Source organism: Rhinoderma darwinii, chromosome 8 (assembly GCF_050947455.1).
Source record: "Rhinoderma darwinii isolate aRhiDar2 chromosome 8, aRhiDar2.hap1, whole genome shotgun sequence".
NCBI classification, from domain to species: Eukaryota; Metazoa; Chordata; class Amphibia; order Anura; family Rhinodermatidae; genus Rhinoderma; species Rhinoderma darwinii.
This window is the reverse complement of record NC_134694.1, coordinates 94,695,328-94,839,506: the sequence shown is the minus strand read 5'-3', so window position 1 is coordinate 94,839,506 and position 144,179 is coordinate 94,695,328. Positions and strand designations below refer to the sequence as shown.

The window sequence follows — 144,179 nt, the reverse complement described above, 5'->3', positions numbered from 1 at the left end:
TAGAACCAAAAATGCATTGAATTATGGGCAATTTACTAGTAGCAAAGCATTTCTGAGCCTCCTGTTATGGATATAGGTTTTCCCTGTATATATAAATTTTGAGCCAAACTTTGATGTTTATTGTTTTTCTTTTTAATAACAGCAAATGCAACAGTTACACTAACACCTACAGCAAGTACAACAACTCCGACCACAACTCTTGGTATGTACCATCTGCACATTACTCATTTCTCAAAAACATGAAATCTGCCATAGACCCTTCCTCATTGTAGGTCTATGATGGTGGCTAGCCGTAGCTTGAAGCTTATGGGCCCCTGATTGAAAATCTATAACAGCCCCCACCCTAATTATCACATCTCATTTATAGCACTGCTATTCTCTTATATGGCTGAAGGGTCAGTGGACAACACAGATTCAAGGGCCAGGGTTTGATAAAATAATGATAACCACCCATGGTGTAGATATAGGGGGTTCCCGTAATGTATGGGTGACATTGAGCAGGGGGGGGGGGGGAAACAAATGACACTGCTAGAATATTGCTGGTGAGAAAGCATAATATGTGCAAAAATATATTTTTTGCCGGAGTGCTTCTTTAAAGATCAGAAGCCAGTGAATATGATACATATACAATAAAAGTGGCAAATACTTTTTCCTAGCACTGTAGACTATAGAACCAAAAATGCATTGAATTATGGGCAAGTTACTAGTAGCAAAGCATTTCTGAGCCTCCTGTTATGGACATAGGTTTTTCATGTATATATAATTTTTTCCCAAAAATGTTTATCTATTCTTTTGTTTCTTAACTCAGCAAATGCAGCAATTACAACAAAACCATCAGCAAGTATAACCACTCCGACCACAACTCTTGGTATGTACCATCTGCACATTGCTCAAAAACATAAAAGCTGCCATAGACCCTTCCTCATTTTAGGTCTATGTTGGTGGCTAGCTGTAGCTTGAAACTTATGAACCTCAATGCAAAATTTATAACAGGGCCCCCTAAATATCACATGTCATATATAGCACTGCTGTTCTGTTATATGGCTGAGGGGTTACTGGACAACTCAGGTTCAAGGGCCCGGGTGCGATAAAAAAATGATGAACCACCCAGGATGTAGCGACAGGCGGTGAAATATAAATATTTTTATTTCCCATTCTCTTAGTCAATACAATATTTTATTACAATATTATTATAGTTGAAGAGCTATAGTTGGTCACCCAGCCACCCAGCTGCATACCAGTTTACCAGACACTTCATATTCCCCTCTCCATGTCTGCCAATTTTGAGTACACTCATAGTCACGTACCTTTGCCTTCTATATCCACTTAGATTAAAATACAAAGGGAAGGTGCTCCTACATTGCAGGATGATCGCCCATATGACTTTGCTTATGCACTGAGCTAGTATTGACAACTCCTTGTTAAGGTTTCCCTTCAATAATTTCATTTTCAACCATATTTTGATCCACTGAAGGGAATCCAGAGCTGTCAGAGCCTACAGAATTAGTTATAGTGTGAATGCAGTAAGATATTAATTGCAAAAATGTGTCTTTGTGTCCAGGCACAACAACCTCTACCAGCACACGAACACCAGCGCCAGAAAATTCAGCGCCCACTGAGATCCTCCCTGTGGCCACTGGAAGTCTTACTTCTATAACAACCACTTCTGAAATTGTTACCACATCTGTAGATCAGAAGGAGACGGCTAGCAGCAATTCAAATAACCATTCAACATCTTCTCAGCTGCAAGATACTTTGTCAACAAGACCCCCAATGGAATCCCACCTCTCTACTAAAGCGTCTACAGAGACATTGCCTGGAAATGAAATACAAACTAATTCTAGTGTCAAATTACCAACTGGCAATACTGAATCTACAACTGATAAAATGTCTTCAACGTATGGTAGGACACCAGGACAGAGTACAACGTCTGATGTGCCAATTTCATCTTGGAAAGACAACACAACCATACAGCAACAGTCAACTAATACCAACCGTACACTAGGTAAAAAAAATCATTATGGCTTATTTCATACACACTTTTTTTTAAAAATTCTACATGCACTTTTTAAGGGCCTTTTTTGTGGCTTTTTATCCAAATAGTATATTTTACTAGCTCTATTTATTTTTGTAAGTTGCGTTTTTCATGTTGCAAATCATGTGATTCAAAGATTCCTATTTACAACACATGATATATTCTGAAAAAACACCACAAAAAAGCCTTAAAAAAATACTACACAAATTGACACATGAAGAGGAACAAAAAAAAAACTATGGAGGTCTATGAGTAAAAACGCCACTAACTGCATAAAAAAATGCCAAACTAACCCCTTGCTACCATTGGCAAAAATATCCACTGAGTAAATAAAACTCGAAACAAATCCACTTAATATTGATCACATCTAAGATGCGATCGATGTTAGGTGGATCCTGTATGTCAGAGACATGCAAGACTTCTCTCAGCCGAACCGTTAATTTAGCTGAACTGACGGAATCGGCTGAGAGAGAGCGATACAGCTTCTATTTATACAGGATACATAGAGGCTGTATCATAAGAACTAAAAACATTTTTGAATAGAAGTCAATTAGAAAATTGCTTAAAAACACAAAACACATTGATTTAATAAAAAAACATAATAATAATACATTCAAAGGTGTACATAGCCTTTAAGTAATTATCTGTCCAGATATTTTTACAGCATATTGCACAATCATTTGGATAGGCTTTTAGATATCATTATTATTCATGCTAGTCAAATCTTCGAATCTCAAGAATTTATTTACTACTTAAGATACTGATAATGATAGTGTTTTTTTGTTGTTTTTTTTTTACAGATCCTCAGGTTGTAAGTACAGGAACTCTTACTAGCTCCACACAACCTGATATAACATCGGAGCCTATGAAGGAAACAACACCTCAGGTTGTGATTACACCTCCAACAACCAAGTCCATCACACCATCAACTGTTACTAATGGATCTGATGCTTTCCAAAGCTCTTCATCATCCACTTATAAGTCTTCTATTGAAACCTATTCCTTACCCTCAACTGTGGTCACTACTGCTCCACATACTACTCTTCACGGGTTGACAGAATCACCAGCTTCACATTCAGGAACCACGTACATCGCTTTTACTTCCACCGAGAAAACGTTGTCACCAAACACAGGTAAGTGCTAGAGAAATACTGTTGTAGCTCGTAATTGTTTAACATTACAGGACATAAAACTAAGACGTTAGTAACCAGATCATGTATAGCGTGTCTACAGGGTCTGTTCACCTTTGAAAATAGTCACAGTTTACATATAGAATCAATGCATATAGAAAGATGAATAACTTTGTAAATACATTGCATTACTAATCTTGTACTTGATTTACAGCCATTATTACAGTACTGTACTACAGCACAATACTGCAATCTTCATAGCTGAAATTTCCCAGCAGCCCTTCCAGTCTGCATAGGGCCTCCTCCGATGATTTACATTGTAGGTAGTAGAAGTCTTTATATGAGGCAACGTACAGTAAATTATGCAAAGAATAACTCATCCACTGCAATAAAGATGATCTCAATTTAGGTGTTAGGGATGTCTGACAAAAAGCTTGTCGACTGTTTCCAAAGGCAACCGACAGAACTGTGAATGCAGCTCTGGACTATATTACAGGTTAAATGATGTCATGAAGTTGGTGATGGTATAGACTTTTGTTCTAGAGTCGTGGCTCTGGAATATGGTGCTATGTGGATCTTTTCTGTGTAGTTCAATATACCAGAAGGCACTCCTGAGCAAACTATAGTTTGGTGATAAAAGGCCCATTGCCTCCTGGACATTTCTTGAAATATATCTTATAATTATGTATACCTAATATACCTGTGACTAATAACTATAACTAATCTAGTGGTCTGTTTAGCTATTTTTATCAGACTAATGTTGGGATGATTTGGTTGAATAAAATGACAAAATTACTTAATCTGAATACTCCATATGGGAAAAACATTTTAATAAATTGTATATGTTAGAGCCAGAACACTCTCCTTAGTCATTGCTACGGTCACAACGGAAGGTCTACAACTACTTAATGCAGAGGCGTAGCTAGGTTCTTCAGCACCCTGGCCAAAAATTTGGCGCCCCCCCCAAACCTCTTTCCCGACATCTCCTTCCACCGCGCCATGTTTGTTTTCTCTACCAATCAGTTAGGTGTCATTTTTTTAATGTAACTCGAATAAAACCATTTGTACATTTTACAAGCAATATAGTTCTATATACAACACCAGAACCAAGCTCGTTACATATATACAGCACCAGAACAAAGCTCATTACATATTTACTGCACCATAACAAAGATCAGTACATAAATACAGCACCAGAACAAAGCTCAGTACATAAATACAGCACCAGAACAAAGCTCAGTACATATATACAGCACTAGAACCAAGCTCATTACATATATACATATATACAGCACCAGAACAAAGCTCATTACATATTTACTGCACCATAACAAAGATCAGTACATAAATACAGCACCAGAACAAAGCTAAGTACATATATACAGCGCCAGAACAAAGCTCATTACATATATACGGCACCAGAACAAAGCTTATTACATAAATACAGCACCAGAACAAGGCTAAGTACATGACTACAGCACCAGAACAAAGCTCAGTACATATATAGAACACCAGAACAAACCTCATTACATATATACAGCACCAGAACAAAGCTCAGTACATAAATACAGCACCAGAACAAAGCTCAGTACGTATATATATAAAACACCAGAACAAACCTCATTACATATATACAACACCAGAACCAAGCTCATTACATATGTATAGTACCAGAACAAAGCTCAGTACATAAATACAGCACAATAACAAAGGTATATATATATATATATATATATATATATATATATATATACAGTACCAGAACCAAGCTCAGTACGTAAATACAATACCAGCACAAATACAGCTCAATTTAGTGCAACCCCTATATATATATATATATATATATATATATATATATATACATATAGTATATAGGTTCGCACTAAATTGTATACAGCTCCCAGCATTGCCCAAGCAATGGTAAGGATATGCTGGGTGATGCTGTTTCACAAAAAAAATAATACCACCCATAATCTCGCTGCAGATCATATAGTGACTCCAGTACTGATTAGAGGCAGAATAAACATTTACATTAAGTGACTCACCGGTGACGTCTCCGATTCTAGTTGTTCTTTTTCTCTTTTCTTCTCCATCCAGTCCAGACCTCTATGATGACTTCTCCCGGCCACAGCCCATTTCTGCAGTTTGCCACTCAGATGTCTTCAGCTTCTCACTTTTCAAACATTTCTGCACCTATAAACAAAGATAAAGTTCTCATGATGCCAGACAGTGTGCCCCTAAATATAACAGCACCATACACTGCATCTCTAATTACAAAAGCACCATACACACTCCGTGCCCCCTGTAGATAGTGCCACCCATAGAGCCCCCTGTGGATAGTGCCCTACATAGATCCCCCTGTAGATAGTGACCCCCCCATAGAACTCCTGTAGATAGTGCCCCACATACAGCCCCCTGTAGATAGTGCCCCACATATAGCCACTCCTGTAGATAGTGCCCACATATAGCTCCCCTGTAGATAGTGCCCCACATATAGCCCCCTGTATATAGTGCCCCATATAGCCCCCTCTGAAAATAGTGACCATATATAGCCCCCTATAAATAGTGTCCCACATATAGCCCACCCCCGTAGATAGTGCCCCACATATAGCTCCCCCTGCATATAGTGCCCACATATAGCTCCTCCTGTAGATAGTGCTTCACATATAGCCCACTGCTGTAGATAGTGATCCACATATAGCCCACCCCTGTATATTGTCCAACATACAGCCCACCCCTGCAGATAGTGCCTCACTAGCTCCCCCTATAGATAGTGCTCTACATATAGCCCACCCCTGTATATAGTGTCCAACATATAGCCCACCCCTGTATATAGTGCCCTACATATATCTCCCCCTATAAATAGTGCCCTACATATAGCCCACCACTGTATATAGTGCATCACATATAGCTCCCCTATAGTACTCCACATATAGCCCACCCCTGTATATAGCCCGCCCTGTAGATAGAGCCCCTCCTGGAGAAAATGGCACTCCGATTTTTAATTAGGATAAAAAAAATAAAAACTTTACAAACTCACCTTAATCCCATCCGGTGGCAATGCAGACCTGCTCTCTTCTGAGCAGGTCTGGTGGGTTTGAACGACACACGCGGCGCGACTAAGTTATCGTTGAAAGGCGCTGATTGACAGGGAAAGTCATTCTGCCCTGCCAATCAGTGCCCTTCATAGATGCAAGCAGATGTCATCACGCCGCTAGCGTCTATGAAAGGCGCAGATTGGCAGGGCAGAATGATTTGCCCTGTCAATAAGCGCCTTTCAACGATGCAAGCGGCGCGATGACGTCATCGCGCAACTTGCGTCATTCAACCCCAACAGACAGTCTCAGAAGAGAGCAGGTCTGCATTGCCAGTGGACGGCATGGGAACGGGATTAAGGTGAGCATGTAAAGTTGTTTTTTTCATCCTAATAAAAATGTGAGTGGAATTATCTACAGAGGGGCTCTATGTACAGGGTGGGGTTATTTACAGGGGTGGGCTATATGTGGAGCACTATAGGGGAAGCTATATGTGGGGGACTATACACAGGGGTGGGCTATATGTGGAGCACTATTTATAGGGGAGATATATGTAGGGCACTATCTACAGGGGCTTGCGTCATTGAAAGGCGCTGAATGGCTGGGCAAGGAACGTACCCGGCCATTCATCGCAGGTACAATTATAGTGCAGGAGGCCCTGGCGCCCCCCACCACCTTCTCTCTTAGTTGTACTCGGGGCACATGCCCCGCCTGCCCCCCTAGCTACGCCCCTGCCTAATGTTCCTACTAAACATTAACATGTAGTAACATATTATACAGTACAATCATCAGTACACAACATATTTAATGATATATGTACCCATATATCTCTTTTTTTTAGTTACTTTCTACATTCTTCAAATAACGTTCACAATTCCAAGCACAGATGTGATTGATGAAGATATGGTCACTTCCCTTCTACAAAGTATGGTAAGCATACCTCCCAACTTTCAAGTATCGCAAAGAGGGACAACCGATGCAACGCCTGTAGCACGGTGTGGCAATTTTTTTCCTTTTACGCCCCACCTCTAATCCCACCCAATTTCTGCCCATACACACCCGGTTCAGCCCGCACAGTATCATCCTCCCATAGTGCCTCCCACACAGTATAATGCCCACTAGCTGCCCCCCACACAGTATAATGTCCTCTAGCTGCCACCATACAGTATAATGCCCCCATAGCTGCCACCATACACTATAATGCCCCCATAGATGCACCCATACAGTACAAAACCAACACAGATGCCCCAATACAGTATAATGCCCACACAGATGCCCCCATGCAGTATAATGCCCACACAGATGCCCCATACAGTATAATGCCCACACAGATGCCCCATACAGTATAATGCCCACACTGATGCCCCATACAGTATAATGCCCACACAGATGCCCCATACAGTATAATGCCCACACAGATGCCCCATACAGTATAATGCCCACACAGATGCCCCATACAGTATAATGCATACACAGATGCCCCCCTACAGTACAATGCCCAAACAAATTTCCACATACAGCATAGTGCCCCATGCAGCATAATGCCCCCATAGCTGCTCCCACAGTATAATGCTCCCCATAGCTGCCCCACACAGTATAATGCCCCCCATAGCTTCCCCCACACAATATAATGCTCTCCATAGCTGCCCCACACAGTATAATGCCTCACATAGCAGCCCCCACAGTATAATGTCCCACGCAGTATAATCCCCCCATAGCTGCTCCACACAGTATAATGCCCCCCATAGCTGTCCTCACAGTATAATGCACTCCATAGCTGCCCCCACAGAATAATGCCACCCATAGCTGTCTCCACAGTATAATGCCCCATAGTATAATGCCCCCCATAGCTGCCCCACATAGTATAATCCTCCCATAGCTGCGCCGAGAGGCTCACGGCAGAGTCAATGCTGGAGTAAGGAGCTGTCAGCTTCTTGCTCCAGCATTCAGGAAGCGGGACAAGAGCGGTCAGCACTGTGTGGATATGGGGGCCCTATGGGCCCCCTGGGCTTGGGGGCCCGGTCACAATTGCACCAGTTGTGACCCCTAGAGCTACACCACTGCCCTCCACCTTTACTAAAACCCCAGTTCCAGCTGCAGAAAAACAGCCCCAAAGTATAATGCTGCCTCCACCATGCTTGACTGTGGGTATGGTGTTCTTTTGGTGATGTGCAGTGTTGGCTTTGTGCCAAACATACCTTTTGGAATTATGGCCAAAAAGTTCAACCTTGGTCTCATCAGACCATAACACATTTTCCCACATGCTTTTGGCAGACCTGATGGAGGTCTTTGCAAAACATAGCCGGGCTTGGATGTTTTTCTTTGTTAGAAAAGGCTTCCATCTTGCCACCCTACCACACAGCCCAGACATATGAAGAATATGGGAGATTGTTGTCACATGCACTACACAACCGGTACCTGGCAGAAAGTCCTGCAGCTCCTTTAATGTTGCTGTAGGCCTCCTGGTAGCCTCCCGGACCAATTTTAGTCTTTTCTTTTCATCAAGTTTTGAGGGAGGTCCAGTTCTTGGTAATGTCACTGTTGTGCCAAATGTAACCCACTTCTTGATGACCGTCTTGACTATGCTCCATGGTATATCTAATGCCTTGGAAATTCTTTGGTACCGTTCTCCTGACTGATGCCTTTCAACAATCAGATCCCTTTGATGTTTTGTAAGCTCTTTACGGACCATGGCTTTTGCTGTCACGTGTACCAAAGGAAATGTCAGGAAAATCCTAATAGAACAGCTGAACTTTATATTGGGATACTCAGAATCACTTTAAATAATCGCAGCTGTGTACTGACTACTATTTAACATGAGTTTAAATGTGATTGGCTAATTCTGAACACAACCACATCCCCAATTATAAGAGGGTGTTCACACTTATGCAACCACATTATTGTAGTTTTTTTTTTTTTATTCTCCCCCTCTAAATGATTTTAGTTTGTTTTTCAATGGAATTGTACACATTATGAGTCACATTAAACATGGAAAAAGTTCTGAAATGATTCATCTTCTACTGATTTTATGACAAAAACCTGGGGTCTGTAGACTTTTTATATCCACTCTAGATAGTGGCACACCCACTTTAAAGATAGTGCCAGCCTCTCCTGTAGATAGTGCTGCACACCCCTGTAGATAGCGTCATTGGGACTCCCTCTAGGAGCGCAATCCCAAGCCAGCGTATTGGCCAAGCTGTTGCCGGGTATTCCGCTCCTGGAGGAGCGTCGGTAACGCTCAGGTCGGGGATTCTGCTCCAGGAGGAGCCACTGACGTCACTGTCCATATATGGACAGTGAGGTCAGGGGTTCCCCCTAGGAGCGGAATCCCCACCAGAGCGCTGGCATTGCTCTGGCCAGGGATTCCGCTCCAGGAGTAACCCCTGACGTCACTGTCCAGATATAGACAGTGATGTCAGGGGTTCACTTTATGAGTGGAATCCCCAGCCAGAGCATCAACACCGCTCTGGCAGGGGGTTCCACTCCACTAGTAGCCCCTGCTGTCACTATCCATATATGGACAGTAACTTCAGGGGTTCCCTCTAGGAGCAGAATTCCCGGCCAGATCGTCGGCAACGCTGTGGCAGGGTATTCCACTCCTTGAGGAGCCACTGGCATCACCGTCCATATATAGACAGTGACGTCAAGGGCTTCCCCAAGCTCAGCGCTTAAAGTAGAGCGCTGTGCCCGGGGAGTCCTCCGTACTAATGCTGAAGTAGGGAGCTGACGGTTCCCTGCTTCAGCATCGGGTTCAACTGTATCTGCATCCTAAGGATCTATGCCAGGAGCAAAGCTCAGAAGTCCTAGCATCACAATTTTTTTTTAAATAAAATAAACCATCCACTGTAATAGGATTGTAAACATTGACTCTATCATCTATGTGTGTGTGTTTTTTTTTATCAGCTGAACGAACATCTTAACAACACAGAATTTGCTGCAGTCCAGATGATTGTATTTGATACAGTGAAGTATGTATTGTCATTAGTGTTACATGAGCAAGGGAACCTCTCCACATCTCTCAGCTTAGAGGGGTATTCTCTATTTTCTAAAATATGCCATCACTGATCGGAGGGGATCTGACTGCTGTGAATTTTATTACACTTACAGTCTCTTAAAAAAAGACTTTCGACCCTTACTAAACTATTGATAGACATTTACTTATGCATACACCTAGGGGTCTGATTCCAAATTAACAACAAGTTCCCTACTTGGAATACAAAGGTATGCGTGGGGGATTCCTGTGGTTTAGCATGTTGCGAACAATTATTCCTACTTCTATAACTAAATAAAGTATTTACAATATTCCATATACAATATATATTATTGTGGAATGTAAAAAAAATTGAATGCATGTTTGCAATAAACTAAAGAATAATATATAAATATTGTGGCAGGGGACCTTATCTACTAACTGAGTGCTTGGCCTTCTGGGACATTGAAGCTGAGGGACAGTTTAAAAATATGATTGGGAAAATAGGGAGGGTGGGGTAATTCCAGGTGGTTACAAGCAGAAAGAGTGGAATAAACTATAGGAAATATAAACCCCAGGACTCTTCCACAATTACAAGCATCATCTATTGGTTTTTTGATTGTGGAAGGGGCAATAATGTGCTTAGTATCTAGCCTTCTGGGATATTATAGAGGACCTGTCACTAGGTCACATAAGTTGAACTGGTTATCTTACCTGAATAGCACTGTTTTCCTGATTCCAGCGCTGGTTTTTTTTTTTATCCTGGAACCCCTCTCCCCCCCGCCCAGAGATTTGGCCCACATCTCTGAAACAAGGTGGTCCAGGAAAAAAAAACCACAAAAAAAACAGCGCTGAAATCAGGGAGACAGTGGTATTCAAGTCAGTTAACCAGTTCAACTTATATAACCTCCTGACAGGTCCTATTTAAGTCCAACCTAAGGAGGACACAAATAAGGATGTAGTATAACAGAGCTAATGTGGTGTGTACAAGAAACCGAATTTCAGCTACCAAAAATTGTAATGGGAGGCAAAAAAATAAATGCATGAATATAAAAGGTATAGCTGCAAAACTGGATGGTTTAGACCTAGGCAGATTATAAGGGTCCTGATCTATTGAGCAATGGTTGAGATTTTAAGATTCAAGGAGTGATGTATGGTTAGAAGGATTTAGGTGTATATATGACATGAGGTTCTCAAGAAATTTTTACTTAGACAGCCAAAAGTCCCAATGTTTCAACGTGAAATGTGATCCTACTCTTCACAGGTTCTGCAAACAAAAGGGGCTACACTGTGCATATTAGGAAGTGTGAGCTTTACAGGTGCTCTGTTATTTAAGCTTTAATTTGATCAAATTATAGAACGCCTTTAAATATTTGCAGTGGAATTTTCGCACAAACTCCTGGATATCATCAATATACCTTGGACATTATAAACACTATCACCTTTCTAATATCAATCTTTATATGATATGAGAATTAATATTGTGAAGCTGAAAACCCGATTATCATTGTGCATTTATTCTAATAATTTCTGCACATATAACATTTCATTGTTCTACATTGTTCCTAAATGAAACTTTCTTTCCATATCTTATAATGAATCATTATAATCAAAATTTTAACTTCTGATCTAATCTTATTATCTCAATGTTTGCTGCAGTAATGAACCTGGGAATGTCCCTACACAATTAAGCAATAAAAAGGTAAAATGCTCTAAATGCCATCCCTTTTACATTGCTCCCCCCAGGATGAATGGAAATTGGCATCTTATAGTATGGTTGTGGCAATTAAACAAACATAAAAACCAAAGAGCCAGAATAAAACACTGTTGTCATAGTCTCCTAAAATGTTCAAAGTCATGAAAGCAGTATACTTTAAAGCCATATTAAAATGTTGCCTTGGATTTAGGGCTTCGTCTAATGCAAGGATATTTAAAGGGATACGTTAGAGTTTTTAGATATAATTATTCATTAGGGAGTCCTGTGGACATGAACATGAATGTGTTTAGTGACAGAATGATTGCATGGAGGTGGGCTGGTGGTGCTAAGGGAAAGATGGTCAACAGTCCCTAGTTTCTTAAGGCATTGTACACCTTTGAACTGAATTTTTTTTATTGTTCAATTGCTTCCTAAATGCAAAATTGGGCAACTTTCTAAATAGTCTTCACTTAAAATTTCCTACAATTTGGCTGCTGTAGAGTCTGTGTAAGTATTGTAGATAGCTGGTCTCCTGCAAATGTTAACTCAAATCCGTCAGTCCACTGCTTCTGACAGCTGACTAAATTGTTCCCCCCTCCCTTCACTGAGAGAATGGGGGAAGCAGTTGACTCAGCCATCAGGTGAAGTGGACTGACGGATTTGAGTTAAAATTTGCAGGAGACCAGCTTTCTACAATAATTGCAGGAGACAAGCTATCTACAGGAGTTACACAGACTCTACAGCAGCCAAATGGTAGAACATTTTATATTAAGACTATTTAGAGAGTTGCTTAACTTTGCATTTAGGAAAGCAAATGAACAATAAAAAAAAAAAATTCTGTTAAAAAGTGTACATAGCCTTTAAGCATTAGTTTCTTGTAGTATTATTATTATTATTATTATTATTATTATTATTAATAATAATAATAAAAATAATTATGGTTGTTTTGAAGGAGACTTGTTTAGAGAGGGGGAGCAGCAGTAGACTTCTTGTCTCCCTACTGGAGTCAAGACTTGGATTCATTTATTTCATTTAGTTTGTGGGATGAAATGGAAGAGCTCCAAAGTTTCCTGTCTCTTTATTACAAGCTAGTCTAAAGAGTCATGTACATAGCCGTATCATGGTTTGCACAATCTCCAAGTTGTATGGAACTGTAATATGGCACCTGAAAGCTTCTATGGGGCTCTACTGTACCTCCGAATGCCTCTGATTTCATGCGGAGGCATACAGAAGCATGTACCATTGAATGCCACTTAGTATTACATAGGTATTCATCCCTAAATGCATTGCTTCTAGGGGAGAATAGCCCCATAATAAAGCGCCTTACAAAACACCATGGCTCTGTAGCATGGGGTCTCAGGGATTCCATGCGCCCCTGTAACTTTTTGCTTATGTATCTGTCATGTGCATGAAGCCTTTGAGTGAACCTCCAGTCCTTGTGGGTGCCAGTGATCTCTCTGTCCCCTTCGCAAGAATGCCCGTAGTGTCAGTTCATGACTTGTGTTGTCTTATCTTGTATTCCTAGTATTTTTCAAAACATTTATTTTCTATTTTCTGTCATAACCTTTCTTTTTAAAGAGATTTCTCTAAAAAATTATTTTCTTTTTCAATGATTTTCTTTTTTGATTGTGCTGCCAGAAAAGGAAGAACAATGAGAACTCTGGTGAATCCAAGTTAGTAAAATCATCCTATGTGACCCTTGTATTTGTCATGTATTGTTTGAGATATATTTTTGGTACATATGCAGTATCTATTTCAGTCCCACAGAGTACATAGCCAAATCCATTGTCCGTGCAAATTCTTCAGGAAACCCAGAATTACTAGCTGATCAACTACAAAATCTTCTGATGAAGAATTTTACGGATCCACAACTGAATCTAAGCCTTATTGCACAGAATGTGGCCACAAAACCATTAGGTAACGGCCTTTATGTCATACAATTATTTTATTAGGTAATTAAATAATTTTCTAAGTGTTTATGGTTCTTCTCTTTTTATAGCAAGTACAACTTTTATGTCAGTAAGCAGCTGTGTATGGATTTTATACATATAACTCTTTATAAGTTTATGAACATGAAGTCAGATATAACACTTTCTAAGGATTCATTTAACAACACTGTAAATTGAGTTACATGTGATTTTTATGTGTTGTACATCTGAGGATTGAGAAATGTTAAGAAGTTAATTAAGCCTAGAAAATTAATAGGACCATAGGACAAAAGACTAGCGCTTACACATATTTGTCACTTGACTTCCATTGACTTCAATGTAAAAAAAAGACATAAAGAAAAACATAAATTTTTTAGCACTGAAGTGAATAGGATGACGACAGTTTTATTCTTGGTTTCTAACAATAAAATGAGTGGGATGACATCCATTGTATTATCATCTGCTCTATTAACTACAATGTAAAAAAAAAAAGGTATAACCAATGGAACAAGATTGCACTATGGACAATGTTGGATAGATTTGGAGATATTTTGGAACATTTGGACACAGTACTTACATCTCAGGAGTCTGTAGGGACACATTGTCTGGAGCCTTAGACTCCGTCCATCAAGTAGGCCACACCTTAATTCATCTATACCTTTCAAATATTTGTCTGCACTTACAAAATAAACCAGAACAGTGCGGATCGCTTCTCCCATAATTGAGCACCCTCTGCCGTCTACTCCTTGTCCCTCCCTGGGTATCTTTCCCTCACTCCCACAGTATTGTGATAATCTAATTAACATTATTAAGACACTACTGCAGCTCTGCTCCTATTCAAGTTGCACAGGGGCTAATAAAAAGGCAATTTTTTTCACTGTGATTTGGAGTGCTGCCTATTCTTAGACGACTAGATAGATAGATAGATAGATAGATAGAGTTAAAGCAAACTTGCCAACTTTTTCAAATCGACTTCAGGGAGATGGAAAGAGCATTGTGCATAGTATGCTGAGCCAAAATTTGGGTCATAAGCCACACCACTTCTTACAAGCCATACACATTTATAGGACCCCTCCTCACCCTTATGTTCTTGAATAATAATCAGCACACATGACACATGAACTGCACTTAAAGGGGTTGTCCGAGATTTATTTTTTCAGTAAATGTAAACACACATTGCACATATTTACAGTTGAATAATATACTTACCCGTGCAATCTTGCTTCTGTTCTCCGCTCTGGCTGTTCTTTTCTTCGGATCACATGACTTCTGACGTCACTTTTTCAGGCTCCTCCACTGTTGTGTCGTATGCCGATCACATAGTCTCGCCCCAGAGAGACCTCGGATGGGATACGACACGTCACTGGTGACGTGTCGTTTCGGCGTGTGCTGGTTGATTACTGCCCGCCCCAGCCTATGTAGCTTTTCACTGTGAGCGCGCCTATGCGTGTTAGGTAGGGAAGGGGGGGGGGGGGGCGCTACTGACAGGCGCCCCGTATGTCGGACACCTGCAGCAGCTTTAGGAAGAGCCAGGAAATTACGGCGTTCTGACTGGGGTCTGTGACGGCCATGGAGTGGACTAGTCCAGTCACCTTACCTGTCACCTGACCTCACGTCAGTGACATGAGGTCAGATGGCTCAGGTCAGGGGACAGGTCCACTCCCGTGCTGCAGCCTTACAGCTCTGCCTCTACTCTGTGCTCTGCTGTTACACACGCGGGGAAGCAGAGAGGAAGCTCCGCCCACAGCCCGTCCTGACCTGTGATGCTGTCAGCAAGGAGACATGGTGAGTGTCTGTGTGTTTATGTGTGTGTAGTGTGTATACAGTGTGTGTCTCTGTCTTTGTATGTGTATATGTTACAGTGTGTGTGTGTGTGTGTGTGTGTGTGTGTGTGTCTGTCTGTCTGTCTGTCTGTCTGTGTCTCTGCATGTTTTTGTCTCTTACATCTACTACATTATCTGTTCTCAGAGAGTTATCACTGTGTTATCTGTGGTGTTACATAGGACTGCAGGTAACACTACTATCTGTACTCAGAGAGTTATCACTGTGTTATCTGTGGTGTTACATAGGACTGCAGGTAACACAACTACATTATCTGTACTCAGAGAGTTATCAGTGTGTTATCTGTGGTGTTACATAGGACTGCAGGTAACATCTACATTACCGGGGATCATGGGTATGGTGGGTTACAAGACAGGATACAGACAGTAAGGGATGTAAACAAACAGCAAGGGATGTAAACAAACAGAAAGAGCAGCAGTGACGATGGAAATCAAACAGAAACTGGTTAGAAGTTTAAAAGGGGGTATTAGGGAAGGCAAACCAAGGCTGGGGGACACTTTTTAGATTTATTTTTTTCCTGGACAACCCCTTTAAAGATCTGGCAAGTTAAGTTTTCATGCATATAATAAAAGTAATCGTAGCCAAGATTAAAGTCACATTACCCGTTCTGCAAATAAAACGTATTGTGTATCAGCTGTAAAGATTACTTTTCTAGAGCCGTGAAATGGAATTATTGCTATGGGCAACTACTGCACTTTTTCCCTAACTTGTGGTTTTTATATATAACATCCAGTATGAGTATAGTAACTATGAGCCTAACGAGAAATAGACGACTGCTGAAGTACATTTGGCGTTATATAAGTAGGAGGGGTACCTGTGCCTGACACAGCTGCTGGCAGAAAGACTGTTCTCGCTGCCATTGATAGACTTTATAGTCTAGCACAGCATGGATCTCTGAACCTGCAACCGGATGCCGGGGCTGAGTCTGAAGATGCAGCATCCTGTCACCTGGGCAGAGGAATATTTGCGGAGCGCTCCCTTGCTAAAGTTTTCTGCAGCGCCTGGAAGACTTGGCAACTCTTCTGGGATCCCAGGAGGTCTCCTCTTTTTCTGGGAGCCTCCCGTACATTTTGGGAGGGTTGGTAAGTGTAAGCTAAAGTAACCTGTATATCTTACATAAAGAGGGAATTGCAAGCTGGTTGTTTATCTGTAGAGAAAGCTTGCTAGCTATTTAGAACTGAGTCAAGCAAGCAGCCTCTACAGTTTGATAGGGGAAGAATGTCAAGTCTAATTTAAGCTAGAAATAGTAATGTGAGCTAGCAGGCCTATAGAAACAGTGACTGTGACCGGATTGCAGCTCCAATGTATCTGCAACATGGCAGACATTTATAACTACTACTTGTTAGTGAATAAGGAAGAAAGAGAGGTCTGAATGGCCTGAAAGGCTCTGTTTTGAAGGCAAGAGGTATACAAATGTACTGCACATGAAGATTTAAGAGCACTGTGAACTTTAAAATTTTCACTAGAGGTAAATTTTAATGAATTCCTAAATACTGTACCTTAAATTTTAATGTTCTGTATATACAGTATGTTTAATAATGTTATCATGTTCATATTAGTACTACAGCTTTTTATTACTCTTAGTCGCAGAACCTTGTAGGAATGACTCAACAAGCTATGATGACTTTTCATATAAATGGCCAGAAACAAACCCAACAGAAAAAGCCACTCTACAATGCCATTTAAACTCGAATGAGTTGGCCACACGAGACTGGTACGATCGTTAGTATTATTCAAGATTTGTGGAAACGTGTGTATCAGTAAGGATCAACACGAAGTAGAATGAATGATTGTAGGAATCATGATAAGTAACCTGTGGTTTTACAAAGGACAGCAGGTAAAACTACGCTATTATTATAAAAAGATGAGGTGTTACAAAAAGTATACGCTCACATGTTGTGGATGTGCAGAAAGATATCTGTATTTTAAATCTGTATGTGTTTTTTAATTCTTATTTAGATGCAGATTTCTTTATTCAATTAAAATGAGTGAAATCTCCCAAAAATACATAGAATATCATACTACGGATTTAAAGGTCTGCAGCATGTACTTAAGTTCTATGCAGATTATTTCCACAAAAAGATTTTAAAAAAAATCCCATTCACTTGCTCTGAAGGTATTTTACTGCAGATATAGGAATAATAGTAATAACATTGTATATAAGTTATAATAGGAATATAATCAATTTGCCTTCTCATTAATCTATTGATGTGGTGTTTATATGTTTTAGCTATATCAATGTAACTACTTTAAAAACAGAATGGGGAGATCCGAACTATAGCAAATGCCCTCCTAGTTCTTTTGAGGATCTTGAAAATATCATTGTAACACCAGGTAAGTGTGTATATTACTAAGTATCATATGAAGCCTATGAAGGATTTAGATACAGGTCATAAGGGTATGTGCACACACACTAATTACGTCCGTAATTGACGGACGTATTTCGGCCGCAAGTCCCGGACCGAACACAGTGCAGGGAGCCGGGCTCCTAGCATCATACTTATGTACGATGCTAGGAGTCCCTGCCTCGCTGCAGGACAACTGTCCCGTACTGTAATCATGTTTACAGTACGGGACAGTAGTTCCACGGAGAGGCAGGGACTCCTAGCATCGTACATAAGTATGATGCTAGGAGCCCGGCTCCCTGCACTGTGTTCGGTCCGGGACTTACGGCCGAAATACGTCCTTCAAATACGGACGTAATTAGTGTGTGTGCACATACCCTAAAGGTGATTTACAACTTTTGTAATCAAAGTCTCAACTGATTATAAATTCACTGTATAAATTGATATAAATATAATTGTGCTCCCACAATATGAAAAAATTAAAGGGTTCACTGAAGTGACAACTGAGTAAAATATACCTTTTAATAGTAACTCGTTTTAAAAACAGGGGTAACACACCACTGTGAAATGAGCCCCACCGTGAAAATTAAAAAATGTATTAAACAGAAAACACTGAGTCATTATGATAAATATATCTCAGTGTTTGTAACAATATTTTTCTGGAACCAGCATATATCCTGGGCACAACAATAGTACAATCCCCAAAAGAAGCACCAGTGTCCGAAATAAATCACCGGATCCACTAGCGCTGGGTGTAACACAATGTTCCTGTCCCCTATGCAGACATTCCATATACAATAAACGACCTCTCAACTGATTATACAGTTAGGTCCAGAATTATTTGGACAGTGACACAATCTTCATGATTTGGGCTCTGCTGCTACCACATTGGATTTGAAATGAAACAACTGAGATGTAATTGAAGTTTAGACTTTCAGGTTTAATTGAAGGTGTTGAACAAAAATATCCTGCGAAACGTTTAGGAATTGCAACCATTTTTCTACACAGCCTCCTCATTTCAGGGGCTCAAAAGTAATTGGACAAATTAACATTACCATAAATAAAATATATTTTTTAATACTTTGTAGAGAATCCTTTGCAGGCAATGACTACCTGAAGTCACAACTATTTTCAAAAAAATAATATACTTTGGGTATTTATACTGCAAGATTTATTCCTTTAGGTAATAAGTATAAAACACTAACATTAAACCCCCCATCTCTTACATCTAAAGTTAAAAAGGCAATAAACGCCACAAAAAGGGCATTTAAAAATGTGAATCAGTTTTAGCCCATTTGAAACTGTCCCTCATAGACGTCTAATCAGAGAGTGGTGTTATATGATTTTTACTCTGAATGTTCACCATTATAAGTGGTGTATCCCAAGGTTCAGTGCTGGTACCGCTACTATTTTACTTGTTTATACCAAGATGATACCCAGCTATTTAATGTAATACAGTCTATAGAAGATGCATACCTCCCAACCGTCCCGGATTCAGTGGGACAGTCTCGGATTCCGGGCAGTGTCCCACTGTCCCGGGCGGCCAGTGGTATGTCCCAGTGTCAACTGTATCTGTATCCTCAGGTCGCAGATACAGTTGAACCCAATGCTGAAGCGGGGAACCATCTGCTCCCTGCTTCAGCATTAGTACAGAGTGGAGGAGCAGAATGAGCTCCTCGGCTCGTCGAGGACTCCCCGGGCACTGCGCTTCTATAAGCGCTGAGCCCTGGGAAACCCTGTTGTGGGGAAACCCTGACGTCTTTGTCAATATATTTCCAGACCAGTAGTAGAAAAGAGAGAGGCAGTACTACTGGTCTGGACAATGTGGGATCTACAAGTCGGCACCCATTTGGCCCTGGAGGCTTGACTTGTTCTGCTTTGCTGCCCATATCTTCTACTTACTGTCCATATATGGACGGTGACATCATGATTTGGGCTCTGCTGCTACCACATTGGATTTGAAATGAAACAACTGAGATGTAATTGAAGTTTAGACTTTCAGGTTTAATTGAAGGTGTTGAACAAAAATATCCTGTGAAACGTTTAGGAATTGCAACCATTTTTCTACACAGCCTCCTCATTTCAGGGGCTCAAAAGTAATTGGACAAATTAACATTACCATAAATAAAATATATTTTTTAATACTTTGTAGAGAATCCTTTGCAGGCAATGACTACCTGAAGTCACAACTATTTTCAAAAAAATAATATACTTTGGGTATTTATACTGCAAGATTTATTCCTTTAGGTAATAAGTATAAAACACTAACATTAAACCCCCCATCTCTTACATCTAAAGTTAAAAAGGCAATAAATGCCACAAAAAGGGCATTTAAAAATGTGAATCAGTTTTAGCCCATTTGAAACTGTCCCTCATAGACGCTTAATCAGAGAGTGGTGTTATATGATTTTTACTCTGAATGTTCACCATTATAAGTGGTGTATCCCAAGGTTCAGTGCTGGTACCGCTACTATTTTACTTGTTTATACCAAGATGATACCCAGCTATTTAATGTAATACAGTCTATAGAAGATGCATACCTCCCAACCGTCCCGGATTCAGTGGGACAGTCTCGGATTCCGGGCAGTGTCCCACTGTCCCTGGCGGCCAGTGGTATGTCCCAGTGTCAACTGTATCTGTATCCTCAGGTCGCAGATACAGTTGAACCCAATGCTGAAGCGGGGAACCATCTGCTCCCTGCTTCAGCATTAGTACAGAGTGGAGGAGCAGAATGAGCTCCTCGGCTCGTCGAGGACTCCCCGGGCACTGCTCTTCTATAAGCGCTGAGCCCGGGGAAACCCTGACGTGGGGAAACCCTGACGTCACTGTCAATATATTTCCAGACCAGTAGTAGAAAAGAGAGAGGCAGTACTACTGGTCTGGACAATGTGGGATCTACAAGTCGGCACCCATTTGGCCCTGGAGGCTTGACTTGTTCTGCTTTGCTGCCCATATCTTCTACTTACTGTCCATATATGGACGGTGACATCAGTGGCTCCTCCAGGAGCCAAATCCCCTGCCAGAGCATTGCTGACCATGGCTGCCCCCATACAGCATAATACCCCCCATAGCTTCCCTCATACAATATAATGCCACCATAGCTGCCCCATACAGTATAAATCCCACACAGATGCCCCCATACAGCATAATGCCCCCAGAGCTGCCTCCATGGAGAGTCCCTTGTTTAGAAGGATCTTGGTGTACTTATATATCATAGACTAAATAACAGCATGCAATGTCGATCAGCTCCTTCTAAAACCAGTAACATATTGTCGTATATTAATAGAAACATGGACTCGTGGGACAGCAACATAATTTTACCCTTTTACATAGCATTAGTGCGGCCTCATCTGGAATATACAGTTTGGTTCTGGGCTCTGGTTCATGGAAGGGATGCTCTGGAAATAAAAAAAAAATACAAAGAAGAGCAATTAAACTGATAAAGGCATCGAACGTCTTAGTTATCAGCAAAGATGAAAAGAATGACATTTTTTTAGTTTTGAGAAGAGACGTCTAAGTGGAGAAATAATTAACTTGTATAAGTATATTAAGAGCCTATATATAAAATTTGGTGAAAAGCCGTTCCATGTAAAATCCTCTAAAAAGACAAGTTAGAACTCCCACCCTCTAGAGAAGAAAAGGTTCAATCTCCAGAGATGACAAGCCGTCTTTACTGTAAGAACTGTCAATCTGTGAAATAGTCACCTCGGAAACTTTTGATAAAGTTGATGGGTTCAAGAAAGACTTAGAAAAAAATAAGATAAAATGTTTATATAAATATATAGAATTTAGGATCAGGAACTTAGGATCAGGAATGCCATTTTTCTCTTTTAGGGCAGATTGACCCATGCCTTATGTTTTTTTGTTTTTCTCTGGATAAATAGGGGTAAACATAGTTTTTTCAACCATACGAACTTTGTAGCTATTGTATGATGACATCACTAGTGTGGCTGGCTATGATACACTAGGGGTGCCAGCCCTATAAATTGAGAGCCAGACTTTGCAGCTCCAATACCACAACTGCCCCCTGGAGTTGAGGTGGCACATGTTAGGCTATGTTCACACGGAGTATTTTGCAGGAGGAATATCTGCCTCAAAATTCCGTTTGGAAGTTTGAGGCAGATTTTCCTCTCCCTGCACGCCGATTTTCGCTGCGTTTTTCGCTGCGTTTTTCGCCCACGGCCATTGAGAGCCGCGGGCATAAAACACTGCAAAATACGCTTTCTCTGCCTCCCATTGCAGTCAATGGGAGGTCAGAGGCGGAAGCGCCCGAAGATAGGGCATGTCGCTTCTTTTTCCCGCGAGGCAGTTTTACTGCTCGCGGGAAAAAGACGCCGACGCCTCCCATTGAAATCAATGGGAGGCATTTTCGGGCCGTTTTTGCAGAGTTTTGCGACGCGGTTTCCGCGTAAAAAAACTCGGCAAAATACTCTGTGTGAACATAGCCTTACAGACCACAAAAAACCTGAACAATAGTTTGTCTTAATTGATGACATTGTAGTGGGGTCACTGGCATTATTATGATATTTTTTGGACACATGGCATTAGGCATTAGTGAACAATATAACAAGGAGTGGTTTGGAAAGAGTGACTTACATATAGGACTTACATATGAAAACTTTTGTCACAACAGCTGTGCTGACCGCATGCACCCATAGCTCTTATCCATTTTCAATTTGGAGGGGGCGGGGGGGGGGGGGGGGCGACGACGACACCATTTCACTTTCTGTCTCCGGCAGCAGAAAGATTAGAGTAATCCCTTATGAAGATGTAATCTGTGACTGCCTGGATCCCACAGTTGTATTGAGTGATGTAATAGTCATGTATCTCACACCTATAGAAGCAATTTACAGACGACAGGTCTCAGTGCCACTGTCACTGCTGCCACTGGTATTTAGCAAGCAAGACGTACAGTAACTGATCATGCTAAGTGATTTATTTTTCCTTTTTTTTTTTTAGAAAATGCAAACTCTTTGGCAATGCAAATGTTAAATATGACAAAGAAAGCGACCTCCTTACCAGAAAATGATATAAGAATTATTCTCAACAAAGTTTCAGAAATAATTTCATTGGGGGAAATCGATCTTCAAAATGCAAAGGTTCATGTGGATGTGATAAACTTCATTTTAATTAAAGCTGATACTTCACTGCGCCTATTTACTAACAAGTGAGTATGTAACACCTGTGACTTTCCCAATCATCTTATGACTAAGGCTATGTTCAAACGTGCAGGTTTTGATCAGGTTTTTTTATGCCGTTTTTGAAGCCAGCAGAGGGGCTGCAATGATGCCTATTGACAAATTACTATTCACCCATAACATAAAACCATACAGGCAACTAGGAAACTGAAAAACACATAGGGAGAAATTTAACAACTTTTCTTAAAAAAGTTTTAAAAAAAGTGGGCAGATCTTAGCGGAAGAGGCAGGCTCACCTGTGCTCTGTGCATTTACTATAATTTATGCCGGAGGCTGGCGTAAATTATAGCAAAAATGGACGTTAGCTTCGGGCTGGCATGGACTTCCTTCAGTGGCACACGGACAGCCGAAGAGGAAAATAAAATTTTAGAAGGCGTGCGCCTCTCAACAAATTTGGTGCATCTCACTCCAGTTTGTTCTCTATTAAGACTGGCCTATGAAACGCCAGTCTTAATAAACTCCCCCATAGACTATTATACTTTATATTTGTGGTCCAGTTTGCAACAAAGTACAAATGTTTATCTACTAACAAAAGAAAATGTGATCATGCTGAACTAGAGAACTTGTGATGAGCAGCAATTGACTCATTTATCTGTTTGATCCTGCACTTGGACCTAATGCACTTGGCCCAATGCCCTCGGGCACTGTACTAATGCCTAGTCACAGTAACCTCCGCTGTTTCATCAGCTCATCACTGGGCATGAGCATGGTAATAGTGATGAGGCGTTACTTCTTGACAAAAAACACCTGAATCTACAAAGACCCAGAGATCTCCCTATAGGTAGTGTTTGTGTTTCAATGAAATGTTATTTCATTTGGGTCCGGAAGTGTAAAGCTTATAGTTAATTAAATAGGCGTATTTCACGGTTAATTATTATTTATACAATATATACATTCCATATTTTGTGGGAAAATTGTGGTTTTATTTAAAATGTATGGTATGCTGATATTGACTAGACGTTAATATTGAGTAGAAATAAATTATCCAGCATATATTACTATCTGCCTAAACGTATATCAAGAATTTACTAAGAATTTGTAATTGTTTGTAATTTTTAAGGATACTTAACCTCATGAATGAAGTTGGATTCAAAATGAATTTTCTTAGTGATGTGGCAAATGTGACGGCTGATTTTATGGCTTTATTAGTATCAAAGAAATTTGAAGAAATGTCCTTCTCTGTTACGACATATTTGGAAGGGAAGTTGGAGGTACGATTGTCGCTTACTTGACTTAAAAAAACTAGAGAGCTAGTTTATTTGTTTTTATGCTACGGTAGATACAACTCTTATGAGAGTTTCTCCATTTCCCACAAAGAATTGAATAGGTGAATAGGAGCAGAGCTGCAGCTCTGTAGAATGGCCGCTATGCAGTGGTCGGAGTCATCTGCTTCTGGCGCCAACTACTGCATACCGTTCAGAACATCCGGTGGCCGGAGCAGCTGATCGGTGCGGGTGTCGGACCCCCACGATCATATGCTGATGACTCATCCTGTGGATAGGTCATCAGTTGTCCGGTCGTGGAAAACCCCTTTAAACAGAACAAATAACCAACTAAAAATAATAAAAATGCTTGTTCTGTAGAGGCCACTGCAGATAAAGATTACAATGTAAGCTATGGACTGCAGTCTGATAGTCTTACAACTATGCTCTCCAGACTTGTTATGCCATGGTCCTGTGTTGAGAGATTACTGCACACAACCTGTGACGTGTCAGGCCTAGTTTACATGACATTTTGGCCCTATGTTTAGCGTGTACATTGGGAAAGCTCCTGGCACGCTAAATGTGTCCATAGGGCTCCATAATTTATTTATTTATTATTTATTTATTTCTGTTACTTAGATAGCGCCAACATATTGCACAGCGCTGTACAAAGGTCCACACTTACTGACCCCATCGGGGCTCACAATCTAAGTTCCCTATCAGTATGTTTTTGGGGTCTGGGAGGAAACCGGAGTACCCGGAGGAAACCCACACAAATACAGGGAGAGCATACAAACTCCATGCAGATGTTGTCCTTGGTTGGATTTGAACCCAGGACCCCAGCGCTGCACGGCAACAGTGCTAACCATAAGCCTAACAGAGACCAATGGAGTGTCCATTTGGCCTCTGTCGGGCTGATATACGTCGGTATACCTTTTATTTTAGGTTTGGAATACGTAGTGGACTACCCTATTCCATCCCATAGAATTCCGCACAGTATAGTTATTTTTAACATAGGAGCCTATGAGTGACGAATGCCACTATTTGGCATATGCCGTATGCATATGTTTAACGTATACGTCATGGGCTTTTCCATAATTTTTTATGATGTATACATTAAATTAATACCCTATTAGTTTATGGGTGACAGATGCCTGTGGCAGAGGCCTAATAGTGGCATCTGTCACCCATAGACTATAATAATATACTTTAAATGGATACATCATGAACTGGGCACATGAGAGTTCATGATGTATCCATTAAACGTATGCCATTATCGTCTGTGTTCACGAATGCCACTGGTGGGGCATCCATCAGAGCCTACGTTTAATGTATATGTTAGGATTTTTTTTCGGCGTATACGTCAAACATAGGCCATTTAACGTGATGTGAACTGGACCCTATTGTACATTTTAGTTATTAAAGTCTAAGGTTGTCATAAATGCCTTAAAAATGTGATACATTAAAAGATGGTAACATCACACAACGATTCTATTTCAGGTTATGAGGTTTTTAGATTTGGATTATTATAATGATTCATACAAAGAAATGCACTTAAAGCAGTAGCGTAGCTAGCGGAGGGGGGAGGTACGGGGGAGGGGGGCGGGGCCCACTGAGATGGTGGGGCCCAGGGCGGTACCCCTTCAGTGGTCTGTCCCGGTTCCAACTGTATCTGCGTCCTGAGGATGCAGATACAGTTGAATTCAATGCTGGAGCACGAAGCCGGCGGCTCCTTGCTCCAGCATTCACTGTGTAATGTTAGCTCCAGCTGTGAGTGGCTTGAGGCAGACAGGTGTGATGTAGAGACGTCATCGCGCCAGTCTGCGCAGAGCCACACGCTGCAGAGAGCGGAGGAGCAGAGGGATCTCCTCCACTCGTCGTGGGAACGGGGATAGGTAAATATTCATTTTATTATTTTTTATTCTGAACTATACTCTGTGGTGGCAGCTAAGGGGGCATTATACTGGGTATGGGGGGAAGCAATAGGGAATTTTACTGTATTTGGGCAGCTTTGGAGGCATTATACTGTATGGGGCAGTTATGGGGGCATTATACTGTATGAGGGCAGTTATGGGGGCATTATGCTATATGAGGGCAGCTATGGGGCATTATACTATGTGGCAGAAGCTATGGGGGCATTATACAGCATGGGGCAGCTATAGGGGCATTATACTGTATGGGGCAGCTATGGGGGCATTATAATATGTGGGGGCAGCTATGGGGGCATTATACTATGTGGGGGCAGCTATGGGGGCATTATACTATGTGGGGGCAGCTATGGAGGCATTATACTATAATGCCCCCATATGGTATGGGGCAGCTATGGGGGCATTATACTATATGTGGGCAGTTATGGGGTGTTACACCGTATGTGAGCAGCTATGGGGAATTATACTGTGTGGAGACAGTTAAGTGGGGCATTATTCTGTGTGGGGAGGCACTATAGGACATTATACTGTGTGGGGCAGCTATAAGGGGTCATTATACTATGTGGGGGGCACTGAAGGTTCATTATACGTACTATGTGGTGGCAGCTATGGGAGCATTATTCTGTGTGGAGGAAACCATAGAGGCATTATCCTGTGTGGGGGCAGCTATAGTGGCAATACACTATGTGAAGGCTACTAATGGGTCATTATACTGTGTGGGGGCCACTAAGGGGTTATTATACTATGTGGGAGTCACTTAGGGGTCATTATACTATGTGGGGGCAGCTATGGGAACATTATTTTGTATGGGGGCAAAAATAGGGGCATTATCTTGTGTGGGGGCAGCTATAGGGGCATTATACTATGTGGAGCAAACTAAGGGGTCATTACACTGTGTGGGGGGACCACCCAGATGTGTTTCACCCCCCCCTGTGCTAAACCCCTAGCTACGCCTCTGACTATATATATATATATATATATATATATATATATATTTACATGATAACTTTATCATGTTCTGAGCTAAATATATATTTCTTTGAAACTTTGTTTTTGTTAACAGATAACATTAGAACAGTTTCCTACTGAGAAGGCTGTAGCCTTTATACATTTACCCAAATCAATACAAGAAAAAGTAGAAATATCATCATCAAAGATCCAATTTAACTTTATTGGGAGTACATCACCATTCAAGGTAAAAATAAATATGCAAGTTCTTATCTGCCAGTATTTTTATTTAATGTAAGGGCACCAGACACCCAAATGGGTGTTAACGCTTGTTTCAGTGATTATGGGCCCAAAATAAGAAATTCATCATCAATTGGTTTCGCAAACACAATAGAATTCCGACCATTCAACATCTGATTATCCAGAAAGTCTTCCGATCCAGCACTTATTTCCAGTACAAAATTGCAATACCATGTGGAATTCCGCAAAACCAGAAACAAAACACAGAGCAGTAAGAACGAATAAGGAACTTCCTAAGTTATAGCAGCATATTTTGGATATTTTTTGGGGGGACTTTTATCCTTAAAGGGGTTTCAACCCTTACACTTGAGTTGTATATACTTCTCTATGGCTGTTTAAACAGCCAGAATATCTGATAATCTTGCACCTATTAGATCCCACTGACACTAGATTAAAGAAATTTTACTATACAATTGAAACAAGACACATCACAGCTGTAGTTTACATATTTGTAATGTCATCTGGCGGCCGTATTTAGGCTGAATATCACTTTTTGTTTGAGTAAACGTTTTAGCAATTCACTATAGACCACTTTATATATACATGTATATGTATTGTATATATATATATATATATATATATATATATTGTGGACTTGAGACCACATAGGTACACTGTTCGCTGTTGTACAATTCTCACAGAATTGTGTACTTGAAAATTTAGCATAATGTTTTATGAACATTTTTGCATTTCATTACTTGACATATACAGCATTGAGTATCTGCATATTGTATCATAGTCTTTGGTTATAGCTACTTAGATGTATTTATTCCACCAAATGTTTGAGCGTGTGTTATAATAATAATATGGATGGACCATTACCAGTACAATAATTGAAATCATATCTTTTGGTAGGACTATGAGTCCAGTGATTATGTATTAAACACATATGTCATAAGTGCCAGTTTTGAGGGCACTAATATTGAGAATCTGATGGAGCCAATAGACATAACTTTACAGCACTTAAAAGAAAATGTGGTAAGTTACACTCCTTGCCTTCTTTTTCTTTAGAAAGTTTGATCATACAGTCATAAAAAGGGGAAGAAAAAGGAAACAAACACAGGCCCTTCTGATCGTAAAAAATGGGCACCTCAATGGGGGTGGGCCAGTATGATCTTTGCTATGGGGCCCCCACTCTCCTATGTACTGTACACCACTGCTCCTGAGTTTTGTTTTTTTGGGCATCTCTACCCCTTGATGCAATTCTGTTATTGGCTACTATGCCCATTTTAAGGAACGCCGGATAAAGATGGTATATCACTAGATTATCTTGTTTATTGTTTCCAACAGCAATTCTACACTATACAATAGGTTGCACTTAAGTATAAAGCCTTTTCTACCTATAGATAGACAGACAATACAAATGTACACGTAGAGTATAAATAAGGATAGAGGTCGCTCCCTCTCTCTCTCTCTCTCTCTCTCTCTCTCTCTCTATATATATATATATATATATATATATATATATATATATATATATATACACAAAAAAACAAAATGAAAAAAAAAAAAAAAGATAGAAACCCATTTTTGCATGACATTTTGTTCTGTCTTCCTGAAGGTTTCTAACCTGAAAAGTAAAAGTGACAGGGCTCCAGCACCTGTCATATCCTTATAACCTGACACCTGTTCGGTCCCATTTAAACACCCTTTCTCAATATAATAAATTGTATCTTCTTTTAGGAGGATTATCCAGTGAAGTGTGTATTTTGGGACTTTAATATAAATGGTAAGTTATATTGTTTTACAATTTTTTCTTAAAAACCTTCCTCTCAATGTTCTGCAGTGGTGGGACATTCACAATGAATTTATATATGGTGTGTACATTTTTCATATGCCACTCTTTGAGTACCCCCTTATTTCCAATACACAGTCAAAACAGCCAATCACAGAAGCCCCCATGACAATGTGGCAGCCACAGATGCCCCGGTGCCAGCTACCCATAACAATGCAGGCCAGAGAGGCCCCCCATTTATCATCAAAGGTTTCCATGACTGTGCCAATCACACATGCCCCAATGATATTGATAGACACAGATACCGCTATTATACTACCAGTTACAGTTCTCCCTTTAGGAACCACAGTAGTTATGGGCACCAGAGCAATTTTTAAGACGAGAAGGTATATAATGCCCTGTAGACTTTAGTAAAGGTCATTTTCTTGATTTGCTGCTGTTTCCAAAGGTTCTAAATCTTATCTTCTATTTTCTCGCTCAGATAACATGGGTGGTTGGAACACATCTGGTTGTGAAGTGACATTTACAAATGGGGAATACACATCGTGTTCTTGCAGTCATCTTACTCACTTTGGCGTTCTTCTTGTAAGTACTGTATTGTAGTGGCTTCTATATGGTTTGTTACAATAATATTCAAATTTTGTTTATAACTGTTTACCAGGGAACCCTTTAATAGCTTTAAAGCTTACTATTAATTGCAATTTTTTTGTTGCCGTTAAATTAAAATGGATCGACATTTCTTTGAGAACACACTAGCCTATTATAGCTGGTATAAATAAAACCGATGACTGGGGAAGAAAAAAAGAGAGAAGCACGGCGCCACATAGTGCAAGGTAAATGCTGGTAGAGAGTGTAGTTTGGAAACCACTCGAAAACTGACTGGAATATCCGATTGCAGGGGGACATAATCTTCACTTGATCCATATCTGTTTTCTGAAAGCTGAGTCACCAACAATATGATCTCCTTGTCCTTAACCCCTTACAGTCCAAGACAGTTTTTTTAATAATTTCCGTTTTACACTCCCTGCCCTCTATGAGCCATAACTTTTTAATTTTTCTGTCAATGGAGTGGTGTGAAGGCTTGTTTTTTTGCGGGAGGAATTGTAGTTTATATTGGCACCATTTAAAGTACCATATAATGTACTGGCAAGCTGAAAAAAAAATTCTATGTGGGGTGGGGATGGAAAAAACTCTGATTCCTACATTTTCTTTTGGGTTTCGTTTTTATGTCTCTCATTGTGCAGTAAAAACATCAAATTTACTTTATTCTGCTGGTCAATATGATTACGGCAATACCAGATTTATATAGGTTTTTTAATGTTTTACTCCTTTTAGAAAGAAAAAAATGCTTGTTAGAAAAAAAAAAGTTTTTTTTCCATGATCTGAAAGCCATAACTTTTTATTTCTTCGTCAATTGAGCGTTATGAGGGCTAATTTTTTGCGTCACAAGCGGTGGTTTCTATTGGTACTATTTTTTAGTACATACTACTTTTTGATCACTTTTTAATACATATTTTTTCACCACTAAGTTGACCAAAAACAGCGATTCTGGCGTTTTATATATTTATTTTTTTACGGCATTCACAGTGCGCATTAAATAATGTTATATTGTAATAATTCAGACATTTACAGACGCAACGATACTAATTTTGTTTATTTTTTACATTACTTTAGAGGAAAAGTGGGAAAAGGTTTTTTTTAACTTTACATTTTATTTTCACTACTAAAAACTTTATTTAACTTTTTTTTTACACAATCTGTTAGACCCCCTAGGGGACTTGAACCAGCGATCGTTGGAATGCTGGTACAATACACTACAATACTAATGTAATGCAGTGTATAGTCATTTTTACTGGCTTAACAGAGGCAGAGTGAAGGCAGTCCAGGGGGCCTTCATTAGGCCCTTGGGCTGCCATGACAACCATCGGCACCCCAAGATGGCATTTTGGGGGCACCGATGAGCTGTCAGAGGGGGCCGCCCCTCTCAATAACGCCTCTGATGCTGCGGTCGCGATTGACCAAAGCATTTGAGGGGTTAAACGGCCAGGAACAGCGCAATCGCTGTTCCTGGCCGTTAGTGTTGGGTGTCAGCTGTAATACACAGCTGACACTCGCAGTGTATGGAGTGCGCTCAGCGCGTGAGCGCACTCTATACTTCTCCCCCTGCACCTTGACATGCACTTACGTCATGGTGCATTAAGGGGTTAAAGAAGCACCTCAGGTTTCTTTTTTTTCTATCATTAGATACCTATCCCCCAATATCTATAATTAACGAGTATTACCTTATTTAGTTATTCATTTCTATCTGAATTCTTCTTTTCAGTTGGGTCATGTGATCTCACTCTGACCTGATAAAATCTACAGCCGTCTAAGGGGTTGTCCAGGCAACTGATGACCTATCCACCGGCTAGGTCATCAGTATATGATCGTGGGGGTCCGACACCCAGATCCCCTCACTAATCAGCTGTTCTGGCTGCCTCAGGGCACCGGATATCCATGCCGGAAGCAGATGTCTCCGGTCACAGATTAGCAGCCGTGCTGCAGTACTGCAGCTCTCCTTCTATTCAAGTGAATAGGAGCATAGTTGCAGTACAGCAGCACGGTCGCTATACAGTGTTCGGAGCCATTTACTTCCGTCACCGACCACTGCATAACTTCGGGTGTAAATTATAGTAAATTTGTCGACCTGAACAGGACATGTCCCTTTTGCTAAGACCCGCCCACTTTTCAGAAAAGTACTGTGAGTGTCATAAGTGCATCAAAAGGCCCAATTTTTTTGCAATGTGCAACTTTTTATGCATTTGTGACTTAAATAAGAAATTAAACAACCTTGAAAATAGTCTTTATTAAAAATATCCTACTATTTTGGCCTACATTTATTAATGTTGTCTAATAGACAGCATAAACTAAGGCAAGTTAATCACAAAATGCGCCAAATTTATTATTGATTATTGATAATTTCGGCGCATCTTGCATGACCTATTCTCTACCTTATACCACTTTTGATTTGACTTATTTTGTGCCAGTTTTTTTGGCGCATTTTTGGTGCATATTAGTGCATTTAAGCCACACACCCTTTCTGCGAAATCACACCCCTATTCTGCTAAGCCACACTCCGTTCTGCAGCACGGCCGCTATGCAGTGGTTGAGCCCATCTGCTACCGGCTCCGAATACTGCATACCCTGCATAACATCTGGCGTTCATATACGTGCATTACGGTCCACATACTATGCTCAATTGCAAATAGTATAGGACACATTCTATCCTATGGGCCAATACACAAAACCGTTTCCACGGTCCATGCATTGTCCAGCTTCTTAAAGTCAATACACATCTTGTGTGTGCATGGTCCATGATTGCAGACAGCCCACGGCCATCTGTGCCGTAATAACGCACCGTGCACACAGTTACGGTCGTGTGCATGAGGCATTACTGCTGTAGATTTTATCAGGTAACAGTGAGGTCACATGACCCAACTAAAGAGAGGAATTCAGATAGAAAGGAATAACTAAATAAGGTAATACTCGCTGTGTATACAGTATATATATTGGGGGGATAGGTACATAATGATAGAGAGAAAAAAACCTGCAGTGCTTCTTCAATGACTAGTGCTATCAGTGTTTAATATAGTTCAAGAGTCTGGGAAAGCCATTATAATGACCGCTGCAGGAAAATCACTACAAATTCTATTCCATTCAACCTTATTACATTCAATCCATTATTTACTATACAATCTAAGCTGTAATGGTAAATCTTTTTCACTTATTGCAGATAATACAACATAATGATTGATACAGAACAGGGGAAATGTGAATAAAAAAATACAACAATGTAGAGAAAAAATACACAGTGACATAACATCCTAATGACTGCAAGTGCAGGGTGATGCATATTATAAATGAATGATGGGTAGAAAACAATACAGAACAAGACTTCTAGTTGATCAAACTCAATTATATGGACTCAGAATAAGAAACACACAATAACGTAATAGACATATCACACAAAGATATCCAATAAATGTTGTGAATGGAATAGATTAATATGTAAATTAATTGGCTGGTAACGAAACAATATATTTAATCTATTCATCATTTATTTTTGTCATAATGACTTTCTATTCTTTGGAATATTAGTATCAGATTTTGTGCCTGCGTCTTGTAGCTACGTCCTGTACACAATAGTGCTGTTTCCCATGTTCTCACCTATTGTTCTCTACTTATCAAGCATGCATAATTCCTATTGTATCCATCCATAATATGCTAGATTTTCCTATTGTGTATGAAAATCGTGAAGGAGTACAACATATTCATGCATGAGAGATGTGATTGGTACAATGGAGTGGTTCACGACCTTTAGTATTTATGTACACAGCAAGGTCTTGTGCATGGACCCTGCAAAGGGTAATATAGTAATGAAGTGTTGATGCAATCCTGACCAAAATATATTAGACTGAAGGTTTGATGGGTGTGCCAACGGACACCTGCCAGTGCACTTATCCAGATCCAAATCCATATGTTATGTCGATATATCGGAGAGAAGTAAGATACAAAGAGACGCTTTGTATACCCAAATATCCTTCTCTGGTTTATTGATAGAAATGCAATTACAATAGTATCAAAGAGGAGTAGGCTTGAGCTCAGCCAATCACGTACAAGAAAGGCATCTTATGGAAATTTACTGTAAGGCGGGAACTTCTCACGAGGAATGATGAGCAAGAGTAGAATCATAACAACCTTGCAAATAATGATTTAGTCAAGAATCATAACGACCTTGCAAATAATGAGTGGGACAAGAGTCATAATGACCTTGCTCCAAGGCCAACACGTACATTCTCCTAGCAGACCCAGATAAAGAATGATAAACATAGCTAAGAATGTTTAACCTTATGAATGTTCAGACAATCCCAGCATAAATGTAATTTTACAGAGAAACAGATGATTCTTCAAAACACAAAATGGATTCTTCATACAAGATAGAGTCACATAAACATATTTTGAATACTTTCGCAGAAAGTAATTTAAGAGATGAATGATTTTAAGAATGCAATGATATATGAGACGAATGATCGGACGTGAAGAGTATAGTGACATACATACAGTAATTGATATCAACATTGCAATTAGGTACGGGTTTACTTTGTCCATGTGGAAACTGATGGAACCAACCTGATGGGCTTCCATTCATTACCGGTCCAATGGGCTATACCTCTATTGTAAATACGTCTTTCACTTGAGGTTAAACTTGTCGAATCAAGTAATTCTCATAAATATTGATTTCATGTTATATATGAATATATATTAAACTAGTATTTTTCTCTTTATCAGGACATATCTAGAAGGCCAATAAACCCCCAAGATGATTATATATTAAGCCTCTTCACCTATGTGGGATGCGGCATTGCCTCTCTGTTTCTTGGGTTAGCCCTTGTTACATATGGAATATTCAAGTAAGTTTTCTGCTTTCCTAAACCATATTCTGTGAGACATAGAATTATCTGATACTATTAGAACAATTTATTACACTGACGGTTTTACTAGTATTGAGCCTCTTCACGCATTCAGATCAACATTGTTTGTTTGATGTCTTTTTACTGTAAATAAGGTTTAATTCGGTTAGGGCTAGTTCACATCTGCGTTCTGTGTTTCTGTAGTACTAGTCCGTCACAGAAGCACCACAATCAATATACCTGATGGACACCAATGGTGCCCGATGGAACTCATTGACTTAAATGGGATGCGTCGGGTCTCTTTTATGGTGTCCGTTTTGCTGGACAATTTATCGCTGCATGCTGTGCTATTTGGTTCCGGCAAAAGTATTGAATCTGCGACTGAGGCTCCGTCTCAGATATGAACACATAACTGTCATTGCCTTCTGTTGTCCTTGTGGTCAGATTTCCTTTCCAAAACTTTTATCATTCATGGTTATTGTTTTGTATCGTTTTCTGCCCTTCAACGCTTGACAATTGCCATTTTGCTATGATACTTTGCAAGTAAGAAAAAATCCTAAAAGACAAAACCAGAATGAGAAAAAAAGAAACATCAAAGAGATTGTGTGTTATCTGTCAACTCGTTTTAACATGCTCTGTTAATGTAGCCCTTAGATGCTTGGAGTCACCCACCATTAGCTTCAATTAGGCCATATGGGCATCATAAAGGGAGGCACCCTGTTTAAGACCTCTAGATGTGCCAGAGTAGAGAGGCACTAACAAACAGTGGCTCCAACTCTGGTGGTCTTGAGCTGAATGGCAGCCATCTAAGACATTTCCCCTTTAGCTGAAGTGAGCAGCCGGCCACATCATCTCCAGACACAATTAGCTTTGTGCCAGGGGTCTCCGGGGCTCTCAGATTAAAAGGGTTTTTTGTGACAAACAACTCCTTTGAATAATGGTCTTTCTCAAGTTCAGCTCTAGGCATTAGAGTTGATTGGAATAAGTCATGCTTTATTTTTTCCCTGATTTAGACTTATCCATAAAACCAACAATTATGGGGAGGACTCACAATCTGAAACTGGATCATTCATAATGAATATCATAATAAGTTTTTCTAAATGAGTAGAGTTGGGTCCCTCCTTGAGAACCTCCATCAATTAGCTGTAGCAGAGAGTGGCTACAAAGATCTATCTCTAGAAGACCTAGCACATCTATGCATTACATGGTTAGTCCATTGTTGTCAATGGAAACTTTGTATTGCTTTATTTCCCCTGTGGTGGCGCTGCAGGGAAACTGAAACACCTGTGGCAGGGTTCCCCCAAAGATTGCTGCTTATCTCTAGGGGTCACAGCAGCGGGATAACCTTAGATAAAATTATTTTTGGGGGACACTTGTAACAAAAATGTATTGTAAAAAAAAGCAGATATCCCCTATTTGTCTATCACATCTCTCTTCTAATGAGCAAGAGAGCATCTGACCTTTTTGCTATAAGAGGTAAAAATGTGAAATGTGCCCTACCTTTCCTAAATTGCAGATGGGAAAGTGTATTATTAGACTTTATTCATGCTCAAATGCTGCCTGGGACTAAATTCTCACCTTGTCTTATGTATGATGCAGTGGTGTAGCTATCAGGGGGGGCGGCAGGGGGGACAACCCATCATCCCTGCATATAACCCCCATCATCCCCGTATATAACCACCATCATCCCTGTATATACCGGCCATCATTCCTGTATATAAACACCATCATCACTGTATATACCAGCCAGGCTGGTATTTACAGGGATGATGGGGGTTATAAACAAGGATGATGGCTGGTACATAGAGGGATGATGGGTGTTATATACGGGCATAATGGCTGGTATAAACAGGGATGATGGGGGCTATATACAGGGATAATGGGGGTTATACACAGGGATGATGGGGGCTATATACAGGGATAATGGGGGTTATACACAGGGATGATGGCTGGTATATAATTAGAATGCGCCTCTTCAGTGGTAAACAAGCATTGGGGGGGGGGGGGCTCACAGGGTTGGGCCCACTCAGATATGTTTTGCCCCCCCCTGTGCTAAACCCCTAGCTACGCCTCTTACTATGATGCTAATGAGATGTGCACATGTGTCCATTGGACGTAATCATATAAAACTCCTTTACTGGGTAATATATCAGAACCATTGTTAATATTATATGATATAGTAAAATTAATTTACATCACGCCAACCGTAGGGAGCTTATACACTCACACTAGGGCCAGTTCCCAGAAGCCTATCAACAACATTTTGGATTGTGGAATTATATACAGTAGCTCATGAGCATACGTACAGGTCACTGGTGGCCAACCATCCCTTTAATCCATTTCATGTGTTCAAGTCAATATTTTATGTATTATTCTCAATGTATTACAATGTTTAACATTGTCTGTTGCTTTTTGCTTTCTTTCAGACAACTGAGAAGAGATTACCCTTCAAAAATATTAATAAATCTCTCATTTTCATTGTTGATGCTTAATTTGCTGTTCTTAGTTAACAACTGGCTGTCATCATTCAGAAGTCAAGGCTTGTGCATCTCAACTGCAGCTCTCCTCCATTACTTCTTGTTGACAACCTTCACGTGGATGGGTCTGGAAGCTGTACACATGTATTTTGCTTTTGTTAAAGTTTTTAACTCGTACGTCCATAAATACATATTGAAATTATGTATCGCTGGCTGGGGTGAGTACTGATTGCGGCCATTTGTTTTACTGTGTAATATTAAAATATTTACACTTACCATTGTGCAAATGATTGGGTTAGTTTAAGATCCAGACATGTTCTGATGGGTTACTGCCCCGATATAGTTGAGTAAATACAATGAAATCAGCATTGTAAAAATAATCTCAGTAGTAGAATACAGCTACAGTCATAATTTCTCCATGACACCAATGACACCTCTGACATGTCTGTTTTTCCCAAAAAATTTATTTAAATGTAACAGGAAATGTTTTAAATGGTGTGTCATGCGCCATACCTGCCCATGGACTGTGTCCGGTATTGCAGCTTTGTCCCATCCACTTCAATGGGACTGAAATCCAAAACCAAGAACAGCCAACAAACAAGAGTGGTGCAGTTTTTGAAAGAAAACAGCTATGTTTTTTTTAATATCACACAACCACTTTAAAAAATGTCAGAATTGACATAAATTTAGTGGATATCATATCCATGCTGTAAAAAAAACATTTGTTTCTTCTCTGGTTCCTATTGATCTGATCAAAATAAAAATGGCATATTGGTACTACATGCCATTTGGGTGTTTCATAGAGAGAAATTGACAGCAAATTTAGCAATTTTCCTAAAGTTGACACTAACATGAAACTGCAAGCAAAAACTGAAAATCCAGCAAAGTTTCTTTTACCTAGTCGCTGCTCAACATTTCATGTAGATTTAAACTATGAAATATTGTGGAGGGGTTGCACTTTAAGTGGACCTACTGTATATATTTTACATCTATAATTACAGGTCTATACATAAAAGATATAGGTTGTTTTGTATTTTATGTTTCATGAGATCACTGCCACCTGGTGTCATTATCAAGAGAAAAATAGGAAGATATAGATCAGGCCTATCATCCACTCCTTGTGAAGTAAAAATGTAATCCCTGTTTAGATGATTTAAGGATTTACTTTTATTGTGTTTGTTACAGGAATCCCTATAATTGTAGTTGTCACAGTTCTCTCTGTTAATGTTAATTTTTATGGAGACCTATCTGATAACAAGCAGTACGATGTCCCTGGAGACAGCAATTCTTTTTTGTGAGTCATGAACCATTTTACTCTAAACTTAGATTTGAGAATTAGAGTTCTTAATGTATTTTGTTCACTGAACTGCAAGGTAAAATGTATTGTCAGTAAGATTGAAACATTTGATATTTTCATCCTGCATTGTAATGTTGTCTTTACGGTGCAGGTGTTCAATACTTGGGTTATGGCATAGCTACACTCCTCAACATTGAAACTGCAACACCAAGAAGAACAAGCCGTAAGGTTATGCAAATCGAGGAAGTAGCACGTGTCGTTAAAATCTGCAAATTATCTAATTTTCAAGCCCCTAGCTCCAATCTGTGGCATGTGGGAGGCATAAAAACCAGATTGAAAGCAACGTTTTTTAGCCACATGAAACCTCAAAAATTGGATGAAGTGGTGTGGGATGATTGTGCTAGATCTATTTCTGACAGGAGAAGTTCCCAGAAGTATTATCACATGCGGTTTGTATTGAAAACCCATTTCTGGTAATTCAATACTACATGCAACAAGCTCCCATCCCAAGCATGTAATTAAAAATCTCCCTATAGGGGAATATATTAGAGCGAAACGAACATATGCTAGCCACGATAACTATTTACAGGAGTGAGACATTATAGACACGAGACTACGTGCGAGGGGGTATTCCAACACTAATCTAACCAGAGGCAAAAGTATCACGGACTCAAAATGTAGAAAACAATATTTGTACCCTTCCAAAAAACGAAATAAATTGGAATCCAATAAAATAGTGTTTTCCACAGATTTCAGTGCTGGCTTTAACCAAGTAGCCGGCATTATTAGAAAATACTTACCGGTCCTATATAGGGATGATAAATAAATTAGAAAAGAGACACGGCGCCACAAATGAGGGTCTGATAAGCTATCAGAAAAGTGGTGGATGCGATGATTACGCTCACCTCGGGTGGTGGACACCTTAAGGTGTCAATATGGCTTGAAAAGCTGCAGCCAGGTCCACATCACAGTCAAAACAGGTTTGCTGTCAAATTATAGTGCGATTGGAGTTTGAAGAAAAACGGGACCAACGGCGCTGCTTAGATAAAGATAATCCACGAACATTCCAGTGGGTGAAGTAAAATAAAGGATTTATTGTCAACAGGCTACGCGTTTCGACGCCGTACAGGCGTCTTCCTCAGGCCAATCCCTGAGGGTACGGCGTCGAAACGCGTAGCCTGTTGACAATAAATCCTTTTTTTTACTTCACCCACTGGAATGTTCGTGGATTATCTTTATCTAAGCAGCGCCGTTGGTCCCGTTTTTCTTCAAACTCCAATCGGACTATATAGGGATGAATCCTTATGGAAAATTCTTGACATGGGATGTGGTTTTGTGTCCAGCAACTCCATGTCTATTGGGAAACTGATTTCCCCAAGTAATTTTAATAGACAGAGTGCTAAAAAGGACTCAAGCTGGCTTACAATACATGGGTCACACAAATGTGCAGGACTGTGCTGTGGACTTTGTCCTTTTATTTGTAACACTAATTTTTCCAGTCTTATGCCAATAATCAACAATATACCATAAAAACGTTTATTAATTGTAACACAACATACGTTGTCTATGTTATCCAATGTGATACATGTAGACTACAATACATAGGTTGTACAAAGAGACTTTTAAAAAAAACGCGTCAGCGAACATTTGACAGACATTTATCACCCAAAGAAGTGCAATGTTTCTAGAGCTTCAAAACACTTTCTAGAAGGACACCATGGGAATGTAACATCTATGAAAATGTTCCCCATAGAGAAGGTATTTAAAGAGGCTCTGTCACCACATTATAAGTGGCCTATCTTCTACATAATGTGATCGGCGCTATAATGTAGATTACAGCAGTGTTTTTTATTTAGAAAAACTATCATTTTTGACGGAGTTATAACCTATTTTAGCTTTATGCTAATAACTTTCTTAATAGACAACTGGGCGTATTTAACTTTTTTACCAAGTGGGCGTTGTGGAGAGAAGTGTATGAGGCTGACCAATCAGTGACCAATCAGCGTCATACACTTCTCTCCATTCATTTACTCTGCACATAGTGATCTTACTAGATCACTATGTGCAGCCACATACACACACACTAACGTTACTGAAGTGTCTTGAGAGTTCATAGACATCACCTCCAGCCAGGATGGGATGTCTATTCACAATCCCGACACTTCGGTAACGTTTGTATGTGATTTACAGCACAGCAAGTATAAACTCGCTGTAAACGGTAATTTACAGCGTAATCTCACGAGATTACTCTTGCTGTGCTGTAAATCCCACACAAACGTTACCGAAGTGTCGGGATTGTGAATAGACATCCCGTCCTGGTTGGACACGATGTCTATTAACTCTCAAGACGCTTCAGTAACGTTAGTGTGGGATTTACAGCACAGCAAGCGTAATCTCGCTGTAAACTGTCATTTACAGAGTAATCTTGCGAGATTACGCTTGCTGTGCTGAAAATCCCACACAAACGTTACCAAAGTGTCGGGATTGTGAATAGACAATGGACGCGATGTTTATTAACTCTCAATACTCTTTAGTAACATTAGTGTGTGTGTATGTGGCTGCACATAGTGATCTAGTAAGATCACTATGTGCAGAGTAAATGAATGGAGAGAAGTGTATGACGCTGATTGGTCACTGATTGGTCAGCGTCATACACTTCTCTCCACAACGCCCACTTGGTCAAAAAGTAAAACACGCCCAGTTGTCTATTAAGAAAGTCATTGGCATAAAGCTAAAATTGTTCATAACTCCGTCAAAAATGATCGTTTTTCTAAATAAAAAACACTGCTGTAATCTACATTACAGCGCCGATCACATTATGTAGAAGAGAGGGCATTTATAATGTGGTGACAGAGCCTCTTTAAACCTAAAAGAGAGGGGGCTTGGAGGAAAATCCTATTTAACAGGGAAGCTATGTGGATTCTTAAAATGGATACAAGATTCGCTAGGGGCTTAAATTACATAATGGATTTGATTTATATTTACTAACCGGTCATCCCAGTATCTCAATTACATATGGTATGATCGTCAGGGTTTTCTCACAGTAAATGTCTTTTGGTACATATGTAGTTCCACATACCCTTGCCTCATCTGGTGATGTCACAATTACATAATTTTTTGTCTGTTTACCATGATCTGTGTGTGATCGATTATGTATATTTTGAAAAATATAGAATAATCTATTACAAAATTAAAAATATGGAGTAATCTATCCTAGAGCTAAATGAAATCTCCCTCGTTCTACGCCTGACCGTCCTTACAAACTGAAAAGTATGGAACAATCTCGTACTAAATTAAAACTACAGAATAATTTATCTTGAAATCCAATTGTAAAAACCATCATATTGCGGATAAACTATATTAACTATTTTTAAAAGTTTTTTCTTATTTCTTGCAAACTATTATTATTGCACAAGCATAAATGTAGGTTGCAAATAACTAATGAAACGACTTAAGCATTACCTGCTTAATGACCACGAAGAGGTTAATTTTTTTCTCCATGGCCACACATCTTTCCAACACCTGATCTATAAATCAGACCTATACTGGGAGAGTAGCGATGACTAAGAACTAAGAAGTTCGAAACGTGTAAGTGTTCTCTGCCCGGGATTTTAATTATTTGTTTTATCATTATTTGATACCAATAAAGAAGCATTGTACTTTTAAACTTCAGTGTGTGCCGGACCCATCTCTTTATTTCTATGATTGTGCGGTGCCTCCTGTTTGTCGACGTGGCAGTTATTGCCACTTGTCGCAAATTGAGAGGGACACAATCCTTGAACTGAAAGACCTTGGTTTATCACTCCGGCAGATCGCTATGCGTCTAGGCCGAGATGTCAGCACTGTTCAATATTGTGTATCCCCGAGGTTGGGAGAACAACAACGAACGGGAATGACAGCAAGAGGTGCGTGGAGGGGAACCTCTGCATGGACGGATCGTCTGATTGGAAGAATGGAACATAGTGATCCATTCTGTACTGCAAGTGAAATTGGATGTCACATCCCAAGCCTATGGCAGCAACCAGTGTTGACACAAACCATCTGAGGGTGTTTGCACGACATTGGGCTGCAAGCCAGACGTCTAGCTATAGGTGTTTCATTGACCACACGCCACCGCTCTCAAAGGCTATCATGGTGTAAAGAAAGACAGCAAAGGAGGCTGGAATGGAGGTCTATTCTCTTCAGCGATGAGTCACGCTTTTGTCTCGGATGCAATGATAGCCGGAGATTGGTCTGGAGACCATGTGGGCAATGCCATGTAAAGGCCTTCACAAGGGAACGTCACACCGGTCCTACTCCCGAAATTATAGTGTGGGGTGGCATAATGTACAGTAGACGGACCCCTCTAGTCTTCATTTCAGGAACACTAACAGCTCGGCGTTACATTGATTTGGTCGGGGAACCAGTGGTACGGCCATTTCTCCAAAATGTCACAGAAGCTGTTTTTCAAGAGAACAACGCCAGGCCCCATGTTGCTCATGCTACTGTGAGCAGCCTATGTTTTTGTCCCTTATCGAGCACATCTGGGACGTCATTGGTCAGCAATTGCAAAGGGAGCTGCCAGCAGCCTATATTGATGATTTGCATGCCCAAGTGCATTCAGTGTGGCATAACATTCCTCAGACAACCATTAATAACCTCATTGATATCATGCCAAGTGCACGTAAGTGCGTGTATTTCTGCGTGTGGCGCTCATACTCAATGCTGAATAAATTAAGATGTTTGGAATATTTTTTTTCCATTATGTTATCATTTGCATATCATTAACATTTCTATCGATCCTGTGATTTCCACAATTCCAAAACTTTTCCTTTTCGGTGTTGCAATTTCAATGTTGAGGAGTGTATAACTTACTATTGTCAAAAGGGGTGTCCCCACACAATCTAATAGGACAGTGTCAGACTATGTAGGGACAAGCCCCATTGACAAGGGGACTGGTAATACCCAGTTGTCAATTTATTCATACATTTGTAAGAGGAATAACAGAGGGATTTTTTTTATGTGGAATTCAAGTACATATCAGGCATATCAAGAGAGCTGACTGGTCCTCTAAGAGAGTGGAAAGGCCCTTTTATACAGGCTAATGATCGAGCAAACGATCGTTCATACGAACACTTGTTCCCAATCATTGCCCTGTGTAAAAAGGGGGCCGATCAGCCGATGAACGAGCAAACGCTCGTTCATCGACTGATCGGATCTTTTATTGGCTCTCATTTTTCCGGCCAGTATAGGATTGTGTAAAAGCACCTTAAGGCTATGGACCCCTTTGCAGTATTTTTTTTTTTTATGAAATGCGTTTTTTTTTGTGATAAAAATAACTTTTGTAATTTACTTTTATTAAATCGAATAAAGTAAAACAGTGCTTTTTTTAAATAAAAATAAATTACAAAACTTATTTTTATCACTAAAAAAATGCATTTAAAAGAAAAAAAAGAGATCCAAAGGTGTTCATAGCATTTAAAGGGGTTGCCTGGATTAGAAAATCTATTTTCAATTTCCCTATTAGGAAATTCTAAATTAATATAGGGGGTCCCCCTTCAGAGCCCCCATCTATTAGCCTGTGTAGTGAGTGGCTAGACGTGTCTCTTGCGCGTAAGATCCATAATTTCTGTGCATTACAAAGGCAACCCATTGATTTAAATGTGAACTGTGTAATGCTTAAATTGCCCTGTGGTGGTGCTACAGGAAAATTACTTACTTGCTGCAGGATTTTCCTACAGATTACTGATGGTCACTGGCCGGTTTATTATTGCAAGACCCTTAGTTTATGTTAGAGTTACCCTAAGTCTTCCATACAAAATTTTATATTAAAGAGGCTCTGTCACCAGATTTTGCAACCCCTATCTGCTATTGCAGCAGATCGGCGCTGCAATGTAGATTACAGTAACGTTTTTATTTTTAAAAAACGAGCATTTTTGGCCAAGTTCTGACCATTTTTGTAGTTATGCAAATGAGGCTTGCAAAAGTCCAAGTGGGTGTGTTTAAAAGTAAAATTCCAAGTGGGCGTGTATTATGTGCGTACATCGGGGCGTTTTTAATACTTTTACTAGCTGGGCGCTCTGACGAGAAGTATCATCCACTTCTCTTCAGAACGCCCAGCTTCTGCCAGATCACGCTGTGACGTCACTCACAGGTCCTGCATCGTGTCAGACGAGCGAGGACACATCGGCACCAGAGGCTACAGTTGATTCTGCAGCAGCATCAGCGTTTGCAGGTAAGTAGCTACATCGACTTACCTGCTAACGCCGATGCTGCTGCAGAATCAACTGTAGCCTCTGGTGCCGATGTGTCCTCGCTCGTCTGACACGATGCAGGACCTGTGAGTGACGTCACAGCTTGATCTGGCAGAAGCTGGGCGTTCTGAAGAGAAGTGGATGATACTTCTCGTCAGAGCGCCCAGCTAGTAAAAGTATTAAAAACGCCCCGATGTACGCACATAATACACGCCCACTTGGACTTTTACTTTTAAACACGCCCACTTGGACATTTGCAAGCCTCATTTGCATAAATACAAAAATGGTCATAACTTGGCCAAAAATGCTCGTTTTTTAAAAATAAAAACGTTACTGTAATCTACATTGCAGCGCCTATCTGCTGCAATAGCAGATAGGGGTTGCAAAATCTGGTGACAGAGCCTCTTTAAGGAAAATGTGTGTGTAAATACTAGAAATGGGAAGCTTTTTTTTAATGACGTAATTTTATTTTTTTCTGGTTGACTTATATTATTTTTTGCAGCTGTTGGATCCAGAATGATATCGTTTTCTATGTGGCAGTTGTTTCCTACTTCTGTGTGATCTTCCTTAGCAACATATCCATTTTTATTGTTGTACTTCTTCAAATCAAGTCATTGAAGTCTACAAGGAAAAAGGACTGGAAGGCAATCTTCATGCATGACATAAAAAGCACTCTCAGTCTCGCCTTCTTACTTGGATTAACCTGGGGTTTTGTCTTCTTTGCCTGGGGTCCTGTACGAATTGCCTTTTTATACCTATTTACTATTTTTAATACATTACACGGTAAGTACTGTACTATAAATATTTCTGATCTAAAAATATAAAGGCCTCATATTTAGTGTGACTTTAACTATCTAGTACAATATCATTGTAAATTGACTAAACTATGGAACATTTTCTTTTACATTATAGCCACAATAACATGTCTTAAAGTTGCATATTCCATATTGCCCAACCATATTTAGGGTTAATTTATGTACTGTTTATCTCTTCCGGATTTTTTTTTATATAACTAATAGAAATTGATACAGAAAAACAAAGAAAAGGAATGGGTATGAGATTAGAAGGAATGTGAGGAATCTGATCCTGTCTTTGGTGCACTTTCAATAGGGACAAAAGTGTTAAATTAGTCATAGGCCTGTATTCGACTGTCCTATTTGTGGTGCTGAATACCATGAGGAGAGGTCTGCCTATCAGCAACTCTACTTTAATAAACATCCTTGAAAACTTGCTCTGTGATGCTGCTTGCAGCAGAGCCACGGACAGACAGGTTTCTCGTCACGCTGTAGCCCCCGTCATCCAGTTTAGCTAGAAAGCCCCAATCAACACGCTCAGGCTGGGTTCATACCGTGCGTTTTTGTTGCATTTTTAGCATGCAACTTGTAGATAAACTCCCATGTTTCCCAATGGGAGTTTATAAAAAATGAAACATTTAAAAAAAAAAAACGCATGTTAAAAACTCAACAAAAATGAACAGTGTGAACCCAGCCTCATACTCCAGGTGAGGAGCTGTAGAGCAGGTGTTCTTAAAGCATTCTAGATTAACACTTTAGGGTCATCATGTAGATGCTTCTGTATAAAGTACACTTCAGTAATGACAGGTGCACTTTACAGATGAAAACAATGATGAAATAAATATTCATTTTTATCTGCATTCTTCTCCCATATTAGGATTTTTTATTTTTGTGTTCCACTGTTTAATAAAGGAGAATGTAAGAAGACATTGGAGGATGTATTTATGCTGTGGAAGATGTCGACTTGACAATTATTCAGGTGAGATTACATTTTGCTGTAATAACTTGAACTATTTGAGGTGTCATTTATTTTGCCTTCCTGTGGAGTAAAACAGTAAAACAATATTAAAATATCTCCTAATGGACTTAGGCCACTTTCACGCGGCTATTTTGCTTCAGTATTGGTTAGCCAAACCAAGGAGGGGGTGAAAAACACAGAGAAAGTACAAATCATTTTATTATATTCTTTTCTAGTGTAGATTCCACTGCTGGCTTCCAAATACCGAAGTAAAATAGTGACCAAAATACGGAAGTGTGAAAGTGGACACAAGGTGTTTTTTATACTTTACTAAATTGGTTCTTAAAGAGGCTCTGTCACCAGATTATAATTGCCCTATCTCCTACATAATGTGATCGGCGCTGTAATGTAGAGAACAAGTGTTTTTTTTTTCTTTTAAAAAGGATAATTTTTTAGCAAGTTATGAGCAATTTTAGATTTATGCTAATTCGTTTCTGGGCATTTTTTAACATTTGACCAAGTGGGCGTTGTGAAGAGAAGTGTATGACGCTGACGAATAAGTGTCATACACTTCTCCCCATTCATGTCCATTTGTACTCAGCACAGCATGTTCTCGCGAGATCACCACATACACCCACATTAACTTTACTGAAGTGTCTTGAGAGTGAATAGACATCACCTCCAGCCAGGATGCGATGTCTATTCACACTCCCGACACTTCGGTAAAGTTTGCTGTCAGCATGCTGTCATTCACAGCGTGATCTCGTGAGATCAGACTGTGCAGCGATTAAGTCCCACACAAACTTTACCAAAGTGTCGGGAGTGTGAATAGACATCGCGTCATCGCGAGATCACGCTGTGCTCAGTACAAATGGACATGAATGGAGAGAAGTGTATGACGCTGATTGGTCACTGATTGGTCAGCGTCATACACTTCTCTTTACAACGCTCACTCGGTCAAAAGTTAAAAAACGCCCAGTTGGGCATTAAGAAAGTAATTAGCATAAATCTAAAATTGTTCATAACTTGCTCAAAAATGATCGTTTTTCAAAATAAAAACCACATTACAGCACTGATCAGATTATGTAGGAGATAGGGCACTTATAATGTGGTGACAGAGCCTCTAAGGATGCAGCAATTTTTGTTTTTTTCAGCTCCTCATTCCGAAAAGCCATAACATTTTTATATTTCTGTCGACGTAGCCGTATGAGGGTTTGTTTTCTCTTTTTTTTACCATTTTTATTTCAAAATACCGCAATTTTGAGGCATATATAATGTATTGAATAACTTTTATAACAAAAAATTTGGAGGGGATGGAAAAAAAAAGCAATTTTGCCATAGATTTTTGGTATTTATTTTTACAGCTTCCACTGTGTATAAATTACATGTTAACCTCGTTCTGTGGGTCATTACGATTACTGCGATACCAAATTTATATAGTTTTGTTTATGTTTGATTTGTTTTTGTGTCGCTGAATTCTTAGAGCCATAACTTTTTTATTTTTCCGTCGACAAAGCTTTTTAGGGACTTGTTTTTTACTTGACGACATTTCGTTTTTCATTAGCACCATTTTAGGGTACATTCACCCATTTATTAACTTTTATTTCCTTTTCTGGGAGGGATGAGAAACCAAAAAAAAAATCAATTCTGGCATTGCTTTTTACAGCCTGTGGGATAAATGTATACATTTTATATTATGCGTCATTTTGGTTGCAGCAATGCCAATTATGTCTATTTTTTCCCAGATTTTTTTTTTCTAGGTACATTTTTTTATTTTTTTGTTCTGTAAACTGTACAGTACTGTTTATTTTATTTTAGTTTTTTTACTCCTACTATGGTACTTAAACATACAATCCATTGGTCACTTCTATATTGCACTGCAATACTTTTATATTGCAGTGTATTTTGAAGGGACTAATGGGCCCACGTACATTGCAGACTCTCAGGCCTTAGTTAGGCCCCCGTCTGTCATGGCAACCCATCGCGTCGCCAGCCGATGGTGGGCTAAAAGAGGGAGCCCCTCCCTTATTGCTGCTAGGAGAAAGAGGAGACACTGCGCCACATAGTGCAATGATCCCGATGGTTAGATCACTGAAAAGACATACAGGTAATATGCTCACCTGAACAAGTTATTCTACGGCAGGCACAACTCTGGAAAAGGCATGTAAGGATCGTCAGTGTAAGGGTGTGTTTTCAGGAGAAAACAGCTCCTGCATTTCAGACGTAATTGCTCGTACTCGCGTTTTGCGAGGTGTCAATTACGGACGTAATTTGGAGCTGTTCTTCATTGAAGTCAATGAAAAACGGCTCCAATTACGTCCCAAGAAGTGTCCTGCACTTCTTTGACGAGGCTGTTATTTTACGCGCCGTCTTTTGACAGCGACGCGTAAAATTACAGGTCGTCGGCACAGTACATCGGCATACCCATTGAAATGAATGGGCAGATGTTTGCCGATGTATTGGAGCCGTGTTGTGTTTTCAGGCGTAATTCGAGGCGTAAAACTCCTCGTTTACGCCTGAAAATAGGTCGTGTGAACCCAGCCTTGAGCTTCTCCCAAACCTGACAGTGCTCCAAAGATATTACCTCTAAAGAAATATTCTTAATGGTGCAAAAACGGAAAGATTTTTCAGCCAGGAGTCAAGTTCGGATATATTCAATGATACAGATGGGAAATAATAGGACAAAATGCCGGAATGAACAAAGAAATTATTTTGATGGCTATTTAGGGCATCAAATGGAAGAAAGGAGAAGCAACAGGTGAGTAAATCAGGGGTGAAACCTCATAAAAGTGCAGTTGTATTATCACAGAGGATATCTTATATTGGAGATATGTTTGCAACAGTGATAGTACTTTGAATAGAGGTCCATGGTAATAATGATATTATTAAAGTGAAAAGAGCCGTACATAATAGAAAACTGTAACATTTGTTTATACGAAGAATGATAATATCATAATATTATGATCGTATTTTTAAAATGATACAACTGATAAAACTTTTACATTACTGTACCATTTGTTTATAAGGAACATGATATAGATAAAAGACATGGTCATATTACATTATATTATAAGATACCATTATAACAAAGATGTGGGGAGGGGACAAACATTACTGACACACTTATATGGCAATAATCTTATATAAATCTCTGGGGCCAATGGACAAGTGGCCCTGGATCGGGTAAGTGTTGAATTAAAACTATGAATTTATCTGGGTTATACAGTGAAATATGTCACAATGGTAATAGCATATGTTCTACTGTAATGATATCACAATATTGCTGGTCTAGGTTCTACTTTGATGATGTTACAATGTTGCTTGCCTGGATTCTACAGTGATGATGTTACAATGGTGCTTGTTTGGGTCTTTCTGTGATGATGTCTGGGTTCTACTGTGTTGATGACACAATGGTGATTCTCCAGGTTATACAGTGATGATTTCACAATGGCGATTCGCTGGGTTCTACAGTAATGATTTTACAATGGTGCTTGTCTGGGTTCTACTATGATGATGTCACAATCGTGCTTGTCTGGCTTCTACTGTGATGATGAAGACACAATGGTGTTTGTCTGGGCTCTACTGTGATGATGTCACAATGGAACTACTTTAGGTTATACTGAGATTATGTCACTATGGCGCTGTGCCACGTTCTACTTTAATGATGTCACAATGGTATTGGCCTGGGTTCTAATGTGACGATGACAAAATAGTGCTAGCCTGGGTTCTACTGTTATAATGGTGCTATCTTAGAATCTGTGATGATGTTACAATGGTGCTGGCCTGCGTTTTTACAGTGATGACGTCACAATAGTGCTTGTCTAGGTTCTACTGTGATGATTTTACAATAGTGATTGTCTGGCTTCAACTGTGATGTCACAATAAAGTGGGTTATACTCTGATTATGTCAAAATAGTGTTGACCTTGGTTCTACTGTGGTGATGTCACAATAATTCTTGTCTGGATTCTACTGTAATGATGTCACAATGAAGTTGTTCTGGGTTCTACTGTGATGATGTCACAGTGGTGATAACTTGAGTTCTACTGTGATGATGTTAAAATAATACTTGTCTGGATTCTACTGTGATGATGTCACAATGAAGCTGTTCTGGCTTCTACTGTAATTATGTCACAATGGTGCTAGCTTGGATTCTACTCTGATAATATCACAATGGTATTGCCAATGGTTCTAATGTGATATCACAATGTCATTTTCCATGGTTCACAATGGTGCTGGCCTTGATTCTACTGTGATAATGTTACATTGGTATTTGTCTGCATTCTACTGTGATGATATCACAATTGCGCAAGGTCTGGATTTTACTGTGATAGTTTCACACTGGTGCTTTACTGGATTCTACCATGATGATGTCACAATGGTGCTTGGCTGGGTTTTACTGTGGTGATCTAACAATGGTCCCTGTGATCTCTGAATTTGCTGTGTTATCAGTGAAACATGTTGGGGGTCTGCTATTTGTTGTTTTAACTGCAAAATCAAGTGTCAGGAAAAGCGAAAGAGGGAACAAGATGTATGATATTTTGTCTAGTTCTAATTATTTAAATAAAAATTAACATTTATTATAAGCAATTAAAATTAAAACAAATAATATTAAAAATCTCCTGCAATCATGTAGGTCTCAAAGTACGGTGTGAATGACCCCCAATTTCACACCATTTAGCTTAAATGAACGCTAATCGGCAATAACAATGCCGTTCAATGGGGCTATTGTATAAAGTGGACGTATTTGTATTATCTGTACTGTCCACTAAACCTGTTATGCCTAAGAAATTGCGGCAGAGTATGTGTAATTCATTTACACTGTGGTGGTGGTGATGAGCACATATCAGTGTAAACTGGTAGAGTAATATGTAATTCACTTCCAGGTTGATATATTATATTTATTTGCATTTCATCCTATTTCCAACGTCTCTAATAATTGAAAGCAATATAATGTGCATTACTGTAGCTGCTAGGATATTCCCTGAATCTTTAGGGGCAATTTGAAGTTTTGCCAGTGGTGCTGTAATTTATAATGCCCACAATACAGACCTCTAGACAACCATGTTTGTAGAGGCAAGGCACTGAACTAAAGTGCCCAATATCTTTAAGTTAAACTTGAATACACTCAGCCTGCACTTGGGATATAATTCGTCTTGTGATGCCAAGCTTGGAGATCAGTGACGAATTAAGTAGACTCTAGGCCCTGGGCGGTTACCCAAACTTGGGCCCCCCTTCTGCACCGCCGCCCCGTAACTATTGTTAACACTACCTTTTTGGGCAAGCATTAACAAATGGGTGTTACGATTCCCCTTGTCACAGGGCTGTGTCCCTACATACTGACAGGATCACACTGTGCAGGGACACATCCTCCTGACAAGGGGAATTGTCTATCAGTCTTGGACTGCAGAAAGACTTTTTGTGAAATACAAGGATTTCCTATAATAAACATGTCAAGAGAGGGGACATATTCTCTATAAATCTAGTGGCTCACAGGTGACGACGTCTCAGATTCTAGTATTTTTTTCCCTCTTTTCTTCTCCATCCGGTCCAGAGCTCATGACGACTTCTCCCGGCCATGACCTATTTCTGCAGAATTTGCAGAATGTCAGATGTCTTCGGCTCCTCACTTTTCCAACATTTCCACACCTATAAACGAAAATAAAATTATCATGGTGCCACATACTATGCCCCTAAATATAATAGCACCAAACACTGCGCGCCTGAATATAATAATACCATACACTGTAAAACACCACATACACACAGCCCTCTGTACATATCACACATCCCCCTATAGCTAGCATGACACACTTCCCCCCGTAGAGAGCGTTACACACAGCCCCCTATAGATAGCGCCATACAGCCCTCCCCCTCTTGTAAATAGCACCACAGAGCCCCCGTGTAAAGAGCGCAACACATACCGCTGTGTATAGCACAACACAGCCCCCCTTGTATATAGTGCTACACAGCCCTCCCCTTTGTACATAGTGTCACACAGCCCTCCCCCTTTGTACATAGTGTCACACAGCACTCCCCCTTTGTACATAGTGTCACACAGTGCTCCCCCTTTGTATATAGGGTCCCACAGCGCCCCCCCTTGCATATAGGGCCAGTTAGCGCTCCCCCCTTGTATATAGGGCCACATAGCGCTCCCCCTTGTATATGGTGCACACAGCACTCACCCTTTGTATATAGTGCCACACAGCGCTGCCCTCCCCCTTGTATATAGGGTCACACAGCACTACCCCCCTTGTATATAGGGCTACACAGCGCTCCCCCTTGTATATAGGGCCACATAGCGCTCCCCCTTGTATATAGTGCACACAGCGCTCCCACTTTGTATATAGTGCACACAGCGCTCCCCCTTGTATATAGTGTCACAAAGCACTCCCCCCCCTTTGTATATAGTGTCACACAGCGCTCCCCTCCCCCTTGTATATAAGCCCAAACAGCGCTACCCTCCCCCTTGTATATAGGGCCACCCAGCACTCCCCCTTGTATATAGTGTCACAGAGCACTCCCACCCTCCTTGAATATATACACAGCACTACCCCCACCTAAAAAAAATATATATATTACTTACCTTGCCCCGTGGCTGCCGCTCCAGCTGGACGCATGTGAATCCTCCGGACTAGACGCATGCGCAGACCGGCTTGATGCAGTGACCTCATCGCGCCAGCCTGAGCAGGGAGGCTTCCCAGCGCTTTATAGTCTGCAGGCCAAATGTGGCCTGCAGCCTATAATATTCATTTGTATCGGAGTCCTGAGGTCTCAGATATAAATGAATGTGGCTGCCGCTAGTACCGGGGCCCCTTCCGGTGCTAGCGACGCCACCGGGCATGAGGGGGTCCGTGCGGTCATGTGCGGTTCGGGCGGCCGCCCGAACCGCCCCAATGAAGATCCGCCACTGATGGAGATACTGCTACAGCGGTGTGGTTTTGGTTCATCTATCATGAAACTTGATCCGTGCATGTATTTCACAAGGAGAAACCTATCCTTGCCTACATATACTGATCCTAATCCAGGAGATAGAGGTGAACTCCCGATGGTTCGGTGGTATTCCCAGTTGCTTTTTGGGGGCGGAGACCGCCATTCAAACGGCCATTCAATAAGGCATCACATGATTGACATGTATGTGAGCCAATAGGAGATTAATATAGTCCTAACATTGTGTTCTCCAGTGTGAGAACTAACAAAATTTACATTTAATGTTGCAGATTACAATTGCCACAGCATTAACTCTGCAACATAATGTCACCTGTCAGCACATAGTTAAGTAATAGTGTATGCAATTTCTTTCATTTCTGGTCAACAGTAGAATTTTTATTATTTATATAAAGTGACCTTGTTCTTAGGTATAAAATTAGTAGTCACGGGCAATGGTTATCATTATGTTTAGCCCATGTGGTATTGTAAATATTTTCAATATACATGGGCTGAGCAAGAAGAGATGAAATTATGACAAAAAGGGGATGAAATTACAAAAGTTGAGTCAAAGGCAAAGAGATAAAAAAAGGGGACGAAATTATTTTAACTGGCAGCGAGACTACTCTGCTAGCTACTGTTAAATAAAGTGTGCACTGCAGCCACACTATTAATCATACTATTACAAGAATGGCTTAGATTTAACACGATCTTACACATTAACATACTTAGATAGACCAGCTGATTTGGTCATAAGATTAAGCAGGAAGTCTATGGGCCCTTTTACACCGGCCAATTATTGGGCAAACGAGCTTTGAGAAAACGCTCAATCCCGATAATTGCCCTGTGTAAACAGGGCAACGATCAGCCAAAGAATGAGCAAACGCTCGTTCATCGGCTGATTGTATAGTTTACGCAGCCTAAAATATTATCTTTGTCGGTAGCACATTTGCCTGGGAGATGCGCTGCCGACATGATAGAAATGTATGGGGACGAGCGATCGGAGTAACGAGCGCTTGTCCCAATACACTGCTGATAATAGCTCCTTGTGACAGGAGCAAACGAGCGCCGATCAACGACCTGTCTTGTTGATCGGCGCTCATTTACACAGCAGGACTGGGCTTTACCTAAGCCATGTCTACAGTAGGAACGAATTGTGAACCAACCGGACAGTCGAAGGGAAGGGAATTATGTAGGACATATGAAAATACTGACAGGAAACAGGAATACAAGAAGCAGGGACTCACCGATGAAGACAGGGATGGAAAGAGATGATGATGTCAAACAGATGATGGAAACAAACCGATGATGGGTGATGATAACAGTCAGATGCTGGAAGCCAAACCGAAGATGGTAGATGATATCAAGCTAACTCTAACTAACTCGCCCTATAACTATCCCTGGCTCATTCCCTAATTTCTAACCCTAACACCAGATGCCACTAAACCTCACTTGTCCTTACCACAGCCCTAGGAAAACACTAGGAACCAGAGGCAATAAAAACAGCACAAACAAATCGCAACACAAGTAATCCAGACAAACAGGAAAGAACAGAAGGAAACAGAATTAAACGAACCAACCAATAGGACTAAACACAGAAGCAAACACGGACTGAGGAAAACTCACAGCTAGAAAAACACAGTACTAGATTGAAACACACAATCTAATTAGCACATGGCAAACACACATAGCAAGTACTTTACCTGACGCCCTTACGCTGAGGCCAGGGGTTCTTAATTAGAGGCAGACCAATCAGGTCGCTCTCTCTAAACGAGCCATAGTAACTCACCTCAGTGTGGTCTTCTGACCTACACTCGTGAATCAGCCGTGCAGCAATTGTTCAATAGCTGGGACACGAAGACAGAGATGACGTAGGTAAAGCATTAGACCTGCTGCTCGTAACAGTCTAGCCGTGTTTGGTGTATTGGTTGCTCATTAGGGCAAATTGTTTCTATAAGAATAGTTTTCAACCCTATAGCTCTTTTAGGCTGATTCTTTCAATAGTTTATTCCTGTACTGTGACGTCATTGCGTGCATTATTCCAGTGCTGTGACATAAGAAAGTACATTATCCCTGGACTGTTATAACAATATGTGGATTATCTTAAAACGGTGACATCACCGTACATAAAGCACACAGTGATGTTACAGTACAGGGATAATGCACTCAGCAGACGCACAGGTCAGGACAAATCAGGAACCATGCAAACAGTGATGTCACAGTAGTAGGATTATGCACATAGTTATATGCTGTGACATCATAGTTTGATGTGTGCATTATCCATAACTGTAACTATTTGCATTATGCCATTACTGTGATATCACCATGTGCATTATTCCTGGGCATTAGGAAAGACAAATGGTACAGTTTGGAGAGCAAACTAATCATAAACTTTTTATATTGAGAACAAACTTGCTGCTGCATGTGGTCAGAAGTGTCCGGTCTCATTCCAAATTTTTCTATGGGGACCCTTAATAACATATTACACTCCTGTTAGCTCCACTGCAGCCAGTAACTCAACCACACAGCAAAGAGTAGGTCAGCTTGAGCTGTACACATTGTCAGCACTGTAGTTCCGCGCAGGTGATGGGCACTACAGATTTCAGTATACTTTGTGCTGCTTAACATTAGTTACAGAAAATGTAAGTGGAGTAATGATCCCAACTTTCAGTCTCCTCCCAATGGGAACTCAACTATAGCTCCTGTTTGCATAAAAGTTTTTATAATTTCAAAAATAACATATAGCAAAATACTATCATTTCTTAAGCTCTTTATTATGGACACATTCTGACAATGTGGAGGTTTACTTTAAGGTGAGAAAATATTTTAAGCAAGGTAATATTTTTAGATAAAAACAAGCTTTTCTCACATCACGGTTACAGTGGATAACAAATGAAGAGGGAATATTTTATAAGGACTTCAGGGACTTGTGATATTACTGCCAGTGTGTTTGGCGTCCGTTAGGCAATGGCTTACCTACTGTAGAGACAGACCACGCGACTGCTATGGGGTGCGTGGCGAGAGGGACCCGGCTCTAAATATTTAAATATCTTCTCCTCCTTCCCGATATACAGCCATAGTGCTTTTCTGTAGCCACCACTAGGGGAGCCTCATTGCATAGATATTTGTATGGATCTCATGAGGTTTAATAGTAGCTGTGTTAATCCTGTGTGAAGTCCCCCTAGTGGTGGCTGCAGGCATCCAGTTTTATCATGCAGTGTTATGACTTTGTGAAAGGATGTATAAAAAAATGGAGCTCTAACCCCTGTAAAGATATGTAAAAAAAATTACGCCAAATATTATCTTTGAAAAGTAGTACATTTGTCAGAGCGCTCAGTGGGCCCATTCCCCGTTTTGCTATGGGGCCCTATGATTTAAAAAAATATATATATGCTAGCAACACTTACTATGATATCCTTATCTGCCTCTTCCTAATATATCTCCATCCCCAAAAATGGGAGCAGCCCCTCTGCTCTGGGCATCAGTGGGGACTCCAGTGGTCAGACCTGCAATAATGAGATAGTGATGGCATATCCCTTTAACACATTGGTTTATGGAGCAAGAAGAAAGAATTACAGTACTGACATTTTGCATTGGAGATATGCGAAAAGATGATTTAGCACGACAAGTTGTACACTAATTCCACAAATGCACCTAATTTTGTTTAATGACTCTAAACATATATTTTTTTTGGTTTTTTTTCAGACTGGAGCAGACTGAGCAATGTGGATACAAAATACAATGGGCGTATACACTTGTCACCTTCTGATTCATACCAGTCAACAAGGTCTAACAACACTGCTTCTACTTCTAATGCATCCAGTCTTTCAAGCTTCTCTACAGATCCATTTTGTGGGAGGAGCTATGTAAATGGTGAGTGGGTGGGGATATTAGAATCTGTTTTGGACCCACCCATGAGGAGCTCAATAGGTGATATGTCTAGGTGATATGCCCAGATGTGGTTGACTTAGAAATAATATGCATGTAGTATGTAGTCTTGAAATATTAGACTACAAATATTATTTTTTCAAATCAGACATTTTTAGATATTTATATAACTCTAACACTTTTCATGTTGTATCCATGACATACACTAACCCAGTATTTTTAAGAACATGAGTTTTTACACGTATATAGTCCCCCTGTAGATATAGTCCCCCTGTATATAGCCCAGCAGATATAGTCCCCCTGTATATAGCCCAGCAGATGTAGTCCCCCTGTATATAGCCCCCCTGTAGATATAGTCCCCCTGTATATAGCCCAGCAGATGTAGTCCCCCTGTATATAGCCACCCTGTAGATATAGTCCCCCTGTATATAGCCCAGCAGATATAGTCCCCCTGTATTTAGCCCAGCAGATGTAGTCCCCCTGTATATAGCCCCCCTGTAGATATAGTCCCCCTGTATATAGCCCAGCAGATATAGTCCCCCTGTATATAGCCCAGCTCTGTAGATATAGTCCCCCTGTATATAGCCCAGCTCTGTAGATATAGTCCCCCTGTAGATAGCCCAGCCCCGTAGATAGAGTCCCCCGTGTAGACAAAGTCCCCCCCCCCCCGCAGATACAGCCACACTTCTATTACAATTAAAAAAAAAAAACTCACCTTATTCCCGCTCCCACGCCATCCGGCAGCCATGGAGACCTGCTCTCTTCTGCGCAGGTCTCCAGGGGGTTGAACGCGGCGTCTATGAAAGGCGCTGATTGGCTGGGCAGGATAACTTCCCCTGCCAGTCAGTCAGCGCCTTTCATCGACGGAAGCATCACTGGTACAAAAGGTACCAGTCGCTTCATTCGTGGAACGTGCCCGGTCATTCATTGCTTCTAATTGTACCTGTGTCCTTGCGACACAGGTACAATTATAGTGCAGGAGGAGGGGGCGCTGGCGCCCCCTTCTGAACTGTGCCCGGGGCACATGCCCCACTTGCCCCCCCCCTAGCTACGCCCCTGCAGTAGCAACCAACCAATCGCTCAAACCTATCCTGCAACTGTAAAATAAAAGCAGCGACTATATAATTGCTTCGATGGGCAATACATCAATTCTTTATCTGTACTAGTTTTTTTTTATACATGATGTGTTTCTAGAGTTGGGCCCCATGCACACGACCATAAAATCGCCCATAATTACGGACTGTAATTACGAGTTCATTCATTTCTATGGCCGACGGATATCTTCCCGTATGTCTATGGAAGGGTATCCTTTCTGTAGAAACCTGCCGAAAAAAATAGGACACGTCGTATTTTTTTATTTTATGGACCGTGCTCCTATACTTTATAATGGGAGCACAGCCCGTAAAAATGTCTGGTTCTCCGCGGGCGTCCGTAATTACGTGCCAATAATTACCTGTCATAATAATGGGCACGGTCGTGTGCATGATGCCTTAGGCCTCATACATGCGTCAGTATTCTGCTTCAGTATTTGGAAACCAAAACCAGTAGTGGAACTTGAACAGAGAAAACCTATAATGAAAGATTTGCACCTGTATTTTGGACCCACTCCTGATTTTGGCTTCCAAATGATGAAGCAAAATACTGCCCAGAATACTGACATGTGCATGAGGCCTTACTTTCACATCAGAGACAGATAAGGCAGTGAATTTCACCAAAATTTAGACTAACTCTACAACATACATTATATTCAACAAATATTAAATATAGAAATATCATGGTCTGCAATGATCCATTTAAAGAAGAACTTTCTGCTTTTAAGGTTCCTGGTATTTTTGTCGGCAGAAATAACGCAGTCCGCAGCGCTATTCTTGCCATAAAAAAATACTGGAACTCAGACAGACACCAGTCAATGAAGCCTGTCAACATGTGTATGAATCTGTCAGAAAATGGATCTGTCCCAGAAGTCATGGCTCCATTATAGGATGAAAAGTGATGCAAAAACAGGGATTAAATTTAAAACTGCCAACACCCAAACGAGTCAGGTAGTTTATAAAGAAAGAGGGATTTATTATCATAGCACGAGGAGCTACGCGTTTCAACGCCAGTCCGGTGTCTTCCTCAGGCCAAATGGCTCCATTGTAAACAGAAGCCATGACGCTAGTGTGAACAGATCCTAACAAAAACATAGTGTTAGCTATTACAGTGCTCATAGACTGTTACACAGCTTGAATAGCGTGTAAATCTGAATTTCTATGAACTGTAACACTACATACTGTAGCAATACAGATTTATAGGCCATTTAGGACCTGGGAGAAGCTGGGAGCCTATGGTGACAGTAGTTGCCGCCATTAGCCATTTCCATCAGTATCTTTTACCCCTGTAGAAGATCAAGGTAACTCACAGACAACTAAATAGAGTATTAAAAGTGTGCACACAAAAGGACTACTCGGGGACTGAACTGAAAAATATGAAAAACCCCAGTGCTGGCTGGTGACATCTTTCAAAAATATCATTTAGTTTGGTGGTTCTGTCATAGTACTTCATAGAAATGTATTTTTCACTTCTTCTAATGCCATGAGTGAGATAAACATCCTGAATAATTGGATCTTGTGCTTGCTTTGTGTAGGAGGAGGAATATTCATCAGCTCAGCTCACACGGTACCTTCATATCACGCAACTGTCTACCCCGACAACAGGAGAATATTAACGTTCCTGGATTGAATTTTATAGAAAAAAATAAAATTTATAATCTGTGTATATCTGAAAACCAATGTATAATATTCTAAAATTCTCAATAACTTAAATAACTACCGGAGAAATAAATGTATATTATATATTGTATGAAGACAATTCTGGAAAGAAAGTTAAAGGGGTTGTCTCTGGACAGTCCCTTTCTGTTTAAAGGGGGTCCCCCTATGATAAGCTGATCTCATGGCAACCTGCTGCTGGGACCACCAGCAATCAGCCGTAATCTGTGGGTGAATCTTACAGTAAGTGGTCAATTTCCCTGCAGCACCACCACGGGGGAAATTAGGTATTACACGGTGCCCATTGAAAACAATGTAATGCATGGACATGCTGGGTCTTTCAGAGCGAGAGACACTCTTAGCAGCTCTGTGTTATGGCTTAAAGATGAGGTTCCTGAACGGGGAACTCCCCTTTATTAACTCCTTAATAGGATATTTGAAACTGTATGTTCTAAAACAGACAACCTCTTTACGTATTGAAAAAAGTAAGTAACATTGAACGTGGAAAAGTGCAATCTCAGTTCCTCTAAATCAGGGATGCACAACCCGATACCCGGGGGCCATGTGGCCCGCGGTGCTGTTTTGTGCACCCTCCAACCATTCAGATCAGGATATGCTTTGTGTCCCAATGGTTCAGAATGACAGGGATCTTAAAAGAGAGCCACATCCTTCTTATGCAAAGAATAGAGTGCCATCATTAGACAGCAGCCCTGTTCTCTCTTCCCAGCATTGATAATAGATATCAGTGCAGGTCTTGGAAGATATAAGTGAGCGCCCTCTGGTGGATGCTCATATGTATCTTCCATGTCAGAAAGAAGCCATAAAACGAGGAGCAGGAACAGGTAAGTACTAATAATGAATACCTATTCAAGTATAGACCATGGGCATACGCCAAAAAATTATGCGTCCACACAAATCACAAAACCAAAACTGAATACCTATGACGAAATGTGAGGACATATAATATAGCCACAACTAGATAAACGACACACAGCATAGAATTTGTACCATGAAAGTATAAAACAAACTTTATTGAAATACACATAACAGCATATTGGCCATCAAAAAAACAAACCAATGATACAAGCAATTAAAAGGATAGTGTGGAGATACAACGAGGACATATCCAAATAACATGCTAATACAATATAAACATCATGTGATGTGGTGAGGTACAGGTATCTACATCCAAAAAAAGATGTATCACAGGCAGTATTGTGAAGAGAAAGGTCATGAATGGACTATACACCTGACCAAAAGCACATAAGAACTAATAATGCCCTGTGTGGCTGCCACTGTTATAAGGGGACACCATCTGGCTGGCATGGTTATGGGAGGCACTGTGTGGCTGGCATAAGTATGGGGGCACTTTGTTGCAGACCATGATTGGTATTCTGTCGTTGAATCTATGTGTCAGGCACCGCCCCCTCAGGCCCTGAGCTTGGCATAACACAGTGCATCAGTTTTACCCAAAAGTGCTACTTTAAAGGAGTATTCCCATCTAATACATTTATGGCATATCCACGGGAGAGACCATAAAAGTCGAGATGTAGCTGCACATGCACATGGCATTCTCCATTGTAGTTTTTTATTTTTGTAAAATCTTTTTATTAATTCTCAACATAAACAAAACAGATATTACATACACATAGTATAAATATATTACTCAAATACAGCACGAACATCACAATGTGGTAGGTATTTACGACAACTCCATTGTAGTTTAAAGGAGTCGTAAGACATTCAGCAGTGAACTCCCATAAACTACAAGGGAGCAAGCCATATGCATGCATGGCAATTTTTTCCTCCTCCTTTCTAGTGTACCGAACGGGGGGAGCAGGAGATCCCCATTTACCTAATAGGTGAGAGTTTAAGAACTATTAGACGTTTATGGCATGTAGAGTTTATTTGCAGATAATCTCTCAGATGGGAATACCTCTTATAATTTTATTGCGGGCCCTTGGGATTGATACAATCCGACAATGTGGCTCTCGGACAAGGTTTTCTTTTACCCCTGATCTAAATAATAAGTGCCAGGCTAGGTTAGTTTCTTTTAAATAATAATTGTATATATCACATCCTGATTCCAGAACCTGACGATTAAGATAAGCAGTGCCGGTGCTATATAGGCGCTGCTCATCTCCACCTGCAGAATCAGACTGTCACAGATTATATTTGGAGTAACTTTTTTCTCCTGTACCAACCAGTGATTAACATAATTTTTTTAATAAATCATTAACACAGTCCCTTATACAGTAGAAGGAATTTCAATATTTATATGGTAGTGGCCCCCTTTCCTATAGGACCCCTGTGCAGCTGCACAGATACCGGCAATCCAGCAATATTGCAAGCCTCCTAAAGGGGGTTTTAGACTGGACGATTATCAGGCAGACGAGCGTTTACAGAACGCTCATTGCCGATAATTACCTTGTGCTCGCTGCACCAACCACTTATCAGCCGGTGTAAAAGGCCCTTTAGTCACAGGTGTGTTATATGGCCACAAGGACTCCATGGCCAAACTATACAATGAAATCCTGGCCTAAAGTGCAACAGTTTTATGAGATATATGAGAATTCGACTTCAATATTTCAGTACTGCTATCTATGTGTTCATGCTTTGAAAATCTTACTGTGTGCATACTATGACATCTTTTGCAGAATATGTATGGATGCAAATGTAAATCAAAGTAATATGTCCTGTGAAATTCTAAATTGGCTATATGTACTTTTACTTCAGACTTAGGTCATGTCACAGTATTAAATCAAATGATAATACATTGAGCTTCATCTCTAAAGCACTGATACAAAGTACTGAATAAAACTGATTCTACCGTTTCATCAACTCCTATCAACTGTATCTCCACCTACACAGCATCATCTGATGTATAAAGGTTTTGTGCATTCCATATTTGCCGTAACACAATGGTCTCTACATTATAGCAGCTAGTGGCTCCTTTAGACATACCCACCAAATATATGAAAGATCAGTCATTTCCCCTTGTCTACACAGCTGGCAGCAGTCTGTAAATTAGATGTGACATAACTAAAAAAAAATGGAACACAAGAAAATATAATTTATTCAGCAAATGTTAAGCTGTAATGCCACGTCTTTTGGATGCTGACAAGCTCTTAGTATTTACCCTTGAGTGCCTAACAGATTTAACTGGCAGCAAAATGTCTGGCACACATTACGGGTCTGTAAGGAGTCTGCCAAAAAAAAAGATATCTGGCAAAATGTATTAAAAACTACAAGTATTTCCATAATAGAATTTATGAAAGAAGCCTTCCCAAGTTCTGTTGCCATGGTAATAGATCCAATTACTGATCTTGCATCAGTAACATTTGCTTGTTACTATACCGAAGCTGCGCCATTTCTCCTGAGGACATCTGATCAAGGGGGATGCTGAAACTAAGATCAAAACATAACCAAATGTTCCAAATGTCATTATCAAACTAAAGTGTGGGCTTCTTCTAAGCAAATAAATGTATAATGTGTTCCTGTTCCAATGTTCTACATGAAGGGGGCTTTCTGCTCTAGGTTTTAGGAGATCTAATAATTTCTGGAGAAAGACTGGCTGGTGGCATGATAACACTATTCCTTGTTCCTTTATATTAGCCAATAGGGTTGTCAATCTTCTTGAGAAAAGCTTGACAGATTACTGGAAAACTTTAACAAGAACTGAATTTTAAATATTGAAGGCCCTTGTCCAGCTAATGCCGCCCATTGGTCTATGTCTAAATAAGGACTCATGATCACGGCCTGCGGCATCCGTATCCGTAGCGGTACAATAGAACCGGGTGGGTCCGTAATTGCGGATGGTTTACGGTTCGCAATTACGGAGATTTTTTACGGTCGTGTGCATGGGGCCTTAGTCCACATTTGTCTGTCCTGAATCCAGACTGTTGCAATGTATCACTATAGAAAAGAGCAAACTCTCACGACCTTCAGTATCTATATTAAAACATAGTAAAGCAGAAAGCAGCAGCACTCACAAAAATCTGTAGTACGGGTGCCCAGCAAGTCGTCCTGATCCTAGGACGGAATATCAAATATAGAAAGAGAAAACTTGCAGCACTCCAGTGTGAAAAAATGGTGGTTTATTCAGTCAAACATAAAGCGACGTTTCAATCCTACAATAGGATCTTTATCAAGCATGCCTGAGCTTTGTTGTTGTTACCCTAGTTTGTCTCTGCAAATGGTCTTCCAGTTCCCAGTATTTCCCGTTCCTGCTACCTGTATCCCGTGCTATCCTGGTCAAGTGACGTATTGAGTTGAGGTCGTGAGTTGGGGTCGTGCTGTGCTGTGTACCACGCCTGTCTTGTTACACCACACCTGGTGTCCGCCTGCTGCCAAAGTCCCTTCCGAACCTGCCTCGCTACTGTCTGAAGCTACCACAGGTACACCTATACGAACTATAGACTTTGACCTGTGTCCTGTTGGCCAGCAGCCATACCGTTAAGGCAGTACGGCCCAGTGGGTCCACACACCCTACGTGACACAAGCTGGATAACCCTTTTATAAAGTATAGTAATTTATAACCTTTTGATTAATTATAAGAGCGAATTCCGGAAACAAATGTAAGGGTCTATGCAACACTAAGGGTCCTATTAGACAGGCAGATACTCTTTCATGAACGAGCGACGAGTGATGATTTTACGAATCCTTTGTGCTCAAAAGAAGGTCTTTTACCCATCACAATAATTGTTAAAGATTTTTGCTGTTCAGTCATTACTGCGATTGTTGCTTGTTCGCCCACACCTCATCTCTGAACTGCTAAAGACTGGAAGATTTCTGATAAAACGAGGGGATATGGCGGTGACACACAATAACCTTTCACCCAGGTAGATGTGGCTAATGCACAGAAACTCAGCGATTTATTGTTCGATCGTTGTACACTATTACACGTGGCTATTATCTTTTGCATTTGAACGATTATACAAAAATTTGTAAGATAATCGCTCTGTCTAGTATGAAGCGATTTTTCATACTAATGACGTATCCATAGGATGGCTCCGGTCACACTACAGCGTCCGTGCTGCAGCTCTGCTCCTATTCAAGTGAATAGGAGCAGAGTTGCAGTACTGCAGCATGGCCGCTATGCAGTGTTTGGAGCCATCTGCTTCCGACACCGGCTACACTGCATAACATCCGGTGCCCAGAGGCAGTCGGAACAGCTGATCGGTGCGGGGCCCGGACCCCCTCCGATCATATACTGATGACCTTTCTAGTGGATAGGTCATCAGTATGAAAAACCGCTCCATGCCCAGACAACCCCTTTAAGTTATATCTGTTTCTATACTAATTTCCACTTCTTTGAATAAAATGTTCAGATGGTACTTTAAATTGCGAGGCTTGAAAACCACATAAAAATGTTTTCCCTTGTCTCATGCCTATAAAAATCTGCAACAAAATACATAAAAAAAAGGGTTCATAATACCTCTGATATGTCTAGTAAAGGAACATTGTGAAATGACATGTAAATTGCTCTGTTATTTCAGTGCTTGGTGTAACAGATATAATGCTCCAATTGACTTTCTAATTGTAGTCTTATATTTATCTTCTACACTTCTTCTCCACCAAAATCATTATTGTTCTGGGGAGAAAAGGGTGATAATGTCCCTGACCCCTCCCTCAGTTGTTATAATGCACAATGAGTAAAGAAATGAAGAAAGAAAGCATCTTGCAGGATATAAAGGATATTACAGGATTATAAAAGACATAATAACAGGAGTGGACTAAGAATGGTGATTCGCCACTTACCAAATTCCATAGTTAGAATATACTTGAGCCGGGTTAATACAATGCCGTTGACCAGCATTTATCTCATGTATATCTTTTTTTTTTCATTTTTCTCAGACCATGGACTTAAAATTTGATGCATCCAACTCAAAGACTACGGGGCCCTTCTGGCCATGGGCCCCCTGACATTTTAGTAATGCCTAAAGGGATCAGTCAACCCCTAATATATAGTATGTGTCGTATGTGATCATGCCCATGGTATATTTGTCCAATACTCAGACTTAGGCTTTTATGAGTATGAATGGCAGCAGCAAGAACAGCATTATGGGTACTGCGTAATAGGCACATGTAGGACCCACTACTCGTCCTTTAGGCCATCCTAGTCTTAGCCGAATATCATCAGTCTAGTTATAGATTCACTCTCATATGACATGTACAATACCTTTACCTTTCCTGGGCAACTCACTTCACTGTCCGTTCATGCTGGTTGACTGGCTGAAAGTCAAAAGCATTTTAATGGTTAAAAAAGTAATCCCCTCCATTGAGCGTCATGCATGAGAGTCAGCGAACCCCATCAGACACTTCACTATCAAAGTATCTTTAACTTTAATAATCATGTTTCTACTTTGTCTTATTACACCAATGATGAACACCCGTTGTTTAATTGCAATTTCCACAATATAAGAATATAAAGAAAGTTCTAGTGCGCTTACTTCTGGAGAGCTCCTTACCCCATGATATCTTAGTTTGCATAAGTTATTCATGCTTTTTATGCATTCCTAATGTGACGTTTGTAGCTATTAAGAGACATTTATTGTTCTCCCTTCCATTGCAACATTTTATGTGTGTTCTAAATGTTACATTGTTATTCTTGTCACTTGGAATAAAGATGTGTAATTTCCTTTGTGTTTGAATGTTACCTGAGTCTGAGGAGGATGTGAGAGCGCCTTCTTCTACTTTACTGACTTTATCTTGGCATCATGTCATATAATTGTACAGAGAGATAGAGAGCAGAGAAGAGTCCAATGAAACATTGAAACATCTTCTGTGTTCATGAGTTTAAACAAGGGCGTATCTAAAGGGGGTGCTATCACACTGGCGCCCTGCCACTTGAAGGGGGGTAAAATAACCCGTTACAGGTCTTTAAGATCGACAGCCGACACCTCAACTTTTCCCCACCTGAGCCAAACTCAAAAAGTATTGAATAGGAAAAGTCATACAAGTCATGCACCTCAGTCCCAATTCTCTTCACTTGCAAAAATGCAACTTTGAGAATCTCTTTGTCTCAGATACCTAGTCATATGTATCCTATGGAAGCTTATATTATGCAAATGAAGCTATCATCTACATCTGTACATTTTAAAGAGGCTCTGTCAACCCCTATCTGCTATTGCAGCAGATAGGCGCTGCAATGTAGATTACAGTAACGTTTTTATTTTTAAAAAACGAGCATTTTTGGCCAAGTTATGACCATTTTTGTATTTATGCAAATGAGGCTTGCAAAAGTCCAAGTGGGCGTGTTTAAAGTAAAAGTCCAAGTGGGCGTGTATTATGTGCGTACATCGGGGCGTTTTTACTACTTTTACTAGCTGGGCGTTCTGACGAGAAGTATCATCCACTTCTCTTCAGAACGCCCAGCTTCTGGCAGTGCACAGACACACAGCGTGTTCTCGAGAGATCACGCTGTGTCTTCACTCACAGGTCCTGCATCGTGTCGGACGAGCGAGGACACATCGGCACCAGAGGCTACAGTTGATTCTGCAGCAGCATCGGCGTTTGCAGGTAAGTCGATGTAGCTACTTACCTGCAAACGCTGATGCTGCTGCAGAATCAACTGTAGCCTCTGGTGCCGACACGATGCAGGACCTGGGGCAGGAAGTGAGTGACGTCACAGTGTGTCTGCACTGCCAGAAGCTGGGCGTTCTGAAGAGAAGTGGATGATACTTCTCGTCAGAACGCCCAGCTAGTAAAAGTAGTAAAAACGCCCCGATGTACGCACATAATACACGCCCACTTGGACTTTTACTTTAAACACGCCCACTTGGACTTTTGCAAGCCTCATTTGCATAAATACAAAAATGGTCATAACTTGGCCAAAAATGCTCGTTTTTTAAAAATAAAAACGTTACTGTAATCTACATTGCAGCGCCTATCTGCTGCAATAGCAGATAGGGGTTGCAAAATCTGGTGACAGAGCCTCTTTAAGTAAAATTTAGACTAGTCAATGATCCCCATTGGTCCTTTAACCAAGCCAATATAATCTGGAAAAGCTAAGTGTAAATAGACACTCATTAAATAGTACATTTAACCACAGTTTTTATATGTGGTCACATATGGTAATTTGATCGATGTATAAGAAGCAAAGAAAGATCAGCTAGAGGGTTTTTTGGGGACCAAAAAGTATTAGCAGTGTACTCACTGCAGTATGTGAGTACACTGGCTAATATACTTTCCGGTCCCCCGTCGCGCTGATTCTTAGATTTTCATTGATTTTTATAGCGCTGCTGGGAGACCGGAAGTCTAGTTCCACAGCTTTCTTTGATGAGGATACAACTTTTTGTCATGTGACCGGTCCTGCTGTGCTTTATGTACAAGCAGTAGTACATTGATTACATAGAGTACATAATCACATGACGAAGAGTCGTGGTTGCCTGGAGTTTAAAAAAAAAAAGAGTTCCACAAAGATTCTGCCTGCAATCTTCATTGCTTCATTCCTTATTAGAACCCCTCACATACAGTTTATATCCTACTCCTAGCTTCAGACTTTTCACCTGTGGACGTTTCCCTCCCAGTAATATATGCTGGATGTAAGTTCTGTGACTCCAGGATGCTTCTGTCTTCACCAGCTTTCATCAATAAGCACAGCTTTATTCCTGTACTGCTTTACCCTCATACAACCCACTGATGATCAGAAGTAGAACCCCTTACTCCCCCTGCAGTGACATTTAGTTCTCTTCTTTCTCTATACACTAATAGCTTGTATAATTCCCCCTCCCTCCCTACTTTCCGCCCTTTCTACACCAGTCTCTGATACAGTACAGCATGTAAGTTTTCCCCCCTCTCCACACTTTGATCTGTCATGTCCAATTAGATTTGCTGTCGGATTTACATAAGAATTTGCGGGACAACCAGGTAGGTGAAAAAGTTTCACAGACGCTACAGCAGCAAAATGGTAGGTAACTTAGAAAGTTGCTTCATTTTTCCTAATTTTGCATTTAGGAAGCATATAGGCAATAAAAAAAAAATTCAGTGCAAAGGTGTCCATAGTCTTTCAATTAAGTGTATAGAATCCTGTTAATAATGTAATGACAGCACATTGCCTTATAATTATTTAAAACCAGGAGCTTGAATTTACATTTTACAGTATAGCGTATGAAGCTGTATCAGTATGAATGTATTTATTATCTGATCTTCAATAGCGAACACTTGTATCACATGAGCAGAACCCAGTTTGCAGAATTCCTGTATGAAAATTCAGTACTAATTTCCAGCACCTCCCACGCTGCTCAGAGCTATTGTAACCAATCTAAAACTGATGGGTGCTGAAAGACAATTCTTGAATCAGGGAGAGCATGCACATAGCAAGTCTGCAATAGCGTCAAGAGTTATGCAGCTTATCAATTCCACATTACACAGGAGGAAAATATAACGAAAGATTCAATATAATCGGAAGAAAATATGCCTGAAAATTTTCCATCACTTAACCAGACGTTACCATCTGCCACGAATAGCACGGCCCTGCTGAGGGCATGGAATGGAAGCGGTACTTTTTATGGAGAAGATATCGATGATGTGTCCCCTGGTTTGGAAATACTTGTGACAATTTCCATAACATATGCTCTTATCATTTCAATCGGTCTCTTAGGGAACCTTATACTTATCAAAGTATTTTTCAAGATCAAGTCGATGCAGACAGTACCCAACATTTTTATCACTAGTCTGGCTTTTGGAGACTTACTTCTTGTCTTGACGTGTGTGCCAGTGGATGCCTCCCGCTATATGGTGGACACATGGCTTTTTGGGAGAATTGGCTGCAAGGTTATATCTTTCATTCAGCTCACTTCTGTGGGAGTATCAGTATTTACCTTGACTGTGCTCAGTGCTGACAGGTAAGAAGATGTTTCTGTCTTTCTTATTCTTCTCATATTTGGTTTAGTAACTAAATCTGTGGGTATCTCTGATATGTCCACTGTTAATTTCTCCACTCCATCAGCCTAAAGTCTTTTCTAAGCATTCAGTAAAATAGTACATCATAATATTAACTGTGACTTTCACACAAGAAGATGCTAAGGAACTAAAAGGGGATGGCACGTTGGGCAATGCAGTGACCAGTGAAGCGGAAATGTAGAAAGACATGATCGCCTATCAAATGACTAGTTGACCATGTAATACGTACATGGACGTGCCAGGTCCCAGAGGGGGACCCTCTCTATGACGTCAATATGCCCTAAAAAGGTTTTCTTAATTAGACAACCTATTTAAATGACCAGATATTAAGATGATATATAAACATAGCAATATGAATACTTTTCTTCATTCGACAATCCCTTGAAATTTCCAGATATTAAGATATATAAACATATAAATAGGAAGGGTTTTCTTCATTCGACAATCCCTTGAAATGTCCAGATATTAAGATGGTATATAAACATATCAATGTGTATTTCGCAAAATTGCATGAGGTTTACAATCACAGCTACACATATCCTCTGCTTAAAGGGGGATTCCAGTTGTGAAAGGGACACTCCGTGGTGCTTAGTAATACTTCCAAACGCTGTTACTGGTTGAAGATTTATGGAACTTTGGAAGCCAACATAGGACTAATCTGGAACTGCCATTGATTTAAATAGAACTGTGTTGTACACGCCTTTTAAAATGAATAAAGCATTGTACCGGAGATTCTGACTTATGGATATACCCCACCAGCATATAAAGGGTTCATTAGCCTTAATATGAATGAAATGGTATTTCTCACTTTTATTAGTGTTTGAGGTTATGTGGATCATTTCTAGTTAATGGGTAAGATAAAACGTGCAGAATTAAGAATCACAGATACTTGCTGGGTGGACATAGCGTTAACTTGTCCCATATCATGTTTTATTGTGCAGATATAGAGCTATTGTGAAGCCCTTGGAGCTGCAGACCTCGGATGCAGTTTTAAAGACGTGTGGAAAAGCAGTTTGTGTCTGGATCATTTCCATGTTACTTGCAGCTCCAGAAGCGGTGTTTTCCGATCTCTATGAATTCAGCGCCCCTGACAAAAATACATCTTTTAAAGCCTGTGCCCCTTATCCAGTCTCGGAAAAAATCTTGCAGGAGGCTCATTCTCTCATGTGTTTCCTGGTATTTTACATTGTGCCACTGTCGATAATTTCTGCATATTACTTCCTCATCGCAAAAACACTCTACAAAAGCACCTCCAATATGCCAGCTGAAGAACACACGCACGCCCGGAAACAGGTGGGTCACCATTATTACCAGTCGCTCACTATTTTCAAAATTTCTGTTTGCTGTCGGTGAATGGGAACATAGCTCAACTTAAAGGGGTTTTTCGAGTTTTTTTAAAAAGTGGCAAAGGGCGAGGAATGCAATAAAACAAGAAGATCCTTTACTCACTGAACAGATCACCTGGCATTCCAGCGCAGCCACACCTGTCTTCCCTGCCGCTGGTTGTTGATGTGGCTGCAGTCATGATGTGCTGGTATACCCACGTGATCGTTGCCACCAATCACTTACCTCAGCGGTCCTGTGCCATATACCCAATGTGGCAAGTGATTAGCTGCGGCTCTCACATGGGTATACAGGCACGTCATCGCTGCAGCCACGTCAACAAACAGCAGGGAGTAGTTAGCAGAGGAAACAGAAGGAAAGACAAGCAATCTAAAAAATCGAAGTTGCGAAAAACATACAATTATTGTTACATATAAATGCATTGTCTTTTGAACGCTAACAACATTTATCTTCACGTGTAAAAAGACCTGTAGTCTAGTCTTGATCTCCATTACAAACAGGCTAAGGGAGGTTTCAGGGGCGTAACTAGGAAAAACTGGGACCCTCCCTCCCCTGGGTGCCACACACAGCAGCCCCCTTGTAGATAGTGCCCCCCGTAGATTGTGCCATACAGCCCCCCTGTAGACAGTGCTATACAGCCCCCCCTATAGACAGTGCTATACAGCCCCCTGTAGATAGTGTCACCCCCCCTTGTAGATAGTACCACACTCCCCCCTGTATAGTTCCCCTCCCCCTTGTAGACAGTGCGATACAGCACCCTCTTGTAGATAGTGCCCCCTCCCCCTTGTTGACAGTGCCATACAGCACCCCCTTGTAGATAGTGTCCCCACCTCCGTCTTGTAGATAGTGCCATACAGCCCTCCCAGTAGATGGTGCCATACAGCCCCCATGTAGATAGTGCCATACAGCTCCCTGTAGATAGCCCCCCCACCTCCCTCTTGTACAGTGCCATACAGCCCCCTGTAGATAATGCCATACAGCCCCCCCCCATAGATAGGGCCCCCACCTCCCCATGTAGATAGTGCCATACAGCCCCCCTGTAGATAGCGCCCCCACCTCCCCTTTGTAGATAGCAGTTATCCCCTTGTAAATAGTGCCCCTCCAAACAACTAAAACTTTATAGTTACCAAGGTCCCGTACCTGAGACGTACGGAGCTGTTCCAAAGAATCAGCGCCGATGGGATCCTTGCGTAGGCCGGTGTGATTAAGTAACGTCAACACGCTGACCTGCGCAGGGATCCTGACTCTGCGCCTGATAGGCTGCAGGCCTTCGTATCCTTCATATCTTCAGTGGCCTGTAGTCTAGTAAATGGCAGAGCCCTCTCATGCTGCGGGCCCCGTAGCAGCCGTTATGGCTGGTAAAGCGGCAGTTACACCACTGGGAGGTTTCTTCTGCCACCCAGCTAAATACAAAGCAGAATAAGACATTATTGTTTAACCAAACCCATTGTTAAAGAGGCTCTGTCACCAGATTTTGCAACCCCTATCTGCTATTGCAGCAGATCGGAGCTGCAATGTAGATTACAGTAACGTTTTTATTTTAAAAAAACGAGCATTTTTGGCCAAGTTATGACCATTTTTGTATTTATGCAAATGAGGCTTGCAAAAGTACAACTGGGCGTGTTTAAATTAAAAGTCCAAGTGGGCGTGTATTATGTGCGTACATCGGGGCGTGTTTACTACTTTTACTAGCTGGGCGTTCTGACGAGAAGTATCATCCATTTCTCTTCAGAACGCCCAGCTTCGGGCAGTGCAGACACAGCGTGTTCTCGAGAGTTCACGCTGTGTCGTCACTCACTTCCTGCCCCAGGTCCTGCATCGTGTCGGACGAGCAAGGACACATCGGCACCAGAGGCTACAGTTGATTCTGCAGCAGCATCGGCGTTTGCAGGTAAGTCGATGTAGCTACTTACCTGCAAACGCTGATGCAGAATCAACTGTAGCCTCTGGTGCCGATGTGGCCGACACGATGCAGGACCTGGGGCAGGAAGTGAGTGACGTCACAGCGTGATCTCTCGAGAACACGCTGTGTGTCTGCACTGCCAGAAGTGGATGATGCTGATTCGTCAGCATCATACACTCCCATTCCTAACGCCCAGCTAGTAAAAGAAGTAAAAACGCCCAGATGTTACACACAATACACACCCAGTTGGACTTTTACTGTAAACACGCCCAGTTGTACTTTTGCAAGCCTCATTTGCATAAATAAAAAAATGGTCATAACTTGGCCAAAAATGCTCGTTTTTTTAAAATAAAAACGTTACTGTAATCTACATTGCAGCGCCTATCATAGCAGATAGGGGTTGCAAAATCTGGTGACAGAGCCTCTTTAACATATTGTATCTCAAGAGGTTAACAGACAGCAGATACACATATAGAACACAGACCTGTATTTTTATTTTTCCCCCTTTATGTTGGGGTTTGGAACAGTGCGGGGTCAAGTGAGAAGAAAATGTCAATAATATTTTTTGTTTATTTATTTATTTATTTCTGTCCCTTTAATGGGGAATTCACACAGAGTTTTTTGACGAGTTTTTTTATGCGGAAACCACGCCGCAAAGCGCTAAAAAATGGCCAAAAATGCCTCCCATTGATTTCAATGGGAGGCGGAGGCGGTTTTTTCCCGTGAGCGGAAAAACCGGCTGGCGGGAAAAACAAGGGACATGCCCTATCTTCGGGCGTTTACGCCTCTGATCTCCCATTGACATCAATGGGAGGCAGAGAAAGCGTATTTTGCGACGTTTTATGCTCACGGTGCTCAATGGCCGCTGGCGAAAAACGCCGCAAAAATCTGCGTGCAGGCAGAGGAAAATCTGCCTCAAAATTTCAAACGGAATTTTGAGGCAGATTTTCCTCCTTCAAAAAACTCTGTGTGAACCCGGCCTAAAGGCGTTTTCAGTTTTCTAAATCCAAAGCTTATTGAAGCAAATTCTGCATTGCATATGCTTATACTTCGTATTATAGTTCCTACAATAACTAATATATATTTTGGGGACTACAGATACGTGAACTGTTGGTTTACATAGAGCTATATATATATATATACACCGTGTTCCAAATTATTATGCACATTGGAATTACGTGTCATAAACATTTAATTATTAGTTTTTCAATTAAACTCATGGATGGTATTGTGTCATTGTGGCTTTGGATCATTGTAATCAATCTCAGACACCTGTGATAATTAGTTTGCCAGGTGTGCCCAATCAAAGGAAAACTACTTAAGAAGGACGTTCCACATTATTAAGCAGGCCACAGGTTTCAAGCAATATGGGAAAGAAAAAGGATCTCTCTGCTGCCGAAAAGCGTGAAATAGTGCAATACCTTGGACAAGGTATGAAAACATTGGATATTTCAAGAATACTTAAGCGTGATCATCGTACTGTGAAAAGATTTGTGGCTGATTCAGAGCATAGACAGGTTCGTTCAGATAAAGGCATAATGAGGAAGGTTTCTGCCAGACAAATTAATAGCATTAGGAGAGCAGCTGCTAAAATGCCATTGCAAAGCAGAAAACAGATATTTGAAGCCGCTGGTGCCTCTGGAGTCCCGTGAACCTCAAGGTGTAGGATCCTCCAGAGGTTTGCAAGTGTGCATAAAGCTATTATTCGGCCACCCCTAAACAATGCTCACAAGCAGAAACGGTTGCAGTGGGCTCAGAAATACATGAAGACTAATTTTCAAACCGTGTTGTTTACTGATGAGTGCCGTGCAACCCTGGATGGTCCAGATGGATGGAGTAGTGGATGGTTGGTGAATGGCCACCATGTCCCAACAAGGCTGTGACGTCAGCAATGAGGTGGCGGAGTCATGTTTTGGGCTGGAATCATGGGGAGAGAGCTGATAGCCCCCTTTAGGGTCCCTGATGGTGTGAAAATGCCCTCTGCAAAGTACGTAGAGTTTATGACTGATCACTTTCTTCCGTGGTACAAAAAGAAGAACCGTGCCTTCCGTAGCAAAATTATCTTCATGCATGACAATGCACCATCTCATGCTGCAAAGAATACCTCTGTGTCATTAGCTGCTATGGGCACAAAAGGAGAGAAACTCATGGTGCGGCCCCCATGTTCCCCTGACCTCAACTCTATTGAGAACCTTTGGAGCATCCTCAAGCAAAATATCTATGAGGGTGGGAGGCAGTTCACATCAAAACAGAAGCTCTGGGAGTCTATTCTGACATCCTGCAAAGATATTCAAGCAGAAACTGTCCAAATACTCACAAATTCAATGGTTGCAAGAATTGTGAAGGTGATATCAAAGAAGGGGTCCTATGTTAACATGTAACTTGGCCTGTTACGTTTTTTGGATTGAAAGAGCTTTTGATTTCTGTAAATATGACCTCCTGATGCTGCAAATTCAACAAATTACCATTTTATTTATCTTTACAGCCTTTAAAATGTTTTGATCTCTGTTGTGCATAATAATTTGAAACAGTGCATTTTGAGATTTTTACTTCTAAAAAAAAATCTGTTATCATTAGGAGATTTGTTCAATAAAATTTGCATTATACTCCAACGGTTGATGGCTTGAAGATTATACTGACTGTCATTTTCATCGACTATTTAGGAAAATCATCTAAAAATAACATTTGCATAATAATTTGGAATGCGGTATATATATATATATATATATATATACATGTATATATATATATATATACACATGTGTATATATATATATATATATATATATATATATATTTATATATATTTATATATCTAAAATATTATTAATTTCTGCTATTAATCAATTTCAACTATAGAAATTTCCAAGCTGGAACCAATTATTTCTAATTTGCAACACTGTAATTAATTATTAAAAGGCTAAATCTTTCTGCAGCTCTTCCTATGGCAGACTAATTAGTAGGTTTGTAAATTGTCTGCAGATTGTCTGCATTAATTGGGAAATTATAACTTTGCCTCTCAGTTGTATTTCCAAAATTACCTTGATTTACCGTACAAGAAAGCACAGAAATATTATGAGCTTTTGTACCTCAAGATAAATATACCTTCTGTATCTTCTATGTTAAAAGTGAGTCTTTAACGTGATCCATTAAAATCTTTCAGGCTAGAAATTGTTAATAAACAAATTCACTGAAAAGTAACATAGTTTTAAAGGCATATGGTATCTTATTTGGGTAACATGGGTATAGATCCGGAACAAGATATTAACATATGCTAGTTGAATGGTAATTACACAACAGATGGATTTATAACTTTTCAAAAGTTAGTGGGCCTTTATTTATTAAAACTGTCTAACAAAAAAGTGTGCCTTTACCATCTATCTATCTATACAGCACACAAGAAAATGGCCACAGCACATTGCGAACACCAATGTCATCTAAGCCACTAAATATAAATAAATATGCATTACTGCTAAATCTACTTACTTTGATCAAATTGTGTTTGCCCACCTGCCACGACAAGGTGTCCTCTATAGGTGGGGACCTACCCTGCACATACACCCAGAACTGGGACTAAGCCTACATATATCTGGGGATGGTAGGAACCAGCATTAAAATAATTACAATTTATATACATATATATATACATACAGTGAAACCCCTTGATTTAACCGCCCCAAAATTGCGTAGAAAAAATAGACAGAGAATGCAGGTTAAAGTGTCTAATGCAGTCAGCAAACAAATAAATAGCCCTATCATTCCTAGCCAATAGCATGGCTCCCCTTTCAGTCTTAGTCCCCAGCATAGCTCCCCTCTCATTCTTAGTCATCAGCTTGGCAACCCTATCATTCTTTGTTCGCAGCATGGCTCCCTTCTCATTCTTCATCCCCCAGCATGACTCCCCTCTCATTCCTAGTCTCTATTATGGCTCCTTTATAAATATTGTTCCCCTCTTGGTCCACAGCATGGCTGCCATTTTATTCCGGGTCCCCATACTGGCACCCCTCTCATTTTTAGTCCCCAACATGGCTCCCCCTCTCATTCTTATACAGTACACCAAGATGGCTCCCCTCATTCTTAGACCCCAGTCCGTCCCTGCTGTCCATATCTCCTTCACTATTAAACTTGACACCCAGTAGTAGTCTGCAGACCCTCTTGCTCAGCAATCTTGTAAGCTGTTCAGTGCAGCGTGATGCATGCTGCACCCTTCCCCTCTAGGACTTTTATACTCCTCCCTCCTTGCCTCTAATGCTCTTTTGTGCTGGAAATGATCCTTCTCCTGCTCTTTCTGCCCTAACGATGGTACAATGCTGGAAGTTTTTTTGCCCTGATGTGCCAAGAAGATCTCCTCCACCTGCTCTCTCTGGTCCGGTGGCACCCGCATCTAGATAGCTTGCAGCACGTGTTAGTTTTTGCAATTGGGTTTCCACAAAAAAAATGGCTCAAAAAGTGGTCTTTGGTCGGATTAGGGATTGTCTGTCTATAAAGGGGCAGCTTCCATAGAATATAATGGTGGGGAAGATCGGTCACAGAAAACTTTGGTCTAGATGGGGAGGGTCTTTTTAAAGGAGTGGTCTTTGGGAGAGGTTTCATTTGATATCTTAAAAACCGTGAGGAATTAATACAGAAAGTATAATGGAAAATGTTATAACTTTTTAGCTTTACAAAAAATAACATTAATTTACTGAAATCGGACAACCCCTTTGAATTGTGCCTATATATTTATGTTACTTAAAGAGAACCTTTCACCTCCCCATACATCGGCAGCATGTAATGGGCAGGGCTGCACAAACCCTGGGGCACTTTACATTTTTTTTCTACCCTCCTCAGTTTTTTAGATATCGGCGTCGTTATATTTGAGGCCCGATATTTAAATAACCCCCTGAACTGTCAATGGGGCATGTACTGGAATTGGGGCGTTACTATGGCTGTGACACTGTCCAATCAGATATGGACAGTGTTACAGCAAGAGCGAGGATAGAGAGAGAGGGGGCGTGTCTCTGCTACGGACAGTGCAAGCGTTCGTAGCAGTCACACGCCCCCTTGCCAGTTCGGAAGACAAAGTACAAGACTGATCTCTCGCAAGAGCTGAAGAGATAAGAGTGCGCATGCGCACTCTCCTCTCCACAGCTCTTACACTGTCCGTAGCAGTGACACGACCCCTTGCCAGTTCGGCAGAAGACTGATCTTGAAAGCTGAAGAGTGAGAGCGTGCTCGCGCACACACTCTCTCTCCTCTATCATTGGAGATAGTGCTCCATTTTTCTAACTCGGTGCCTGTCTTCCTCATCTGGCAGCTGAAAACAATCACGCAGGCAGCAAGGGGAAAAAGAAAGATTGGTGCTTACAATGGAGATGACGAAATACCCCTGATAATATTCATCTTACCAACCATTTACATGTTTTACAGTAATATTCCTTGTGGGTTAGTGGACAATACCCAGTATCTCCCGTGGTCTATGGTGAGGAAGGGATTACTGAGTTTACTTCATGATCGGTGGTCTAGGCTGGTTATGGGTTAATATCTGATATCCCAGCAGTTATATGGTGGTTTAGGAGTGAATACCTAGTATACAAGATGGTTTGGGATGTGAAAGGGTTAATGAAGGTGATCTATGGCAGCAAAGTGTACCTAGAATTTCATTTTATTTAATCTAATTACGGTAAATCCATAACTCTTTATAATGGTCGGAGCTCTGTTTTTCTGATTCAGAGCTCCAAATCCTTAGTATACCTTTACATAAGCATTGGATAAAATCTGGCCGCTTGCAGCCACCACTAGGGGGAGCTCCCTACATACTCCATCTAGTGGCAGCAGAATTTTTTTTGTAATTTAAGTCAATAGCTTATCCTGAACAGCATAGAGTAAGATTTCAAGGAACTAGGAAACCCCCTCTAAGTGCGCCCCTGGGCAGATGCATGTCAAATGATCTGTTCATTAGACCTCTAACATCTAGTGATAGTGGCAGCACAGATTGCCTGTACATCTTATTTCTGTTATTGCATAAAAAAAATAAATCATCTGCTTGGTTTTGTTTTGCAGATTGAATCCCGCAAAAGAGTCGCTAAAACGGTGCTGGTGTTGGTTGCTCTCTTTGCCTTCTGCTGGTTGCCGAACCATATCCTCTACCTGTATCGATCCTTCACATACCACTCAGCAGTGAATTCCTCCATGCTCCATCTTTCTGCTACTATTTTTGCCCGGATACTTGCTTTCAGCAATTCCTGCGTCAACCCATTTGCCTTATATTGGCTCAGCAGAAGTTTTAGGCAGCACTTTAAAAAACAGGTGTACTGCTGCAAGACACATCGACCACCATCACAACCAAGCCCAACTCATAGCAGCACCAATACAGCAATAACGGTTATCAAGGGCAACATCCCGATGTCAGAGATTAGCATTCATTTATTAGGAGCTTATGAAATGAAGAGAGACAGTGACAGTATTTAAAACTGCTGTATATATGAGACACGTTTCTAGTACCATTAAAGGAGAGCTACATGGATGACTTTTTTTTTACTATGGCCTTATTCTACAAGGGATTAGTAAATGTTAGTTACAGCGCCAAGATGAAGCCCCAGCTAAAACAATTGTCGGAGAATCGTTCTGCTATTTTAGAGGGTTCAAATGTAATGTTTCCATTGAGTTCTCCTTTAAAAGTTTTGTCATAGAAGTGGAACAGCCAAGTCAGCCTCATCTCTTATTCTGGGATAATTTATTCAGCATTATATGTAACATAAAAATAACTATAACTGGAAATATTAGAATCTTCCTCTGTTTCTGAGGTATCTTGGTCTCCTACAAATGAAATAGCTGCTGGGTGACAACTAATAATGGCAGCACTGGCAGCTATTATGATGCCTGTACAGGGTCATACGGGCCCAACAGAGTAGCCTATAATGGACCTTCAGGCTGGCCATATATTTCAGATACGATACGATCGTTCAGCCGACAGCTATTTCTCTAGACTCCCCCATACACATGAGCGCTTGGCCGAGTGTGCATGCGTTGTCAGTAGGGTGGAGTACAGCCGCTGGAATCCAACATGCCCGACTCTTCTCTCCCCCAACATCTGTCATCGGAGCAAAGTCGGGACAACGCTATACACATTAGATGGTTGGCCGGTCTGACCGACATACATCTAATGTGTATGGCCACCTTAACACTAACAGGGACTCAAAGGTCCAGCAGAAGACTACCCCATTTGGAGCCAATCACTTGCCACTGGGGTCTTTTTATTGTGAGTTGATTGACAAATAACCTTTTAGATCTTATTGTTATTATGTCCTGGTGCGCAATGATAGCAACGTGGACGTGTGCCGGTTCTGTATAGATGGAGGGTAAGCATTTCCTATGGTGGTCCAAAGGAGCCCCAATCTTGTGGTGTGAATATAGTTGTGGTCACTACAAAAACTTGGTGACCACCTCATAATGGCAGCTAATAGTTAGACCAGGATAACTCAGATAACAAAAGATGTAAATTAAAATGACAGGATATTTTCAGATAATTTTTACATTTTTTATTGAAATTCACAAGGTCTGGTCCAATTTTGTTAAGCCTGGCCATTTCCACAATATATTCTGATCTTGTGAAAGATTAATAAAAAGGCCTTACTACTAAAATACATGTAGTGCTCTAAGTTGCTAATATAGGCTGCATTAATTTAGCCCCTAGTGGCGATTTTGGAAACAGCTGCATGTTTATTTAAAGGGTTATTCCCATCTTGCATTCATGGCATAACCAGAGAATATGCCATAAATGGCTGATAGGTGCAAGTCCCACCTCTGGTATCCGCACTTGTAAAAACTCAGGTCTCACGACCTTCATTTATCAATTCAAAGCGGCTGATAGTGCCCTCGTTTCCCATTGAAATCAATAGAAATGTGGCTGCGCTTTCTCGGCTCTCCACATTGAAGTCTCTCCATTGGAGGTTCAGAAAAAGCTAATCCAGCAGAGCTGACGTATGCTGTAAAACGACAAATGGGGGTCGCGGGACTCATTCTCCAGCAAACTCTTTATTGAACTCTATGGGAACAGTTGCCACGCAGAATCGGTGTTCAAAGGACCTCCGTTCTCTCGATAGTTTTGTGGTCCCATACCTTGTGGCTATTCCATAAATGCGGGAATTCACCTTTTACTTCATCCTGGACTCCAAGGATCAGCGCTAAGTAAACACCATAGTAAGGAATAACTACCACGAGGAAAGGAAATAAAATAACTTCTTTCTTAAAGAGCAAATACCTCAACAAAAAATTTAATGGAAAACCATAGATCTTTGAGTTGTCCTCTTCTGTTAAGCGCATTAATGTTTTATTCAGCTGGTTCATAGTTACATAGTTCGTATAGTTAGAAAAGACATATGCCCATCAAGTTCAACTGAGGTAAAAAAATAAGATATCTTGATAAAGGGGTTTTAAAAAATTTGACAGTAGGAGAGGCCATCAATGTAAAATCCTCAAAAAAGCTTTCAATCCTGGTTGAACCAGAGAAAGGCAAAACTACTCTGCAGTTTCTAATGCCTGAGCCTAAGCTTCACTTTACAGTAAAGAATCCTTTTTGCAGTTGGCAACTGAACTTTTCTTTTTTAAATGTAACCTACCTAGCTCAGTAGGGACCATATAAAGTGGGAGGAATATGTTAAGTCTGGCAATTCAAACGCCAGTCTGCCTCCTGGCCATTTCCTGATTAGATGGTCTGGAATTACGAAAACAGCCTAGCTCACTGACCTACGCGGTTTCCGTAACTCCCAAGTAAATAGCAGTTACGGAAACAGTGTAGCACGCGTGCTACGCTGCTTCCATAACTGCCATTCACTTCTATTGGAGTTACAGAAAAAGCGTAGGTCAGTGAGCACTCGGCTGTTTTCGTAACTCCCGACCATCTAATCAGGAAGTGGCCAAGAGGCAGCGGAAGCTGAGAAAGCTAGAACTGCGTTTAGGGGGCCCTGTTCTAGAGATAGGTGCAAGTCCCAGAGGTAGGACCAGCATCTATCTGACATTTATAGCATATCTTGTAGATATGCCATAACTGTCCCTGATGGGCAAACCCCTTTACAGTAAACTAAGTTGACAGGAAATGCGCTAAATTTATTAAGAGGTGCACACCTCTTAATAAATTTGGCGCATCTGTACGACAGAAAACGAAATCTACGCCTGCTATAAGCAGGTGTAGATTTGCGCCATAACATGTCAATTTCTGGCGTAAGCAATGATAAATCTGTTGGTCTGTGGGAGGCCTTGTCCCCTCCTGCTAAATCCTACCCCTTTTTCTCACCGCTTTCATGAAAAACAGAGAAAAGTCTGCAGCCTAAGGACCCATGCACACGACCGTATTTTTCATCCATTCGTAAATACGGATCCGTAGTCATCCATAAATCATCCGCATATACAGAAGGGTGTCCTTAAATATCGTTCGTAGTGTATCCGTATTTACAGATCCAGAAAAAAACAGGGAGGAATTTAGGGTAATCCCCTGGCGTCGCATGGCAATGCTTTCGTAATTACGGATGCCTACGGATGCACATCTGTAGTCGTCTATATTTACGGAAGCGCCCATAGACTTGGTGGAGTCCGTGCCGTAATTACAGATAAAAAAAGAACATGCTCTATAATTTCTACGGCACGGACACCCCTCTAAAAATATACGTAAAGGTGTCCGTAGCCCATAGTAATGAATGGGTCCGTAATTAAGGATGAAAAATACGGTCGTGTGCATGGGGCCTAATAGTGACAATATTAAAGGGGTTGTTCAGGCATGGGGCGGTTTTTCATACTGATGACCTAGCCACAGAATAGGTCATCTGTATATGATCGGTGGGTGTCCCACACCCAGACCCCGCAATGATCAGCTGTTCCGGCTTACTCCGGGCACCGGAAGTCTGTACCGGAAGCAGATGGCTCCGGTCACAGTATAGCGGCCACACTGCAGTTCTGCTCCTATTCAAGTGACCCTGAAGTAACCAAGCACGGCCGCTATACAGCCATCTGCTTCCAGCACGGACATTCGGTGCCCGGGGGCAGCCAGAACAGCTGATCGGTGCGGGGTCCGAGTGTCGGACCTCAACTGACCATAGACTGATGACCTATCCTGTGGATAGGTCATCAGTATGAAAAACCTCCTTGTACCTGGACAACTAAAGAACAACTAAAGTATTTACAGGTGATTTTCTTTTTTAAGGAGACTCTTTAATATTATTTATTATATTTCAGAAATCAATGGATAACAAATCCTCTACCCCTATAAACAATCTGGAGAATTATGTATTTCTCAACATTACAACACAAGTAAATGTAAACTTTACCTATCCTTTAAATAAACTTGTAATATGTCATAGATATTATCCCAATTCTTTTTTTTGCAAAAAAAACAACTTAAATACTATTATCTGTATAATACTAGTCTGATGTGTATGTAATTTACTGTTTATATGAATAGCAATATTTTTGTCTAAAATAAAAGACATTAATAAATAATCAGCATTTGATAAAGACATCAGCGTGTAGAGATCACAAAGAAAAATAAAAGGCAAAACGTGCTTTGTTATAATAAAGTGGTCACAATGTTAGTTTCCGGTTTATGTAAATAAAGCTTACTCATTGTATAATAAAAAACAACCGTCTAATATACTTTGTGTTTCAATTCCTCAACATGTTCAAGATCTATGCTTGCTTTCAGTGAATGGGAAAATTTGTGTTTACAGCCACAAGTTGTAAACTTGTCTTAGCAATGTGCTGGAGACTGCTTTCCACCCTATACAGAATTTGGGGGAAGGGATAAGAGGTCTAGGTCATACTGCTATCTTCCATAAACAGTGCCACAGCTGTCTACAGGTTGTGAGTGGTATTGCAGCTCAGCCCCATTCACTTAAATGGAGCTGAGCTGAAATACCAGACGCCACCCATGGAGAGATGTGGCGCTGTTTCTGGAAGAAAACAGTAATGTTTTTGTAATCCTGGGCAACCCTTTTAAAAGGGCTGTCTCACAAGGACAACCTCTTTTTAAATAGTAGCCAGCCCAATGATCAGCTGATTGCCACAGATTCAGTTTCTCTAAACCATGGTGATCAGCTGTTACCACTGGGAAAGTCATGGCTGGCCATAAGCGTGACCACTGCAGGGGAAATGTAGCAAGACATGGTGTCACTCTTATGAAAAGCTGTCTACGTAATGCACGGATGGGTCAGATCTGCCTGAGCAGCTCTCTGTTCTGGCTCTAAAAGATTGTCCCAACAACCCTTTTAGTAATGAAGATCATTGTAACCTCCCAGAATAAACTAGGGCCTCATGCACCCGACCGTAGCCATGTGCACGGCCGTGATTTCCGGGTCTGCCGGCCACAGTGACAGCCGCGAGCCGCCCGTAAATCGCAGGCTGTGCACATGGCCGCGGCCATGATTTTCAATGAGCCCGTTCTTTCTGCGGTCCAGGCTCCGGGGCCATGCACGGACCGTGAAAACCCACGGTCGTGTGCATGGCCCCATAAGAATGAATGGGGTCGGAATTCTCCCGTGGATTTTCAACTACGCTATTGAATCCGTCAAAAGCCTGCACAACGAAGACAAACGGAAACCATTGGCACCGCTATTTATTCCGTCAAAACAACAGAACTCCTGCACAACGGAGACAAATGGAAACCATTGGTACCGGATCCGTCACCATTGAAATCAATGGCGATAGAAATCTATGGTTTCCGTTTGTGTCAGTCAGGGCTCCGTTCCGACGGAAAGTTCAGACGGAACGGAGCCCTGACGCAGATGTGAATGCAGCCTTATCCACCTGTTGACCTCAAAACAAACCAGAAAGTGCTGCACCACATGTAAACAATGGAGACCCGCAGCCTCGTCATACGTAACACAACGATGCAGTGGCTACCTGCTGTAAGGCAAATCTCCGCAGCTCCTGTTGCAGTAGCTTCAGCAAGATGGCTGCATACAGTACCGGATATACATCTCAGGAGAAAAAGATCGCAAAGATTGTTTGGTGCTTTAGGTTGCAGTCACACGCGGCAGATTTTGTTGCAGAAATTTCTGCAACTGAAAATTCCATTCATCTTAATGGGGGTGTTTCTGCAGCAGGTGCATGGATTTCTGCAAGTTCCATTTAGATGAATGGAACGAATTTTCAGTTGCACCAATTTCTGCGGCATGTGACTGCACCCTTAGGCCTAGCTCACATAACGCAGTTTTTTGTAGGCAGATTTTGCACTGCCAGCGTTGTTGTAACTCTTTTTTATCTGCGGACGTTGAATATAATGGAAGGGCAAGACGGACAAAAAACGCTCAGAAACTAGCGCCGCAGATTTTTTTCTGCCTCCCTTTCATGTCAATGGAAGGTCAAATGCGGAAACCGCTCAAAGAGAGAGTATGCCGCTTTTTTCTTCCACGAGTGGCCAAAAGCCTCCCGGGGAAAAAAATGCTTCTGCCTTCCATTGAAATCAAGAGAGGACGATTTGGGCTGTTTATTGGCGCTGATTCCAATGTGATTTCTGCATCAAAAAACTTGGTGTGAACTAACCCTTAGCCTATCAAGTAAGCCACACCTCATGTATGGCTTTAACATGGTTGTCTGCTCTTTAACACAATGCGATTCTCACAACATCTCGCATCCTCTGTAGGCTTCCCCTTGTGTCTCCCTGGATGTCATCCCACCATAAATACCCATCATTTACACCTCGGTGTATCCATATGTACGTTTTTTCCTTCCGCAGACGACCTCCTCCCAGGGCCGCCCTTAGGCACCAGCCTACAGGGAAAACCTGGTCCTGGCTGCCCTTATAAACATGTAAAGAAAGTAGATTAAACAAAAATTAGAAGATTAAACAGATTACAAAAACTAGATATATTTGGTTACAGTATAGATCATTAATAAGTAAATAAAAGTGATACATTTCCTATTTATTACTCCTGCTTCACACAGTACAGCATAAATAAACGGCATTTGTGCTACAATGAGGACATCTAGTGACACAACGTCGTCCACACGATATAAAGAACATCGCTCTCACAGCCGGATGGGTCATGTCATTTTCTATTCACTCTTGGTGAAGTCTATGGATTTAGAGGTCGTCTCATATACACAGTATTTGATATATTTATAAAAACGAGCGAAAGTTCTGTCGATTTTTACCCAAGTTTTAATATTTGAATATTGCCATTTTAACCTCTATTGTTCATCCACCTGTTTTGGAACTTTTTGTTGCCAATGGATCTTGTGATCTTCCAATCTCTAGTAGCTTATTGTCCAAAAAAAACAGCAGCAATTTTTCAACCTAATCTTGATAATCAGAAGTTAAATTTATTTCCAATGATTTAATAAACGAGTGATTTTTAGTAATAGCTTTTTTTGCTTTTGTTTTACAAAAAAGCCGTAATATGGTTACATTTTAACATCTGTATTATGGCCACAAGACCCAGACCTCCTGCAGTTGTGCTGAACCAAAGCTAGACCACCAAAGAACCCTATGGTGATTTAAAGAGGCTCTGTCACCAGATTTTGCAACCCCTATCTGCTATTGCAGCAGATAGGCGCTGCAATGTAGATTACAGTAACGTTTTTATTTTTAAAAAACGAGTATTTTTGGCCAAGATATGACCATTTTTGTAGTTATGCAAATGAGGCTTGCAAAAGTCCAAGTGGGTGTGTTTAAAAGTAAAAGTCCAAGTGGGCGTGTATTATGTGCGTACATCGGGGCGTTTTTAATACTTTCACTAGCTGGGCGCTCTGAAGAGAAGTAACATCCTCTTCTCTTCAGAACGCCCAGCTTCTGACAGTGCAGATCTGTGACGTCACTCACAGGTCCTGCATCGTGACGGCCACATCGGCACCAGAGGCTACAGTTGATTCTGCAGCAGCATCAGCGTTTGCAGGTAAGTAGCTACATCGATTTACCTGCAAACGCCGATGCTGCTGCAGAATCATCTGTAGCCTCTGGTGCCGATGTGTCCCCGCTCGTCTGACACGATGCAGGACCTGTGAGTGACGTCACAGATCTGCACTGTCAGAAGCTGGGCGTTCTGAAGAGAAGAGGATGTTACTTCTCTTCAGAGCGCCCAGCTAGTAAAAGTATTAAACACGCCCCGATGTACGCACATAATACACGCCCAGTTGGACTTTTGCAAGCCTCATTTGCATAACTACAAAAATGGTCATAACTTGGCCAAAAATGCTCGTTTTTTAAAAATAAAAACGTTACTGTAATCTACATTGCAGCGCCTATCTGCTGCAATAGCAGATAGGGGTTGCAAAATCTGGTGACAGAGCCTCTTTAAGTTCTGGGCAGTAGAACTGTGGCGGTCCAAATGTCTGCAATACAGACGCTAAAACGTGGCCATGTTACAGTCGCCTGAAACCGGCTTTAAAGGGGTATTACCATTTCAAGTGTTTATGGCAGTGTAGGGATGCACGGTGCATCTAAACTTCGATACTGTTTCAATACTGTGCATCCCCAAACGGTTCGATACTGTTATTTCCTGTATTTCGATACTTAGCTGCGCAGCCGCACAGCTCAGTATTGTAACACATGAATGTATGGGAGCGGGGCTGCGGCTGTGTAATACAGTTACGGCCCCGCTCCTGAGTCCTGATAAGTGCGCGGGGTCAGGATGATGTGATTCGGCCGGCGCTGCACTAATGATCTGCGGCACTGAAGACAGAACATGGCGGGCGCACTACAAAACACCCCCATGTTCTGGAGTGTGAGAGGTTCATTAGTCACATCCCCAAACACACTCCAGTAGGAGGGGTAATGGTGGTCACCCAGCTTTCCCAGACCCCTGAATGGTAAATCTCTCTAGTTGTACTGAGACTGTTTGGGAATGTGACTAATGAACCTCTCAGTCTCTGCACAACTGGAGAGATTTATCGTTCAGGGATCTGGGAAAGCTGGGTGACCACCAATACCCCTCCTACTGGAGTGTGTTTGGGGATGTGACTAATGAACCTCTCACACTCCAGTAGGAGGGGTAATGGTGGTCACCCAGCTTTCCCAGACGCAGATATAACCAGGAAAGGGCTGGATCGACGGGCTGAGGGTGCACAGGGTTTTTGGTGATCCCCCTCTGTCATGTGATCGGACGTAGGTTACCGGTTCATCAGACGGGGTTCATGTGACTATAAATCTGTCCATAACAAGAGACAGTGCACTCGGGACAAGCCCTGCCCTCATGCCGTAGTTGTGTGGTTCTGACTGCAGTGATGGCGGTGGGTGGCTCTGACACCCGCCTCCCCCGTCGGGTCATCCCAGGACAGAAGGAGTGTCCGGATTAGAGACACAGCGCCGCACCTGTTCTCAGGTTGTGTCTGGTATTGCAGTTCACCTCCATTGAAGTGAATGGGACAGAGCTGTAATACCACACACGACCTGAGGACAGGTGCGGCGCCATGTTTTCCTGGACGACCCCTTTAAGAGTGTGTGTGTGTGTGTGTGTGTGTGTGTGTGTGTGTGTGTGTGTGTGTGTGCGTGCGTGCGTGCGTGCGTGCACGCCGCTGATACTTCATAGCCGCTTATCAGCTGTTTTGAAGAATCAGTGGCGAGCGCACACACACCCCCCAAGTGTAATCAAGCATTTTTTTATGTCGTTTTTGGCACGTAAAATGTGCAAAAAAAAACATGACAAATACACGCCGTGTGAACCTGTCAACTGAAAAGTCATTCACTTCACTTTCATCATTCTAAGGGTACGTTCACACACAATGTTTTCAGCTGAAAAATCGGAAGCAGAACGCCTACAAGCATCTGCCCATTAAATACGGTGTTCTGTTCCGACAGGGCGTTTTTTACGTGGTCATTTTCCAAAAACGGCGCGTAAAAAAGACGCCCGCCAAAATGAAGTGCACATCACTTCTTGGGACGTTTTTGGAGCCTTTTTTCATTGACTTTATAGAAAAACAGCTCCAAAAACGGCCATAAAAAAACGCGAGTTTGATTAAAAAATGGCTGAAAATCAGGAGCTGCTTTCCCTTTGTTTAGTAAGCGTGTGAACATACCCTTAGCCTTTTGGTGTGTTCTATAACTGCTGCCAGCTACAGAATCACACCCAAAATGGCTGCCAGACACTGCTTAGCAATTTGAAGACACCTTTTCCTGGCTTGTGCGAGGGGGGGGGGTGAGGTTCTCTCCCACATTTACAGCAGTTGTGAGTCAGGTTGCTTTGCCTTATTCACCTTGCTGTAATTCTGGGAAGTGCTCCCCCTGGTGGGCAACATAGGAAAACATGTCAAATTATTATTTAATTTTTAATACTTTCCACCATATGGAAGAAAAATAAAAACACAGCAAAAAACTAAAAAAATATAATAGAAATAAGGAACGACACTTAAAAAAAAAAGGTTTAATTCGTGACACATTCCCTGTAACATAAGAGGCTTTACTACATTTACGGGCCACGTCAGTACATACAATACATTTGATTAGCAACAAATAATATCCAAATGTATACATAGGCCTCGTTCACACTGCAGTATTTTGTATCAGTATTTGGAAGCCAAAACCTAGAGTGGGTCCAAAATACAGACAGGGCGCAGCTATTTCCATTATACTTTTTCTCTGTGTAGGTTCCACTCCTGGTTTTGGCTTCCAAATACCGTTGCAGAATATCGACCTAAGGGTATGTTCACACGCTGAGAGGCAGTTACGTGTGAAAAGACAGACTGTTAACAGCTGCCTCGTTTCACACGTAAAAGCTCCTCCTCGTAATTTACGAGGCGTCTGAGACGCTCGTAAACCTTGAGCCGTGCTTCATTGATTTCAATGAAGAACGGCTCAAATTACGTGGCAAAGAAGTGCCCTGCACTTCTTTGCCGAGGCAGTAAATTTACGGGTCGTCGTTTGACAGCTGTCAAACGACGACTCGTAAATAACAGGTCGTCTGCACAGTACGTCGGCAAACCCATTCAAATGAATGGGCAGATGTTTGCCGACGTATTGCAGCCCTATTTTCAGACGTAAAACGAGGCATAATACGCCTCGTATACGTCTGAAATTTGGCCGTGTGAACATACCCTAAGGCTGGGTTCACACGACCTATTTTCAGGCGTAAACGAGGAGTATTATGCCTCGATTTACGCCTGAAAATACGGCTCCAATACGTCGGCAAACATCTGCCCATTCATTTGAATGGGTTTGCCGACGACCTGTAATTTACTCCTGTAATTTACTCATCGTCGTTTGACAGCTGTCAAAAGACGACACGTAAAATTACAGCCTCGTCAAAAGAAGTGCAGGACACTTCTTGGGACGTTTTTGGAGCCGTTTTCTCATAGACTCTATTGAAAACAGCTCCAAAAATGGCGCGAAAAACGTGAGTTGCTCAAAAAACGTCTGAAAATCAGGTGCTGTTTTCCCTTGAAAACAGCTCCGTATTTTCAGACGTTTTTGGCTCAGCGTGTGAACATACCCTAAATGGTTTTTCCCACCAAGCCACGGGATATGTGATAAACGTGTGACCACCGGGGGCCCCACCCATAACTAGAAGTGCTATGCTCGGCTGTTTCTGTCCGCCACTCTATTCAAAATCCTTCTCACTGCAATCATGTAGTGAGGAGGAACAAGGGCCAAGACCCCAAAATCTAGTGATTGATGGGAGCCCCAGCAATCATATATCCTGTGGGTAGGGGATAGATGTGCTTAGTGGGGAAACCCCTTTAGGTACTGCCATGTGACAGTGACCATACCCATAGATTTCTATGTCGAGTTCTCTACAATTCACAGATGGGTATAAATGTAGTGCCCAACATAATAGCCCCCTAATATATTCTATGCCCTCCCCCTCAATCCCTATGTGCAGAGGATCAGCACATCATCAATCCCTGTGTAGAGAACTAGACCCCATTAATCAAAGAGCAGGGCTTCACACCACATAAATCCCTTTGTAAAGAGCATAACCCAGAAGAAGCAGCGAATAGATTATTACTAATACGGCCGTTTCCCCCGCCTCCTCTACCCGTACAGCAGGTGATGATCACACCGCCATAGTCCTGCTGCCTGCTCGAGCTTTCCTAGGCACGAATCTCTATGTATGTTAAATCCCTCCCCTTTCTACTGCTCGGTCATGTGATTTTTTATCTTGTGGCGCGTGCGCACTTGAGATCGGAAGTCTGCGCTTGCCTGGTGCTGACGCATGCGCTTGAGCTGACATCTATTGCGCATGCGTACTGGAAAGTACTGGGGTTCCCTGTTACATTATCTGTTTTGAGGATCCGGCGCACTGTTAGTACATTGCTTATTTAACCCCTTGGGGGTCTAACAAGAACATGGACAGTAACGAAGCGTTTTATGAGCAGCTGCGGCTCCAGCAGTTGTACGGAAATCGTGAAAAACAGGACGGGCAAGACCCCCACACCTTCACGGATCCTACTGATGGCACGGAATATGAATGGGACCTGGAAAAGAAAGCCTGGTTTCCTAAGGTGAGTGCCACTTGTGGGCAGCGAGTCCGTGCTGCGAAAATGGTTCATTCCTCCTGCTTAGTCTCGGTTATCGGAGGGGTGTAACTAGGAAAGTCTCATAGATAGAGGGTCGGGGGCTATTTTTAAGTTATTGCATGAATAAGAATTCCCTATTGTTCGTATTGGAATTGCCCCCTATATAATGCTATAATAATCTGCAGAGGGGCTGAAAAATACATCGAAGATGTCCACAGTATAAAGTCCGCCATTTATAACCCTGGCGCCGAACTGCGTTTATCCAATCAAGTGCGCCAGAATAGCGATGTAACGTTCTCCACGTTTATAAAAGGTGGGCGGCATTTTTAATCTAGTTGTGGCATGTACAACAGGTTTAGAAAAAGATGCACCAAAGGAGCGAGGCGTAACCGGTCACAATGGTTACGCAAAAATGATTATGGACGAGAACCGTCTTTGAAGTAAATGTACGATAGCCGTGATGGGGTGTAAGGGAGAGAAGCGCTTCTAGTGTGCCGTGAGTTGCGCTAAATGTATTCTTAAGCTGGAGCCATCTAGATAACTCACGGAAATACTTCTTATACCGCATCAGGGTCATCAGACGTGTCCGCCAGTCTGCCGATAATACCGGCCTGCAACCGCATACTAAAAACTCCACGCTACAATACTAACACTTAAGACCTTTGTCAAACACTATGGGCAATGGAAAACCATATCATAAGTAAAAATACTCCATACTGTGTGTCCATAACCAGCCATAGAAATAACGAAATGCTGAGCCTACAACTGCAGGGCGTTCAGAGACTTCTGTGGTTATTCTGATAAAAACACGGTATGAGATCATTGAGAGGGTAATGCCGTATTAAAGAATAACTCTGGAAGGGAGACGCGACGTTTGTTTCAGCCTCTGGATGTAAACAAGAATGTTCCCACTCACTGACCGCAAGCAGAGATCTTGAAATGGCAAGGAATTGAAACAAGAAATAAAGTAGAAGATTGCAGAGTGTTTTATTATACAGTGACTAGAGGGGTTATTCTTTATGTAACTTATCATTCTGTGATCAGAGTTCTGACACTTTCTAATACTTTTTTTTTCTAATTTCGTCACCAATCTGAGGGCAGCATAAAGGAGTGCCAGACATGATGATTTCAGCGCGCTATCTATTAAGGTGGAATAGATGTATTCCAGCCGTATTTACTGACTTCGGCAGGACCGGCCGACCATCTCCTGTGCCCCGACTATCCTCCGGGAGAAAAGAAACGGGGGACATTTTTTATTTCAACATTCCCAAACCTTTTGTTCGTTATTAGCTAAGCTTTCTCCTTGAGAACCCATGCGTACTAGGCCGTGCCAACCGTGCATGTGGGATACAGGAAGAATAGCTGTCAGCCGAACGGTCGTTTGGCTGACGGCTATCTAAAATGTATGGCCGGCCTTAGGAACTACAGAACATTACTCACTGAGTATTTAGTAGTTCTACTTACGGCCAGCGGTCAGAGACATGAAGGTCCCGCCAAACCGTCAGGCCATCGGCCGAGAGAGAATAATACAGCTTCTATCTATACAGGATACATAGAAGCTGTATCGTAAAAAGTAAGGTAAATTAGAAAATTGTTTAAAAACACATTGATTTAATAACAAAAAAAAAAAATATTCCAAAGGTGCACATGGCTTTTAAAGGGTAGCTAAACTTTTGAAAAACTCCTGACATGTCATAGTGACACGTCAAAAGTTTTGATTGGTGGGGGTCCGAGAACTGATTCCCACACCAATCGCTAAAACGAAGTGGCAGAAGAGCTCAGGTGAGCGCTGATCCGCTTTGTTTCTGACCGGCTTTTCTCAGAAAGCCGATGTAGCGGAGTACGGGCTCATAGACTTTGTATTGAGTCCGTACAGCGTTACCTCGGCTTTCAGAAAAAAGCCGGTCAGAAACAAAGCGGCTCAGCGTTTACCCGAGCAATTCAGTGCTCGGACCCCAAACAATCAAAACTTTTGACATTTCACTATGACATGTTAGAAGTTTTTTGAAAGTTTAGTTACCCTATAAGTATAACTACTAAATGCTCAGAAACTACAAGACATTACTAAGTAATCAAATAAATATATATATATATATATATACACACATACACACTAGTCCTTCTCAATGAATTAGAATATCATCAAAAAGTTAATTTATTTCAGTAATTCAATTCTAAAAGTGATACTCCTATATTCTATAGATTCATTACACACAGAGTGATCTATTTCCAGCAATTATTTTCTTTTAATGTTGATGATTATGGTAACCGTTAATGGTAACCCAAAATTTAGTCTCTCAGAAAACTAGAATATTCTATAAGCCCAATTTCAAAAATGATTTTTAATACCAAAATGTTGGCCTATGGAAAAGTATGTACAGTATATGCCCTCAATACTTGGCCGGGGCTCCTTTTGCATGAATTACTGCATCACTGCGGCGTGGCATGGAGGCGATCAGCCTGTGGCACTGCTGAGGTGTTATCAATGCGGCGTGGCATGGAGGTGATCAGTCTGTGGCACTGCTGAGGTGTTATCAATGCGGCGTGGCATGGAGGCGATCAGCCTGTGGCACTGCGGAGGAGTTATGGAAGCCCAGGTTGCTTTGATAGTGGCCTTCAGCTCGTCTGCATTGTTGGGTCTGGTGTCTCATCTTCCTCTTGACAATAACCACATAGATTCTCTAGGGTGTTTAGGTCAGGCGAGTTTGCTGGCCAATCAAGCAGTGATACTGTGGTTAATACACCAGGTATTGGTACATTTGGCAGTGTGGGCAGGTGCCAAGTCCTGCTGGAAAATCAAATCCGCATCTCCGTAAAGCTTGTCAGCAAAGGGAAGCATGAAGTGCTCGAAAATTTCCTGGTAGACGCTACGCTGACTCTGGACTTGACAACACAGTGGACCAAAGTCCTGTTTTCAGATGAAAGTAAATTTTGCATTTCATTTGGAAATCGAGGTCCCAGAGTCTGGAGGAAGAGTGGAGAGGCGTCAATCCAAGTTGCTTGCGGTCCAGTGTGAAGTTTCCACAGTCAGTGATGGTTTGGGAGCCATGTCATCTGCTGGTGTTGGTCCACTGTGTTATATCAAGTCCAGAATCAGCACAGCGTCTACCAGGACATTTTCCAGCACTTCATGCTTCCCTCTGCTGATAAGCTTTATGGAGATGCTGATTTCCTTTTCCAGCAGGACTTGGCACCTGCCCTCCCTGCCAACAGTACCAATACCTGGTGTAATAACCACAGTATCACTGCGCTTGATTGGCCAGCAAACTCGCCTGACCTAAACCCCCTAGAGAATATATGGGGTTATTGTCAAGAGGAAGATGAGACCCCAGACCCAACAATGCAGACACACAGGACCCGCAGTCACTGAAGCTGTCCGTGCCGCTGATGTGACAGATTCGAGTTTCAGCACAAGATACAGCTTCTATGTATCCAGGATACATAGAGGCTGAAGCTGTATCTCAAAGTAAAAACATTTTTTTTTTTAAAAAAAAAAAACGTATTACAAAGTTGCATTAAACACTATAATACATTGTTTTAGTAAAAAACCAAAACTCTTAAGTTTACAGCCTTTAAAAACTGCATCAAATGTATTATTTCTCTAGCTGGGAGTTTGCTACATTTGAATCCACTCCAGGCAATCCTCTGTGAGCTACACTACATACATCTGCAGCACAAATCTCCTGAAACACAAAGTATATGAGAAAATTGCTGAATGTTTCATTATACAGTGAATTTTTTTTAATTCAGCGTCCAATAAACCAGATCGTCTGATAATCTGGCACTGGGTTTTCCAGGTGGGCGTGTATATAACCCCTATTTTGGGGATAAGTGTGGGTCCCAGAGCTGGGACTTGCATCTATGAGACATAGTTACATAGTTACATAGTTAGTACGGCTGAAAAAAGACACATGTCCATCAAGTTCAATCAAGGGAAGGGAAAAGGGAAGGAAAAATTTCTACACATAGGAGCTAATACTTTTTTGTTCTAGGAAATTATCTAACCCTTTTTTAAAGCCATCTACTGTCCCTGCTGTGACCAGCTCCTGCGGTAGGCTATTCCATAGATTCACAGTTCTCACGGTAAAGAAGGCTTGTCGCCTCTGCAGCTTGAACCTTTTTTTCTCCAGACGGAGGGAGTGCCCCCTTGTTTTTTGAGGGGGTATTACAAGGAACAGGATTTCACCATATTTTTTGTATGCGCCATTAATATATTTATAAAAGTTAATCATGTCCCCCCTTAGTCGTCTTTTTTCAAGGCTAAATAGGTTTAATTCTTTCAATCTTTCCTAATAACTTAGATTCCCCATGCCCCTAATTAGCTTCGTTGCTCTTCTTTGTATTTTTTCCAACTCCAGGGCATCCTTTCTATGAACTGGAGCCCAGAACTGAACTGCATATTCTAGATGAGGCCTCACTAATGCTTTGTAAAGTGGTAATATTACATCCCTGTCCCGCGAGTCCATGCCTCTTTTATGACATTTCCCATAGATACCGCTTTAAAGCCAAAATTGTCCACATCGTTCCAGGGTAAAGGTGTTCTTTGCTTCTGCCCTGGTGAGCTGCATTTCCAGGAATGAAATCGTTGGCTCAGGTTAGCTGCTGATCTTATCCCTGGTATTACATTTACTGACCTGCAAATCCACCATGCAAAGCAGTCTGAAGTTGGATCAGCGCTGTGGTCTATTGCAGTCATTGTGACAGCTGTGCGCCTCCATCATTTGCTTGATCATAATTTATACATTTTGTCAGGCCCCTTATGTGTCCGATTTTGACAGCTGTATTGTTGTGCTGTGTCAAGTTCGAGGCTTCTAGATGCTGATGGGAACTGGGCAACTGTTCTATGATCTGTACGCACAATTATCCTTCCTACAGACCTGTAAGTATGAGCGATGCCGTGACCTGGCTGCTTTTGCAAATTTGGCCAATAGTCTTTATGTCTATGGGCACCATGAAACACCCGCAGCTGACTGATCTTGTGGGCGATAGCAGTTGGCTTATGTTACATTGGTCGGCTGCACTGAAGCACTTTCCCCACATAGACCAAAACAGGCATGCTTTATGTTCCTTCCCCCTACCCCTCTGTCTGTGCCATACAGCAAGTGTGGGGAATGACAGCTGCAGCTGTTCTTTCTACCCCAATGGAATCCCATGGTTCCTCTCCCCTCTATTTGTCTTTTTCCTACATGGACCCTTTCCTCGGGAGGCTCTCCTGCCTCTGTCCCGTCCCCCCATACTCCTACAGAATCCTCTCTCCTGTGATGCTGTCAAGGGGCCCCCTACTCCTCTGGCCAGCGGCAGCAGAGGATCCCTTGGCTTCTTCTGGGGGCAGTTTTTTATTTTTTTCTATCAATGGCTGGGCCTGCTCTCTGGTCGCATTGCTCGATTCCCGCGCAATGCAAACATGCAGCTCGGATACCTATGAAAATCAAGCCATTGGCTTTTTGAGGCCTACTAGGCCGCACTTTACCTCAGCTCTGGTAGCAGTGGTCCGACTGCACCAACAAATCCAGATCGCAGTTCTACCACAGCCTACTAGGTTGCACTTTGCCCCTACTGCTCCGGCTCCTGGGCGCAACCTGACCTAACGGTGTGGCTACATCTTCAAATTCTGACCCCGACTCCATTGCGGCAGCAGCCCAGTAGCATCCTCCTTATTTAAACCCTGACTTCACTGCAGATAACTGGGCTGCACTTTTGTCCTGAAGCAGTGGAGGGTGTATGTTTGTCTTCCTCCTCCGTCCCCTTTTTTTTTTAGTAAGGGACAGTGGGTGTCCACTTCCCTCAATGTTCTAATAAGCGATGTTGCTGCCATCCATCTGCCCTCCACTATGGCTGCAAGTCTGTTTCTACTTCCCTGGCTGTGCGATTCCTCTCCAGCCACCCAAAGACACTGCTTAACGTAGGACCAGCCTGGTGTGTCTTCCTTCTTATTGCATTGAGCCCGGTGGTACATGGTTGCACATTACCCCCTTCCATAGGTAAAGTAATTGCGCTAATGCTAGACCCTATAATTGATATAACTACACATCAGGCATACACATTAACCCTTTTATAGGCAGAGTAATTGCGCTATGTTAATGGATACTGTGTTGAGCCTCCCTAGTTTTTGTTAAGGTTCGCATAATTTAGAGGGAGCTACCGAGAATCATGGCAGTTTTCCGGTACAGGAGGATCTCCGTCATACCAGACTAGGACCACATCCTGGTGAAAGCCCCATCCCATTTCGAAATCCAGACAGTCTTAGAAATCAACTTAGACACCCTCACTTCTTTCTGCATCCAAGCGGAATATCTTTAGACTGGGGAATTCACTCCAGCATCTCCCGTCCAATGTCACACTTGTCCACTTCTTCCGGCGGGATCATCCTATTCTTCACACCCATGCGGTACGTGAGGCATCCCAGTGCAGGTTTTCTTCTCTTACTGTAAACCGCATTATTTTTTAAATTTTTTTTTTCTCTCTAGACTTTTCTGTTAGAGGAGCGTCCAATCTTATGCAGTCTGACAATGCTACCCTGGTCACCTACTTGACCCATCAAGAGGACCCGCAGCTCAGCAGTATTCCTGTAGTCCGCCAAGCTCCTATTGTGGGTTAGGAGCCATGTTACGCCTGTTTTCCTTCGGCTTATATACTGGTAGAGATCTACTGTATAGGGGGCTTTCTTAGCAGAAGAAGCGGCCCCTTCATCCTCTGGCTTGTGCAGTGGACACTCTGCCCTTTCCCTGAGATTAGTTCAAACTAACGTACATCTGCCCTCTTTCTCTATCATCTCCTCAGGTTTTCAAGGTGGGTCTATTCAGTAGACATACCAACAATCCTGGTGGCATCGGACTTGCCTTTTATCCTTTTATTTCCTGGCCAAATTCCCCTGACATCTACCCCTTGAGAAAGCTGACGGCGAAACGCGCGTTGGGGGCGGTCTGTGTGGAGATCTTCCGTTTTTTGGTCCATCATGCAATCCACGGGTTTGTGCAGTTTTCTTAGCCCATTTTGTGCTTTTTGGCCAGGTGTACATTACATCTAGAATTCTCTCTGTTCTTGAGTTTAATTATTTGGCTTATGATATATCCTTTTGGATAGAGATTTCTGTACTACACCACATCACATGATGCTTATACTATGGTAACATATAACTGGGACTATTTACGTTGTTTCTCCACACTCTCCTTTTAAATTGTGTGTATTATTGTTTTTATTTCTGTGATGGCCAATATGCTGTTATGTGCAATATAATAAAGGTTATTTTTTATTGTCATGATACGTAATTAGTGCTATGTGTCGCTTATTTTTCTGGATATACTAGCTGTCTTCACAGTCTTCTATAGTTATTGAGTTCTGCTTTGCGATCTGTGTGGACGCATTATTTTTTGGCGAATGCCAATGGTCTATAAGTATATAGGTATTCATCATTAGGAGCCATGTTTATGCCTGTTTTCCTTCGGCTTATATACTGGTAGAGATCTACTGTATAGGGGGCTTTCTTAGCAGAAGAAGCGGTCCCTTCATCCTCTGGCTTGTGCAGTGAACACTCTGCCCTTTCCCTGAGATTAGTTCAAACTAACGTAGATCCGCCCTCTTTCTCTATCATCTCCTCAGGTTTTCAAGGTGGGTCTATTCAGTAGACATACCAACAATCCTGGTGGCATCGGACTTGCCTTTTATCCTTTTATTTCCAGGCCAAATTCCTCTGACATCTGCCTCTAACGGACGATCTACTCTCTTGGGGTTCGGTCTTTCACCAGCTCTTTAGTGTCACTAAGTTTAACGTCATGACTGTTCAAACCACAGTACGGAGATCTCCTGGTTCTCCAAACAGATCATCACAACTATGCTGAAGGCCAGAAGATCTTACCATCTCGGCAGCAGGGTTTGGATCTGGGGCTTGGCTTGAGTTTCCTCCCTGCCTTCCAGACTTTTTTTCTGAGGAGTGGCTCGTCCGACTTCACTACTCCTTTGGACCTCAATCGGTTCCTAGAGCAAAGTAACATTTCTCTCTTGATTCTTGGTAGGTAGCCTTTGTGGGGGCTGTCTCTTCACTCACAATGTGTTTGAGTTGGCAGTTTCCTCCTGCAGTTGTCTCCTTTCTGCCAAAGGTGGTCTCTTCCATTTTGGAAAATGCTCTCTACTCCATCTGGAGGTGCTTGAAGATGTGCAGATTTACGGCAACTGTATTTTTAGGGATCAATATGGACGTTTGAGTGTCATGTTGCGCTATAGGCAGACCCCAAAGCTCAATACTATGCTCTACATGGTGCATACCTTGTGTCCACTGATGCTTTTCTCTGTCGCATAGTGTTAGGCTGGATTCACACGAGGTATTTACGTCCGTAATTGACGGACGTATTTCGGCCGCAAGTCCCGGACCGAACACACTGCAGGGAGCCGGGCTCCTAGCATCATAGTTATGTACGATGCTAGGAGTCCCTGTCTCGCTGCCGAGACAACTGTCCCGTACTGTAATCATGTTTTCAGTACAGGACAGTAGTTCCATGGAGAGGCAGGGACTCCTAGCATCGTACATAAGTATGATGCTAGGAGCCCGGCTCCCTGCACTGTGTTCTGTCCGGGACTTGCGGCCGAAATACGTCCGTCAATTACGGACGTAATGACCTCGTGTGAATCCAGCCTTACAGGTGACGGTGCACGGTCTGTGCTCACGCTTCTTTTCCCACCCCTGAGTACTGCTTTTTGAACGTCCCAAAGTAGTTATCTGTATTCCCCAAGGAGCAGAGTGAGAAAAGGATTTTATGGTAAGTAACAAAAATGCAGTTGTGTTAGTTGACCTCTAATGTGTATGGCAAGGCTAGACCATGCGCCTAAAAATGTCTAATTATTCAGGCTGTTTTCTATTGATGTCTTTGAAAGATGTTATTGTTGTTTTAAAATAATTACATTTTCTTTGAATTAGATAACTGAAGATTTCTTGGCAATGTATCAAGCAAATTATGGGTATGATGGTTCTGAGAATTCTGAGCCTTCTCAAACCCCCAAGGAAAATAAAGATAAAGAAAAGACTAAGAAAGATCCCAAACCTCAACCGGAACTGCTTGAACAGAAAACCAAAGGAGAGAAGAGAAAAGTTGATCCAGGTAATGTTTCTCTTCTCAGGCTAGGGCTACATGTCAACGTGTCACGTGACAAGAAAATCGCCATGTTGCTTGCAACTGATTGCCTATGTGATCGCATTGCAACACGCGGCCTACCAGGACTGAAACACGACCGTCGCAAAAATCCAAACTAGCTGGATTTTGGGTCGAAAGTTGCATATGACATGGCTTCACAAAAAAATTGAGAGTGGCATGCGACTTGCACACTTATCGTGCCTTAAAAGATGTGCTACTTTAAGGTGACATCATATGGCGTACTTTTTTTGTTGAGTGACGCTCAGGCTATTTGATGTCATGCAACCTTGAAGCTATAACCTTAAACTGGACTTCTGTCAGGAAGAAAAGGTCTTTCCTCTGAAGGTATCCAGTTCTATCTTTGGCAGAAAACATTTGTCTCTCACGAGGCTCATTCTTGTGGCCATGTGACTTAAAGAGGCTCTGTCACCAGATTTTGCAACCCCTATCTGCTATTGCAGCAGATCGGCGCTGCAATGTAGATTACAGTAACGTTTTTATTTTTAAAAAACGAGCATTTTTGGCCAAGTTATGACCATTTTCGTATTTATGCAAATGAGGTTTGCAAAAGTACAACTGGGCGTGTTGAAAAGTAAAAGTACAACTGGGCGTGTATTATGTGCGTACATCGGGGCGTGTTTACTACTTTTACTAGCTGGGCGTTCTGACGAGCAGTATCATCCACTTCTCTTCAGAACGCCCAGCTTCTGGCAGTGCAGACACACAGCGTGTTCTCGAGAGATCACACTGTGTCGTCACTCACAGGTCCTGCATCGTGTCAGACGAGCGAGGACACATCGGCACCAGAGGCTACAGATGATTCTGCAGCAGCATCGGCGTTTGCAGGTAAGTCGATGTAGCTACTTACCTGCAAACGCTGATGCTGCTGCAGAATCAACTGTAGCCTCTGGTGCCGATGTGTCCGACACGATACAGGACCTGTGAGTGACGTCACAGATCTGCACTGGCAGAAGCTGGGCGTTCTGAAGAGAAGTGGATGATACTTCTCATCAGAACGCCCAGCTAGTAAAAGTATTAAAAACGCCCCGATGTACGCACATAATACACGCCCAGTTGTACTTTTACTTTTCAACACGCCCACTTGGACTTTTGCAAGCCTCATTTGCATAAATACGAAAATGGTCATAACTTGGCCAAAAATGCTCGTTTTTTAAAAATAAAAACGTTACTGTAATCTACATTGCAGCGCCTATCTGCTGCAATAGCAGATAGGGGTTGCAAAATCTGGTGACAGAGCCTCTTTAAGCCTTATTTATGAGCTTTTCTAAATGTCATGATTGTAACAGAGTTGAGGACTGAACACATAGGCTGGGTTCACACAACCTATTTTCAGCCGTAAACGAGGCGTATTATGCCTCGGTTTACGTCTGAAAATAGGGCTCCAATATGTCGGCAAACATCTGCCCATTCATTTGAATGGGTTTGCCGACATACTGTGCCAACGACCTGTCATTTACGCGTCGTCGTTTGACAGCTGTCAAACCACGACGCGTAAAAATACAGCCTCGTCAAAGAAGTGCAGGACACTTCTTTGCAACGTAATTTGAGCCGTTCTTCATTGAATTCAATGAAGAACAGCTCAAATGATCGGCCGTCAAAGACGCCTCACAAAATGCGAGGAGGAGCTTTTACGTCTGAAACGACGCAGCTGTTTTCTCCTGAAAACAGTCTGTCTTTTCAGACGTAAAAGCCAGTTCTCGTGTGCACATACCCTTAGGAGATTTAGGGTCTGTTCATATTTTGCGATCACATAGTGTTTCTTGTTGCAGTTTTGTTAAAATTGTAGAAATATGACCGCATTGTGTGAATAAAACCTGATCAAAACTAGGGCAAAGGAAACATGAAAAAAATGCCCATACTAACCAATTAGTTTGCCGCTTTAACGCTTTCACGACGAAGGACAGATATATCCGTCCTCTGCAGGAGCTTGTTCCTGCATAAGGACAGATCTATACTGCCGGAATCCAATCGCGCTCCGATTCCGGCAGTTTAACCCATTAGATGCCGTTGTCCATAGCGACAGCGGCATTTAATGTGTTTGACAGAGGGAGGGAGCGACCTCTGTCACCCCATCGGCACCCTGCGCAAAGAAGTCGTGGGGCGCCGTTGGGTTTCCATGGCAGCCGTTGGCCTAACAAAGGCCCCCAGGTCTGCCTTCAGCAACTGCCTATTAGGCAATGTCAGAGGCATGGCCTACTAGATTGCCTGTCAGTTTTACATGGACAGGCAATAATGCTTTGGTATACTAAGTATTCCAAAGCGTTATATCTGCGATCAGAAGATTGCATGGGGAAGTCCGTGGGACAAAAAAGATTACAGTAAAAATAAAATAAAACCACTTTTTTTCCCCCAAAAAGTGGTTTTTATTTAGTAAAAGTGGCAAAACAAATAACATATACAAAAATATGGTATCGCTGCAATACAATAAAATTAACACATTAATTAAACTGCCGGATGAATGGCATCCAAAAAACGACAAAATAAATTTTTTTTTCTCCCACCCCCCCCCCCCCCATAAAAAATAAAATAAAAGTTAAAAAGTCCCATGTACCCCAAAATAGTACTAATGAAAACTACACCTTGTTCCGCAAAAATCAAGCCCACGTACGGCCACATTGACGACAAATAAAAGAGTTCCAGCTCTTGGAATGCGGCGATGCAAAAATAAGTAATTTTTTCTCTAAGGGTTTTTAGTTTGCAAATGTAGGATAACATATAAAACCTTTTATATGATTGGTAACCCCGTAATCGTGTCGGCCCATAGAATAAAGTTAACATGTTATTTACGCTGCATAGTAAACGCCATCAATTTATAACAGGAAAATCAATGCTGGAATATCTGCTTATTTTCTATTCTCTCCTAAAATAAAGTTAATAAAAGTTAATCGATATAATATATGCACCCAAAAGTGGTGTAATTGAAAAATAGAACTCGTCCCGCAAAACAAAAAAAGCTCTTATATGGCTGGGTCGACGACATAAAAAAAAAAAAAGTTACGACTCTTGGAATGCGACCGTGAGATAAAAAAAAATAATCCTTGGTCACTAATGCACAAAAAGGCCTGGTCATTAAGGGGTTAATATTCTAACCAATCCTAGGTCTCCTTTACACATCTGTTTGCTTGACATGTATGATCTTGACATTGGAGAAGTTCACAAGTCCACGTTTATATGGCTGTATTTCTATATGCGGTCCACGTTTCTTAATGCATTGTTTTTGTGATCAGATACTGTAAAGGAGCCAAAATCTCACCGTAGATATCAATGGAGCCTGAAAAAAATGGACTTGCAGTTGTGTATATTGGGCACTCTAAATCCCAACAAGGTGAAACCTTTACAGGCATCTTGTAGATACCACAGTTTAATCCCCCACAGTTCCTGAGCTTATGCCAAGACATTACCGATTTTGGTTGGGCAGATTGGTACACCAATATATTTCACAGCGCTGTTCAGACATTTATCATCACTGTCCCCTATGAAGCTTTTAGTCTAAATGTCTTCATTCAGGCACACTAGGACCAATTTTTATAGGACCCATCAGCATGTTTTTGGAGTGTGGGAGGAAATCTGAGAACCCCGGAAACCAATGCAAACACGGGGAGAATATACAAACTCCATACAGGTGTTGCCCTTGGTTGGATTCGAACCCAGGACCCCAGTGCTGCAAGGCAACAGTGATAACCAATGCGTATTAAAAATAAAGGATAAGACTCTCCTGCTCCATGGCAGTGAATAAAAAAAAAATGTACAAAAAAAAAGTTAAATAATAATACTAATTCTATATATATATATATATATATATATATATATATATATATATAATTTTTATTATTTTAATCTTTTGTGTGTGTATGTATGTATATATATATATATATATATATATATACACACACACACACACACACACACACAAATCTGTACGTATATGGCAACTGTGTCAAGCTACACTATATAATGTTATGTACATTGTATTATCTATGACGTTACTATAGCGCCGAATACAAAGACCCTTTAGCCTCCGTACATGGATGATAATCTTCCGGGTACATACATTTTTTTAGCAGGTAGGACCGGGGTAGAGAAGACAAAAATTGGTGGCCAGGAGTGAGTACATTGTATATTTGTGGTAATGTACATGGACGTATTACTACCTGACGCTCATGCAAAATGCGTTCATGTCACACTGATGACACTGCGGGGACCGTGCCCTTAGACCGTGACTTTACGTGAGGTGGTCGGGGAGGTATTAATTACACTACATTTAAAGCTGTGTCTTCTATGTAATATTCCTGAAAACTAATAATAAGATATGTTTGTTCTCATTACAGGTTGGTTCAATGTGGATGATGAAAGAAACACCAATGTGTATGTGACAGGTTAGTGACCATGACATGCGCCCACAGACACAGGTGTGCGGTGCTGACATTATTCTGGATTTGATTCTTTTTTTCTTCTGTGCCTTACAGGACTGCCCCCTGATATTACAAATGATGAATTTGTCCAAATTATGTCTAAATGCGGCATTATCATGCGAGATCTACAGAGCGAAGAATACAAAATAAAGCTTTATAAAGATAAACAAGGGAATCTGAAAGGAGACGGCTTGTGCTGTTATCTCAAGGTCAGTCATCGCTCATCACGGGTCCACTCGTCTGTTGTCCACTTTATTCCTGATTTTCCCTTAGTCCAGTTCACTTTGGTTCTATACATCATGGTAGGTTTGCAAATTATTTTTGCCCCGTCACTTTCATTGATGCAGCCTTTATTTTCTCTCTGCAATGTTGACACGGCGTTTGTGCTCCGGTGACAGGTTTTTAAAAGATTCTTTACCTAAATTTTATTTTAGAAAATTTGATCAGTCCTGTGGTCTGAGATGGCGATTGGGATGGTCCGGGAGTGGGGTCCCCTGTTCAGGTTCCTCAAGTCTTGGCTAAAGTGTAGACCAGTTACATAGAGCGTCTTTCGCTCGGGGATTTACCCTGTCCTGCAATACACAGATAACCTATTGATTTGCATGGGCACAGTGTAATGCTCTGTGGTGGCGCTGCAGGGATATTGAACACTTACTGCCAGGTTTCCCCACAGATTAGAGCTGATCGCTGGGGGTCACATGAGATTCCATCTTCATGTAGATTCACTGTAAAGGGGTTTTCCGGGGCATTTAAAAGATAGGCTGCAGACAGGAGATGTGCTAAAAGAAGAAAAACGTGTTACTCACCTGGTAAATCCTCCAGCTCCGGTGCTCCCTGTAGGTCTTTTAACTTTTATAGGTAGAGATTGCGTCCCGTTCCATCCATATGACTGCTGCAGCCAATCACTGGTCTCATCGATAATGCTCCATTCTTGCCAGCATTTTTTTATTTTAGCAAATCTCCTGTCGGCTATCTGTCTTTTAAATGTCCCAGCAAACCCCTTTATGGTGAATCTACTTAAAGATGGAATCTCATTTATCTATACAGTAAGACCGTATTCACACAAGTCATTTCTTGCCACAAATTTCCAATGCAATTTTTTTATAAAAATGACAGTAAAATATTTTAGTTTGTACTAAAAAAAAAAAAGCATTAACAATTGAGGCAAAAACCACAGGGTACGTGGCGCATGTGAATACAGGGTATAAATGTATAGGAATCTAACACTTCATTGCATTATGTTCTTTTCCACTTGCAGAGAGAATCTGTTCAATTGGCGTTGAAGCTTCTCGATGAGCATGATATCAGGGGGTACAAGCTTCATGTTGAAAATGCAAAATTCCAGTTGAAGGGGGAGTATGATGCAACAAAGAAGAAGAAGAAGTGTAAGGACTACAGGAAGAAGATGTCTCTCCAGCAAAAGTATGTACCTGGATACAACCTCTCCGTGCTTATATCTTAATATTATATATATATTATATACGCTTTTAGCCTTAAATAGGCTGTTCCATCAGGACAACCCATCTCAATAAGTCCTTTTAGGCCATGTGGACATCATAGAGGGGGGGGGGGTCCCCTGCTCAGGAGCCTTAACAGAGAGGTGAGCTGGCGGTCACATTCATGCATTACGTGGTTGACAATTCAATTGAAGTGGCGGCATGTAATGCTACCGATCCGGTGCTGCGGCCGCTGCAGGAGAAAGCTATGCCCAGATGCAGCTTCCCTGCCGATAACCGCTGATCACCAGAGTTGGAGAAGCTGAATCCACAACTGATTGCGGGGTCGGCTTCTATTTTATCTGTCACCATAATAGCATGTGCCTATCGTGGCCACAATACATCAGCACGTAGAAAAGGACACGGAGAGTGGGGGAGGGGGTGTAAGGCATCGGCTACAGTGAATGGGAGAGAAATCGGTAAGGTATATTGTAAAATCCCCTCCCTAGCCTTTGGGGACTGGTTCTTCCCTTGTCAGCCTCTGGGCACCAGGAGAGCTGGTTACACGTATAATTCTACGCTTCCTAATGAATAATTGCACTGAGAAACTCCACGTATTTGCTTTCAATTTCCTTTAACTAGACAGCAACCACTAAATGCCCACCTTGTAGTCTTGGTTATTGGCCTTTAACCTCGCCATCTAACAACTGCACTCAATTGTGGTTTTATTTTTCCCAGGCTATTGGATTGGAGGCCGGAGAAGAAAAATGACGCAAGGAAGCGATTTGAGAGAGTTATTATTATCAGAAATATGTTCCATCCCACAGACTTTGAGGTGAGAGTTTCTTTCAAGAGGCAGAAATCTGGCCCACACAATCACTCCCTGGTCTTTTGTATTCGTATTAGTCCTTGTTGATGCTTTCCCTGCGGCCTGTAGAGGTCGCTATTGCTTCACCAGTTGATCAGTCTGAATGCAGTAACAGAAGAAGCATGGAGAGTAACCAATAAGTGTCACTCAGTTTGTACTTAAAATAATTCTTATTATCAAATTTTCCTAAAGTGCAAAAGAATTAATCTGTTGTTTTTTTTTTGTTTGATATGTCAGTATTATTGGATTATTTATTTCTGTTGCTCATATAGCACCAACATATTCTGCAGTGTTGTACAGAGATTGTCCCTATTGGGGCTCACAATCTCCACTCCCTACTGGTATGTTTGGGAGGGCAAACACAGGGATAACATACAAATTCCATGCAGATGTTGTTCGTGGTGGAATTTGAACCCAGAACCTCAGTGTGGCAGGGCAACAGTGTCAACCAATGAGCCACCGCGCTGACATTGGATGTGAAAGGGAGGGGGGTAATGGGTTGAAAACATCTAGTGCATCACAAAAACTAGTCACTTGTGCTCTGTATCCCATTTGTGTTCCCTGGAACCGGATCCACTGCTACCTCTTAAAGGGAATGTGTCGCTAGAATTTATTTTTTTATTTTTTAGTTAAACAGTTAGTGTATAAATGATTAAACATTGTTCTCATTTTTTTTATTTTTTCACGAGTCAGGAAATATTAGAATCTAATGTATAATTTATAACATTTCCCAGTGCTGGTCACTAGATGGAGCAATTCCCAAAATTGCAGCATTGCATGTGGTAAAGAAACCACATTGCTTTATGCTGCAAAATTTGAGAAGACACACTCGCTCTAGTGAGCTCTCAGAATCCCCCCTCATTTATCCTGGCTAGTGCCAGGAGAAAGGAGGGGATTGAACGGTCAAACCTCCTACACTGTGTGTTGCCATTTTGTGAGCGAACACACAGTGTAGTAGGTTTACATACAGCAGTAATCACACACTAAAACACGTACATACACAGAAATAACTTACCTGCTCCTGCCGCCGCTGCTCCCTCCGGTCCATCCGCTCCGTCTGCTCCCTCCGCTCCAAGTGCTTGCATCAGAACACAAGTCCGGAAGCCGCGACCGGAAGTAGTAATCTTACTGTCCGGCCGCGGCTTCCGGTCCACAAGAAAATGGCGCCGGACGTCGCTCGGCCGAAGACCTTCCATTTGGACTGTGCGGCGTTCCCACACAGACGGCGTACACCATAGTGAATGGAGCGGCTCCCGTTCGCATTCACTATGGGGCTGTATGTGCCGTATTCCATGTCTGTATGTGTCGTTAATCGACACATACAGAGATGGAAAAAAAAATGGCAGCCCCCATAGACAAGAAAAAGTAAAAAAATAAAAAAAAGTAAAACACAAACACACAAATAAATAAAACATTTTTTAATAAAACACTAAAAGCAAATTGATATATAAAAAAAAAATTTCCGTGACACTCGTCCTTTTAAAGCCTTGTTCACACAGGGCCGTTACATTGCAGCTGCTGCATGCATTTTTTTTTATTTTTTTGTAAACCAAGAAGTGGGTTTAAAAAATAAGGGAAAGTACTGTCCTATTCCTTTTCTCCAGCGTTAATGGGATCTGATAGGTGCTGGATAATGAAATATTCTGTATTATTCAACCGTCATGAAAAATGATATAAAGTTAGCCTATAAGGGCATGGATCATCGAACAAAAAAAAACTCTGATTAAATGCTACTACAAATTCTACTACTTTCTCTTAGATTTTTTTTTTAATTGTGAAACTTCTCATCGTATATAAATGATATGCCGGATTATCAAACATTCTGGATTATCAAGTGCCAGATGTAAGGAACTTCACTGTATAAAGAAACACTGGGTGTGCTCCTGGGATTTGTTTTAAGAAAGAAGAGGGATTTAAAGCTGTCATGACAACAATGGCCTTCTGGAAGGGCCAGGCAGCAGTCGGTGGCAGCTCTTCACGCTGCCTGTGACCTTTGACTTGCATAGCCGGTGCTCTCCTGCAGGAGGTCGGAGCAGTGATCACACCAGCGACATATAATCTGCTGTATTCTCGTCTGTTCCCGGGTTCTTTGTTTTGTGTATCTGTACGTCTGGGCATGTGAGTTTCTAGATCTATTTACAAAAATCAGTCCAGTGTACCCACCACTTATTGGGATATTTGCATTCGCTGGGGCATGGGCCAGGCCTTTCATTAGAAAAAAATCCCTTGCTTCATGATAAATAAACCGAATTTCTGGATACGCAAGTACCAGTCCGACCAGATTGCTGTATATTTTTACGACCCTGTGGAATGTGGGTAGGGCGACTCTTCAACCTCAAGTTCTTGGTAAGTTGCTACTGTTATGTGTTGAAAATGATCAGGTGGACGGTTATTATAGAAATTTGCTTATAATGAACGGTACAGCCGATCGGAGCCTCTGTCATTAGTGATTTATTACATTCATTGACGTCAAGCATTTATTACATGACTGGAAGTAGTTCAGGTTTCTGAAAACCTTCTAGAGTTGAAAATTTATTCAGTTTGTTAGGAAAGCAATTTTGTTTTAGTCCTTAACATAGATTTAAAAATAAAAACAAAAAAAAAACGCATGAAAGTATTAATCGTGCTTTTTATTGTAGCTCTCTTATATTGACTTGACTAGATTTTATTCAAAGCACGCCCGTCATCGCACATTTGCAGCTCACGAGCTACGCTGCTTATGCCATTTTTTTCTTCTTCAACAGGGAAACGAGATTTAAGCATTTAACCATAGTAAATCAGTTTTTTCTGTGTGGTACTACAAACAGTCTTTAAAATGAATATCCGCCCTCATGCACATTTTAGCTCTTTATGTGCAAGAGCTGTGGTGTGTTCTGAGCCAAAATGTACCTTCCATGGTGCTGCCCCTCGTTCTACATCCCTGAAACACTAAGGAACTGCAGTTGCATCCCCCTCCTCCCTCTTTGCTATTTACGGTTTCACACTAGAAAGAATTACAGTTTATTTTGGGGGGTTTTAGGCGACTGGAGGGGTTTTTGATTTATGCGGTAACAAAAATGATATCGCTAGGTACGCTTTGAACACCGTGTTGGGAAAATCAGTGCCCCCATATGGCGTCTCAGTGTCTGGTCATTTGGCTAATCCTAAATTGCCTCTTTAATTTTTTTATACAGGAGGATCCTCTAGTGCTGAATGAAATCCGTGAAGATCTCCGTTCAGAATGTGAAAAGTTTGGGCAAGTGAAGAAAGTCCTTATATTTGATGTAGGTATTCGGAAGGCGGCATCTGACACTTGGACGCTATAGTTTTTCTTAACCAACTTTCTTCTTTATATTTCTTTTTTTAGCGACATCCAGATGGAGTTGCATCTGTGTCATTTAAAGAGACAGAAGAAAGTGATGCTTGTATACTGGCTCTAAATGGGAGGTGGTTTGGTGGTCGCCAGCTAGTTGTTCATGCATGGGATGGTGTGACAGATTATCAGGTATTGTACAGCTACAGAATTTATATTATTACATGTGAAACTGTAATCTGGACCGGCGTCTCATGAAAGATCAGTCATTGCAGATCTAGTTGATGTTATTTTGTCCCCAAATAAGCAAATGCAAGACAGCACCCTGAGGGCTTATTCGTAATACTTTCACACCTACCTGGCTACCTGTTATATATTCCTACCTGCCGGTTGCACGAGTGTTACTTTCAGAAATCCTGTTTAGAGAACATAATACTGGCACTATCCCTTTAAATCAGATCTTCAGGCAGCGTATCTCAACAGAGGTGCTTTTTTCACTAAAAAGCTTGTTCCCATTTCTGTTTTTTCAATGGTGTCATTTTGACATGCAAGAATGTGACTTAGGAGGGTCAAGAGTTGCATCTCACTTGCGCTTCAAATTAAAGGCTGTACCCCGTTGGCTTTGATTTGGCTCGGTATATATCAGTAAATCCCATAGCCATGCATTACAAACACATTCAACAAAACTGGTACAAAAGAATAGCGGAGTATTTGCCGATGGTAACCAGTCTGATTTTTCAGCAGTACTTTGGAAAATGAAAACGGCAACACTTTTTCTTTGCACCAGTTTTGATACATCTTCGGAGTGTGATGATTGAAACCAATGAGGATCAATAAGGCAACGCTTCAGAAAAATTCCTTTAATCCAGCATCAATGAGACATGGTAGTTGCCAGATTATCAGATTTAATGGATTATCAGACTGTCATAGAAAAGTATATAAAGTTTACCAGACCTTCAGGAAAGAAATCTCAAAATAAAATATGATCCCAGATCTGCTACTATCATATTGGGTTTTTTTTCCCGAGAAATTACCCAAAGAGCTCTCTGCTCCTCTTGCTTCTGTTTTCCACATTATATCGATGTTCAGTCCTGTAAACAAGGGATGGATTATCAGACATTTTGGATTATCTAATGCCTGGTATTTCACTGTAGTTTATTCAGCACCGGGCATGCTCATGGCTGTGATGACTTGGCCGATCATCTCCTCAGCCACAGTACTCCAGGGACACTCTCAGTAGACCGATATTGTATTACAAAGTTTCAGTACTACAATTTATTAATAATATAAAACCCCTGTAATGCCCTGAATCCACTAGCCACCCATGCATTGTCTACTACTGAATAAAGTAAGGCTATGTTCACTTATATCCAGTGCTGTTCTTGCTGTCAAAACGACAGAAGCCTTCTGGAGCCACCATTTGGGTCCATTGTACAACGGATCCGGCAAAGTATCATGACTTCCATTAACGCCAATATAAAGTCCTCTTACGCCTCCTGCACGTGACCGTGTGCGCCGTCCGAGTCCCGTCAGTGATCCGAGGAAAGATAGGACATGTTCTATCTTTCCTCGGATCGGAGACTCAGACCATTTTTCACGGACCCGATTCACCCGCTAAAGTGAATGGGTCCTTGAAGACTATAGGGTGCCACTCGGATGCCGTCAAAAATGGCACGAGTGGCACAACAGTCATGAGCATGAGGCGTTAATGTTCTCATTGAAGTTTCCAGTTGGACATTGCCAGTTAGTTGTGTGTCACTGAACATACCTGACTTGCAACTCTCTGTTATAGATCGTAGTTGTTTGTTCTGTTGAGCTGCTTCTATAGCTATGTCATCACAAATTATACTCCATGACCATTCATAATAACCTGATAATTAATGTCTTCATTCTGCTAAGAGTCATTCATTCTTTACAACACTTCATTCACTTGACTGTGATTTCAAAGATGCAAGAATGTTTTTAAGACCATATCAATTCTGATTCCGTTTATTTTGATTGGCCTTCGTTAATCGATACATAAACTCTATCTTGAGACATTCCTTGTGCTTGTCTGTAGATGTGCCAAAATCAGCACTACTGATTGTATCGGACAAGACAAAGTCATTGTTTTATCAGTTCTAACCTGTGCAAGTACCTTGACAGAATCCTAAGGCCTCATTGTCTGAGTGCTATCCGCAATTTTGTGGATCGCACACGCACTCATTCATTTCTATGGATCCATGCGCACGAGCCATTTTACGGTCCGGATTTGTGGCTTGACAAATTGGTGACATAAATTATTTTTTTTGTGGGTCCATGAATACCAATGACACACGGCTGCAGTACAGATGGTTTTTTGCAGACAAATAGACCACGATGTATCTGTGGTTTCGCAGTCTGCAAAACCACTACGGTCATGTGCATTAGGCTTTAAAGGGGCTCTCAAGTTTTTGTCATTCAGACTGATGTAAAAACACCACAGGGAGACTGATCATCCAACGATAACTTGTACCGGCCATGGTTCACAAAGTTCTTTTCCCCATCAGTTACATGCTTTTAAAAGTTTAGGTGCATGTACATCCTATTTGACACCTTCTCAGGATTCTCTTTCATTTTGGGTTATGCATGATGATCACTGCACAGATTGTCTAGTTGCCTCTTTGACTACTAATATTAACAAATTATTTTTCAAACAGATCGAAGAGACGTCTCGAGAAAGAGAAGAGCGGCTCAAGGGCTGGGACACCTTTCTACAGACCGACAAGCAAAAAACTCCTGAGGATGTGAGTGATGAGAAGATGACACCCTCTGTAAATAATGGACAGTCTGAAAATAAAGAGGACAATATTACAGAACCTGCACCCGGTACAGAAAGTGTCCAGCAGCAAGGAAGTCCTGAGGCCGCCGAATTAGCTGATAACGATGCTGCATCCACAGACAGCAGTATTGGTAGCAGTGATGATGAGGATGGGGAAGGACAATCGTAGAATTTCATGTTTTTTAGCTGGCTGCCTCTAGCCATGTGAGTTACTTTTAGGGTGATTTCAGCGTAATACATGCTGACATTTGGCCAATTTACTATGCGTTTGATTTATTTTGCTTCGTTACAAAAGATTTTTTTTTCCCTCCAAATAAGCAAGTTTATCAGGTGTGTCTGTGTGTAATATATATATATATATATTTATTGGAGAAACTGTGTTGAGGGCACTTCCACTTTTAGTTTTACAATGTCAGAAGGTAACATTGGGTAAGGTCCACAAACGGGAGCCACCTCGAATTCCAGAACAACGGGGCCACAGCGCTGTCCTTGATCTCCAACACAGTGGTTCTCTCTGATTTCATAGGTGCTGTATCTTTAACACAGAAACAGTGTGTTGGAGATTATGTAGAAAACGAGGATTTCCACCCAAAACTTCAAAATGGCCATATATTTTAGAAGTCAGAACTAATGTTGTAGTTAGTCTTGTTATATTTATTATATATGCCATTTTTTGCACAACTGACAACAGGATCCGCCACGCTATTGGTTGTACACTACACCTGGGTTTACAAGCGCTGCCAACACAGCAGAATTTTTACGTACTATTATAATGATCCCTCGAAGAGAAGAGTCTGCGCTGATTGAAATGTGTAAAGAAAGAAAAAAATACTACTAAGTAATATATATGCTGGGCTTGTAGTGGTCAAAAAAACAGTTACTACAGCCAGCACATAACACTATGTATTACAGATAGTTGGCCTACGCCCGCACGTTCACTTATTAACCCCAATACTATGCAGCAGCCATACATGAAATATTTCAATTAAATTTGTCTATACGTTTTATATATATATTCAATGATTCTAATAAATGGGATTATACAAATTAGAAAAAAGGTGGGGGTTTTTTTTTGGGGGGGGGGGGAGGGGAGTGCCATGTCTGTCCATGGGTTGTGTATTGTATTCATTCACTTATATTCATTCATTTATGTCAATGAATAGAAGCTGTAATACCAGACACATCCCATGGACATGAGTGGTGCAGTTTCTGGTTTAAAAAAAAAACGAGCCCACAGCTCTTTTGTTTCCTGGTCCTGGACAACCCCCTTTATCTAGTGCTGTCCGTGAAATTAAATTGACGAGAGCCAAAGGGGTTTGAATGATTTACGGAGTCCCAGATCACAGACCTAAAATCATGTTATTTTCTGACATTTCCTAAAATAATTAAAGGTGGAAATCCCCTTCATGTGGGGAAATGTAATGTCCTCATTACAGGAGTTAATCAACCTGTTCAACTCACAGTCCTACCCATAAGTTTGTACATAATATCTTGCATGTGACTCATTTCATGGTATTATCTGTCCATATTATCTAACTAGTAGAGCAAAGACTGGATGCTTTATTTAGTTTCAAATCTGTTCATCAGTGAGAAGCAGAATGCTGGCCCCAGACATAACAAGAAACGCAGTATTCCCAGAAGCAGATGTAATGGCGGAATAGTATATTTAATGACACACAGACTTAGAATTGCTGGTAACTTTTTTTATTTTATAATCTTGCTTTATCTTTACATGTGTGGGTGACGTCCATTCATATTCCCTATATATTTTGCATTTCCCTCCTTTAAAGGCTAAGGAAACCTTTTTGATACCATTTTTTTAACGTAATGATCGTATTTTGGGATATTGAGCACTTTTTGTAATTATATTTTTTTTTTTTTTAAATGTAGCTTCAATTGGATTCTGCAGCTAATATGTATCCACTGTACATAGAGGCTGCCGAACGACCTTTTCAGTCGAATCCGTCAGTGAGCTAGTCTGACTGCTCGGCTGACGTTTGCTCCTGCTTGCGTCTGACACCTCTAATAGTGATAAAATCTAAATTGATCAGCTTAGGTTTTATTAGTATTCAGATTAGATTAAGTGTCAGAGGAACGCAGGAGCAGCTGTCAGTCCAGCTCACTAACCGATTTGGCTAACAGCGAAGTTTTCAGCTCCTATGTACAGTATATACATAAAAGGTGCAATAATGAGACAAACGACAATTTTTTTGCAAAAGTGCGCAGTATACCAAAATACATACATAAAAAAATATGGCACCAAAGATTTCCATAGCCTTTTAAGTTGCGAACAGGAAGTTATTTCAGTGAAATTGATTAAAACAAATGCTCCCTTTTTTAAGAATTCCTGTAACAAAACAAAGACCTTGCAGCAAATTTAGGTAGCTCTAGTGAGAAGTGTGAGAATTTGCCGGCAGCCCTAAAACTGGATGAACCTGTTTGTATAGCTGTCATTTTTACGGCAGTAGCTGGTATGGTCGTGGGTAAGTGAGAGATGCAGATTTCTTCTTTTTTTTTAAATGAAGTTGAGAAAGCTATTGTTTGTGCTTAAAGTGTGAGTAATGTGATTTTTATTCAAACCGATTTATAAACCTTAATTCATTAAAAAAATAAATTTGTAGGCATTTTTTGATTTTTTTTTTTTGTTTTGGCAACAATTTTCTTATTTGTTCTGTTATTGCAGTAAAGAGACATACATTATATTACAATATAGGATTTAATGTGTTAGAATATAACCTCGGTGGTGGGATCTTTCAGCTGGGACCTCTGTAATTCTCACAAGGAAGGGACTGTGGAGTTCAGTAGTATATTTGAACTGCTTCAGTCAGTGAGCCCGGTCTGCAGATTTCTAGAAATTCTCATCTACTAGATTGAGCTACAGATGTGTCCACCCTTACTTTTTTTTAGAATTTGGTTAAGCACTTCAAGTTCTTATGAAACCGATTCAATACAATCTTACGATGTGCTAGCAAAACCCTTGACGGTCTCCAATTCACATCACAACCACTGGGTGACACATAGATACATACAGCATAGACATTTCGTGACAGAGTATCGCGAAATCATGGTGTGTGTTTTTTTTTTTTTTTCCAAAGCTGGTCATCTCACGCCACACATTTCAGGATATGTTTAGGTAAGAGGAAAGTTAAGGAAAGACAAATCTATACCTTGGAACAGCCATTAATATCAGTGGCACTGTCCATGCATTTAAATCTGCAGTGCTTCTTATGTTGGAGATTCCAAGATGGTCATGTACATTTTCAAGCAGTCCTGGTTCAAAGAAGTTTGGGCACATTGAGTTCCATGCTCCTTTATTTTTGTAATTGGTGGAGGTCCTAGCTCAATGTTATGTGTTGAAAAGTTCTAAAACATATAAAAGTGGAACACCCCATTAAGGTAAACAAGTTATATATAAGCAAGTTATATATTCACTATAACGCTTTTTAGGCCCAAACAATATACAACGCTTACTGGATCACTAGGAGCTGTCGGTCACTGCATTATGAAGCACAAAATAATTGATGAGTTTCTCTTGACTACTGTTTGGGTCTAGTACCGGTCTGCCTCCGCTCTATAGAGGAGATAGTGATCTGTAATGAAGAAAGTCCTATTTTTATACACCTAGTCATATGTACACTCTGGTCTGTAACAAAGCTTGGTTAAACTTGTGTGAATGTACTATATTGTGATAATAAAATTTAAAATTAAATATTGAAATATAACATTGTGAATAATAGAACTGTATGGAAGGCATTTTCTGGCGGACTGCTGACTCTCCGTCTGTAAGTAATTTCACAATTGCACTCCCTGTTTTATGGGAAAGGAGCTCGTAACCCAAACGAATGGTCCTTATGTTAACATTTGGTGGAGAAGAAAGCCTGTCTGAGTCTTGAGGTTTGCTGAGCAGAGAAAATAAGCTCTTGACTTTTTAAGTTGTGTGTTTTACATTTTGGTGCATATCTAAGGCTACATGCACACGACTGTTGTTTTCGTCGGTGTGCTATCTGTTGTTTTTTTTTTAACGGATAGCACACCGACCCATTCGCTTCTATGGCCCCATGCACAGGACCGTGGTTTTCACGCGTGGAGGCCATGTAACCGAGCCGCAAAACTAAGAGTAGGTCCTATTCCTGTCCGTGTTTGCGCCTCAGTCTCATCCGTTCAAGTGCATGGCGCCGTGAAAACCACGGACAGCACACGTATGCCATCTGTGTGCTGTCCGTGTTTTGCGGATCTGTTGTATATGGACTGCAAAATTACAAACGGTTGTGTGCATGTAGCTTAGGGTATGTGCACACAAGTTTTCAGGAGTATTTCGGGGCGTAGACGCCTTGAAATATGCTTGAAAAAACGGTAGCTGAACACTTACAAATATCTGCCCATTAAAATCAATGGGAAAAATGGCGTTATGTTCAGACAGGGCGTTTTTTTACGCCACTGTTTTATAAAATGGTGCGTAAAAAGACGCTGCATAAAAAGGAGCATGTCACTTCTTGAGCCGTTTTTGGAGTTGTTTTTCATAGTGTCAATCGAAAAACACCTCCAAAAACGTTTTCGGCTGAAAATCAGAGGCTGTTTTCTCTGAAAACGGCTCTGTCATTTTCAGCCGTTTTTACTTGTGCGTGCTGAGATACTTAAGGCTAGGTTCACATTTCTAATTTTTTATTTTTTTAACCACTTATAAAGGAATAACAAAGATTTTTTTTATTATTCATTTGCGAAAAGTAAAATCCAAATACCTTCTTACAAAAAAGTACAAACTTTTCTGCTCCTGAAACACAATTTACTTTTTTAAAATTTGCATAACTGCAAAAGAGCCATTTTTTAATTGTCTGTTGCCGTAGCTGTATGTGGGATTGTTTTGTGACAGGACAAGTCATATTTTTCAATGGGACGTACATATATTTGGCGTACATATGATTTATTGATTAGCTTGTACAATGAACCCTTGCTTCCGACAACAACCCAAAATTGCATTAAAAAAAAAGGGTCCTCTAGACGGATGGTCCTCGTAGAGAAAATGTCCAGTATGTATAGCATATGATGGAACTGAAACTTTGTCACATGAAAGTTGGTCTAGATAAAGGGGTGGTCTTCTTAAAGAGGTAGTCTTTTTGAGAGGTTTCCCCGTGTTCATATTGAGAGGTGGAAAAATAGCAATTTTGCCATTATTTTATGGTATTTATTTTTCTGCTATTCACTGTGCGTCATAAAGAACATGTTAACTGTATTTTACGAGTCATTCAGATTGCAGCAATACCAAATCTGTGCATTTTTATCATACTTTTGTACAGTAAAGCCATATTTTTATGGAAATATTTTTTTAAGACAATTGTTTTTTTAATGATTAGAATTTCTTTTGAGTCTCGCTAAGATTACTGTTTTGTAAATTTATATGTCTGTGGCAGGCCTGGGACCCCTGCCCTGGCCACCTATCACAGCTCCCACCCTCGTCACTCCCACCTAGATGCCATGGTCGCGATTTACCGTGGCATCTAAGGGGTTAAACGACTGTGATCGGCTTCCTCTCCATTTGCGGGTGTTACCGTGGGATGTCCGCTCTAAGTTACAGATGACTTCTTCAGTTGTGTTTCACAAACAGCTCCTGAGCCCGCAATATCATTCTATTCTGCGTGCAAAATTATGTATTCTAAAAATTACAACAAATTAGTTTTTTTTTAAACAAAAGACGTCATCCCTCCTTCTCACCCCCGCCCCTTAACCTGTTCTTTGGGGGAGGGGGCTGGTATGTAAAGTGCCCATGTTGTTCACAACTGTCAATTAATGTTCAACTTCGATCACACCAATGAAGTTTAGAAAATGAAATGTGAATCCTGGTCTCTGTGGGTAACAAAGTCGTTTTTCCTTCGAAACCGTTTTGATATACGAGTCTTTTGTCTTGTGTTACAAAATGACAGCAATCCGAGAGGGGTCTGGTAATCCAACGTTGTGACCTATCAGGAGAAATTGGAAAAAGGTCCTTTAGTACGTATTAAAAGCATGACAAACCTATTTTTTTATATTTTGCATGCTGAGATAAGATTGCTTGAAGTTTCTGAGCCTGAGGCTGCACTACTGAGGAATATTTCCAGTCCTGATTTCTGTCAGGTGCAGTGTTGTCATGGGGACCTGCTGTGGATTCAATGCATAATAGATAAAGAGTATTTGTCACCAGTATAGTGTTGGTATACTTGCTATATGATCCTTTTCAGCAACCAGCTGAGTGGGATGCGCTGCTTATGGTACAGCACCCGCTACTAAACCCCTCTTCTCCTTGGAGTCTTGTGTGCTGTTCAGTGGAGACAGTAGCGTGCATGGGCACAGTTTTAAATTAGGTAGGTAGGTAGGGCACGGTCTCATGACAGATTTTCTTTAAGCTATAAGGCCCAGTCCACACTTTTGCAAGCGGAAAAATCTGCCTCAAAATTCCTTTGGGAATTTTGAGGCTGAATTTGACCAGCCGGCAGAACAGGTGTCGCTCTTTTCGTTGCGTTTTTTGGCTGCGGCAGTTAAGCGCTGCAGGCAAAAAACGCAGCAAAGACCGCTTTCTCTACCTCCCATTGATGTCAATGGGAGGTCAGTGACGGAAATGCCTGAAGAAAGGGCATGATGCTTAGTTTTCCTGCGAGGGAAAAAAACACCCCTGCCTCCCTTTAAAATCAATGGGAGGCATTTTCGGATGAGTTTTGACTCTGTTTCCGCGTCGAAAGCAGCACAAAAAAAAAACTCTGTGTGTACGGGGCCTAAATGTTACATTAATTTGTCTCGCTGCAGCAGGGACATATGAACCGTATAGCAGCAGATGGTGATTGTCTGCCGCTATCGCGTGTAAATTGGTGTAAACGAAGATCGGCGAGGGACTATGGAACCATTAATGAAGTGTTGGTTTTGAGATGCGCCAGACTGTAGGACATATCCAAAAAATAATTCAAACTTATTAAAACTTACCTAGTGGTGCAAAGTGATCAGGGGGGGGGGGGGTTTAATGTCACTAGCTCTGGTGGTCTAGGGTAATGCCTCCTACCTTGGTCTAAGATGAAAGAGTAGTGCATATATATTTTCTGGTGGTTTAGGATAAAAATGGTGTTAATACCTGGTGGTCTTGGGGTACAAGAGGGTTAATATTTTATCCCCTGGAAGTCTAGGGTAAAAGAGGAGGTTAATTTCTGGCGGTTTAGTTACCTACCCAAGCTTGAGTATGAACGTTCTGCCCAATCTTCGGCAATCCTGAAACAGTCAGGAGATCTGCCTCTGGACTATAAGGTGACCTTTAGATGTGGCAGAATTGCCGCTGTAATTTACACTTCAATAAATGTGGACGGGATTCTGAAATCTCAAATACATGTGTAGCGGAAAAAGCTGCGCAATAAAACAAGCATGCTACAGATTATTAGGTCTTGCAAAAATGCTACCGATCAAGTCCATGACAAAATCCGCACATGGATTTCACCCTATGGAAAAAGTCCGCTACTTACCCTAGCGATTCGACAATACAAACTATTTAATATTTTTTTTATTTGAGATTCATTCAAAGTAATTCAAAGCTACTCATATGATGTCTCAGGGTGTTTTTTTATTTTTTCATAAATTTTTTTTATCTTTTTAGGCAGCATTCCGAGATAAAATGTAAATACTATTTATAGTACAGGAAAAATAGTAGAAGGACGTTGTCATCCTTTTCTTACGTTGCCAACGGAACACTATAAATAAGTTTACAAATGTATTTAATATGTAGTGGTTGTCACAGATATGATGAATGCCTGTGTATGCAGTTCCCTTATATACATTATAATATAGGTTTACTCTGCTGTAGCACATATAGTAGTTGTTGTAAGGCGTAAAAATACTGAGGGTATATTCACGTAGGCTGGCAGCGTGGTGCTCAGTAAAACTTCACGCATTTTACCGCAAGTTGCAGCAGTTTTGTGATGCAACGTTTTTGTCGCGTGTTTAAGCAAATTTAACTTTTTTTTTCCGACCACCTGAATACACCCTTAAGCAAAATTCACACAAACGCAGCGGTTTTTGCACATTGCAGTTCCATGCGTCATAAGTGTTTGGTGCGTGGCTGCGTGATTTTCGCGCATATGGCATCGTTATGACACTCTGTTTTTATGTTTAGAAACAAAAATGAAGGAAGTGCTTTTATTTTCCCCTTCATTTCTTGAACAACTGTTGACTTCAATGGGTGAGTGATGCGCGAAAGCCGCTCAAGTATAGGACATGTCGTGAGTTTTACGCAGCGGACATACGCTGCGTGAAAATCATGGACTGTCTGAACGGCCCCATTGAGTTACATAAGTCCGTGCGATGCGCTTGATTTTCACGCGCGTATCACGTACGTGAACTACGCTCGTGTAAATAAGGCCTTAAAGCCATATTTCAATCTCTTTAATGAATATCTAGCTGTGTTTTATTTATTAAAGGTAATGATATAAGCTGTTCTATATATATAATATCTCTTCTTGAATATATATCCCAGTAGGTGGATAGTTCATACATACATGTGATCGACAGCCTCTGTTTCTCAATATCACAGATTTGCATGTTGGCGTGCAAATGTATACCCCTTCTAGGTAAAATTCGCTAAGGGCAAACCCTCAAATAATATACTTGCATTCTTCAGTAAACTGGTTCTACCAAAAAGCAAGAGTGCAAGTATAGTGCAAACATCAGAACTGAGCAATGTCCAGCTTAAAAAACCTAGACTGATAATTGCATTGTATTCACACGGTGGGATTATTCAAAGGGTACAAAATCAATTCTGCAAGTCAACTACATCGATTACTTTTAAAGGGGTTATTCAGGTTTTTAAAATTGATGGCCTATCCGTAGTACAGACCTTCAGTATTGAATCGCTGGGGATCCAACTCTTGGCACCTTCGGCAATCAGCCTCCTCATTGCTTACACGGTTTCCTTCTCCTTCGTAGTTTGCACGGGCCGTGCGTTACATTTGTAGCGGCTGTTTAATGTATTGCACCACTGTCGCATTTACTTGAATGGGACAGGGGTGCAATGACAACCCCAACGGTCACTGTAATGGCTGACATTATTGGTTGTCACCCTGCATCCCCATATGGGAATACAAGGTAACTCAGAACAGGCTGGATAGAATATAGAATAAAGACTCTTGCATCTGGTAGCTCGTACTCCCACTGGTCCTGAGAAGTGGCCACACATGCACGGTTAACTCTTCATTGGAATTAATAGAATCTACAGAGACCTTTCAGTAGTCTGACCAACTCAGGGGAGAATAGCTCAGTAATATTGTACCCGATAAACGCCCTCCATTTGACGTTGTCTGAAATTGAAGGCATACCGAGTTACAGTAAGGCCCTATGATGGATGCCCTTTGACAAAGCAGAAGTTGTACATATCCATATGCATGAGACCTTACAGTTCACCTGTCTCTAATGGCTCAGATACTGCGCTCACTTTTGGCCGTGGCAACTAAGGGATTAAACGAGTGGGATCTCTCTCGTTACACTCAAATGTCAGCTGTATCATACGGCCGGCATGCTTGTCTTATGGAGCGGGCTCAGCCCATGAGCCCACTCCATCCACCCCCTCCCGACATCCACCATATATATATATATATACAGCGGATATCAGGAAGGGGTTTCTTTCTTTTCCTTACATTTCCATATCTGGTTGGCACCGTATATATATATTTACATATACTGAGCTCTTTAGTCCAGTGATCCTTGTTCTTTTTGTTTATATATAGGGGTTAAACACAGACTAAATTCAGTCATGCATTTTGGATTGTAAAATAGTTTAAAACACAAGTGTTGGTTTTGCAGGTTGACATCATGTTAGTGAGGTTAAGGTTGGCGAATTGACCTTGGCTAATTCTAAAAAGTAAATTTGCATCCATACTTAAAAAACTATTATATACAAAGAGTTTTTTGGCGCTAATTTTGACATGGAAACGCGTCGGAATCAGTGCTAAAAAAACGTCTGAAACCGGCTCCCAAGTTGTGAGATCTGGGAGCAAACAGTGCAATGATTCAGGACAAAAACTGCCATAAAAATATGGTAACACGTGGATTTATAAAACTTCAAATATGTATTAGACAATACCAGGTTGGACCTAGTCATTGTTTTCCGATACTTTTCTAGCAATAAATGAGTCGCGCTCGGGGCTATTCTGATGCCCCCAGCTCTTTTTCTAACACATTCATGAGAAAGGACTCTGTAGGATTCTCACTATTGCAGCTTTTATACATAAACTGTGTTGAATTTTCAAGTAGATATCTGACCAGTCCTGTGCGATTCTTTTTACTAAAATCAAAGCTCCAGAGTGGAACCACTTTTAATATTTTATTAGCATCCACATTATATGCAATTCTCTATACAATTCTATATTCTGAATTGTTATCATATTGAAATAATATATCAAGGGATTTCAGAGTTTTTGTCTTTTGGATTAGGTACAAACCCTATGTCGTGGTCACCTTCAGCAGCAAGTGGGATCAAGACATGAAAAGCTTATGATTATTTTCGTCTGGAATCTATGCCATTTGTCTTTTGCTATGGCACAAAAATAATGCACATAGTGATATCACAGAACAGAAATAATGTTCTTTCCTTGGTCCCCCAGTGACCTGCAATAAATTTTCCCAAGTTGCTCACCAAATACACTTCACCTCTGAGTATAGGCGTGCGTGCGTGCGTGCACATAGCAAATGCTTTGCCTTCTACCCTGGTAGTTACACCCATGAGTGGGGATAACTCCTGCCGGGATAGGGCTTGTCCACATTTAACCTGCATTTTTACCATCCGGAGTTGCGGATGGAAAATATGCAGCGGAATACAGTAGCAGAAAAGTGGGTGAGATTTAACAAATCTCATCCACACGCTGCATAAAATTTCCGTCCCGAAATTCACCTTTTGTTCTGCAGCATGTCAATTCCTGCTGCAGAAAGTGGACTAAATTGCTTAAAAAACGCAGGAAATGGTGCGTTTTTTCCGCAGCAAAATTTTCTGCAGCAATTTGGTTACGTGTGGACAAGCCCCTATAGGGCAATCTAATTTCCAGCCTTCCCAGCAATATTGTCAGCGGAAAAGAGATGCCATTTATGGCCACCCAGGCTTATAATCAGAATTACTTCCCTTTGTAAAGAGAATGATTCCAATAACACTTAATTAGTGATCCCCCCATAATTTTTTTTTTAATGGCTGCAAACGAAAGCTACACTTAGGCCCTGTCCACACTGAGTTTTTTGCTGGCAGAAAACTCTGCCTCAAAATTCCTTCAGGAATCTTGGGCAGATTTTGACCTGCCTGCAATTTCTTGCCACGATTTCCGCTGCGTTTTTTGCCCTCGGCCTTTGAGCGACACCGTCAAAAAGCGCAACGAAAAACGCTTTCTCTGCCTCCCATTGATTTCAATGGGAGGTCAGAGGCGTAACCACGGAGCATGCCGCTTTTTTCAATGGGAGGTGGTTTCAGACATTTTTTGGCGCTGATTCCGACGCGGTTTCTGCATCAAAATCAACTTGAAAAAAACTCTGTGTGAACTGGGCCTAATTTATGCCCTGGGACAAATATTTTTTAATAACATTCTGTAAAGGTAAACCTACAATAAATGGACAAGCTAATGATGAATTTTATATTGTAGGTCCATTTACCCTTTAACCTTTTTCCCCTTCATATAGGAAGATTGGAAATATTATGAGGATACTTAAGATGCCAAGCTGAATATTTTAAAGGTATTACAGCGTATGCTCTTGGGTGTAGCTCTTCATTAAAATGTCATTACCAAATGCAAATCCCTAAATTACAGTTGTTAGTGACTGCTATGCTGTGTAACTTAACTTGGAATCTATCCCTATTCAGTGTCTGGCGGGTACATCCCGGCAATTGTTACTTACAAGTTACCTGGATACTGTCCAGCATCGTAGTAGCATTCAGATGATATTTATTTTGCTAATGACTAATCTCAGAATATGATTGAAGTCTATTTTTACTCTCTCAGTCACTCCGAACACTCAGTTTGACTGTGCCGATGTTTGTGCTCATTAGTTATGTAATTTGGAGAAACTAACAGTAAGCGAGCAGGAATTCTAGAATGCAATAAAAGTCAATGACCGCATTACAAATAACCACCGAAATGCCCAATGAATGTGTAAGACAATAATGGGTGATACTTTGGAAGGTTTCTGACGTGTGGCATCTGTCTGTCATTTTAATAACATGCAATTAGTTCCTTTTCTGGCAGTGAAAATATGTGGCATAATATTTGCCGTTTCCACCTCCCTATGGTGTTTTCCAGACAATTAATTTCTTTGCCCATCTCCCTGTCCTTCTGTTTGTTTTTACTGCTTTTAATGTATTTAATAAATCTTCATTTGCAGAAGTTTTCAAGGATTTTCAATTGATGGCCTATCAAGTAAATGGGGCTGAGCTGCAATACCAGACACAGCTCATGCAGTGGCGCTGTTTCTGAAAAAGAGCAGCCATGTTTTTTTCATCTTAACATCCACTTAAAGTCACCCCTAAAAAGTATTTTTTCCAAACGAAACAGGTTTGACTTTGTCTTTCAGGGTACTGCAGTCTTGCCTTGTTACCTCTGAACCCACTCTGCTAAATTTTTCATATAGAGTTTTTTCTGTCAGACCAAATGCGACCAAAAATATTTGTTGCATGCTCCATCGGGTGCCATATGTACGGAAATATTTTCTACTAGAAGCAATGCTTCTTGGGGGAAAACCTCTGCACATACGGCATGGGGTCGGTACGGACTCCGACAGACAAAAACTCTAAAATCAAAATGTAGAAAGTCCAGCACTGCTTCTGACTAAAACATCAAATTTATGCCTTCTTTTTAAAAAAGTTTGTATAACGTCAGCATGTAAACTACACTTACACGTTTCGAGTCCCACAGGCTCTTACTCATAGAAATATTGTTGCTAAGTTAAAACAGTTTGGGATTTTCATTTTGGAGTTACTTGGAGATTGCAGTTTTCCAAGCTGTCCGAAAAACAACAGATCCCGATACAGATGTCGAATTGCGTTTACTCCATCTTTATTACGTTCTCTGTATGAAATGAAGGCATACGGAGGTACAGTATCGGCCATTGTACCTCTATGGCTCCATAGAAAACAGCCGTAATTCAGCCGTGTGCATGTGGCCAAAGGCATAAAAAACGACTCATTTAACTGACGCATATAAGGGTAAAACAACTAGAACAAAGATGTCAAGCCCTACTTCAAAACTTATAGCAAATATTGTAATAGAAAGTTCTCATCACGTGAATATACATCTATTTGTATTATATGTAACTTAATTATTAACTGTAATATATTATTGTAATTTAATTACTGTATTATATGAATATTATATGAATATTGATGAGAAACTATTTTGACTAGGAAACACAGCTGACATGAAGAAGATTTACATTGTACGTTATTTAAAGAAAATCATCTTCACAGACTTCTACGGAGCCCAACTGTACCTCTATATATATATAAAAAAAAATCATGGCGTCTTCCATGGGATGCAGTGTTACATAACTGTGCTTCTAGGAGAAGATGACCCCCGTACTATGGCAACAACGGCACATGTAATCCCTGGAACTACATACTACGGAGGCACGGGGACTCACTTGCCACCATACAACCTTCTGCACGTAGCTCACAAGGCCTTACCCAAAGCCCTTCCTGAAAAGAGTTATATGGCAATTGATGTAATGTATATTAGATTATTATTATTTTTTTAAATGCATAAAACAGTTGATCTTTTTAGTGTATTAGAGTGTATTAGTATGATCCTAGTCTTATAATCCAGTAATAAATCACTTTTTTTTATTCTTTTGTGTAAATTCAAAGAAGTAACCTCAGTTTACACGCCCTTGTATCATAGTTCACGTTCTTTTCCAGATAACATCGTGAAGTCTTGTTAATGTGGTTCATTTGACGGATTTGTAAAGCGTTTTAGGTGCTGTCATTCACCACTGTACAGATATCCTCAAGTCACGGACATGTCCTGGCCAGGTGGTGACCTTCGGTTACACTGGACACTCTTCCTACTTTACAGTCTTTGATTTGTTTTGAACAAAAGCTCCTCGCAGTAAAAGCTTGTAGCTCATTGTTCACCATAGCAGGAACCCAGCAGAACCCATGTTCCTTGTTCCTGGTTTTCAAGTTTGGGTGCATTTTATACATTCCTTGTCACTGGGTTGGAAACGCCTTTAACACCAGAGAGGAAGATCAGAGTAGAGCTGTCAGGTCAGGCATTGCTGCTCGGAGGATCACAGCTCACCTGTCTTCTCTGAGGACACTGAGCCAGTGTCGTCTCTAATACTGGAGCTGGAGCATCACACATAGGATCATGCACAGGAGTTTTACATGGAAGCAAAGTTCATCTCTACATATCTGAAAAGGTAAACTCAACCTCAGGACAAAGTTGTCCTAACTTGCAAACATACATGATGACACATGTAGGATGTCTACGATCTGTATGTGTGTTATGTGACCTGACATCCTAAGCTGATCATTTATGGAGCAAGTATTTCTGAAGATCCTATGAAGAGGAAATATTTTACACCTAGTAGAATTCTATTAAGAGATGTTACACATTATTAATATATTTGTTTTGCAGTGAATTGCATTTTTTTGCAATTTTTGCAGTACTTATTTAATGCATACTACCCAATTTGGGGGCCAGTTATGTATACAAACCTCCCAGAAACTAGAGATTTAAATGTAAGTTTTTTAAAGTGTGTGGTGACCGTGCGTTTCTAAAGCCATGGAGCTATAGAAGGACAAGTGCCACATGGTATCTGGATGTTTTACCATGTTTCATTGCGTTTAGTTCATTTTATTTTACATGCTCCTAGACTAAGCAGTGGCTTGTGAGCTTTACTATACAGTGACACACCGAGTCCATACGTAATATTGGAGCCATAGGCACTCCGTATGCTATTGTATGGTGCCTCTGTGTAGCAGAGTATCATGGAGATACGCTTCTAGGAAAGAATACTTCAGTAAAATGTCATTCAATGGAACACGGCGCGATGGTCGTTTTCTGAATGATTCCAACAGCAAAAACTCCATTTGCCTTCATATGGAATCTGAGGTATATGGAGGTGCAATCCATACACTTTTATGGGTGCTGTATTACAGCTCAGTACAACTTGGAGGTTGTACGGGGCCATATAGTCGTCTTTTTCTGGATTCACCGAATTCACCCACCTATTTACCCAGTGGGATTTCATGCCCCTTTTCGTAGGACTTGAATATGAAGCCTATGTTATACAATACAGCCATTCACGCTACCTTTTATTTTATTTCCATTATGTTCCCTAGTTGTCTGTATTGGTATTATATTTATCTCCATGGAGTCAATGGAGCATGGACAAATTTTGATTCATATAGAAATCCATATTTGATCCATATTTGTGGCTGAGCAAAGGGAGAAATTACGTCTGAAAAACACTGAAGCTTAAACAAAATACGGACGCAAGGTGGACATGAATATTGAAGTTAATATGGACAAAACAATCCATATTCCATGTATTTATCTTCACCTTACAACCGTCTATCAATACTTGAGGCTTCATGTGCTTATTGCTTGTCTTCAAAGAGCAGTAGATGGAAAGCACCAGAGATTTTAGGGGGCTTTTCGTCACATTTGTTCATCACGCTATTCACCCAGTCCAAACCTGACCACTTATTGCTTTGAACCTTTAGGGTATGTTCACACAGCTTATTTTCGGACATTTTTTGGGCCGTAAACGGCCGAAAAACGGTTGAAAAATCGGAAGCAGAACGCCTCCAAACATCTGCCCATTGATTTCAATGGGAAAAACGGCGTTCTGTTCCGACGTGCCGATTTTTTACGCGGCCGTTTTGAAAAACGGCCGTGTAAAAAAATTGCTGCAAAAAATAAGTGCATGTCACTTCTTGAGCCATTTTGGGAGCCGTTTTTCATTGACTCCATAGAAAAACAGCTCCAAAAACAGTCGTAAAAAACGATACAAAAAACGCGAGTTACTAAAAAAACGGCTGAAAATCAGGAGCTGTTTTCCCTTCAAAACAGCTCCGTAATTTCAGACGTTTTTTGTTAACCGTGTGAACATACCCTTAGGGTATGTTCACACTGCATTTGTTTGATGCAGAAAAATACGAGGCTGATTTCAAGAGAAAGCAGCCTCTGAATCCGAGCGTTTTTGGAGCTGATTTTCATTGCTTATTTGATCAGATTTGATCAGAGGTGTGCGTCCTTTAAAGGCTATGTACACCTAGGAACATATATATTTTTAAAATAAAGTAGTGTATCAGTGTGTTTGGTGCAACTTTGTAATTACTTTTTATTAAAAATAACTTCTACTTTTTCATATACTCCTGCTTTGTATCTTGTATACAAAGCAGCTGTATCATGTGCCGAGATCTGAATCCGTCAGGTCAGTGGCACTGACGGTTTCAGTGAAAGCGGGTGCTGCGTGTTATGAACTTAGATGTGATCCATAACAGCTCCATCCTGCGTAGCGCTGTCACTGTACCCGTCAGTCCCGCTGACCTGACGGATACAGGTTTCAGCGCACGATACAGCTGCTCTGTATACAGGATATAAAGCAGCTGTATCTCAAAAAGTAAAAGTTATTTTTCATAAAAAGTAATTACAAACTTGTTTCAAACACACTTATACACTCTTTTATATATATATATATATATATATATATATATATATATATATATATATATATATATATATATATATATATATATATATATATATATATATATGTGTATATACATATATATATAAATCGTTTTCAAGGTTGTACATAGCCTTGAAGTTCAACTACCCTCTCTAATTTTATTGGTGCAAAATACGCCATTATTAATATCGCAGCGCGTCATTATTTGTTATTTTTGTTAAACATAAGCCTCGTATATTCATTTTACCTTATGGACAACATAGAAAACCAATACACTATTATTATTAAGTATACAGTGATATTATATTTGTGATTTATATAAATACTGCCCAAAAATAGCTGCTCCAAACTCATTGCAAGTGTTTACAATGCCAAAAACTGGGATATTGGGATAAATGTGCCACCTATTGGCCGAACAATATACTGAAGCAGCTGCAAATCACTCAAGACCATGGAACAGTTATTAATAATAACTTAAAAATAGATAGCCTAAAGCTAGAAGTGCGCCAAATTTTTAAATGATTCGCACTCTGTTTGGTAGGTTTGGCACATCTTGGCGCATGTTAGACTCCATTCCCTTCTTTTATACCACCTATTGAGTGGTACATTTTAGACCACTATTTTGCACCACAAAATTGGTGCACACAAGTGATAAATCTGGCATAATTTCTTCCAAGTATTGATTTTGTCAGCAGTTTGCTTAGTGCCCTCAAAGATAAATAAAAAAAATTCAATAAGAAGTTAAAAAGAAGCTCCATATATTATAACAAATACATTATGGAACCGTATTATTCACTAATATAATGTTATTATTGGAAAACCTCTCACTATTAGGGGGGATTCACACGAGCGTGTATTCGGTCCGTGCGGGCCGCGTGGTTTTCACGCGGCACGCATGGACAATACAAGTCTATGGGGCAGTACAGACAGTCCGTGCTTTTTGCGCAGCGTTTGTCTGCTGCGCAAAAAGCGCGACAGGTTCAAAAACTCTGCGTATTTCGCGCATCACGCACCCATTGAAGTCAATGGGTGCGTGAAAATCACGCGCACCACACGGAAGCACTTCCGTGGGACGAGCGTGATTCGCGCAACAGCAGTGAAAAGGATGAATGAAAACCGAAAAGCACCACGTGCTTTTCTGTTTCCGAACATCCAAACGGAGTGTCTTTGCGATGAGCGAAGCGGGACAAGCGTACCGAACTTCACCGGGTTCGGCCAAACTCGTTTTGGCCGATCCCGGCAAAAAAATTATCGGTACGCGACGTCAGGAGATAGTCACTGTCCATGGTGCTGAAAGAGTTAAACTGTTTCAGCACCATGGACAGTGACTTGCGATCCCAAAATACATTAACCTGTAAAAAAACAACGAGGTTCTAACTTACCGATTACTCCTGTCTCCTTCCTGCAGTCCGACCTCCCGGGATGACACTTCAGTTCAAGTGACAGCTCCAGCCAATCACAGGCCAAGCACAGGCTGCAGCCAATCACAGGCTGCAGCGGTCACTTGGACTGCTGCGTCATCCAGGGAGGTGGGGCCCGATGTCAAGAGAGGCGCGTCACCAAGGACGCGTCACCAAGGACGCGTCACCAAGGCAACGGCCGGGAAGTTCTCGGTAAGTAGGAACTTTATCTTTTTTTTTTACAGGTTTTTCGCTGTTGTGTTCGGCATTCACTGTCGAGGGTGCTGAAAGATTTAGCTCTTTCAGCACCTTGGACAGTGACGGGCGTTGACAAGCCTCATCTCTATGATGCCGGCTGCGCGAAAATCACGCAGCCGCGCATCAGACACGCATGACACACGCAGCTGTCAAATGGTTTTTGCGCTCGCAAAACGCTGCGTTGTTTGCGCGCGCAAAAACGCAACGTTCGTGTGAATCTCCCCTTAGTATGAGCAATCTGATAATAACCAGCAACTTTCTGGGGAGTTTCAAATTCTCTGCACCTATTGGTTCCCCAAAAAAGTGTAACTGTTATACCAACTTTTCTCTGTGGATATGCCATGAATCTGAAGTGGGACAAAACATCCTAAACACAGATATTCTCATTTGTAATATACAAAGATGTTGGGAACAGACATTGAGATAGAGGAAAGACTAGATGCAGATTTTGGTCCTTTTTCAGCCATTGGTGTTTTATATTTTTTAGGTTAACTGCATTGCAAGCTCCACCATTAGTAATGTTCCCATACTGCAATTATTTCCAAAGATTTATTTTATGTTAGATGTGTCTAACATGAAGAATGGAAATTAACATTTTGTATTATTTTGAAATTTTTGTAATATTCCGACAGCCTATACATTAAATTGAAAGGTACTCTAGAAAAGAAACTGGGTATACAGGAAACTAGTAAGCAGCAATCAATGTCAAGCAGCAGCTGCAACAGCAAATTCAATTTTAAAGAGCATGAATAGAAAAATAAAAAGTTTGGATTTCACAACAACAGCACAAGTGGGAAATTGTCCGCCCTGCGAGTTGATAGAACAGGTGGAATTTTTCTGACACCTAACACCACAAAAGGACCCCAAAACTCTACCCCCTTTGTTTAATTATTACTTTATTTAGCAGACTGTTTGTACTACTAGGGAGGGAGCCTTGTGCTGCTGACAGGACTAAGCTTGACCATACACATTAGATAGCTGTCGGCCAAACGATCATTTGGCCAACAGCTATTGCTAATGACTCCCCCATACACATGCACGCTCGGCTTGGCTGCGGCTTATCTCCTTACAACAAAAGGATCGGACTTGTTGAAATGTCAGGGGAGAGTTGGGGCACCGCCATACAATTCAGATGGTTGGCCATTTTTGCAGAAATTGTTGGGTTCGGCTGACATACATCTAATGTGTTTGGCCATTTTAATGGAAAACAGATTTACATTCTTAATCCAAATTTCCCTTACGTCCCTTACAGCAGCACAGCAGCTCAGCAGACCAGATCACATATGATAGGCTTAGATACAGGTCCTCAGCAGACAGTATCACACATTATATTCTTAGATACAGCATCTCAGCAAACAGTAGCACACATGATAGGCTGAGATACAGGGCCTCAGCAGACAGTATCACACATGATAGGCTCATGGACGGATACAGACAGTGTGTGGCCCCCCTCGGCCTGCGTGCCTGCAAATCTTCTCATATTTAAAAATAATAATTTTCTCCACAAAACAGATGGAAAGTCATAACATCCCTTGTAGGCTAGAGCAGTGTAAGGGGTTAATGGTAACATCACTTGTGATCTAGGTAAGTGAAGGGGTTTATGGTTATATCCCTGGGGGTCTAAAACTGTGAAGAGGTTTATGATAACATCTCTGGTGGGCTAGTGCAGGGAAGGGGTTAATATTAAAATGGCGTGTCCGGGATAATGCAGTGTCTGTGTGATCTATGACAGATCTGCGGAGACTGAACAGGGGAGGGGTAAGAAAAGCAGCAAACTTGCTTTAAAACCCCCTGTGGTCTATTTCACTTTTAGTTTTACTTGGGAGGAGGATTTACTACAATAAACGGCTCGATTTACATGGACTATTTCTTTTGGTCGTGTATGTTTGGATGGTTTTGATTGTGATTACCCACACACTATTTTTTTTACTTCTTTGTGCTTGAACATTGCCCACCCACCTAAACTAAATGTTACTGTAATGTGACCAGAGTTCTCAGTAAGGAAACACCCATATCAGTGAACATTAGACATTCAATACATTAAGCAAGGCCTCAAGCATGCGGCAGACCCGTGTGTACAAAAGGCTCTGCTCTGGCTCCGTACTACTGAACCCTAGGTACTCCATGTGCCCTTATGGTGCCTCCGTGTGGCGTTGAATTCGGAGATATTCGCCCCTTTCTTATATGTAGTAATATTGCCAGGTGTATTTGGGTGACACATAGCAAGAATTCATAACCCTAAGGGTATGTGCACACGTAGTGACCAAAAACGTCTGAAAATCCAGAGCTGTTTTCAAGGGAAAACAGCCCCTGCTTTTCAGACGTTTTTTGACCAACTCGCATTTTTCGCGGCGTTTTTCGCGCCGTTTTTGCTGCGTTTTTTACGTCCGTTTTTGGAGCTGTTTTCATTGGAGTCTATGAGAAAACAGCTCCAAAAACGTCCAAAGAAGTGTCCTGCACTTCTTTTGACGAGGCTGTATTTTTACGCGTCGTCGTTTGACAGCTGTCAAACGACGACGCGTAAATAACAGGTCGTCTGCACAGTACGTCGGCAAACCCATTCAAATGAATGGGCAGATGTTTGCCGACGTATTGTAGCCCTATTTTCAGACGTAAAACGAGGCATAATACGCCTCGTTTACGTCTGAAAATAGGTCGTGTGAACCCAGCCTAAATCCAGATTGATGTTTTCTGAATAACTTGATGTTCACAGTTGCTCTGTGAGGATTGTCATTCTGGATTAAAATTGAAAAAGTAAAAATGACAAATCGCCGTATTTTAACATTTTATTTATTTTAAATGACTGTATTTTACTTCACAGCACAATGACCTATGCAATTCAATGGGGCTATTCACACGTCTGTTTTTTTCACGCAGCATTTGTCCGTTGCGTGAAACTCAATGCATGTCCTATTTTGGTCCATTATTTGCGGACCACGTCGCCCATAAAAGTCAATGGGTGTGTGAAAAACACGGACAGCACATGCATGACATCGGTGTGCTGTACGTGTTTTTCATGCAAGAAATGATGATAAAAAAAAAAGAGGAACACTGATGCCACACGGAAAGCACACTGATGCCACACAGAACTTAAAAGCATGAAATACGCTCCTTTTTTTTTGGGAGAGGCAAAACGGACACGCTCGTCTGAATAAGACCTTAATATGGGACCTTAGCCTGGCTAAATATTGATGAGGTGTACATTAGTTTGACATAAATGACTTTCCAAGTGCCAATGACTGCACTTAACAATGATCAAAAAAATCCAACATGGCAGATCAACTTTTCCACATGTATCTGCGTTCGGTCTGTGTGTGTCACACTTGTTCGTGTCACAACAGAAATGGTTTAAATAGGCCATTCAAAATCTATAGTGTATGCATCGACTCCACAAGGCACGGTTGGTTGCTTGTTTTTTGACAGGAGTTGTCTGGATCAAAGAGCAGCATTAGGGAGTCGGTTGGAGCATTAAAGTGATGAAGCCCTCCCTAATCTACACAACATCGGCACCCCAATTTGTAAGAAATACAAGATGGTGGATCACTAAAAACTACAGCCAGAGCTTAATGTCCGTATAGCTGTAGATTTGTCGAAAGAAACCGGTCATATTTTACTTTATTCAGTCGTTATAGATTTTTACTCTAGTGGAAGCAGACACATAGGGGGAGATATATCAAAACTGGAGCAAAGGAAAAGTGGAGTAGTTATTCATGGCAACCAATCAGATTCCACCTCTAGTTTTTCAAAGACCCATTGGAAAAGAGAAGCAGCAACCTGATTGGTTTCCTTGGACAACTACTCTACTTTTCCGTTGCGCCAGATTTGATACATCTCCCCCATTCTTCTCTGAAAAGTGTCAGACAAGCAGTGACTGAATCAGTATAGACGGCGTGTGTTTGCAGAACTCGCCCACAACGGGTTTTGTAACTCCTATTGTCAGCTTGTTAGTTTAACCTCTGTGTTCCTCAAGTGTTTAGACTTCAAACGTACTTTTCGTCTTGTCATGTGATTTTTGTTACCTTTCTATTACTGTTTACTAAGGAAAAAACTCTACTTTGCTGGCAACATTGGGAGTTTTGCAGGTTACTATGAAACATTATCAGAGTCAGTCGTCTAAATCTGGCCATCGACGCAGATAATGTTCCCAATATGACTGACTTGTTGTGCTTGTACCCATAAAATCTCTATGATAGAGCAGTCTGATTTCCTCCACAGGACGTAATTGGCTGACTAACACGTTACAGTATCTGATAAATTATCATTTTCAGACAAAAAAATCTTCATGCATATCTTAATAAAATGTATACATAACACTTGGAACCAGAAGCGTAACTTGAAGCTTCTGGGCACCAATGCAAAATTTGTAACAGTGCCCCTACCCCTTTTGAGCCCCCTCAAAGAGCTAATTCTGCACCCCTGTAGCAACGCCTCTGCTTGAAACTTATAAGTAAATAAATTCTGCCCTGTGTACATAATCGGCTATGTACATTTCCCTGTAGCTGCCACTTTTATCTTTTTCTTTTCTTACATAGTATAAGGAATAGTAATGAGTTATTAAAATTAAAGGGGTTATGTGGGGGCTAAAAACTATTAGCAGTGTAATCACTGCAGTATGTGGTACACTCGCTAATATACATTCCGGTCCCCTGTCGCACTGATTATGAGTTTTTAATAGATTTTTATAGCGCTGGCGGGGGGCCAGAAGTCCTAAATGATTAAGTCTATGGTACTAAAACAATTCTATTAGTTCCACTGGTCAGTGTAAGTATAAAACTTGTTTCAAAATTGTCTTGGCTCTTGTTGATCAAAAACTATGATCTCAGAAAATAATCCACTACCGGCTGAGAAAATAAATGTGCGACAGAACTTTGAAAACCATTCTCAGGGTATGTTCACACGCTGTGTTTTCAGGCCTATTTTGGGGCGTGAACGCTTCGAAATATGCCTGGAAAGATGCTAGCTAAATGCCTACAAACATCTGCCCATTGAATTCAATTGGAAAAACAGTGTTTAGTTCAGATGAAAACGTAGCGTAAAAAAAATGCCCCGTAAAAAGAAGGAGCATGTCACTTCTTGAGCTGTTTTTGGAGCTGTTTTTCATTGTGTCAATGGAAAAACAGCTCCAAAAAATGCATTAAAAAACTTTTTCGACTACAAAAACGGCTGAAAATCAGAGGCTGTTTTCCCTTGAAAAGAGCTCTGTCATTTTCAGCCGTTTTTGATTTTGCGTGTGAACATACCCTCATTGTTTTAGTAATCTTGCAGTATTTAACAAGCTGTGGCCGGATCCAACTTGGGTTGGTTTGGTGCTGATCTTTTTAGTCAGCTCTAGTAAGTTCTATGATAATGTTCTGCAACTGGTAATTGCGAAAAGTGAGAAAAGTGAGAAACATCGCTGCCTGGCTACAGAACAATGGTACTTCAGATTTTACAACACACATCTCTCCCTAAGGCCTTGTTCACATGCTGCAGATTTGTTGCATGTATTTTTTGAGCCAAAACCAGGAACGGAACCTGAACAGAAGAAATATATAAAGGAAGGCCTTGGGGTAAAATCACACAGAGTTTTGATGCAGTTTTTTGGTGTAGTTTTTTTTAACCAAAGCCAGAAGTGGATCTAAAGGAAAGAAAAGGTGTATAGAATGCATCTCCATTCCTTGGTGTCCACTCCCCTGTGTTTGGCACAAAAAACGGAGCCAAAAACCGCTTCAAAACTCTGTGTGTGGTCTTGGCCTTAGGGTCAGTTCACACGTAGCGTAAATACTGCGGATTTTCCACAATGGATTTAGTTCTGGAAAATCCGCAGCATATGGCCAGATTCACACGAGCGCGCGCAAAAAATGCAACATTTTGCGCGCGCAAAAGGTCCATAAAAGCTCTGTGTCATCAGCATATGCTGCGCGGATGCGTGATTTTCGCGCAGCCGCCATCATTATGACACTCTGTTTTTATGTTTGTAAACAAAAAAGCATGTGGTGCTTTTCTGCTCTCACTCATAGTTTTGACTACTGTAGCGCGCATCACGCGCGGCACACGGAAGTGCGTCCGTTTGCCGTGCGCGGTTTTCACACACCCATTGACTTCAATGGGTGCGTGATGCGCGAAAATCGGGCAAGTATAAGACATATCATGAGTTTTACGCAGCGGACATACGCTGCATGAAAATCACTGACAATCTGAAGGGCCCCATTGACTAACATAGGTCCGTGCGAGGCGGCTGAAAATCACGCGTGTTGCACGGAAGTATTATACGTTCGTCTAAATAAGCCCTAACACAGTAGCGGCAAAGTGGATAAGATTTGAACAAATCTCATCCACAAGCTGCGTAAATGCTGAGCGGAAAAAACGCTCAGAAATTGGCATGCGTTGCGGGTTTTTATTCCACAGCATGTCGATTTGTATTTGTGTAAACGCTGCTTATTTATTGAATTCAATGGGGAGGTAAATCCCGGATCAAATCTCAGATGTTGCGTTTTTTGCAGAAGAATCGCGACAAACAAAAATACATCTTATACTTACCCAGAAGCCTGTGTTTCTTCATCCAGGCCGGCCACCCATGTGACCGCTGCAGTCAATCACAGGTTGCAGCGGTCACATGTGATGAAACATCATCCCAGGTGGCCGGGCTGCAGGACGGCGGAGGGATATGTCACCATGGCTACATAAGGGCGGATTTACACCAACCTGATATACGTCCGTGCAACGCGCGTGATTTTCACGCGCCTCGCACGGACCTATATTAGTCTATGGGGCCGTGCAGACATTCCGTGATTTTCACGTCCTATATTTGTGCGCTGTTCGCGCATCACGCACCTATTGAAGTCAATGGGTGCGTGAAAATCACGCGCAGCACACGGAAGCACTTCCGTGTGACGCGCGTGATTCGCGCAACATCAGTAAGAGGTATGAGTGAAAACAGAAAAGCACCACGTGCTTTTCTGTTTACAAACATACAGTGTCATACTGAAGGCGGCTGCGCGAAAATCACGCAGCCACGCATCATACGCTGCTGACACACGGAGCTGTTAAACGCCACGTATTTTGCGCACGCAAAACGCACACGCTCGTGTGAATCCGGCCTAAGTATGAGGCTTTTTTTTTTTCAGGTGCAGTTCTCCGGAGCGGACATTCCGGTAGAAAAACTGCACCACAATTTGGTGCAGTTTTTCGTTCGGAATTCCCTGCAGTGCACAGGGGGAAATTATTACATTGTGTCTGTATGAAGCACTTCTATGTCCCTGCAAAAGCTTTGCCGACATAACTATCTGGCTAGCCGAGGGTGATCTAGGGGGGCAGCGCGGGGATTTTATTAGAATGTTGAACTTAGTTTGCTATATTTTATAAAGAATTGGCAATGTTGTCATTAATAAAGGGCAAAGAGCGGCTATAAATGTCCAGGGCCACTAGGGATTACTGTATTATTATGATCATCCATTATTTATATAGTGTCAGTCATGACTAGACTGAGAGTGCCCCGGCTGAATATCAAGTGATTGCCGCTATATATATATTTATATTTTATTTTTACACTTTTTGTTCACTCATGCGGGTCTTTGTACTGAGACAGGATCACAATCTAACTTCTAAATAGCTCAGGGACGGTTACACTTGGGCTAGATTCACACGAACGTGTCCATTTTGCGTCCGCAAAAAACGCACAGTTTTTCATGCATTGCAGTTCCGTGTGCCATCAGTTTTTCATGTCAGTGTTGGTGCACATTTTTTTTTCCTCAGCATTTCTTTAGCAACCGGTGCATGAATCACGGACAGCACACAGGTAACATTTCCGTGTGCTTCCCGTGATTTTCACGCACCCATAGACTTCAATGGGCGATGTGGTCTGCAAAACGAACCAGAATAGGACATGCAGTGACTTTCACGCATCGGATACACGTCTGAAAGCCCCATTGAATTGCATGGATCCATGTGCTGTCTGTTTGTTTAACGGACAGCACACAGATGTATACAACGTTCGTGTGAATCAGGCCTTAGGGTATGTTCATGTGGCATATATTCAGGCTAAAAAAAACTTTTCTTTTGCAAGCATATTTGAAGTTTGAGGCGTACTTTTGAAGCGTTTTTTAAAGTGTCAATGGAAAATTGTCAATGTCGCTTTTAAAAATTTGCCTCGTATGAACTACACAGCGTATTTCTTATTGAAATTAATGGGAAGCTGTTTGCAGGTGCATTTCAAGTGTATTTCGGAGCGCACTATGAGAGATTTATCCTCCAAAATATGTCAGGTGAACATGGCCTAAGGCCAATTTAATAGAAAGCCAATCAAAATATGTTTTCTAGAATTTAAGGTAAAACTGGAGTGCCCTATAGAAACGCACACTAACATTGGGAGAACATACAAACGGCAGATGTTACCTTTACTAAATTTGAACCAGTGGCCCTAAAACTGCCAAGTCATAATGCTAACCCATGCGCCACAATCCTAGTCTTTATGGTTACTGTAGGGTGGTATTAAATGTGTTGACACTGAAGCTGACTATTGCTATAAAATAAGCAGTTCTAATAATTATAAATGCGTGGAGTTATATTTATATAATTCCCTATACATTTATTTTCACCAAACATGGAATTGTATTCTTGTTTTATTCATCGCTCATAACTCCAATTATAGTTTGGATAGTTTAATTGACGAGCTGTCATTTTGGATGATGAGCTTAATACCATTGTCTGGTAAACACAGCAGATTGAACAAGACAGGACTAGCCTTGAGAATTTCCCATTGTGTGTTGAACAATGAATTGATCATGTTTTACAGAATAATAACTTTATATTTTGGTACCTAGGCATTGACCGGCTGCAAGACATGGAGGATCTGAGGAAGAGCCCAGCTGAATATAGGGCTAAAGAGCTACCTGTGAAGACGGAGATGGGCTCACGTTGTGTGGTCTTCACTTATTATCAGGGGGACATTAACAGTGTTGTAGATGAGCACTTTTCTAGAGCATTAAGGAATACCAAAGACCCACAGGACTTAAGCACAAAAAGCAGAAATGACGACTTTCTCCAGAAGAACCGTAAGTATCATTGGGTACAAATGTTATAAATATAATTTTTGCCAAGAGGAAAGGACCTGTCAGTCCAAAGTGTGGGCTAGGAACGAAACATTGACTCTGAAAGATGTCCTTGGTGAAACCAAATGCTTATTCTCTTCTCCAGGACTTGTAATAATAATTTCTGACAGCATAAAATAAAAAAGCAATAAACTTTTCAATATGCTACAGGCCCCACTGCTGTTGTCCGGTTCCCCTCCTGCCACTCTGTTTACTCGCTGGTGTAATGATGCGTTGTTAATAGGAACCGTGGCAGCCAATCACAGCTTGCTGCTGTGGCATGGGGAACCAAACACAGGGGGGGGAGCATCACTGTAAAGATAAGAATATTGAGTCGTTTATTATTTTTTCATTTTAGGCTGCCTGCTATTAATTTATTCACCCATAAAACCCCTTTCGCTGCCAGGACAAGTTTTACATGCATTTGATAAACACCAATAAAACCTAAATTATAAAATAAAAAAAATCTTATTATACCCCCGTACCTATATATTTTCTTAAAGAGACTCTGTCACCACATTATAAGTGGCCTGTCTCCTATATAAGGAGATGGGCGCTGTAATGTAGGTGACAGTAATGCTTTTTATTTAAAAAAACGATCTATTTTCACAACGTTAGGAGCGATTTTGGTTTATGCTAATGAGCTTTCTTAATGCCCAAGTGGGCGTACTTTTACTTTCGACCAAGTGGGCGTTGTACAGAGGAGTGCATGACGCTGACCAATCGGCATCATGCACTCCTCTCCATTCATTTACACTGCACTAGCGATATAGTTATATCACTATGTGCAGCTACATACACAAGCCCTAACATTACTAGTGTCCTGATAATGAATACACATGACCATCCAGCCTGGATGTCATGTGTACTCAGAATCCTGACACTTCTGACTCTTTTTTTGTGAGATTCCGGCAAGTGAAACCAAATCTCGTTTAGCTCCGTGATCTCGCGAGATTTGGTTTCACTTGCCGGAATCTCACAAAAAAAGAGTCAGAAGTGTCAGGATTCTGAGTACACATGACGTCCAGGCTGGATTTCATGTGTATTCATTATCAGGACACTGTAGTAATGTTGGGGTTTTTCTGTGGGCGACTCAGCACGGACGTGTATTGATACTCCTTACTTCCCTTTGAAATGGGTAAGACTGCACTGTTATAACTGCTCACTATTCTCATTACTGATCCTCCCGGTGTGACTCTCTCCTGACTTAATAGTACCCTTCATGCTTATATAACTGAGAGGACACTGCGGATGATCAGTATACAATCCACATGGATGTAATATACTATAAACACTTCTGTGGGTAGTATATACAATTTTGCGGCATACACCATTTCGTCTGTGTTACATAATATTTTCCTGTGCTGAATGACGTACCACAGTACTAGTACTAGAGTCTTCGAATGATGTGTTTTTAAATGTATGTTATTTTGTAATAATAAAATTGATATATTCTTATATACTCCGACTATATGCTCTATTCTTTCTTCGGTATGGTTCTATATTACGGAGCAGTCTATCCGATACATTATGGGGGGAAGTTGGCCTCTTAAACTTTACCTAGCCTGTAACCAATATGTGCTTGGAGTCTATTTATCTATAATTATCAGGACACTGTAGTAATGTTAGGGCTTGTGTATGTAGCTGCACATAGTGATATATCTATATCGCTAGTGCAGTGTAAATGAATGGAGAGGAGTGCATGATGCCGATTGGTCAGCGTCATGCACTCCTCTGTACAACGCCCACTTGGTCGAAAGTAAAAGTACGCCCACTTGGGCATTAAGAAAGCTCATTAGCATAAACCAAAATCGCTCCTAACGTTGTGAAAATAGATCGTTTTTTTAAATAAAAAGCATTACTGTCACCTACATTACAGTAGCTGAATATCATGTGCTTCATGCCAAGCAGCGATCCTACAGATCAGTACCCGACGGGTCAAAGAGGTTTGCGTGTCTGTGACTGATCAGTTGCAAATTTTTCTGGCATTGTAGATCAGGCAGAGCTCTTTATAAGCGCTCTGTGCAGTCACTATTGGAGCCCAGGGAGTTAGGGAGTTTGCTCAGGTGCCCATCCAGTTAGAGGTTGCACCCCTCACCTACCCTAGAAACAGCCCTGATCCTTTGTAGGCGGGCTGTTTTTTTTGCGCATTAGGTTACCTTTCTGGATTGAGATAATCTTGTAAATTCACCTGTTGTCCTATGTAAAATCACAGATAACATATAGTGATATCACTATGTCAAATTACAAACATTAGCTGTGCACAGTGCATTACTTTGCATGAGGGACAATGTACACAGTAAAAAGTACCTTTTAAAGTAATACAAATAGTTTTTCCAGTTGAGAGGGAATTGTGCGCCAAAGGAGAGTTTCATATGTGTAAATTCTTCTTCTTCTTCTCCTAGCAAATAACATGATGGTGGACGAATTCAACTGGACAAAACCTTTCCAAGCCGCCCCATCTGTTAGGATGACGTCTCCTGCATTATCATCACATTCCTCTCCATCCGAGCACTACTCTTCAGCTGTTTACCAGCAGCACCCGCAGCATCACACTCAGCCTTCGGATTTGTGGCATTTCCACCATTTTGGACCTCCAAGCCATGTTAATACTGTGTACCATCACCCCTCTGTCTCAGAGTTTCAAATGGTGCCAGGTTCTGATGCAAAATGTAGTTCATTTCTCAATCTCCTACAACCTGAGAGATATCCAGGCCCTTTGCAGGAGTCAATTTCAAAACCAGATCTCCTCCCATCAGCAGCTGCCGGGTCGTCCATACCCGAAAATCTCAACCAGAGAACGAACTCACAAACAGGTAACAATCCAGATTCATAGAAAGTGTTAAAGGAAACTTCCACTTTTTGAACAACCATTTACTAGATTCCATAGTTACAGATAAAGTTATAAATTCGTTGCAGCACTTATCATATACTGATTTTTGGTTCCACACTCCAGTCATTGGGTTACTCTCACCATGGTCTAAAGCTAAATTCAGGATTCTGCTGGTTTGTTGTTACCAGAGAGCAGTGGATTGTGGGAGCTAAGATGATCATTACACAGTTGGGGTTAAACTCTTAGGTCACATGTATGACAGCAAGGTGTCGCTAAACTGCTGTCTGTTTCCATTGGCAACCAGCAGAATCTCGTGTACATGAATGGAGAAAACAACATCAAATAACTCACAGTCAGTACT

The 144,179-nt window shown here is 41.1% G+C and overlaps 5 protein-coding genes across 5 annotated transcripts in view; all 5 read left to right on the top strand.

The window, feature by feature from the left end:
* The first annotated feature begins 691 nt into the window (after positions 1-691).
* LOC142659995 (uncharacterized) lies at positions 692-10,265 on the top strand. Its single transcript, XM_075836645.1, has 6 exons — positions 692-695; positions 809-868; positions 1,562-2,005; positions 2,836-3,168; positions 7,042-7,130; positions 10,104-10,265. Exons 1-6 carry the CDS (start codon positions 692-694, stop codon positions 10,263-10,265), a joined length of 1,092 nt encoding a protein of 363 aa, XP_075692760.1.
* Positions 10,266-36,181: 25,916 nt separating this feature from the next.
* On the top strand, positions 36,182-60,035 carry LOC142659994 (adhesion G-protein coupled receptor G2-like). Its single transcript, XM_075836644.1, has 6 exons — positions 36,182-36,218; positions 38,405-38,513; positions 45,252-45,532; positions 46,421-46,522; positions 57,132-57,299; positions 59,941-60,035. Exons 1-6 carry the CDS (start codon positions 36,182-36,184, stop codon positions 60,033-60,035), a joined length of 792 nt encoding a protein of 263 aa, XP_075692759.1.
* A 9,287-nt stretch (positions 60,036-69,322) lies between these two features.
* BRS3 (bombesin receptor subtype 3) lies at positions 69,323-81,943 on the top strand. The gene is made up of 3 exons (XM_075835915.1): positions 69,323-69,909; positions 70,909-71,260; positions 79,257-81,943. Exons 1-3 carry the CDS (start codon positions 69,479-69,481, stop codon positions 79,662-79,664), a joined length of 1,191 nt encoding a protein of 396 aa, XP_075692030.1. The 5' UTR covers positions 69,323-69,478; the 3' UTR covers positions 79,665-81,943.
* Positions 81,944-91,352: 9,409 nt separating this feature from the next.
* Positions 91,353-113,848, top strand: HTATSF1 (HIV-1 Tat specific factor 1). The gene is made up of 9 exons (XM_075835914.1): positions 91,353-91,619; positions 100,546-100,726; positions 105,109-105,156; positions 105,247-105,401; positions 106,451-106,614; positions 107,367-107,463; positions 110,670-110,759; positions 110,843-110,980; positions 113,467-113,848. The coding sequence occupies exons 1-9, from the start codon at positions 91,464-91,466 to the stop codon at positions 113,755-113,757; spliced, it is 1,320 nt and encodes a 439-aa protein (XP_075692029.1). The 5' UTR covers positions 91,353-91,463; the 3' UTR covers positions 113,758-113,848.
* A 26,890-nt stretch (positions 113,849-140,738) lies between these two features.
* The window catches only part of VGLL1 (vestigial like family member 1), a 3,931-nt gene continuing 490 nt past the window's right edge, over positions 140,739-144,179 (top strand). The window contains exons 1-2 of the mRNA XM_075834373.1: positions 140,739-140,949; positions 143,391-143,801. Of these exons, the coding sequence (XP_075690488.1) occupies positions 140,739-140,949; positions 143,391-143,801 (622 nt within the window). The remainder of the gene's footprint in view (positions 140,950-143,390; positions 143,802-144,179) is intronic.

Bases quoted from the DNA above. Each gene is read 5' to 3' on its own strand.
- LOC142659995 (XM_075836645.1), top strand. The intron at 2,006-2,835 runs GTAAAAAAAATC...TTTTTTTTACAG, and splicing joins TAATACCAACCGTACACTAG to ATCCTCAGGTTGTAAGTACA. The intron at 3,169-7,041 runs GTAAGTGCTAGA...TCTTTTTTTTAG, and splicing joins AACGTTGTCACCAAACACAG to TTACTTTCTACATTCTTCAA.
- LOC142659994 (XM_075836644.1), top strand. From the start codon at position 36,182: ATGAGCAAGAGAGCATCTGACCTTTTTGCTATAAGAG. The intron at 45,533-46,420 runs GTAAGTACTGTA...CTCCCATATTAG, and splicing joins TATTTTTAATACATTACACG to GATTTTTTATTTTTGTGTTC. The intron at 57,300-59,940 runs GTGAGTGGGTGG...TGCTTTGTGTAG, and splicing joins TGGGAGGAGCTATGTAAATG to GAGGAGGAATATTCATCAGC.
- HTATSF1 (XM_075835914.1), top strand. From the start codon at position 91,464: ATGGACAGTAACGAAGCGTTTTATGAGCAGCTGCGGCTCCAGCAGTTG. The intron at 107,464-110,669 runs GTGAGAGTTTCT...TTTTTTATACAG, and splicing joins TCCATCCCACAGACTTTGAG to GAGGATCCTCTAGTGCTGAA. The intron at 110,760-110,842 runs GTAGGTATTCGG...TTCTTTTTTTAG, and splicing joins AGAAAGTCCTTATATTTGAT to CGACATCCAGATGGAGTTGC.
- BRS3 (XM_075835915.1), top strand. From the start codon at position 69,479: ATGCCTGAAAATTTTCCATCACTTAACCAGACGTTACCATCTGCCACG. The intron at 69,910-70,908 runs GTAAGAAGATGT...TTTATTGTGCAG, and splicing joins ACTGTGCTCAGTGCTGACAG to ATATAGAGCTATTGTGAAGC. The intron at 71,261-79,256 runs GTGGGTCACCAT...TTTGTTTTGCAG, and splicing joins ACACGCACGCCCGGAAACAG to ATTGAATCCCGCAAAAGAGT.